The following is a 144,179-nucleotide window of genomic DNA, read 5'->3' on the forward strand; positions in this document are numbered from 1 at the left end:
AGGGTAATGCTGGCTTCATAAAAAGAGTGTGGAAGTTGTCCTTCTGCTTCAATTTTTGGAACAGCTTCAGGAGAATTGGGGTTATTTCTTCTTTGAAAGTTTGGTAGAATTCCCCAGGGAATCTGTCAGGTCCTGGGCTCTTGTTTTTTGGGAGGTTTTTGATCACTGCTTCAATCTTGTTACTAGATATCGGTCTATTCAGGTTGTCAATTTCTTCCTGGTTCAATTTTGGCAGTTTGTAGTTTTCCAGGAATGCATCTATTTCATCTAGGTTGCTTAGCTTTTTGGCATATAACTGTTGGTAATAATTTCTGATGATTGTTTCTATTTCCTTGGTGTTAGTTGTGATCTCTCCCTTTTCATTCATAATTTTATTAATTTGGGCTTTCTCTCTTTTCTTTTGGATTAGTGTGGCCAATGGTTTATCAATCTTATTGATTCTTTCAAAAAACCAGCTTCTAGTTTCATTGATACGTTCTACTGTATCTCTCGTTTCTACCTCATTGATCTCTGCTCTAATCTTGATTATTTCCTTTCTTGCATGTGGAGTTGGTTTGATTTGTTGTTGATTCTCCAGTTCTTTAAGGTGTAGAGACAGCTGGTGTATTCTGGATTTTTCAATGTTTTTGAGGGAGGCTTGGATGGCTATGTATTTCCCCCTTAGAACCGCCTTTGCTGTATCCCATAGGTTTTGGACTGAAGTGTCTTCATTCTCATTGGTTTCCATGAATTGTTTAAGTTCATCTTTGATCTCCTGGTTGATCCAAGCATTCTTAAGCAAGGTGGTCTTTAGCTTCCAGGTGTTTGAGTTCCTTCTGAACGTTTCCTTGTGATTGAGTTCCAGTTTCAAAGCATTGTGGTCTGAGAATATGCAGGGAATAATGTCAGTCTTTTGGTATTGGTTGAGTCCTGCTTTGTGACCCAGTATGTGGTCTATTCTGGAGAAGGTTCCATGTGCACTTGAGAAGCATGAGTATTCTGTTGTTTTAGGGTGGAATGTTCTGTATATGTCTATGAGGTCCATCTGGTCCAATGTTTCATTCAATGCTCTTATTTCTTTATTAATTTTCTGCTTCGATGATCTGTCTATTTCTGAGAGAGGCATATTAAGATCTCCTACTATTATTGTATTCATATCAATATGACTCTTTATGTTGATTGATAGTTTTCTTATGTAATTGGGTGCTCCCATATTGGGGGCATAGATATTCAAAATTGTTAGATCATCTTGGCGGATAGTCCCTTTAAGAATTATGTAGTGTCCTTCTGTATCTCTGACTACAGTCTTTAATTTAAAATCTAATTTATCTGATATGAGAATCGCAACACCGGCCTTCTTTTGGGGCCCATTGTCATGAAAGATGCTTTTCCATCCCTTCACTTTCAGTCTGGGTGTATCCTTAGGTTCAAAATGGGTCTCTTGTAGACAACATATGGATGGGCCCTGTCGTTTTATCCAATCTGCAACCCTGTGTCGTTTTATGGGCGCATTTAGGCCATTCACATTGAGAGTGATTATTGAGAGATAGGTTTTTATTGACATTGTGTTGCCTTTGAAGTCTTTCTGTCTGTAGATTGTTTCTATATTTCTGTTCAATGATATTCTTGGGATTTTTTCTCTTTTATAGGACCCCCCTTAATATTTCCTGCAGAGTCGGCTTGGTGGTTGCATAGTCTTTTAAACCTTGCCGGTCTTGGAAACTCTTTATCTCTCCATCCATTTTAAATGTCAGTCTTGCTGGATAGAGTATTCTTGGTTGCATGTTCTTCTCATTTAGTACTCTGAATATATTTTGCCAGCCCTTCCTGGCTTGCCAGGTCTCTGTGGAAAGGTCTGACGTTATTCTAATGGGCTTTCCTCTGTAAGTAAGGAACTTCTTTGTCCTAGCTGCTTTTAAGAGGGTCTGTCGTGAAACATAATTCCTCATTTTAACTATAAGGTGTCATGAGGACTTTCAAGAATCTAAAATCTTGGGAGGAAATCTCTCTGCCTCTAGTACATGAACCTTGCTTCCATTCGTGAGATTGGGAAAATTTTCAGACAACTTCTTCCACTATATCTTCTAGACGTCTTTCTTTTTCTTCCCCTTCAGGGATTCCAATAATTCTGACATTGGAACGTTTCATGGCATCGTTTATTTCCCTGATTCTGTTTTCGTGCTTCTGAGCTGTTTGTTCCACGCTTCCTCCTGACCCTTTCTCTCTATCTGTTTGTCCTCCAGATCACTAATTCTATCTTCTGTCTCAGTTACCCTAGCTTTTAGAGAATTTAGATTAGATTGGAACTCATTGAGACCATTTTGAACATCATCCCTGGTGGCTTTCAGTTCTGCCCTAATCAATTCTGTTTGGTCATCCATGGCTTTCTCCAACCTAGCTCTTGCCTGGATAATTGTTAGTCTGAATTCCTTTTCTGACATATTGTCTATGTCTATAGCCATTAGCTCTGTTGCAGAAGGTCCATCCTCTGTATTTTTCTGCTGTTGGGTATTACTCCTCCTAGTCATTTTGGAAAGAGATGACTGAACAGATGCAGCTGGACTTATTGATTGTGGTGCAGTCAATGTGCACCCTGGAATGCTTCTGTGCAATCAGGATTCCCCACCCAAATGAGAGAAAAAAGAAAAGAAAAAGAAATAGAGAAGAAGAAAGAAAAAAAAAGGGAAGAGAAAAAAGAAAAAAAAAGAGAGAGAGAGAGAGAGATAGGAAAAAAAGGGAAGATAAAATAGAAGGCTCAGCCCAAATGGGCCACAAGGTAAGATTTATGAAGTATACAAACAAAAACAGACAAACAAAAAGACTGATAAAAGTATATGACAAGAGAAAAAAATGTATATATAAGCAAAAAAAAGAGAAGAACCTCATCAGAAAGAACCCCAAGTATAAGATTTATATATTATCAGGACAAACACAAATTCACAGAAACACTGACAGAAGGAAAAATTGGGCGAGTGGTTATAAATTCTCAGTGTGGGTGAGGAAGGTTATTTTGATTCTTCCTGAAGGTATCTTGATGTTTTTGTTAAGGGACTCAACTTTCCTAAGTTACAGGGGGATTAGAAACTGGTTTGCCTATAGGGGTAGCATTGATTGGGGAAAGGGGATTACCTTAAAGTTTAACTCTATATGTATAGTAGAAAATAAAACTTAAAAAGAATAAACTAGACTAAACTAAGTTAAAATTAAAAAAGAATTAAAAAAATAGAAAAGCAAAAGAAAAACATGGGTGTATGTATCAAAAAGTTCAGGTTAGAAGGTTATTAAAGAATTTGATGTACTGGACATCTCAGTGTGGTGGTAAATAGGTTAAAAAATTATCTGTATGTATAAAAAAAAAGAACCAGAATATTGGTAAAGAGTTAAAAATCAAAGTTCTTTTATGAAGTAGTGGTGGTTGTTCTCTTGTAGTCTCTTTTTTTTTTTTTCTTCCTTCCTGGTTGGTTTTCTGGGGGAGGGGCCTGCCACGTGGGTTTTCAGACAATGATGTTCCCTGAGTTAGGTCCTTCCTCTCCCCTCAAGGGGGTGGGCTCTGAGGAAACTGTTTTTTTCAGGCTTTTGTTCTCTGGGGGTTTTTATGTTCTTTCATCTGCTTTCTCTCGCCTTGACAGCTTTTGGTGGTTTTTGGATTTTTAGAGGAGAACAAACTGCACCCCGACCTCCCTCTCAGAGAATGTTCTGCAGAGCTGCTGGCAGAATCGATTCTGAGTCACTGTCCCTGGGGATGCAGGAGCTCCTCCTTGTACCCAATAGCAGGGCAGCGGCGGCTGTCTAGGCAGCTCCAGACCACCAGAGAGGTTCCGAACAGAGATCGCACACTGAGATATTCCCGCTGTCCCGGGCTGGGAATGTCTGGTTTTTCTGGATGCCAGAGCTCCAGGCTAGCACCTATGAGCACCTCTCCCAAGGGAGGGTGTGGGACGCGCACATTTCAGGATTGCAGTCTGGCCAGGCTCCCAGCCCCTCACGGGAGCCAGACCCCACTCATTCTCGGGCACGTTGGCGGGTCAGGTGCACTGGCGGCTCAGGGACAGAGACCTGATTTCTCCGCCACACTCCCTCTGGCTCAGCGCCAGGGGAGGCTGTCCTGGGTCGGAGGACTTAGGTCCCTGCCCCTAACCGCCCTGATTCCCACTATTTCCCTCCCCCGTGATCCTTTTCTCTTTGTTTTTTGAGTGCTTTCAACCAGACTCCAAGTTAATGCTGGTCCCCAGACGCAGGGCACTCTCGTATTGGGGTATTACTTTCCAATCGGTCACCTCTGGAGGCTCCCTTCCCCTTTTGTTTATCTTCTGATATCAGTCCGATGCTCCCAGTCTGCTTTACCTGCCACTGGCGTCTTCTGCTCCTGTAGAGATCCAGACGTGTATAATTCTGATCTCAGGCTGATTTCATGGGTGGTCGGAGTTCTTTGGTAGGCAATCAGCTCACTTTAGGGTACAGGTTGAAACAGTGCCTCCTCCTACTTCCCCGCCATCTTGACTCCTCCCAGTATAGACATTTTAACAATGTTTATTCTTCCAATCCAAGAGCATGGAATGGTCTTCCATCTTTTTGTGTCTTCTTCAATTTCTTTCATGAGTGTTCTGTAGTTCCTCGAGTACAGGTCCTTTACCTCTTTGGTTAGGTTTATTCCCAGGTATCTTATCGTTCTTGGTACTATAGTAAATGGAATCGATTCTCTAATTTCCCTTTCTGTATTTTCATTGTTAGTGTATAAGAACACCACTGATTTCTGTACATTGACTCTGTATCCTGCCACGTTACTGAATTGTTGTATGAGTTCTAGTAGTTTGGGGGTGGTGTCTTTGGGGTTTTCCATATAAAGAATCATGTCATCTGCGAAGAGAGAGTTTGACTTCTTCCTTGCCAATTTGGATACCTTTTATTTCTCTTTGTTGTCTGATTGCCGTTGCTAAGACTTCTAATACTATGTTGAACAAGAGTGGTGAGAGGCCCACAGAGTTTTTAAGAAGATTGTACTAATAAATTCACCATCAACTTGGGCTAAAAAGAAGAGAGACTATTTATTTATTTATTTATTTATTTATTTATTTATTTATTTTATTATTTGACAGAGAGAGATCACAAGTAGGCAGAGAGGCAGGCAGAGAGAAAGGGAAGCAGGCTCCCTGCTCAGCAGAGAGCCCAATGTGGGACTCGATCCCAGGACCCTGAGATCATGATCTGAGCCGAAGGCAGCGGCTTAACCCACTGAGCCACCCAGGAGAAAGACTATTTAATGTAAAGAGTCCTCTAGGTCCACAACTTTCCACAAACAACCTGAGAAAGTTTTCTAGATGCAAATATGGATCATTTCTTATATAGGGAAGGTGATTCAGAGGGCAGAAACAAGATTTACGAGGGTAGAGCCAAGAGTTACAAGTCATTTCTGGGGAGCAGAACTAGGTTCTAATTAAGGAATTAGTAGTGTGTGCCTATATGGCTTTCAAAGATGCTATGACATACACATTCTCTTCCTTTATAAATTGGAGTATCTATTATGGTTATTCTATATGTGCCCTACTATTGCCTACAGGTACAAGAGGGACAGATAACTTGTCTTTTTAGTACTTAGGTCATTAGATCGAGAACTATACATGAGAAATTATATCCAGGAGCCTCATCTGCCCCTGGACCTGATTTAGGTAATGATAGCTGGATATCTAGTGATGTCCAGGCATTATTAACAAAGTGCCAGATGTAAGTGAATCTGAATCTTCCAGACTTGCCTATATCCCAGGCAAGAACCACTAAATAACCTCAGTCAACACTACAAGGAATAGAAGAATCACCCACCTGAACCTTGCATGAGCTCCTAACCCACAAAATTATGTTATAATAAATTGTTTTAAGCCAATAAATTCTGGGGTAATTTGTTACACAGCAGTGGAAAGCCAGAACACAAGGATTATGTGTATGCCACATATCATAAGGCTTTTTTTAATCTCATCTTGTAATTTACCTGTTTCCTATCTATATATCTTGTCAGAATATAATTTCTTCAAAAGGAGAAATATTGCCATAATCATGGTTGTACCCTTCACAGCACATAACACAGTCCCCAATCTACTTTAGCTACCCAACACAGCAAAACTAGGACCAAATCCAGGTGGGTTACTGTTTTTTATTTTTTCCATAACTCCTTTTAGTTCCTTCTCCAATTCTAAACATTGTGTTAATGACTGGGCATATAAAGGTGCAAGACTGAACCTTTGTCACAATCTGTAGGAAAAAGAGAGAGGAAGAGAGAAGAAAGGGGAAATTAAAGGACATTGCTTGTTGTGGAGCACCTAACCCAGTTAGGAGAAGTTAGGAAAGTTTTCCAAGAAAAAACAGCATAATCTGAGCCTTAAATAATGATAGGTGATTTAAAGGGTAAAGGGTAGAGATGGACATTTTGTAAAGAGAGAAGAGTATATACAATGAGAAAGGTGCATGAGAGAATAATTTATTCTGGAAACAGCAAGTAGAAAGTGATGACTGACTGGAGTATGTGGCAGTTATGGAAAATTGGCAGGAGAAGTGCTAGAAAAGTCAGCAGGACTTTATAATCCGTACTAGGATTTTAAATCAAAGGTAATGGGAATCTGTTCCACGATCTGAGCAATAGATGAAAAAAAAAAAAACCCATATGTTTGGGAAAAGTTTGCCCCAGTAGCAGTAGCAGAAGCCATGAGAGCAATGCAGGCAGGACCTGATGTGGGTGAGAACTCAGGTAGTGCCAGCAGGGATGGAGAGGATAGGGCAGATTCATGAGGCATTTATAAAGCAGAGTCAGCAGGACTTGGTGTGGCAGTAACAAGAAGAAACCAGAAAAAATACAGGTTATATATTTGGTAAAAGAGAGGGTAGGAGATATGGGAGGCTGGAGGTAAGAAAAAGTCAGAGTTGAGGTATATGTTGGGGAGGAAGCATATGCTTAGAGCTGGAAACTGAAAGGAAATTCTAAGTTCAGCTCAAATATGTTGCATCCCAGTTCCATGTGCAGCATCATCTGGAGATACACAGCAGGCTGCTCCAGTTCACAAGAGGCCATGGGGCTAGAAACTCAGATTCAGGGGTAGAGAGAAGTGGGGACCACTCAGTGAGGAGGTTATTGTTTGTTTTGTACTTATTTTTCTAAGTGGTATAACCACTTTACAGAGCAAATTGTTGAAATGTTTGAGAGGGGATGGAACAGACAAACTACAGACACATGACTAAAAGCACAGGAGGCAATACAGAACTCAGACCTCTGAAATTTAGGGCAATAGCTGTTATTAACAGCTGTATATATTAAGGCTCCTTCATCCATACCTGGGAAATATGAGGCTGAAAAATAACAGAAAGAAGTTTCTTTAGAAATTAACTTTCCCTTATCTAGAGCAGTGAAATCACCATGAGTTTTCTATTTTTCACTGGGGTCTCTAACTTTTACAAAATAAAAAAAACATGAACTTTAACAGAATAGGTTCTACAACAAGACTGCTCAGAGTCAACTCCTGAATCCACCCTTTATTAGCAACTCGAACTTGAGAAACTTTCCTATTTTCTATATATTTCATGGTTTGTGAAATAAATAATGTTTTCAGCTCAAAAGATTGTTGGAGGATTAAATGAGATAATGCATGAAAATCACTTACAATGCATGATTCAGAGTAAATATTCCATAACTCTAACTGATTATTAGTATTAATAATTGTTATTTTCCACTGGGCCCTCCAGAAGCTTCCTTGGTGGTTTGCCTATGAACAGGGAAGGGCAGAAGCCATTGAGCACATAACAGAAGTCAGAATGCCTTCTGCCATGACAGGGGTTCCCAGCTGGTTTTGCCTATTACACTAATTCTAGGTGCCTTCTCTATTCTACTGATCTAACTCCCGGCTATCAAAGGAATAGGAGAATGAAAATAATAATTTTTTACTTAAGGGGTCAGAGAGAGACAGAGGAAGAGGGAGAGAGAAAATCCTTAGTATGCTCCATGTACAGCACAGAGCCCCATGCAGGGCCCAATCTCACAACCTTGAGATCATGACCTGAGCTGAAAACAGGAGTCAGACACTTAATTCAGAGCCACCCAGGTTCCTCCAAAATGATAATTTCTCCAGGAAATAAGGGAGTCTTTACTTTGTGTTATTACACCCAGAGTAAATAATTTTAGGAGAATTTCAATCAATCTAAGAAATATTATTTTACTTTATCCTTATAATAAACTTGTCAGAGCAACACACTACCCCATTTTACTAATGAGGTTCTGAAGTCCTGGTGGGTGTGGTAAGGATCTCATTTTTACTCACCTTCCACGGCTACTCCTATGAGTAGTCAAGTTCCCAAGCAGAGAGAGTATCTTCATGGTACATGAAAATAACCATGAGATCACTCAGAGAAATTGTTTTTGGTAACTCAGAGGAATCATTCCTCAACGATGTCAAGGGTATACCCCTAAGGCGTTCCTGAGGGCTGCTTTGGGATCAGAAAGAGAAGGAAGAAAAGGTGGAAGGAAACTACTGTTTCCTCTTCCCCCTCCCTGTCTTTCTTCTCATTCTCTCGACCTTTAAGAGCCATTCAATGCCCAGTCCTGCTCCTAAGATGATGACTGCATGGACCCAGGAAAAATTATTTCTCCAGTGGAGATATCAGTGAGGTCCAACTTCCAATGAATCCTCCTAACAAGACACTCCTTGACACAGGACACTTTAATGAGACTTTCCAGATCTGTGTGCTCACATTAGGGCAGAGGGAGAGAGAAAGAATGATGAGATGCCCCTGTCACAGGAACAGGGAGAAATAATGCACATGGTCAGAGGGCAGATGGCTCAACAAGAATATAAACCTCTCATTATAAATCAACTGCTTCTTGGCAATGAGCAGGTGATTGGCAGAGGCTGAAGGTAGAGAGAAAAGGAGAAGGAGGGAGGCGTTGTGTAGAGCTGCAGAGGGAAAACCCACATATAGCTGTGTTCCTATAACAGGTATGTATTTGCTTGCTACGGACTTGACCTCCACTGCTTCCAACACCTTATCTGTCCTAGTAAGAGTTAGGTTAGATGATGTATTCTTCATTTCAACAATAACTCTCCAGGAAATAAATTCATCTGCCTCTCTGGAGAATGTATTTGAATGGTTTAAATAGCAGAAATCCCCATGAAGTAAATAGATGCATAAATACAGATTGTACTCAGAATAGATGAAATTTTACCTTGGCTCTTGGTGTTATGCAGATCTGGATTTGTTACTTGCAGTTCATCTGCAAGATAAGGAGTATAGTGAAACAATTTGCTTTTTGTTTCTGTACATGTGTCAGTCTGGTTTTCTTTCTGTATAAAGAAAATATGACAGGTATGCACAACAGAGCATGTAAGAAATAACTTAGAGGTGGGGAAGTAGCCTGGTGGAATACAATGAACACTGGGCTAGAGTCCAATTGAACATTCTATGCTGGGAGCCATTATCACTGTGCAACTTTAGACAGCTATGCAACCTGCTGGAGTCCAGTTTCAATAAAGGTAAAATGATGAGATTACCCATCAGTAGTAGACTAGAAATATACAGTATTTTCACCAAAAGGCCACTAAACTGCAATGAGCAGCAACAATCCATAGCAATCCACCACCATATAAATGGATTTCATAAGCATAATGTTGGAGGAAAAAAAGCCAGACATAAACAAGTACATACTGTATCACTCAATTTCTATAAAGTACTAAATGGACTAAATCAATATATGTTAGATAGATTAGTCACCTCTAAGAAGGGCGTGACTACAAAAGAGCTCAAGCAGGGCTACTAGGGTGGTGGCCATTTTGGTTTCTTGATCTGAATGCTGATTATGTGGATGTATTCAGCTTATGAAAACTGGCCAGGCTGTACTTTTGATATATGTACTTTTCTGTACCTAAAGTATATTTCAGTAAACAGAAAACAGGAGTGAGGACAAGAATAAATTGAATAATTTATTCTTCAATAAGTTTCATCCACCTCTAACAGACCATCTTTCTAGCTTGTTAATCATTACAGCTTTTAGTTTCTCTTCTTTTTATTGTTTCTTTCCTTTCTCTAATGCTTTTTTCATCAGTATATAGAGATTCAAGGGTGGATTGCACAGAATAGAATGGGGGAGTTAGTGCTTTTACCTGGCTTCCAATAAGCAGGTCTAACCTCAGGCTCAGTGGAAAAGGGGATTGGGCCCATGGCTTTCCATCAAGCTTGGTTTTATCAGTAAATGTAGATGATTGTCATTTCTGTATCCCTCATAGGCAGTTCTCAATCTAATCCTTATCTCTGAGCAGAAAAATTGAAACTGTTCTAGGACTTGGTAGTTTGTTAAAGTCATTATAAGTGAAAAAGCGATTTTTTATTTTCTGTGAACAGATATGATGAACTATATTTTTTCATTACCTTCTTTAGTTTGATGCCCAACATTCATGGTGAGCACAGGACGTTTTGCCCTTGATTAAGATGTGCTATTTTAAGATGTTTGCTGCATTGGATATGGATTTATGCAGCTTTTGACACCTTCTCCCCTAGCTCTCTTTGTGAAATAGTGAGGCAGCTGTCTGAGTGAAACTCTAAGGTCTGGAACTAATGAATAGTGGTGTGTTTTTTTTAAGACAACAGTGTTGATTCCTCTTCACCCTCCATCTAAATCCTGTAGCATTTGCTTTATATCTGATGGAGAATAAAAGACAACTCTGCTTCTGATTGGAATAAACCTCAGAGTTAGAGGTTTTAAGCTAGGTGGGGGTTAGCCAATAGGCTATAAATTAGTTGTGCACATGACTTTAAGGTCAAGATGAAATTTCCAGTCCAAAATCAGGCAAAAGTCAGGAGTAAACACCTTTCTGGCAGATAGCCTAAAAACTCAAAATTTAGGCTAAGTAGATGGCTCAAAGTTTGGAATGGCATTTGGTAAGCAGAAGGGCAAGGTTGCTGCAGGGAAAGTAGGGCAGGCTAGAACACTGGAGAAAAGGCAGAGCAAAAAGTAGCAACTTCCAGGGTGCCTGGGTGGCTCAGTGGGTTAAAGCCTCTGCCTTCAGCTCAGGTTATGGTCTCAGGGTCCTGGGATCGAGCCCTGCATTGGGCTTTCTGCTCAGCAGGGACCCTGCTTCCCTTCCTCTCTCTCTGGCTGCCTCTCTGCCTACCTGTGATCTCTGTTTGTCAAATAAATAAATAAAATTTAGAAAAAAAACTTTAAAAAGTAGCAACTTCCACCTTGATCAAAAATAGGAATTTACCTTAGACAGGAGAACCCCCTGGTTGAATCGAGGTACTAGAAGACAGGGGGGAGGGAGGAGTGCAGAGAGCAGAAAGCCTACCACCCAGGAAAATTGTCAATATAATTTTTTCAAAAAGAGCAACTGTCACTAGCTGCCTATTGGTTCATAACTAAGTTATTCAAAACTTACTTATCTAACGTCTACTCAATATCTGGCACAATTTTGAGGCATTTGTATTTTGAGAATACAAATGTAAAACTTTCATAGGCTCTGCTGACAGGGCAGCATAAAGATGGCATGGGCATATAAGGATAGAAGCACAACAGTGCATGGGAATCCAGGAGTGTCCACAGTTTAGCACTGCTGTGAGATAGAGGAGGAAGGACATTGCAGTGCCATGCCACGTTTAGGCAACTTTGATGATGTAATGCATTCACTAGACAAATAGTTATTGAACACTGTGTTCTTTATATGGCATATGACACAGGACAGATGTGATCCTTACCACTAGAGAATACATTCTGGATAGGAAACAGCTGTGCATGCGCAGAGAATATTTCAGGAGAACCCTAAGAGAAAAGCCATACATCGTAGGCAATGACCAGACCATGGTGATAGTGGTGATCTATGGCATAGGAAGGAGTTTGGAATTTATCCTAAAAACACCAGGAATTCATTGAAGTAGAACAATAGCACAGGTAAGAAATTATGTTTCTGAATGAAAAGAAAGTGAAGGACTCTAGAGATATTTGTTTATTTTCACATGCACCATATCCAGTGACTTCCATCCTCTCTCTCCATTAGGTATGGCTTCATCACATGCAAACTGGAACAAGAGAGTGGGGATACTGAGGCTATCCTCCTGTCTCACCCAATGCTCCACCACCCTCACTGTATATGAATGGAAGGAGGTGAACTAGTTCCTATGAGGCTCAGTCATGGTCTTCCACCTCTTTAGGAACATCTGATCTTACCTAAGGAGCTACTTGCAGGCAGCTTGAGAACTAAAGAATAGCCTTTTAGTCCAGCCTGGCAAGACTTCCTCAGCCCCTGTCACCAAATAAGAGAGACAGTGGTCTTATTTCCTCACATAATGTGCTTAAGGTTTTCCAACCATTATCAGAAGGAAATTAAAGCAGTGAATATCAGTTTGAGGTTGAGGCAGTGAGACGTATGCACTAGGACATTTCTTAATGGGATGTATGAATCGGGACATTTACCACCACTGAAAAAACTACAAAATCTCAACACATTAACACAAAAATGTATATTTTTCACTCATACAAATTGTGATGTGTCTTGAGAAGCTCTCTTCTCCAGGGAAGCTCTGTTCTTCTCCATGACATTATTCAGTCATCCAGGCTGTTTTGACTTATGGTCAATTCTTCTCAAAATGTGGTCTCCTTAGCCACAAAAAGGTGGGGGCAGGGAAGGGAGGGAGTAATGAATGGAGCTGGTACACCATGTTTTGACTGCCTTAGGCTCAATTGAGACTTATAGCCAGAACCCATTGGCCAAAGTGAGTCACATGCTCCAATCCAACTGTTAGGTAGACTAGAAAAATTAGAAGAAAAGAGGATATTCCATTAACTTAAATCTCTGACAAATTCTAGTGCTGAAAAGTAGACAGAGCAAAGAACTGTCTGCCTGACTGCCCAGGGCCTTCTGAGACACTACTGTAAACAGTTCATCACTTCCTGACATGTCAATCCTGTTCTGGACTTTGGGATCACAATTTTTCCCATCAGAGGACTTAAGAAGGATTCAGGTCACAGGCTACAACTGTGTATAAGTTAGTTCTTGATTTTTGTTTAGAACATGCTTGACTGAAAAATAAATATTAGCTAATTGAGTAAATTAATATTATTGCTGATTTGGCTTTTTCCTTGTTACCTTACCTCACCTTGTCCCTGCTTACCTGATTGCCTATCTTGGTCCCAGGATCCTAGATCTTCTTAACTTCTTTGCAGTTATTCATATCCCTTTGTAATAAAACCAAGCATCTTTGACTATGTTTTCACCTTCCAGCTGATTTCTTTATTACAAACCCCATGCAAATGGAGTGAATTTCTGTGGCCTCTAATCCTTGCACTTTCCCAACAGAAGGACTATTAATCTGATGGGACATAATCAAGACCATTGACCAGATGGTCATTAATAATGTGTGGGAATTGGTGTGCATAAGAAGGAGTATCTATTATCTATCTATCTATGTATATCTATCATCTATCTATCATCCATCCATCATCTATCTATCATCTACCTATCTTCTATCATCTATATCATCTATCTATCTATCATCTATTTATCCCTATATCCTCTCCTTCTTCTCTCTCCTCTAGATAAATTCAATTTCTTCTTTTCTAGTCTTACCTATAATTATATATTCAGGCATCATCTCAGGTGCTGGGCTCACAGTGGAGAAATAAAACAGACATGGAAGTGCTTTTATAGGGACTTGAGTCTAATGAAGGAAGTGGACACAACCAACTCAATTTTTAAAACTGGTTACATATCATGAGAATTCTTCCAAAGGAAACAAATAGCAGTGATCAGAAAAATAATTTAAGTAGAGAAGACAAAACCTCTTTTCTAGGAAAATATCTTTAAGCTTATTTCTGAAGGATGGCTGGTGAGAAGTTAGGAAGGAATGGAGGCAAGAGTTTCCAAGCATAAGGAAGAACATTACCTAAACCTCTGGGGCAGGAACCAAGAGAAAGAAAGTCAGCAAGTTGAATCTATAAGTTTAGGTTATATGGTGACAATTATTATTTTTAATAATAATTATAATAACAATTTAATAACAATTATAGAGCTCTAATTTTATCCACATGCCTGGTACAATTATTTATAAAATAGTTTTCTGGTCCTTTTGCCTAGTGTTGAAATATGTGCTGCTTCCAAGGGGAAGGTGTAAATGGTGAAGGTCAACTGTTGGGGATGCACACCTTCATAAATCCCTCTATTTTCTCCTTGATTCTCATCATATGCCACTCCTGTTGACTCCAGCTCTGGAGACTCTCCAGGGTTGTCGGGCTGACTGGCATCTCTATCTGGAAAATATGTGTGTTGTAAGGTGTCCAAAAATGATGACAGGGTTAGGGGTAGAGATAGAGAATGTGAGGAGGTATGGCATTTTTCATAAATGGAAAGGAAACCAGATATCAGTGGATGACAGCAAGAAGATAGGAATATCCACATGGCCAGTAGGGAGAGCCTCAGAGGCTCATCAGTGTGTGTGTGTGTCTGTGTGTCTGTGTGTCTGTTGTGTGGTGCAATAATGTCACTGAAGGCCAACACACCTTATCCCACTGTTCACCAGACTCTACCTTTCCTACACAGCCTTAACTATGCTTTGTATTTATTGCACTTAATATACAAGTTTCATAACTTCAGGAAACATTCTCAATTAGTAAAATGTAAATTTATTCAGCTTGTTGTCTCATTTTACAAATATAATTTTCTCATTGATGTTTAATTGCCTCAAAACTCTTGAAAGGTTAAAAGGGAACTATCTCTTGAACATTAGTTTTTAAATTATGTCTCACCAATTACTTTGCTGAACTGATTGAATTTTATGACTTTTTTATTGATTGCTTGAAAGCAAATTTCCAATTATCAAAGAATCAGATATTCTCCATTCAAAATTCCCTGGAGAGTAGCAGGAAGCAGTTTTAATATTTTCAAGATCCTGGGTCCTTTGTGACCAAAAGGTAACATGAGCCCCAATATGGCATCAACTAAAGCAAGGATTTTCTTAAGTGGAAGATTTTGAGAAATCCAGAATCTAATTCTCAAGGTCACTGTGGCAATTGTTTCATTTGGAGAACATCTCATTTGCTTGCATTTTGGACACCAGAGTACTGAATGTAGTCTATTACATTTATACTGGAAATAGAAAAACACTTAGTCAGACATCCCTGCCCAGAACCTGCCTTTCACAAAAAGCACGGGCTGTCAGAAGCAGAAATTAGTGTTTATCCTTCTTATATCAAGTGTCTATGACATAGGAATAATAATATTTATAATTTATTGAGTATTTAATGTGCAGGCACTGTGTAATTACTTTACATATGTATCTGTATATCAACCTATGATTATATTCACATGTATATTTAATATATATTCATAGATAGATGATAAGTAGTAAGATAGACAGATAGATGATAGATAGATGACAGATAGATAGATAGATAGATAGATGATAGATCTCCAATTTTAAATCCTCTCGTGAACTCCTCATTTTAGAGATTAGGAAATTGAAGCAACAAAAATGAGTAATTGGTTCTGAAGAATCAAACTAATATGGAGTCACCTATGTCAAAGATAAATGAAAAAGATCAATGCAGGTGTGTACAGGAAACTTAACCTAACCTTACAGAAATCAGCAGAGGATGCTAATCAAACCCATATGCCATCTGTTCGTGTCTTCTCTGGACTTCCTTTTTCCCTGACTCAGCTATGCTGATCCAAATAAGAAAGAAAACTACCAAGCAATCAATTAGTTGAGAAAGGCAATAATTTCTGCATTTACTACATTAAAAACTCTTTAGTCTGTAAGAAACTCAGAACTCTTTGCCCCTGTATCCCTGAGCTTCCCAACAGCAGGGTCAAAAGTCTTATAATACTTTCATTTTTCTGCTTCATTTTATCAATATGCAGAGTTTGGTTTTGACATTTTTTAGTGTCAGAAGTGGCATCCAAAGCAATGTCCATGGTGACTTTCCTCTAGATACCAAACATGGGTCTTATACCCACCAAGATCTTTAGGTTCTCCATCTACACAGAGTACTGGGAGTCACCAGAGATAAGCCCTCTCAGATTCCAGTCTCCACTTCCTTGCTCTGATAGCCCTCCTAATTTTCTTGCAAGTTTGTTCATGCCTGGTGCATTATACTGTCATGAGTTCCAGCAAACCTAAGAAGGCTGCAGTTCCCTCTAGAACTCTCTTTCATATCTCTTTTTGTCTAGGTGACATGATCTGATAAAACCAGTTTGGAAAACAACGGCCATTTGGGAGATATTTTGATCTTGTAAGTTTGTTTTTCTACATAGTAAATTAGTTACTATTTTGATTTTTTTTTCTTTTTTTAATTCTTATTTATTCTTTTTTTAATTTTAGTTAACATACAGTTTAATATTTTTCTGGAGTAGAATTCAGTGACTGGCTTAAAAATAAACACGCACTATAATAATCAAGTTTACTTTAAAAAAAAAAAACAAAAATCTAACCTAAATGATTTTTAAGTTCATGTGATTTAGGATAACTTTGGTAAACAAAAACTAGTTTAAGTTTATTGGTTTAACTAAAACAGGCTAGTCTTTAGAGTTATCAGCATTAAACATCACGCTTTTACTCTACCTAGGGTTGCAGTTAAGTAAACTCACATATTCTCTGCTACAAAATTTGACAGCAAGAAAACCAACTACAAATGATGGTTAGCTGTTTAAGATCTCATGAGTACTCTCATGAATTAATGATATTTTGGTCTATTAGTACACATGGTTTGTACCACATAGAAAAATTTACTATGCAGAAGAATATACTTCTAGTTATTGCAAAATGTATTTATAAATTTGCCAGTCTACAGACTGTTATTGTTACAGACAACCCCAAATCACTTACTTTTTAGTTTTCTCTAGGACTTAAAGACTCTAAGATTTAAGAATTCTAATAGACATTTATAATTAAAACTACTTAGAAACAATAAGTGCAAAGAGAAACAACTATGTATAAGAGGTAGGCAAGAAAGGTAAAATGGTTGCTCCAGAATGACGTTTCATTCATATATATATATATATATATATATATATATATGTATATATATATATATATATATGGCAAAATCTGAATATATATATATATATATAGTGTGTATATATATATATGGCAAAATCTGAATATTTACAGAAAGGTTATGGAATGTTTGTGGAAAAGAGATCATGGGAAAGGAATTTTATGGGTGGTCAAATTGGCTAATATTGGAATTGATATATTTAAGTTTTTTAAAATTGAGCTTCAATATCAAAGATACATGGTACAAAATTGGAATTTGGTTTTTGTTGGGTACGTTATCAAAGGAAGGAGACTGAGACAAAGTGAAAGTTATGCAAAGCCTTATTCTATGCCAAGCATTAGAAGTTAGACTGACCGGCCAGGGGAACGAGGCTGAGACAAAGTGAAAGTTATGTAAAGCTTTATTCTATGCCAAGCATTAGAAGTCAGGCTGACCGGCCAGGGCTGCCTCCAAACAGAGTGACCCCCCCTTGGTCTTACAGGCTAGTTTTTATAGGGCACAACCACAGACATCTGCATATGTGGCTTTGGCTGATTGGATGTCTCCTACCTGTGTGTTTTAGTAACGGTTACCTGGAACCAATACTAGTAAGTGCTGAGGCATTTATTAAACAAGGAAATGGCCTTGTTTTAGGTATGTGTTTTAGCAACGGTTACCTGGAACCGGTATCAGTAACTGCTGAGGCATTTATTAAACAACAAAATGGCTACTTAGGCAACATGGAGTCACTATGGCTAAGTAGGCCCAGGCAGGCCCTAGGGGTTTAACAGGTTTTAAATGGAATCAGCCCCAACAGTTTTCCCTATGATAAAGGGACTAAGTTTTCTTGGACTGGGTTGCTTTCGGGTTACTTTTGGTAATAGATTATGAAAGTTCTTTTACCTTTTAATCTGCCTAAACAGCAAAGATTTTATGTTTTATGAAAATAATTGACTGTGTTTCACATTGACTATATCAGGTCCTTGATTACTTAAGAACACACAGTTTCTCAATATTAAGAGAGCTAAATTTTGTTCACAACTCTATAAGCTTCGTATTTTGCTTAACATCTTCTATGGTCACTTTGGTTAAAAAATGTTTAAATGTTATTTCATAATGATTTGTGCCTTTATCTAGTCAAATATTCAAACTTTCTGACATCTTGAAGAGTTTTTAAAATCAAATCCTAAAATGAAGTCCTTTTTATCTCAAAGTAACTTTGAGATTTCCCAGAAGACTCCTGGAAAATCTCAAAAGACTTATCTCTCACCTGGTAAAATGTAAAACTCTCAGGTTTATTTGATATGTTAAATTATGTGTGAAGCATAATCCAATAAAAAGTAATATTTAACCTTCTTAGCTTACATTTATATGGATGCATGTTATTAATGTAAGTGTTCTGGAAATTGTGTGGATTTTCTAGATATGATATATCCTCATATAACATTATCAGCTGTAATTCCAATATTATTGAAATGTGTGTCACAGAAATAACTAATTTTCCTGAACAATTCCCTTACAATGAACTAGCATCAGATCCCCAACAAATGGGCATTTTAAAGTCTTTCGTCATTGACAGACCGTTATTTGGCTCTGATAATTTTGCAAAGTGAGATTCATGAAAGGGACCCTGCCAAGTACTCGTGACTAATGACAATCTACCAAATTACATGGTGACAAAGTTAGGCTGCATATTTTATAACTGAAGTGTGCTCCACCTGATAGCTGGTCCTGTGCAAAGGCTGGAGACCTCAAAATCAAATTGACAAGGAGGAGATGTAGCTGACATTGACAGACTACTTACTCCCTAAGATATTGGGTCAAGAACTTTTCTTTCCATCCCTCCTGCCCTCTCTAAACATCTTTGTCTGAATAGTTATACCACAAAGATTTTTATAGTTCTTTTGTCCACCTTTGCCTTGCCGGGAAAGATAACGCCATTGTTCACATAACTAAGATTATTGCCATGGGGTGTGATCCAATCTCCAAGTGACTATTGGATTTGCCATGATACTGATGAAGTTCTGACCATCACAAACTTCCCCCGATTTTCAATGCCTCAGTTTCCCTGGCATGACCTTGTCCCTCACTCTCTCATGTCAGACTCCCTAACACTGGGGGTTCATTACCTTATAAACAGTCCCAATCTTTGAACCTCACATCCAAGCTTATACAAAGAAAGAGACACAAAGCAAGAGTAACCAGCGTGCGGGGGGTGGGGAACAAAACACAAAAACATTTGCAGTCTACACACCCTTAAAATATACTGGCCTGCATGGCTGTCATCTTTCCAGTCCTAAACCAGACTCAAGAAGGAATTATTAGGAAGCTTTCATGATTCAAAATTCACTTCCTTTGGTAAGTCACTGCTCTCCTGGGTAGGAATAAATGCAAAAGAGGTTATGATTAGAAACCTCTCCTTAACCTTTGGAGAAATTGCAGTCTACTACTAAAGCAATAGTGCCCCTAGGATTTTACCTTAAACTCTCACCAAAGTTGTTCTTGATCATTGAAGAGCCTTAGGTTATCTTTTAGCTGAACAAGGAGTTATCTGTGCCATAGTCAATTCCACTTGCTGCATTTGGATTGACATTTTGTGGATGCTGGAACTCGGATACAAAAAATCTGAGAACAAACACATTGGTTATAAGTCTAATCTGACTCATTGTGGAATTATCATTTATTCAGCTAGTTATCAGTGCACTGGGCTCATGGTTCAGATCTGTACTACAATTTAACTTTTCTATCCTATTTGTCATTGTATTTTGTATTGTGTTTTTTAAATTATTCAGGTGTTTTCTATTCAGCCTTTGTGAAAACAACAAACCACCCCAAGGATACAAATGTAATGACCTGAATGGACACCTGCACCTCAATATTCATAGCAGCAATGTCCTCAATAGCCAAACTGCAGAAAGAACAGAGATGTCCATTGATAGATGAATGGGTGAAGAAGATATGGTGTATATATACAATGGAATATTACTCAACTATCAGAAATGATGAATACCTACTATTTATATTGACATGGATGGAACTGGAGGGTATTAAGCTGAGTGAAATAACTTGGTCCAAGAAAGACAATTATATGGTTTCACTCCTATGTGGCACATAAGAAACAGCACAGGGGATCATAGCAGAAGGCAGGGAAAACTGAATGGGAAGTCATCAGAGAGGGAGAAAAACCATGAGGGATGCTTAACTGTAGGAAACAAACTGAGGGGGTGCCTGGGTGGCTCATTTGGTTAAGCGTCTGCATTCAGCTCAGGTCATGATCCCAGGGTGCTGGGATTTAGCCCTTCGTTGGGCTCCTTCCTCAGTGGGGAGCCTGCTTCTCCCTCTCCCTCTGCCTGCTGCTCCACCTGGTTCTGCACTGTGTCTCTTCCCCCACCCCTCTGTTAAATAAATAAATAAATAAATAAATAAAATCTTAAAAAAAAAGAAGGGGGGCAAACAGGGTTGCTGGAAGGGAGGTGGGTGAGGGAGGAGGTAGTTGAGAGATAGGCATTAAGGAGGGCATGTGATATGGTGAGTACTGAGTGTTATACACAACTGATGAGTTATTGAACTGTATTTGAAACTAATGATGCACTATATTTGGACTAGTTGAATTTAAATTAAAAAAACCCGATAGACTGGTATTTGTCCAATGTTTCCAAATGATATCTAACACCTATTTCCTTTGCAAAGCCTCCCTGCCTTTACTCTCTACTTTGACCCAAGCTAAAGAATTGCTCAAATGTGGCCTTTTGGTTGGTACTAATCCTGAAAGCTTCTCTCACCCTGCAGAGAAGTGTCCAACTGTGGAATGGGGAAGAAAAATAAACAAAATGAGTAATCATTCAAAACGCAAGGTCCAGGGATGCCTGGGTGGCTCAGTGGGTTAAAGTCTCTGCCTTCTGCTCAGGTCATGATCTTGGGGTCCTGGGATCAAGCCCTGCATCAGAAGGGAACCTTCTTCCCCCATCCCTCTCTCTCTGCCTGCCTCTCTGCCTACTTTGATCTCTATCAAGTAAATAAATAAAATCTTAAAAAAAAAAAAGGCAAGGTCCAGAAAAAACAGCTAACAATATATTGGGTGATGAGCACCCCATAATGGGTACTTGATCAAAAGGGGGGAATATAAAACTGAACTTAAATGGAGTCACCTATATCAGGGACAAAATGGAAACAGTCAGCACAGATGCATAAAATAAACTTAACCTAACCTTACAGGAATTTACCACAACAATTTACCTCTGTATTCAACAGAGGATGTCAGCCAACACCCCAAAACCAGGTCTGTTCATGCCTATTCTGGACTTCCTTATTCCCCTGACTCAGCTAACTTGATCCAAATAAGAAAGAAGACCACCAGGCAACTAATCAGCTGAAAAATCCAAATAACTTCCACATTTATCCCATTAAAAATCTCCTAGTCTCGCCTGGTTCGCCTCCCCTTCCAATTTTTTTTTTATAAACATATAATGTATTTTTATCCATAAGAGACTATGGACTCTGAAAAACAACCTGAGGGTTTTAAAGGGTCTGGGGTGGGAGGTTGGGGGAACAGGTGGTGGGTAATAGGGAGGGCACGTTTTGCATGGAGCACTGGGTGTTGTGCAAAAATAATGAATACTGTTATGCTGAAAAAATAAATAAATTAAGACAGCATGGTACTGGCACAAAAACAGACACATAGATCAGTGGAAGAGAATAGAGAGCCCAGAAATCGACCCTCAACTCTATGGTCAACTAATCTTCGACAAAGCAGGAAAGAATGTCCAATGGAAAAAAGACAGCCTCTTCAATAAATGGTGCTGGGAAAATTGGACAGCCACATGCAGAAAAATGAAATTGGACCACTTCCTTACACCACACACGAAAATAGACTCCAAATGGATGAAGGATCTCAATGTGAGAAAGGAATCCATCAAAATCCTTGAGGAGAATGCAGGCAGCAACCTCTTTGACCTCAGCCGCAACAACAAATTCCTAGGAACAACGGCAAAGGCAAGGGAAGCAAGGGCAAAAATGAACTATTGGGATTTCATCAAGATCAAAAGCTTTTGCACAGCAAAGGAAACAGTTAACAAAACCAAAAGACAACTGACAGAATGGGAGAAGATATTTGCAAACGACATATCAGATAAAGGGCTAGTATCCAAAATCTATAAGGAACTTAGCAAACTCAACCCCCAAAGAACAAACAATCCAATCAAGAAATGGGCAGAGGACATGAACAGACATTTCTGCAAAGAAGACATCCAGATGGCCAACAGACACATGAAAAAGTGCTCCACGTCACTCGGCATCAGGGAAATACAAATCAAAACCACAATGAGATATCACCTCACACCAGTCAGAATGGCTAAAATTAACAAGTCAGGAAATGACAGATGCTGGCGAGGATGTGGAGAAAGGGGAACCCTCCTCCACTGTTGGTGGGAATGCAAGCTGGTGCAACCACTCTGGAAAACAGCATGGAGGTTCCTCAAAATGTTGAAAATAGAACTATCCTATGACCCAGCAATTGCACTACTGGGTATTTACCCTAAAGATACAAACATAGTGACCCGAAGAGGCATGTGTACCCGAATGTTTATAGCAGCAATGTCTACAATAGCCAAACTATGGAAAGAACCTAGATGTCCATCAACAGATGAATGGATAAAGAAGAAGTGGTATATATACACAATGGAATACTATGCAGCCATCAAAAGAAATGAAATCTTGCCATTTGCGACGACGTGGATGGAACTAGAGCGTATCATGCTTAGTGAAATAAGTCAATCGGAGAAAGACAACTATCATATGATCTCCCTGATATGAGGACATGGAGAAGCAACATGGGGGGTTAGTGGGATAGGAGAAGAATAAATGAAACAAGGTGGGATTGGGAGAGAGACAAACCATAAATGACTCTTAATCTCACAAAACAAACTGGGGGTTGCTGGGGGGAGGTGGGGTTGGGAGAGGGGGAGGGGGTTATGGACATTGGGGAGGGTATATGCTATCGTGAGTGCTGTGAAGTGTGTAAACCTGGCGATTCACAGACCTGTACCCCTGGGGATAAAAATACATTATATGTTTATAAAAAAAAAATTGGAAAGGGAGGCAAACCATAAGAGACTATGGACTCTGAAAAACAACCTGAGGGTTTTGAAGGGTCAGGGGTGGGAGGTTGGGGGAACAGGTGGTGGGTAATAAGGAGGGCACGTTTTGCATGGAGCACTGGGTGTTGTGCAAAAACAATGAATACTGTTACGCGAAAAAATAAATAAATTTAAAAAAGAAAAAAAACAAAACAAAAAAAACAAAAACAAACAAACAAAAACAAAACAACAACAAAAAAAATCTCCTAGTCTGTGAACAACTTGGAATTCCCATTGTTCCAATAGGTTGAGTTCCCTGGTTTGCAGTTCAAAAGCCTTCCAATAAATTCATCTTTCTGCCTTGTTTTATATTAGGCATGCAAAGTCTATTTTTTGACAGTTTAAAGCACACAGCTAATAAAAGGAGGCAGACTCTAAATTGAATCATGGCAAGTTGCTAAAATTGAAGCAACTTAGGTTTGAACTTAGGTCCTCTGGTTCCAAACACAATATTGAAATTCTAAACTGATTGTACAAGGGAAATTTTGAGATTCAAGTGTATGGGGACCCCACCACAGATGTTTCCTCAAGTGTCTTATGACAACTTCACATGGAGGGAGAAAGAAGCCTCCTCAGGCCTATGATCTGATTTCTGACTCTGAGGGAGGAACAGGGTCTCCTCTGTGTCCATGGTGATGAGCTCATGGTACAGCCACTTGACTTATTAAATCACCAACCTCTTTCCCCAACAGTCACCCTAGATGAATACAGTGATTGTACTTAGGTGGATCTCTGTAATAGTAGAATAGACTCTTGAGCCCAGGCTTGATAAATGCTCCTGCTCTGGCCCTTTCTGAGATAATAAATAAGGAATTCTGTCTGGCTGCAGCCCCATTCTGCACATCCAGATCTGCACTGCATGAGGGCTCCGTCTCTCCTTGAACCTGGAAGTTAATGAATCCCCTGAGGAAATGGGCACTTCCTTGTGGTATAACTGAGGGAGTTTCTCCTTAAGCCTGGTGGACCTCAGAAAATACAGGAGTCCATCTACGGCCATACCACCCTGAATGCGCCCGATCTCGTCTGATCTCGGAAGCTAAGCAGGGTCGGGCCTGGTTAGTACTTGGATGGGAGAATATACAGGAGGAGAATATACCTCATTGGGACTGGGTCTTTCAGAGTCTCTAGCAAGTTCTCACTTATATCTTTCTTCTTGCTATTATCCCTGCTGTATCCTTGTCTGTAAAACTCTCATACTCCCCACATAATGTGCATAACCTCTCTGTTATCTCTGAGACTTCAAGTCTTAATCAACAGTTATACATGTCCAAGAAGCTGTGGATGTTGCATGTGTATCTCCTGCCCTGTTCTGCTTGTCTGAACACTTGCCTTCTTCTTGCACTCCCACCTCTTTCTCATCATGGGAGGAAATTGCTCAGATCTGTTATTACACTCTTCCCATGTTTGTCTCTTTCCTTTCCTGCTACCCAATGGTTCTAGACTGTTCCTGCTGCAATCACAGCTTTTCTCCAACTCTGCCACCCTTAATGCCCATATTTCTCCAGTGCCCAAACAACATCACTTTACTGAGGAGTGGAGGCTGCATGGACACAGACTGTATCCAGAAGAGGGTGAAATACAAGCATTGAGCTTAGTCATTAAATCCAGTCAAACTTCTGAATCAAATCCTCATCTCCTGCAGAAAAGCAACAGTCTCTATTTGTTGTTCCCTCTAATCTGCTAAGCATTGTTGTAAAAACAATCTTTGTAAGCTATTAGTGCACATCCCTACACAAAAAAGCTCTAACAACAATAAATAAGAAAGCACTGGGGTATTTGTTATGCTTGCCTTTTTTATTATCTAATTTAAAGCTCACATAATTTGGTGAAGTAGGTGCTATTCTTGCCTCTCCATTTAGAGTTGAGGAAAATGGAGAATCAGATTGGTTAAATAACTTTCACAGTGCCACAAACTTGAAAAGTGGTAGATGTGGTTGGTGAATCCAGGCACTCTGAGCCTTCCCCTTTGACCACAACTATATATGACACTCAAGTCTGGGTTTGTATGCACTGGCGTCAAAGGGAACACATGGTCAGATCATAGGGCCTTGTGGGTTCATGTCCAGGCTTTGGATGCTATCTAAGTGCAATAAAATGCACTGGGTCTTAGATGCAAACAATGAATCATGGAATGCTACATCAAACACTAGTGACACTAGTGATGTACTGTATGGAGGCTAACATAACATAATAAAAATAATAATAAAATAAAACAGAATTTCCTCCTGAGAAATTTTCTCAAGGAAAAAAATGCATTGAAAGGTGTAAGGCAGGGTGGGACATAATCTGATGTATATTTTTAAAGGTTCACTGTAGTCACCTTATAGGGAATGGTTTGTAAGGCAGCAAAAGTAGGATCAGGGATATTAGTGATCAACATATGAAGAAATATAAGAGAAAGATAACTGCTCTTATTACATTGATGGTATCCCTGGGATAACCCCACTTCATCATACTATATTATCATTTTTATGTGTTGCTGGAACATATTGACTATATTTTTTATTTGCTTATTTGTTTATTTACAGCATAACAGTGTTCATTGTTTTGGCATCACACCCAGTGCTCCATGCAGTACATGCCCTCCCTATTACCCACCACCTGGTTCCTCAAACTCCCACCCCCCGACCCCTTCAAAACCCTCTGGTTATTTTCCAGAGTCCATAGACTCTCATGGTTCATCTCCCCTTCCAGTTTCCCTCAACTCCCTCTCCTCTCCATCTCCCCATGTCCTCCATGTTATTTGTTATGCTCCACAAATAAGTGAGACCATATGATACTTGACTCTCTCTGCTTGACTTATTTCGCTCAGCATCATCTCTTCCAGTCCCATCCATGTTGCTACAAAAGTTGGGTATTCATCCTTTCTGATGGAGGCATAATACTCCATTGTGTATATGGACCACATCTTCCTTATCCATTCATCCGTTGAAGGGCATCTTGGTTCTTTCCACAGTTTGGTGACCGTAGCCATTGCTGCAATAAACATTGGGGTACAGATGGCCCTTCTTTTCACTACATCTGTATCTTTGGGGTAAATACCCAGCAGTGCAATTGCAGGGTCATAGGGAAGCTCTATTCTTAATGTCTTCAGGAATCTCCACACTGTTCTCCAAAGTGGCTGCACTAACTTCCATTCCCACCAAAAGTGTAAGAGGGTTCCCCTTTCTCCACATCCTCTCCAACACACGTTGTTTCCTGTCTTGCTAATTTTGGCCATTCTAACTGGTGTCAGGTGATATCAAAATGTTGTTTTAATTTGAATCTCCCTGATGGCTAGTGATGATGAACATTTTTTCATGTGTCTGATAGCCATTTGTATGTCTTCGTTGGAGAAGTGTCTGTTCATATCTTCTGCCCATTTTTTGATATGATTATCTGTTTTGTGTGTGTTGAGTTTGAGAAGTTCTTTATAGATCCTGGATATCAACCTTTTGTCTGTACTGTCATTTTCAAATATCTTCTCCCATTCCGTGGGTTGCCTTTTTGTTTTGTTGACTGTTTCCTTTGCTGTGCAGAAGCTTTTGATCTTGATGAAGTCCCAAAAGTTCATTTTTGCTTTTGTTTCATTGGCCTTTGGAGACATATCTTGAAAGAAGTTGCTGTGGCTGATATTGAAGAGGTTACTGCCTATGTTCTCCTCTAGGATTCTGATGGATTCCTGTCTCACATTGAGGTCTTTTATCCATTTCGAGTTTATCTTTGTGTACGGTGTAAGAGAATGGTCGAGTTTCATTCTTCTACATATCGCTGTCCAGTTTTCCCAGCACCATTTATTGAAGAGACTGTCTTTTTTCCATTGAATATTTTTTCCTGTTTTCTCGAAGATCATTTGACCATAGAGTTGAGGGTCCATATCTGGGCTCTCCACTCTGTTCCACTGGTCTATGTGTCTGTTTTTATGCCAGTACCATGCTGTCTCGGTGATCACAGCTTTGTAGTAAAGCTTGAAATCGGGTAACATGATGCCACCAGTTTTGTTTTTGTTTTTCAACATTTCCTTAGCAAATCAGGGTCTCTTCTGATTCCATAAAAATTTCAGGATTATTGCTCCAGCTCTTTGAAAGATACCGGTGGAATTTTGATCAGAATGGCATTAAAAGTATAGATTGCTCTAGGCAGTATAGACATTTTAACAATGTTTATTCTTCCAATCCAAGAGCATGGAACGGTCTTCCATCTTTTTGTGTCTTCTTCAATTTCTTTCATGAGTGTTCTGTAGTTCCTTGAGTACAGGTCCTTTACCTCTTTGGTTAGGTTTATTCCCAGGTATCTCAGGGTTCTTGGTGCTATAGTAAATGGAATCGATTCTCTAATTTCACTTTCTGTATTTTCATTGTTCGTGTATAAGAAAGCCACTGATTTCTGTACATTGACTTTGTATCCTGCCATGTTACTGAATTCTAGTAGTTTAGGGGTGGAGTCTTTGGGGTTTTCCATATAAAGAATCATGTCATCTGGGAAGAGAGAGAGTTTGACTTCTTCCTTGCCAATTTGGATACCTTTTATTTCCTTTGTTGTCTGATTGCCATTGCTAGGACTTCTAATACTATGTTGAACAAGAGTGGTGAGAGTGGGCATCCTTGTCATGATCCTGATCTCAACGGGAAGGCTGCAAGCTTTTTCCCATTGAGGATGATATTTCCTGTGGTTCTTTCATAGATAAATTTTATGAAGTTCAGGAATGTTCCCTCCATCCCTATACTTTGAAGCGTTTTCATCAGGAACAGATGGTGGACTTTGTCAAATGCTTTTTCTGCATCAATTGAGAGGACCATGTGGTTCTTCTCTCTTCTCTTATTGATTTGTTCTATCACATTGATTGATTAGCGAAAGTTGAACCAACCTTGCAACCCAGGGATGAATCCCACCTGGTCATGGTGGATAATCTTTTTAATGTGCTGCTGGATCCTGTTTGCTAGGATCTTGTTGAGAATCTTTGCATCCATATTCATCAGTGATATTGGTCTGAAATTCTCCTTTTTGGTAGGGTCTTTGCCTGGTTTGGGGATCAGGGTAATGCTGGCTTCATAAAAAGAGTCTGGAAGTTTTCCTTCTGCTTCAATTTTTTGGAACAGCTTCAGGATAATTGGGGTTATTTCTTTTTTTTTTAAGTGTTTTTTTTTCCCATTTTATTTATTTTTTCAGCATAACAGTATTCATTCTTTTTGCACAACACCCAGTACTCCATGCAAAACGTGCCCTCCCCATTACCCACCACCTGTTCCCCCAACCTCCCACCCCTGACCCTTCAAAACCCTCAGGTTGCCCCAACCTCCCACCCCTGACCCTTCAAAACCCTCAGGTTGTTTTTCAGAGTCCATAGTCTCTTATGGTTCGCCTCCCCTCCCCAATGTCCATAGCCCGCTCCCCCTCTCACAATCCCACCCCCCCCCCCAGCAATCCCCAGTTTGTTTTGTGAGATTAAGAGTCATTTATGGTTTGTCTCCCTCCCAATCCCATCTTGTTTCATTTATTCTTCTCCTATCCCCCTACCCCCCCATGTTGCTTCTCCATGTCCTCATATCAGGGAGATCATATGATAGTTGTCTTTCTCCGATTGACTTATTTCACTAAGCATGATACATTCTAGTTCCATCCACGTCGTCGCAAATGGCAAGATTTCATTTCTTTTGATGGCTGCATAGTATTCCATTGTGTATATATACCACTTCTTCTTTATCCATTCATCTGTTGATGGACATCTAGGTTCTTTCCATAGTTTGGCTATTGTAGACATTGCTGCTATAAACATTCGGGTACACATGCCTCTTCGGGTCACTATGTTTGTATCTTTAGGGTAAATACCCAGTAGTGCAATTGCTGGGTCATAGGGTAGTTCTATTTTCAACATTTTGAGGAACCTCCATGCTGTTTTCCAGAGTGGTTGCACCAGCTTGCATTCCCACCAACAGTGGAGGAGGGTTCCCCTTTCTCCACATCCTTGCCAGCATCTGTCATTTCCTGACTTGTTAATTTTAGCCATTCTGACTGGTGTGAGGTGATATCTCATTGTGGTTTTGATTTGTATTTCCCTGATGCCGAGTGACGTGGAGCACTTTTTCATGTGTCTGTTGGCCATCTGGATGTCTTCTTTGCAGAAATGTCTGTTCATGTCCTCTGCCCATTTCTTGATTGGATTGTTTGTTCTTTGGGGGTTGAGTTTGCTAAGTTCCTTATAGATTTTGGATACTAGCCCTTTATCTGATATGTCGTTTGCAAATATCTTCTCCCATTCTGTCAGTTGTCTTTTGGTTTTGTTAACTGTTTCCTTTGCTGTGCAAAAGCTTTTGATCTTGATGAAATCCCAATAGTTCATTTTTGCCCTTGCTTCCCTTGCCTTTGCCGTTGTTCCTAGGAAGATGTTGCTACGGCTGAGGTCGAAGAGGTTGCTGCCTGCATTCTTCTCAAGGATTTTGATGGATTCCTTTCTCACATTGAGGTCCTTCATCCATTTGGAGTCTATTTTCGTGTGTGGTGTAAGGAAGTGGTCCAATTGCATTTTTCTGCATGTGGCTGTCCAATTTTCCAAGCACCATTTATTGAAGAGGCTGTCTTTCTTCCATTGGACATTCTTTCCTGCTTTGTCAAAGATTAGTTGACCATAGAGTTGAGGGTCGATTTCTGGGCTCTCTATTCTGTTCCACTGATCTATGTGTCTGTTTTTGTGCCAGTACCATGCTGTCTTGATGATGACAGCTTTGTAATAGAGCTTGAAGTCCGGAATTGTGATGCCACCAACTTTGGCTTTGTTCTTCAATATTCCTTTGGCTATTCGAGGTCTTTTCTGGTTCCATATAAATTTTAGGATTATTTGTTCCATTTCTTTGAAAAAAATGGATGGTATTTTGATAGGGATTGCATTAAATGTGTAGATTGCTTTAGGTAGCATAGACATTTTCACAATATTTATTTTTCCAAACCAGGAGCATGGAACATTTTCCCATTTTTTTGTGTCTTCCTCAATTTCTTTCATGAGTACTTTATAATTTTCTGTGTATAGATTCTTAGTCTCTTTGGTTAGGTTTATTCCTAGGTATCTTATAGTTTTGGGTACAATTGTAAATGGGATTGACTCCTTAATTTCTCTTTCTTCAGTCTTCTTGTTGGTGTACAGAAATGCAACTGATTTCTGTGCATTGATTTTATATCCTGACACTTTACTGAATTCCTGTACAAATTCTAGCAGTTTTGGAGTGGAGTCTTTTGGGTTTTCCACATATAGTATCATATCATCTGCGAAGAGTGATAGTTTGACTTCTTCTTTACCAATTTGGATGCCTTTAATTTCTTTTTGTTGTCTGATTGCTGAGGCTAGGACTTCTAGTACTATGTTAAATAGCAGTGGTGTTAATGGACCTCCCTGCCGTGTTCCTGACCTTAACGGAAAAGCTTTCAGTTTTTTTCCATTGAGAATGAGATTTGCGGTGGGTTTTTCATAGATGGCTTTGATAATATTGAGGTATGTGCCCTCTATCCCCACACTTTGAAGAGTTTTGATCAGGAAGGGATGCTGTACTTTGTCAAATGCTTTTTCAGCATCTATTGAGAGTATCATATGGTTCTTGTTCTTTCTTTTATTAATGTGTTCTATCACATTGATTGATTTGCGGATGTTGAACCAACCCTGCAGTCCTGGAATAAATCCCACTTGATCGTGGTGAATAATCCTTTTAATGTACTGTTGAATCCTATTGGCTAGTATTTTGGCGAGAATTTTTGCGTCTGTGTTCATCAAGGATATTGGTCTGTAGTTCTCTTTTTTGGTGGGATCCTTGTCTGGTTTTGGGATCAAGGTGATGCTGGCCTCATAAAATGAGTTTGGAAGTTTTCCTTCCATTTCTATTTTTTGGAACAGTTTCAGGAGAATAGGAATGAGTTCTTCTTTAAATGTTTGGTAGAATTCCCCTGGGAAGCCGTCTGGCCCTGGGCTTTTGTTTGTTTGGAGATTTTTGATGACTGTTTCAATCTCCTTACTGGTTATGGGCCTGTTCAGGTTTTCTATTTCTTCCTGGTTCAGTTGTGGTAGTTTATATGTCTCTAGGAATGCATCCATTTCTTCCAGATTGTCCAATTTGTTGGCGTAGAGTTGCTCATAGTATGTTCTTATAATTGTCTGTATTTCTTTGGTGTTAGTTGTGATCTCTCCTCTTTCATTCATGATTTTATTGATTTGGGTCCTTTCTCTTTTCTTTTTGATGAGTCTGGCCAGGGGTTTATCAATCTTATTGATTCGTTCAAAGAACCAGCTCCTAGTTTCATTGATTTTTTCTATTGTTTTTTTTTTTTTGTTTTTATTTCATTGATTTCTGCTCTGATCTTTATGATTTCTCTTCTCCTGCTGGGTTTAGGGTTTCTTTCTTGTTCTTTCTCCAGCTCCTTTACGTGTAGGGTTAGGTTGTGTACTTGAGACCTTTCTTGTTTCTTGAGAAAGGCTTGTACCGCTATATATTTTCCTCTCAGGACTGCCTTTGCTGTGTCCCACAGATTTTGAACTGTTGTGTTTTCATTATCATTTGTTTCCATGAATTTTTTCAATTCTTCTTTAATTTCCTGGTTAACCCATTCATTCTTTAGAAGGATGCTGTTTAGGGGCGCCTGGGTGGCTCAGTGGATTAAGCCGCTGCCTTCGGCTCAGGTCATGATCTCAGGGTCCTGGGATCGAGCCCCGCGTCAGGCTCTCTGCTCTGCAGGGAGCCTGCTTCCTCCTCTCTCTCTGCCTGCCTCTCTGCCTACTTGTGATCTCTCTCTCTGTCAAATAAATAAATGAAATCTTAAAAAAAAAATTTAAAAAAATTAGAAGGATGCTGTTTCGTCTCCATGTATTTGGGTTCTTTCCAGCTTTCTTCTTGTGATTGAGTTCTAGCTTCAGAGCATTGTGGTCTGAAAATATGCAGGGAATAATCCTAATCTTTTGATACTGGTTGAGATCTGATTTGTGACCCAGTATGTGATCTATTCTGGAGACGGTTCCATGTGCACTAGAGAAGAATGTGTATTCTGTTGCTTTGGGATGAAATGTTCTGAATATATCTGTGATGTCCATCTGGTCCAGTGTGTCATTTAAGGCCTTTATTTCCTTGTTGATCTTTTGCTTGGATGATCTGTCCATTTCACTGAGGGGAGTGTTCAAGTCCCCTACTATTATTGTATTATTATTGATGTGTTTCTTTAATTTTGTTATTAATTGGTTTATATAGTTGGCTGCTCCCACGTTAGGGGCATAGATATTTAAAATTGTTAGATCTTCTTGTTGGACAGACCCTTTGAGTAGGATATAGTGTCCTTCCTCATCTCTTATTATAGTCTTTGGCTTAAAATCGAATTGATCTGATATAAGGATTGCCACCCCAGCTTTCTTCTGATGCCCATTAGCGTGGTAAATTGTTTTCCACCCCCTCACTTTAAATCTGGAGGTGTCTTCGCGTCTAAAATGAGTTCTTGTAGGCAACATACTGATGGGTTTTGTTTTTTTATCCATTCTGATACTTTGTGTCTTTTGATTGGGGCATTTAGCCCATTAACACTCAGGGTAACTATTGAGAGATAGGAATTTAGTGCCATTATTAGCCTGTAAGGTGACTGTTACTGTATATTGTCTCTGTACCTTTCTGATCTACTACTTTTAGGCTCTCTCTTTGCTTAGAGGACCCCTTTCAATATTTCCTGGAGAGCTGGTTTGGTGTTTGCAAATTCTTTCAGTTTTTGTTTGTCCTGGAAGCTTTTGATCTCTCCTTCTATTTTCAATGATAGCCTAGCTGGATAGAGTATTCTTGGCTGCATGTTTTTCTCGTTTAGTGCTCTGAATATATCATGCCAGCTCTTTCTGGCCTGCCAGGTCTCTGTGGATAAGTCTGCCACCAATCTAATATTTTTACCATTGTATGTTACAGACTTCTTTTCTCGGGCTGCTTTCAGGATTTTCTCTTTGTCACTAAGACTTGTAAATTTTACTATTAGGTGACGGGGTGTGGACCTATTCTTGTTGACTTTGAGGGGGGTTCTCTGCATCTCCTGGATTTTAATGCTTGTTCCCTTTGCCATATTAGGGAAATTCTCTCCAATGATTCTCTCCAATAGACCTTCTGCTCCCTTCTTTGTTTCTTCTTCTTCTGGAATCCCAATTATTCTAATGTTGTTTCGTCTTATGCTGTCACTTATCTCTCGAATTCTCCCCTCATGGTCCAGTAGCTGTTTGTCCCTCTTTTGCTCGGCTTCCTTATTCTCTGTCATTTGGTCTTCTATATCACTAATTCTTTCTTCTGCCTCATTGATCCTAGCAGTGAGAGCCTCCATTTTTGATTGCACCTCATTAATAGCTTTTTTGATTTCAACTTGGTTAGATTTTAGTTCTATAATTTCTCCAGAAAGGGCTTTAATATCTCCAGAGAGGGTTTCTCTAATATCTTCCATGCCTTTTTCGAGCCCGGCTAGAATGTTCAGAATCGTCATTCTGAACTCTTGATCTGACATATTACCCATGTCTGTGTTGATTAGGTCCCTAGCCTTCGGTATTGTCTCTTGTTCTTTTGTTTGTGGTGATTTTTTCCGCCTTGTCATTTTGTCCAGATAAGAGGATATGAAGGAGCAAATAAGCTACTAAAAGGGTGGCAAAGACCCCGGAAAAATGCGCTGTAACCAAATCAGAAGAGACCCCAAATTGTGGGGGGGAGAAAGGGGATAAAAACAGGTTCTTTCAGAAAGTGGTTGATTTTCTGTTTCTAGAGTTGCTGTTCTTCTTCTCTTCACTCTCCCATTGGATTTGTAGGTGTTTGCAATGTTTAGATAAGCTATCGAGCTGATCTCCTGCTACCTGATGTAGTCTCAGGCTGCTACTTCTCCGCCATCTTGACTCCTCTCCCCGGGGTTATTTCTTCTTTGAAAGTTTGGTAGAATTTCCCAGGGAATCCGTCAGGTCCTGGGCTCTTGTTTTTTGGGAGGTTTTTGATCACTGCTTCAATCTCATTCCTAGATATCGGTCTATTCAGGTTGTCAGTTTCTTCCTGGTTCAATTTTGGGAGTTTGTAGTTTTCCAGGAATGCATCCATTTCATCTAGGTTGCTTAGCTTATTGGCATATAACTGTTGGTAATAATTTCTGATGATTGTTTCTATGTCCTTGGTGTTAGTTGTGATCTCTCCCTTTTCATTCATAATTTTATTAATTTGGGCTTTCTCTCTTTTCTTTTGGATTAGTGTGGCCAATGGTTTATCAATCTTATTGATTCTTTCAAAAAACCAGCTTCTAGTTTCATTGATACGTTCTACTGTATCTCTTGTTTCTACCTCATTGATCTCTGCTCTAATCTTGATTATTTCCCTTCTTGCATGTGGAGTTGGTTTGATTTGTTGTTGATTCTCCAGTTTTTTAGGGTGTAGAGACAGCTGGTGTATTCTGGATTTTTCAATGTTTTTGAGGGAGGCTTGGATGGCTATGTATTTCCCCCTTAGAACCGCCTTTGCAGTATCCCATAGGTTTTGGACGGAAGTGTCTTCATTCTCATTGGTTTCCATGAATTGTTTAAGTTCATCTTTGATCTCCTGGTTGATCCAAGCATTCTTAAGCAAGGTGGCCTTTAGCTTCCAGGTGTTTGAGTTCCTTCTGAACTTTTCCTTGTGATTGAGTTCCAGTTACAAAGCACTGTGATCGGAGAATATGCAGGGAATAATGTCAGTCTTTTGTTATCAGTTGAGTCCTGCTTTGTGACCCAGTATGTGGTCTATTCTGGAGAAGGTTCCATGTGCACTTGAGAAGAATGAGTATTCTGTTGTTTTAGGGTGGAATGTTCTGTATATGTCTATGAAGTCCATCTGGTCCAATGTTTCATTCAATGCTCTTATTTCTTTATTAATTTTCTGCTTCGATGATCTGTCAGTTTCTGAGAGAGGCGTATTAAGATCTCCTACTATTATTGTATTCATATCAATATGACTCTTTATCTTGATTAATAGTTTTCTTATGTAATTGGGTGCTCCCATATTGGGGGCATAGATATTCAAAATTGTTAGATCATCTTGGCGGATAGTCCCTTTAAGAATTATGTAGTGTCCTTCTGTATCTCTGACTACAGTCTTTAGTTTAAAATCTAATTTATCTGATATGAGAATTGCAACACCGGCCTTCTTTTGAGGCCCATTGGCATGAAAGATGCTTCTCCGTCCCTTCACTTTCAGTCTGGGTGTATCCTTAGGTTCAAAATGGGTCTCTTGTAGACAACATATGGATGGGCCCTGTCGTTTTATCCAATCTGCAACCCTGTGTCGTTTTATGGGCACATTTTGGCCATTCACATTGAGAGTGATTATTGAGAGATAGGTTTTTATTGACATTGTGTTGCCTTTGAAGTCTTTCTGTCTGTAGATTGTTTCTATATTTCTGTTCAATGATATTCTTAGGATTTTTTCTCTTTTATAGGACCCCCCTTAATATTTCCTGCAGAGTCGGCTTGGTGGTTGCATAGTCTTTTAAGCCTTGCCGGTCTTGGAAACTCTTTATCTCTCCATCCATTTTAAATGTCAGTCTTGCTGGATAGAGTATTCTTGGTTGCATGTTCTTCTCATTTAGTACTCTGAATATATTTTGCCAGCCCTTCCTGGCTTGCCAGGTCTCTGTGGAAAGGTCTGACGTTATTCTAATGGGCTTTCCTCTGTAAGTAAGGAGCTTCTTTGTCCTAGCTGCTTTTAAGAGGGTCTGTCGTGAAACATAATTCCTCATTTTAACTATAAGGTGTCATGAGGACTTTCAAGAATCTAAAATCTTGGGAGGAAATCTCTCTGCCTCTAGTACATGAACCTTGCTTCCATTCGTGAGATTGGGAAAATTTTCATAGACAACTTCTTCCACTATATCTTCTGGACTTCTTTCTTTTTCCTCCCCTTCAGGGATTCCAATAATTCTGATGTTGTAACGTTTCATGGCATCATTTATTTCCCTGATTCTGTTTTCGTGGCTTCTGAGCTGTTTGTTCCAGGCTTCCTCCTGACCCTTTCTCTCTATCTGTTTGTCCTCCAGATCACTAATTCTATCTTCTGTCTCAGTTACCCTAGCTTTTAGAGAATTTAGATTAGATTGGAACTCATTGAGACCATTTTGAACATCATCCCTGGTGGCTTTCAGTTCTGCCCTAATCAATTCTGTTTGGTCATCCATGGCTTTCTCCAACCTAGCTATTGCCTAGATAATTGTTAGTCTGAATTCCTTTTCTGACATATTGTCTATGTCGATAGCCATTAGGTCTGTTGCAGAAGGCCCATCCTCTCTATATTTCTTCTGTTGGGTATTCCTTCTCCTAGTCATTTTGGAAAGAGATGACTGAACAGATGTACCTGGACTTATCGATTGTGGTGCAGTCAATGTGCACCCTGGAATGCTTCTGTGCAATCAGGATTCCCCACCCAAATGAGAGAAAAAAAGAAAAGAAAAAGAAATAGAGAAGAAGAAAGAAAAAAAAGGGGAAAGAGAAAGGGGAAAAAAAGAGAGAGAGAGAGAGATAGGAAAAAAAGGGAAGGTAAAAGAGAAGGCTCAGACGCGCTCCAACATGGCGGCGCCGTGGGGCCGGGGCGTAGCTTCCTGACAGGGCGGTGCGGACGGACCCGGCCGTGCTGGCCGGGTCGGCGGGCCCGAAGCCTTTCTCGCTCGCTCGCTTGCTCCTGCCGCCCGCCGGTGGGGCTGCCAGCCCCCGCCGGTCTGGGGCCATGCAGGAGAGCCAGACCAAGAGCATGTTCGTGTCCCGGGCCCTGGAGAAGATCCTAGCCGACAAGGAGGTGAAGCAGCCCCAGCACTCCCAGCTGTGCAGGGCCTGCCAGGCGGCGCTCGATGAAATTAAAGCAGAAATAGAAAAGCAGAGGCTTGGCGCTGCCGCACCACCAAAGGCGAACTTCATTGAAGCTGACAAGTATTTCCTTCCGTTTGAGCTGGCTTGCCAGTCCAAGTCCTCATGGGTGGTCAGCATGTCCCTCGACTGCTGGCAGAAACTCATCGCCTATGGGCACATCATGGGCAACGCCCCTGACAGTGGAGCCCCTGGGAAGCGGCTCATCGACAGGATCGTTGAAACCATTTGCAACTGTTTTCAGGGCCCTCAGACCGATGAAGGAGTTCAGTTACAAATAATTAAGGCTCTTCTGACAGCGGTGACATCCCCACACATTGAAATTCATGAGGGCACTATCCTGCAGACAGTCAGGACATGTTACAATATCTATTTGGCCAGCAAAAATCTCATCAATCAAACCACTGCCAAGGCTACCCTCACTCAGATGCTGAGCATCATTTTCCCGCGCATGGAAAACCAAGTGTTACAGGAGGCCAGAGAATTGGAAAGACCAATCCCATCAAAACCCCAGTCCCCTGTGATCCAAGCTGCAACAGTGTCCCCAAAGTTCAGTCATCTGAAGCAGAGCCAGGCACAGGGCAAACCAACGACTCCTGAAAAGACAGATTTAACCAACAGCGAGCATGCCAGCAGTGGTTCTGGAAAAGCGAGCTCAGAAAATGGAGATGCACCCAGAGAAAGAGGCGCATCACTATCAGAGAGCGTGCAAGAGTGGGTGAGGCAGAGGGAAGGGGAGAAAGAATCCCAAGCAGAATCCGCGCTGAGTACGGAACTCTACCAGGCTTGACCCCAGGACCCCGAGATCACGACCTCAGCCAGAATCAAGAGGCGAACTCTCAACTGACCGCGCCACCCAGGCGCCCTACATTTTCCTATTTAATTTGCTGAGAACCCTCCCCACGGCCTTCCTGGGATCATTTGCCTCCCAGTGAAATTTGCATAGATGCAGACAGTTCACAACAGACTTAACATCTCTTTCCCTTTACTGGTTTTTATCCTAAGTTGATAAATAAATAGTCAGTCCGTCAGTCTTATCAGCCTGTCCAATGACATGGACTAAGTTGCTTTGTGTAAACTTACAAAATAGATTTTTGAGCCTGAAAAAAAAAAAAAAAAAAAAAGAGAGAAGGCTCAGCCCAAATGGGCCACAAGGTAAGATTTATGAAGTATACAAACAAAAACAGACAAACAAAAAGACTGATAAAAGTATATGACAAGAGAAAAAAAATATATATATATAAGCAAAAAAAAAGGGAAGAACCTCATCAGAAAGAACCCCAAGTATAAGATTTATATATTATCAGGACAAACACAAATTCACAGAAACACTGACAGAAGGAAAAATTGGGAGAGTGGTTGTAAATTCTCAGTGGGGGTGAGGAAGCTTATTTTGATTCTTCCTGAAGGTATCTTGATGTTTTTGTTAAGGGACTCAACTTTCCTAAGTTACAGGGGGATTAGAAACTGGTTTGCCTATAGGGGTAGCATTGATTGGGGAAAGGGGATTACCTTGAAGTTTAACTCTATATGTATAGTACAAAATAAAACTTAAAAAGAATAAACTAGACTAAACTAAGTTAAAATTTAAAAAGAATTAAAAAAATAGAAAAGCAAAAGAAAAACATGGGTGTATGTATCAAAAAGTTCAGGTTAGAAGGTTATTAAAGAATTTGATGTACTGGACATCTCAGTGTGGTGGTAAATAGGTTAAAAAATTATCTGTATGTATAAAAAAATAGAACCAGAATATTGGTAAAGAGTTAAAAATCAAAGTTGTATTTATGAAGTAGTGGTGGTTGTTCTCTTGTAGTCTCTTTTTTTTTTTTCTTCCTTCCTGGTTGGTTTTCTGGGGGAGGGGCCTGCCACGTGGGTTTTCAGACAATGATGTTCCCTGGGTTAGTCCTCCCCCTCCCCTCAAGGGGGTGAGCTCTGAGGAAACTGTTTTTGTTTTGTTTTTTTTTTTTTTTGTTCTCTGGGGGTTTTTATGTTCTTTCATCTGCTTTCTCTCGCCTTGACAGCTTTTGATGGTTTTTGGAGGTTTAGAGGAGAGCAAACTGCACCCCGAGTTTCCTCTCAGAGAGAAGCCTCAGAATGTTTTGCAAAAGCTGCTGGCAGAGTTGGTTCTGAGTCACTGTCCCTGGGGATGCAGGAGCTCCTCCTTGTACCCAAAACCAGGGCAGCGGTGGCTGTCTAGGCAGCTCCAGACCACCAGAGAGGTTCCGAGCAGAGATCGCACACTGAGATTTTCCCGCTGTCCCGGGCTGGGAATGTCTGGTTTTTCCAGATGCCAGAGCTCCAGGCTAGCACCTTGAGCACGTATCCCAAGGGAGGGTGTGGGACACGTGCGTTTCAGGATTGCAGTCTGGCCAGGCTCCCAGCCCCTCACGGGAGCCAGACCCCACTCGTTCTCGGGCATGCTGGTGTTCAGGTGCACTGGCGGCTCAGGTACGGAGACCTAATTTCTCCGCCGCACTCTCTCTGGCTCAGCGCCAGAGGCTGTCCTGGGGCCGGGGACTTAGGTCCCTGACCCTAACCGCCCAGGTTCCCACTATTACCCCCCCCCCCCCGCGATCCTTTGCTCTTTGTTTTTTGAGTGCTTTCAACCAGAATCCAAGTTAATGCTGGTCCCCAGAAGCAGAGCACTCTTGTGTTGGGGTATTACTTTCCAATTGGTCACCTCTGGTGGCTCCCTCCCCCTTTTGTTTATCTTCTGATATCAGTTCGAAGCTCCCAGTCTGCTTTACCTGCCACTGGCGTCTTCTGCTCCTGTAGAGATCCAGACGTGTATAATTCTGATCTCAGGCTGATTTCATGGGTGGTCAGAGTTCTTTGGTAGGCAATCAGCTCACTTTAGGGTACAGGTTAAAATGGTGCCTCCTCCTACTTCCCCGCCATCTTGACTCCCCCATATTGACTATTTTTTGAGGATTTTTCTTCTGTGTTCAAGAAGGATGTTTGTATTTGTCTTCTCATTAAACATTTTTCAATTTTTGGTTTAGAGTTATGCTGTTTTCATAAAATGACTTAGAAGACATTCTCTCTTCTGGTTTTTGGACAGAGTTTGTATTATACTGGCATTATTTCTTTCTTAAATTTTTGGTTGAGTTTACCAATAAAATCATCTTAGCCTGAAATTTAGATTATGAGAAGACATTTTATTAAAATTTTAATTTCTTTACCAGATAGAGCATTTTGCTTTTTCCTTCTTAAACCATTTTTGAAAATGTGTGTTTTTTCCAATTAATTTGTTCTTCTAATGTAAGTTAACAAAGTTATTGTAAAAACATTTTTATATTCCTTATTATCATTTTATATCTGTAAGATCATGTAGTGATATCCCCACTTTAATGCTGAGAATCTGTATTCTCCTTTTTTTCTCAATCATTCTTTTTTTACTTTTAAACATTTTATTTATTTATTTGACAGACAGATCATAAGTAGGCAGAGAGGCAGGCAGAGAGAGGAAGGGAAGCAGGCTCCCTGCTGAACAGAGAGCCCCATGCTAACCCTAACCCTAACCTGAGCCCAAGGCAGAGGCTTTAACCCACTGAGCCACTCAGGCATCCCTTCTTCAATCATTCTAATGGAAACTTTTTCAAATGTATTATTCTTTCCAAAGAATTAACTTTTTTAATGAGATGAAATTCATGTAACATCAATTAACCATTTTAAAGTATAGAGTTCAGTGGCATTTAGTGCATTCAGTGTTGTACAACCACACCTCTTTCTGATTTCAAAACTTTGAAAATCCCAGAACATCCATATCCGCTGAGTAATCACAACTCATTCTTTCCACCCTCCCCCCAGTCCCCAAGCAATCACTAATCTACTTTCTATCACTAGGGCTTTCCTATTCTGGATATTTCATATAAAAGAGGTCATACAGGGGTGCCTGCCTAGCTCAGTTGGTGGAACATGTGATTCTTATATCTCCAGGTTGTGAGTTCAACACCATATTGGGTGTAGAGATTACATAAAAATAAAATCTTAAAAAACAAAACAAAACAAAACAAAAGAGTCACATGGTATATGATGTTTATGTCTGGCTTTTTTAACTTAGTATTTTGTTTCAAAGTTTGTATTACTCTTCCCAGGCTGTCATAACAAAATACCCCACACTGGTAGCTTAAACAACAGAAATTTATTTTCTCACAGTTCTGGAAGCCAGAAATCCAAGATCACAGTACTAATATGGTTGATTCTAGTGATGATTCTCTTCTGGGATTGCAGGCAGACAACTTTCTCACTGTATCTTCACAAAACATTTCTTCATTGTGTTCTCAGAGAAAGAGAGCTCTCTGGTGCCTCTCCACATAAAGGACTCTGAGAGCTCTCTCAGAGTTCAGATGAGCTCTCTGGTGCCTCTCCACATAAAGACACTAACCCTATCAGGCAAGGCCCCACCCATCATAAAGTTAAATTACTTTAATTACTTCCTTAACAGCTCCTTCTCCATATACGGGCTTACTGAGGGTTCAGACTTCAACACTGAGTTTTGGGAGGTCACGAACATGTAGTCTCTAATAAGATCCATCCTATCATAGTATTATTAGTGTCTCATTCTCGTGAATTTGATGTTAAATCTCTGAGTCCATGGCCAAATCTAAGGTTATAAAGATTTACGCCCATGTCTTCTTCTACTAGTTTGAGTTTGAGTTCTTACATATTTGTCTTTGATCCATTTCAAATTAGTTTTTATATATGGAGTGAGGTAGAAGTCCACTTTCCTGCTTTCATGTTCAGTTGTCCAGTTTTCCCAGCACCATTTCTTGAAGATACTATTCCTCATTCAATGGTCTTGCACCTTTGTCAAAAATCAGTTAGCCACAGATGTTCAGTTTTCTGGACTCACAGTTAAATTCACTGGTATCTATTTTTTTTTTAATTTTTCTTTATTTTTAAAATTTCTTTTCAGTGTTCCAGAATTCATTGTTTATGCACCACACCCAGTGCTGCATGCAATACATGCCCTCCATAATACCCACCACCAGGCTTGCCCAACCCACCCACCCCTTACCCCTCCAAAACCCTCAGATTCTTTTTCAGAGTCCACAGTCTCTCATGGTTCATCTCCCCCTCCAATTTCCCTCCACTCCCTTCTCCTCTGCACCTCCCCATGTCCTCTGTGTTATTTCTTATGCTAAACAAATAAACAAAACCATATGATAATTGACTCTCTCTGCTTGACTTAATTTCACTCAGCACAATCTCTTCCAGTCCTATCCATGTTGATACAAAAGTTGGGTATTCATCCTTTCTGATGGAGGCATAATACTCCATAGTATATACAGACCATATCTTCCTTATGCATTCATCCATTGAAGAGCATCTTGGTCCTTTCCACAGTTTGATGACTATGGCCAATGTTGCTATGAACATTGTCCCTTCTTTTTGCTACATCTGTATCTTTGGGATAAATACCCAGTAGTGCAATTGCAGGGTCATAGGGAAGCTCTATTTTTAATTTCTTGAGGAATCTCCACACTGTTTTCCAAAGTGGCTGGGCCAACTTGCATTCCCACCAACAGTGTAAGAGGGTTCCCCTTTCTCCACATCCTCTCCAGCACACATTGTTTACTCTGTTGTAAATTTTGGCCATTCTAACTGGTGTAAGGTGGTATCTCAATGTGGTTTTGATTTGAATTCTCCCTGATGGCTAGTGATGATGAACATTTTTTCATGTGTCTGTTAGCCATTTGTATGTCTTCATTGGAGAAGTGTCTGTTCATGTCTTCTGCCCATTTTTTGACATGATTATCTATTTTGTGTGTGTTGAGTTTGAGGAGTTCTTTATAGATCCTAGATATCAGCCCTTTGTCTGTATTGTCATTTGTGAATATTTTCTCCCATTCTGTGGATTGCCTCTTTGTTTTGTTGACTGTTTCCTTTGCTGTGCAGAAGTTTTTGTCTTGATGATTTCCCAAAAATTCATTTTCACTTTTGTTTCCTTTGCCTTTGGAGACTTATCTTGAAAGAATTTGTTGTGGCCAATGTCAAAGAGGTTACTGCCTATCTTCTCCTCTAGGATTCTGATGGATTCCTGCCTCACATTGCAGTCTTTTATCCATTTCGAGCTTATCTTTGTGTATGGTGTAAGAGAATGGTCGAGTTTCATTCTTCTACATATCGCTGTCCAGTTTTCCCAGCACCATTTATTGAAGAGACTGTCTTTTTTCAACTGTATATTTTTTCCTGCTTTGTCGAAGATTATTTGACCATAGAGTTGAGGGTCCATATCTTGGCTCTCTACTCTGTTCCACTGGTCTATGTGTCTGTTTTTATGCCAGTACCACGCTGTCTCGGTGATCACAGCTTTGTAGTAAAGCTTGAAATCAGGTAACGTGATGACGCCAGTTTTGTTTTTGTTTTTCAACATTTCCTTAGCAATTCGGGGTCTCTTCTGATTCCATACAAATTTTAGGATTATTTGCTCCAGCTCTTTGAAAAATATCGGTGGAATTTTGATCGGAATGGCATTAAAAGTATAGATTGCTCTAGGCAGTATAGACATTTTAACAATGATTATCTGATCCAAGAGCATGGAATGGTCTTCCATCTTTTTGTGTCTTCTTCAATTTCTTTCCTCTTGTTCTGTAGTTCCTCGAGTACAGATTCTTGACCACTTTGGTTAGGTTTATTCCCAGGTATCTTATGGTTCTTGGTGCCATAATAAATGGAATTGATTCTCTAATTTCCCTTTCTGTATTTTCATTGTTAGTGTATAAGAAAGCCACTGATTTTTGTACATTGACTTTGTATCCTGCCACGTTGCTGAATTGCTGTATGAGTTCTAGTAGTTTGGGGGTGGAGTCTTTTGGGTTTCCCATATAAAGAATCATGTCATCTGCGAAGAGAGAGAGTTTGACTTCTTCTTTGCCAATTTGGATACATTTTATTTCTCTTTGTTGTCTGATTGCTGTTGCTAGGGCTTCTAATACTATGTTAACAAGAGTGGTGAGAGTGGGCATCCTTGTCATGTTCCTGATCTCAACAGGAAGGCTCTGAGCTTTTTCCCATTGAGGATGATATTTGCTGTGGGTCTTTCATAGATAGATTTTATGAAGTTCAGGAATGTTCCCTCCATCCCTATACTTTGAAGCGTTTTCATCAGGAACGGATGCTGGATTTTGTCAAATGTTTTTTCTGCATCAATTGAGAGGACCATGTGGCTCTTCTCTCTTCTCTTATTGATTTGTTCTATCACATTGATTGATTTGCGAATGTTGAACCAACCTTGCAACCCAGGGATGAATCCCACCTGGTCATGGTGGATAATCTTTTTAATGTGCTGCTGGATCCTGTTTGCTAGGATCTTGTTGAGAATCTTTGCATCCATATTCATCAGTGATATTGGTCTGAAATTCTCCTTTTTGGTAGGGTCTTTGCCTGGTTTGGGGATCAGGGTAATGCTGGCTTCATAAAAAGAGTCTGGAAGTTTTCCTTCTGCTTCAATTTTTTGAAACAGCTTCAGGAGAATAGGTGTTATTTTTTCTTTGAAAGTTTGGTAGAATTCCCCAGGGAATCTGTCAGGTCCTGGGCTCTTGTTTTTTGGGAGGTTATTGATCACTGCTTCAATCTCATTACTAGATATCGGTCTATTCAGGTTGTCAATTTCTTCCAATTTTGTTGTTCAATTTTGGGAGCTTATTGTTTTCTAGGAATGCATCCATTTCATCTAGGTTGCTTAACTTATTGGCATATAACTGTTGATAATAACTTCTGATGATTGTTTCTACTAAAATCATAGATTTTCTATATAGGTCTAGAAAATCCCACAAATTTTGATATACTATATTTTAAAAATATTATTTTGTTCAGAATACTTTCTAAGTTCCTTTGTAATTATGATTAATTATTTGATCAATGGTTTATATCAATGTGGACTATAAAATTTTCACATATTTTTATATTCTGGATATTTTATTGTTATTGATACCTAATTAATTTCAATTACAGTAAAAATATATTCTATAATATTTTAATTTTTTTCAAGTTTATTTATACTTATTTTGCATTCTGACATTGGGTAACATACATGATATCCTGTTGTGTCCTCTAAAGTAATTTTTTTCCTCAGTTGTGTATTGTGTCCTATAAATATTAATTATGTCAAGCTGGTTAATAAATTGTTATTTATTTTTGTCTGATTGTTTCATCCGTTATTGAGGGGATTATTAAAATATCTAGCTATGGTTTTGAATTTTTCTAATTCTCTTTTAATATCTGTCAGTTTTCTCTTCATTTACTTTGAAATTATGGAGAAATGCCCTGGGCAAAAAAGGAGATGATTCTGTATTTAAAGAATGACTCTTCTAGCGTGCAGGAGGCTGTCTGCCCCAGAAGTTGTCCAAAAGGACTTGTAACTACACTTGAATAGTCTTGAATCAAAATACCAAGACCTTTCATATTCTTATTTTACAATGGGCTTTTTTGGTTTTTTGTTTGTTTGTTTTTAGGCAAGAAAATGTGGTTGTGTCCATAGAGTGAAGTTTCTTCTTATAGTAGTGCATGTGGTGAAAACATCTGTGTACTGCCTATCACACATCCAGTCATAGTCAGGGTTTTGGAGGTTGTGGGAGGTCACTGCATTAACCTAATTTTCATTTGAGAGTTTAAGGAATGAAGAGGATGTTGCTCCTTGTGCCCTATTATAAAGCATTCTGGCCTCTGTCCTGGATTTCCTGGATGCCAGTGGGATTCTGCTATATCCTCTTGGGCTCAATTCTCTCACTGGGGACAAGGGAGAACCCAGGGCTTTCTTATGTTAATTATATCCCCAGTCTTCAGAATAAAGAAGATAGGAAAATAAGAAAGGAGAGATGGGTTGAGGAATGGTTAAAAAAAGGGGGGGTTGGGGGAGAAGGGCAGTAAAATTCACCATGATACCTGGAAAAATCTGTTCCCATTCATCCTAATCCCCACAGTCTCAACAATGGCTGTTCCTAAAAGTACTTCTGAATCGCCAACCTAGATGGAATCCCCATTCAGTACATTTCCTCAGATTAACCTTCTTCAATCTTTTCAGATGAACTCCTTCCCATAGCCTATCATCAAAACCTCAATACTTTCCTGTGCGCACACACACACACACACACACACACACACACACACACACACACAATGAAAGGAGAAAAGAGAAGAAAAAGAAAAGACAAAAAGGTGAAGAAGGAAGAAAAGAAGGGGGAAAAAGTGAAAATAGGGAAACATGAAGTCTTATACCAAAGAGAATATTACTTCTGGCAAATGCTCTTATATGCCTGCTGGCTTCTGCCCCTTTCCGTGTGTGTGCATGTGTGTATGTGGGTGTGCGTGCAACATCCTTGCTGTATCTGCTTTCATCTATTGTTTACTGCAAACTTTTTATAATCTGTCACTGTACCTTTCCCATATGTCTATTGCAACAGAGTGGGTATATACTAATTGGTAATAATTATAACAATAGCAATAATAGTGATTGATGTTGCTGACTTCTCCAGATTCCTGTGATCCAACAACAGCATCTGCTATTTCTGCAGAGAACACAGGTGGAAAACTGTGAGGGGGGAAAATATATTTTCAAACCCACTTACCAGGCTTCCATTTATGACTTTCCATAATAAGACACACACATAAATTGCTTAACAGTTATGAAAGAACACAGGTTAATGAGGAAGCTTATTTATATATTTTTGTCATGTCCAGTAAAAAATCAGTTTTGTTTCTAATAAGAGATACATAATTTCTAGACAAATAACTAAGGGTATCTTTGCATTGACTTACTATTTTATCTTTTATCAAAGTTCTTCAAAGACTAAGTACATTAATGCTTACAACTGTTATCCCAAACTTATTTTCTGTAGGAATCTTACTATTACTTTGATAATTTAGCATTACTTTGTCCTGATGTATCCTTTAATCACTGTGATTACTTAAGTCATTTAAAAGATCTGGCAAAACAAATTACTAATCTGAAATTGCAGCCTTTTATTTCTAGGAAACTTTGGGATTTATAAAACTGTATTTGCTCTCAGGGAGGGTATTCTTCCTGGCTAGGTGTAGAATATCACTGGGAGGGTGGGGCATTTTTCTTTCCACATTCTTCCTCTCTGAAAATCCTAACAGCTTGTGCTTTTTTTCCTATTTGACACCTCATCCTCTAGTCACTCCAGCTGGGGAGGCAGCCCCCACCCCCATGCATTCAGTTCTTGACTTAAAGGTCCCCTCTGAGTTCCTAAAGGGGAGGAGAGGCTTCTCTTCAGTGTTCTGCTGCTGACACTGGACAGGGCATAGCGGAAGAGGTCCAATGTACCAAATATACTTTTGATCTAAAAAATTCATACCAGAACTTGTTCTTTGTTTGCCTTTTCATTCATTTGGTCATATAATCATGCTCTGCTTGCTCGATGCAGTGCTGCTCCATGGGGAGAGAGTAAGTCACCCCCTCTCTGTATTTTCCTACTTGCCTCTACTTGGAGTTGGGTAAGAAGTTTGAACCAAGATGTGCTGTGCAGATTTTCCTTATCTCTTACGTACTACTGGTTGGAGGGGTAAAAGCCCTAGATTTAAACGAGACAGAGGGGTTAAATTCTAAGCCCCACTTAGGCCTTGATCCTAAAATGCACGTCCGACCATATGATCTCTCTGTTTTTTTTTAAAGATTTTATTTATTTATTTATTTATTTATTTGAGAGAGAGAGAGAGAGCATGATGGGGGGAGGGTCAGAGGGAGAAGCAGACTCCCTGCAAAGCAGGGAGCCCGATGCAGGACTCGATCCCAGGATTCCTGGATCATGACCTGAGCCAAAGGCAGTCGCTTAATGAACTGAGCCACCCAGGCGCCCCTAACCATATGATCTTTACCAAGTTCTGCATTAAGTGTTAGTTGGCCACTGCAGTCCTTAATAGTGTTACTTAACTATAAATAGTTAAGTGGCAGTAAATTTACTACACCTAGAGTGCCTGGGTAGTTCAGTCCATTAAGTTCCTGACTCTTGCTTTTGGCTCAGATAATGATCTCAGTGTCCTGAGATCCAGCCTATATTGTCTCTGTACTCAGCAGGGAGTCTGCTTGAAGATTCTGTTCCTCTGCCCCTCCCCAACATACACACACACATACACACACACACACACACACACACACACACACACACACACGCTCTGTCTCTCTCACTCAAATAAATTAAGTTAAAAAAAAAATAGTGCTACTTTGAGCTTACAGATGATTTGCCAGACAGGTTCTATGTATTTCTGAGTGTTATAATACAACCCACAGTACAACAAAGAAGATCATACCTACACTATAATAACTAACATATAATACCTACTAGGAGTTGCTAGGTAAAACACAAGATTCCCTGTTAAATTTGAATTTCAGATAAACATTTTTTAGCATAATTTCATCTCAAATATTTCATGGGATATATATGTACTAAAAAAGCATTTATTGGTGATCTAAAATTCAAGTTTAGCTGAAAATCTTTTTGTTTACTTATTTATTTGTTTCGTTTTGCAAAACTTGCCACAGTAAATGACTGAGTTTATTGAGCATAGACTCCAGTGCAAAATTGCTTGTATTTCGAATCCCTACTGCGATTTACCAGACCTTGGTAAATGATCTTGGTAAGTGATTTTGGATGATTTTATTTTAACAAATTCTTCCTCAGTCTCCACAACAGAAAAAGAAACATGATAGTAACTCATATGTTTAGTGTGAGGATTATATGAATCAACATACATGAAGTGCTCAGAACAGTGCCTGGCATATGGTAAGTACCACACAAGCACTAACTGATCCTTAACCTGTGTTCAGTTGAAATTCCCCAAGGGAATTTCTCTTTTCAGAAGTTCTTTGGTACGCAGAGTTTTCCCACTTGCCACATAGTGTGACTGATCTTTTTCTATACAAAAGAAAAAAAATTGTTTTTAAGTTCAGTGTATATGAATTTAGGTTATGTGTGTACATGCATGAATATGTATGTATGTATCCATCCCTCTTCTCTCCTTCTTTGTTTGTCACTCACTCCCTTGCTTGTCTCACTCAGTGTCTTTCCTTAGCAGACAAGAGTGGCACTAACCAAGAAGACAAAATTTACCCTGTGTTAATGAGGCCTGGGATGAGATTAGGAAGTCCTTTGCAGACAGCAGCAGATACCAAGACCAGAGGATGGATTTTACCAAAGCTGCCTAGAATGGAAACAGATACTGATGACCAATAAGCCCCAAGACGGGTAAGGAAGAACAACAAGTCTCTGGGGAGCAGTGGAGTAGGGTAAATTTAAGGTTCTTTGCCCAAGGGTTTGGATTCAGAAACAAAAGAATCAAAAATTACAACCAGAAATAGTCAAGCAGGGTTGGTAACTTTGAACTTGAACTGGCCCATGCTCTCCTGGACTGACTACTTAGAGCCAGGATGATGGGCAGCCAACTCAGGCCAGAGTCTGGTTGTGTTGAACAAAGTTTTTTCTAAGCCATCATTCAAGCTCTGATTAAAGTTTTGACCCAGGTGTTCCAGCAGGCAGGGCACAAGCAGCCTCCTCTAGGTGAAGTTACCCAAATGTTTATGAATCCACCTCCTACATGATCACCCTGCCTTCATTTCTCCATCTCCTTTACTAGGAACTCAAGAATATAATTGTTGAAGTTCTTGTGAAATACAGATCTGCATCTAACCATGACCCTAACATCTCCAGAAATCTCATCACAGTGCCCAAAACCCCCAGAGACCATGAGATCTCACAACGACTTGGAAAAGAACGAGCCTCTAAAACTAACTTTGCCTTTATTCCTCATGCCCATTCCTTCTCCTGTCTCCATCCATTCTCATGTTCCCTCTCACATCAGGCATGAGACCAGCCAAAGCTCTTCTCCTGGAGCAGAGGGGACAGCTGCAATGCCCAGAAAGTAGTGAAGCCCATGACCCCTTCTCAGCATCCATCTCTCTGCCCCAGGTGTCCAACATCATTCCTCAACTTCCCTATGCCTGGGGAGTCACTTTTCTGACACTGACAAAGAGGGAGATGCAGGTTTAGGGTATGCATAGTGTCGCACAGAGAAAAGCACTCACCATCAAAAGCACCTTTCACACACTCTCAGAGGTTGACTTTATCCTCTAACCTCGCTCTGTCAGTTCTGAAGGCAGGGCTGTGCCTTCCTGTGCTTGATATGACAAGTATTATTTTAGAACCATTCAGTATTTTATATTAGAATTTAATAATATGAGTATTGTTTAGAGGCTGAAAAATGAGATACCAAAAGAAATGTATCATCCAAGGACCAGTGCATTTGGGTCTTTACCAACAAAAAGAAACAGAGATCAAGGGCAATTACCTATGTAATTAGTGCTTAAAACTCTCTTCGTCTCGATTTATCTGGATATGTTGGGTCAATTACCTGGTTAATTACCTATATTATTCATTTATTGTATCAGTAAAGAGCCCATGGACTTTGGCAACTATTTTTCAAATTGGTTTAGCAAATATTATCCTTATTGTATCATTGTACTAATTAGTATACATTCTATTAATATATTATAATCATTGCATATTATCATTATTATAATTTCATCAGCATCATAATTATTGCTGTTATTGTTATTCATTAGTTTCATCTGAAAAATTTGAAAGAATAAAAAGAAACAAGAGCTTGAAAATGATTTCACTTGAAGCTATTAAAAGAATAAGAGGGTATTGAAAGGTTTTTTTCCTAAATTCTGGCAATCTTGGAAATTATCACAAGCATTTCTTGTACTATTCTTTAGGTGATTAAGAAAAAACACATATTTAAAAATTAGTTTATTTGCACAAAGAGCAGCTTTGGGCAAATTAAAAATTCTGGTAAATTGAAGGAAACTCCCTTAGAATGGGATGTCTTGGCTAGAGGAAGAATCTGAGTTTCTTGACTGTGTCAGCCAGGCTCCTTGCCCCGATTTATGATTCATGAACATCTTCCTCAGAAGAGATCCTTTGCATGATTGTTGGAAGACTTGCTTCTCTTCACTAAGTAAATATTACTCTTAGGATCACGTAATGAAGAATTTGTGTGAATGAATGATAGCATTTTTAGTTCAATTGTCCATTTATGCTGATTTATCCTGGCATGTGTCACATCAACCACCTCTTAAGTGTTAGCACCAGGATTAAAATCAAGCATCTCTCCCACCCTGCTGTCTTCCCTCTCCACATGTGATCCTGACCCAGGACCAGTGTCCCACAGCATCCTTTGTCTGGCTTATGCAGGCCTTTCTCCCCACTGTGGGGTCCACCAGGGCTCTAGAGGAATCTCTTGAGACAGTAGAAGCCTGAGTCAGATTTTTCCTACTGTAATGCTTTCATACTCTTTCATTACTGTATTCAAATTATTTTGTAGTTCTCTAGACTCTTGGGAACTTCTCCTCATAAACTATTTAATAAAGTTTGTCTGTATCACCTAAATTGTCTTCTTTAATCATTTATACCTCTACACAACAAGTACTTCTTTGAAGGGTGATTCGAACAGCTTGTCTTCATTTCTACCTAACCCTTTCACTGTACAGACTCACTTCACATATGTTTGGGGAGCAGCTCTTCCAGAATCGTAGTGGGCTTCTCTTTCTGAGAAAGGCTACTAGGTTAGTTAGAACCTTAAACCCTTTCCAAAGAGCCTGAGCCCTTTGGAAGCCTAGACTTTCCTTCTCCACTCAAGGTTGTCTTCCCTATCCATCAAGAGTCACAACTGGTCAAGAGATTACCAAGCTGGTCCCCTGTGATCCTGCCTACAACATGTAATGCCACACCTTCCTCCTGATTATGATCAGGACCCATTCCCTCTGCCAGTATAGTGACTCCTTTATTGCCTGCAGGTCCCTGGACAAGAGGAATCCAACATGCCCAGGAAGCAGCTATAGTTCATAATTCAATGGGAGCCTTGCTGTGTTTCTGGAGAAAACATTCCCTCATTAGAAACCATGATCTCCATACCTACAGCGCCCAGTGGGAAAGAGAAGAACAAAATCCTCCACTGGGTCATTGTAAATTAGTGTACTTATTCTTTTTACCTTTTTCCTTTTTACTTATCATTCTTTTTTTTTTTTACCTATTGTTCCTATAGCTATGTTTTTTTGTTTGTTTTTTTGGTTTTTTTGGTGTTTTTTTTTTTTTTCCCCTCTTGGGAACATAGTGCCAAATAAAGGTCTTTGATTCAATGCATATGATCCACCCTGGAGGATAGTATCATAAAGTATTGGTTCTAAGTTGGCACTTTGGATATGCCTTTGGAAGGCTGTTTCAGCAGTCTCACCGGGCAGTAGTTTCTGAGTGGTGTGATGTGTGATACAATAAGCCCTGTGCTTTAAAGTAGGCCACCTAACCTGACATAATATTATGTAAGACCTCATGCCTCTGGATCACACACATCATGGGTCCTCAGACAGTGATGCTAGACTGCTGGCAGGAAATGTGATCACATACTTGGAATATTGTCTGTTCTTGTGAGAACAAAGTACCTTACTTCAGAATGAGAAGGGGATACAAGTTTGTGGTATCAGGTAACAACTGCTTAATATAAGTCTCCTTGGACTCAGGGATAACTTAGCAAGGTCTCCAAGTCCTTCCCTCCTTAACTGTCACCCCAGATCCCCCATGTGCTAAGTTGATAAGTGGCCCTTATAGCATACTATCATAAACTTAGAAAAACAATTTTCTTTTTGGGGGCATCCTTGAGGACCCATTAGGATTCAAATTCGATCAACTGGGTAAGGACTCATAAGAAATGTAGTTCTACCCTACTTAGTATTTCTTTCTACAGTTCTGCTACTGTTTTATTTCTACAATTCTGCTACTTTTCAAGCTATTTAACCACCACCAACATTTGTGTCTTCTCCTCTGGGATAAGTATTAATAAACTTTGAACTCATGGTTGATGTTATTAGTGTAGTCACCTGGGAAATTCCCAGGAGGGGGATTGTGGAAAGGATTTATGGGATGGACATTGGAAATATGCATGCAAGGTGAAAGGGATCTCATCTGGTCAATTTGCCACTATGTGGTTGTTGATTTTCTCAAGGAATGTTGTCACATTGTGGGTACATCATTGGTCTTTGTTACAGGCTATTAGGACATTCAACAGTGACAACAACTAGGCAGTTTATGGTGGAAGTCCATGGCTGTTGGATCCTTGCATAGCCTCCATCTCTGTTGCTGTGGCCCTTTTGTTGATGTGACCATTGCCATTGGGTGGCTGATGACAGAGGCTGGTGACATCTTTTGGCTCAGTTACTTTTCTAATTGCTGGTTTGTTGACTCTTCCATGACAGCTGCTCTCTCGTGGGTCTTGATATACATAATGGGAAAATCTTCACACTTCTTGTATACTCCAGTATGTGCATTCTTATATCTCTATTACCTCTATCTCAGACATTCTTATCCCTTATCTTCCAATATTTTTCTTTCTACATCCCAGATCAACAGGATAGGTCCTTTGCCATTGCTTCCAAGTATGTATGTATGATGGATGATGTATAATTTTATATAGGTTACAATTTTTCAATTTTTCAAATTCAAAATTTTTAGGCAATTTTTCAGGCAAAAAAAAAACAAAAAACTTTCTATACAAAGTGAATCACTATGACTGACACCCAAAGGTCTTTTTATTACAAAGCTTCCCCTTGTCATTATTTTCAAAGGCCACCCTTAAGTAAAGCTATCATGCAGCTGCCATTTATTTTTGGCTTATACTCAAACCAAACCAATCTGTTTGTGAACCAAAAATGTAGACTTTTCCCTCTTTCTTCACCTCTTCAAACAATAAAAGTAGAAGAATGAACTGAGGGAAAGGCACTGACACAAAAAAATTGGCTTCCATGAAGATTTGGAATATCTGTTAATACTGCTTGCTTATATCCTATGGTTCTGTTCCTGTTTAATTCTGGGATGTTCTACTTCTACCTTACAATGGATTGGTGCTGGGCCTGTTCAGTCTTAGCATAGTAGATTTGATGGTACTGAACTCATATTGACTGTTTTGGATGCATAATCCACCCAGGTGCCCCTCTGATCTTTTTTATTAGAAATAGAATACACCTTAAACAAATACAAATACACCTAAAAACAAAAAGCCATTTGCCAAATCAATGATGGCATTCCACATACCTGAAGCTCCATAATATGTTCTAGCAAATGTTGCATATCTGACCTAGGGGCTTCAAATTAGAAAATTACTCAGTTGAATTTGTGATAATTTGTAAATTATCCTTCTGGATTCATCCTGTTTCTAGTAGGTATCAGAGTATTATATGGAAGTATTATAAAGCCCATCACCCTTCGTTCTTCAGATAATTAAGAATGACACTAATCTCTCCAGTCCCCACACCAGGATGTGTCATTGTGTTTTTTTGTTCATTCCTTTGTTTTGTTTTGTTTTGCTTAGTTTTTAATCTATCTTCCCAAAGAGAGGAGTTTCAAAGGTTTCCACTTGGCTCATCCAGATAATGGCTTTTGCTATGTACAAAATAATATTCCAATGTGGAGATTACACCAACGCCAAGAATATCCACACCACTTATACATTTGGGGATTAGAGAAATAATCATCACAAGGGTTTGTAGAGTCAGTAGACTCATTCTAAAACAGATCTTGACTAGGACTTTATTATTATGTGGACCCACACATATTTTGTTTCAAGTATCCCAGTATTGATGGCAATTAGATTCTGTGTCCAACAGTCCCAAAAATGCTTAGGTCCCTTTCCTCAGTGCACAGTTACATAAGAAATGGATAAATAACCATTTGAGGGAGGACTAGAGGAGTCAGGTTTTTGTTGTTGTTGTTGTTGTTGTTGTTGTTTAATGTACGGGTCCTTCCTTTTGGGAAATAGGCCACCCTTCAGTTAGTAGGATCAGGTCTGAAAACTGATTAGGTCAGGAAATTGCACAAAGGATCACAATATTTTATTGGAGCAGATGTCCTCAGTCTCCTAATCATTCACCCTGTCTCAATCTGTTAGTATGAGCTGAGTATTATCCTTGGCAGCTGCCTACTTATTTGACCTCTAGAGATGCCAGGCTCTATTAATCATTTCTTCAACTCTTTATCATTCATGTCCCCTTGGATATCATTCTCACTTTGCCAATCATTATAATAATTGCAATGTCCCGGCTTCTGCCCACCTGGCCCCTATTATTTTTAGGGTCATGTCATTCCAATTTTATTATAGAATCACCTTTTTGCAAAGGAGAACTACCACTGAAATTTCAATGATACAAATATTCCTATCAGCAGTGTACCTTGATAATGGTAAGTTCCTATGACTCACCTTCTTTCTCATGCGAAGTAATCTCCAATGGCTCTTCCAGCCATACATTATACATCTACTCCATCATTTCCATTTTCCTAAGCCTTTTGATCCTTTCCCCCACTGTCTTCTATGGAAATTATGGTTATCAGTTTTCCATGCTTCTATGTGCCAGCCTTGTAGAAAGTTCATACTAACTTCCGGGATCTTTGCTAGGATGTCAAATCCCAAGTCAATATACTCTCTCTATCAAATTAAATGTTCCAGCCCCCAGGACTAAACACTCTTGGAACTCAGTCCCAGTGTGTATCTGGCACATAATGTCTAGGATTGGGGGAGTCCCTTTCCTCTCTTTTCCGACTGAGCATCTCCTTAGCTTGGTTATGCTGTGAGTAATTATGAGGAAGGTGACACATGACTTCTGCACCCAAATTCAGTACAGGACAGTACTAGCTCTGAAATGGAAGGAGTGGTTATATGTATTGGCACAAATAGTTTAGACAAACTAGCCAAAATCTTGCCTAGATTAGTCAAAACTTTTGGGTCATATGTCCATATATCCCTAACTCAGGCATTAAGAGTTCATGTTTTCCAAGTCAGAACACTGGACTCACCATAACAGACTTCCCTTGGTTGGCTATTGAGTCATATTTGAAATTTTCCCACTTTATTAAGTTCTGGGTATGATCCTTGGCAGGAACCACTTTCAAGTGTTTATTTTTCTGTGTGCTGTAGCATGCTTTTTGGCAACATGAACTCCACCTTTTCTCCAAAGAAGTCATTAGTCCCATTTTCTAGGAAGTTCAACCATTCCCAGGATAGACTAAATGTACCACACTTTTCTATTTCTAATGCCATAGACTCCAGAGATAAAGGACTTGAGAGATGTTTTTCAAAGGGCCATCAAGGACTTTGTGAGGAATGAAGAGAGAATTTTCGGTGATAGAGTAAAAGAGTTTGAGGATACAGAAAGGAAAGATAACAAAAGGGGATATGCCAACTACAAGTCCCTCCCCCGGGGGGGGGAAAATATATGGCCTGGGAAGCAAAGCCAGCCTACAGGCAAGGTGGTACGGGTAGTAAAGGGCATGGACTAAGTTGGAACTTGGGCATGGCTAGAGAAGAGAAGGAACTTTGGAGGGCCTGGAGAATAGTGTCTTAAAAGAGAGAGAAACTTTGTCATCAGCACCCCCAAGGTGATGTCAGCCTGTACTCTGATTCAGGTGAATCAGAACACAAGCAACCCATGAACACTTATTAGAGATTGAGGCTGAGCACATCTTCTGCGTTTGTGCAGGACTAAACCAAGAGGGGGAACTCCTGTGGACACCAGCGTTGCCTGTGGACACACCACTGCACTTTAGAACAAGGTTTCTTCAAAATGGCATAAAATAAGCTTAACTATATATTAATCATAGACACAATTGAAAGCCACCAAATCTTAAGCAAAAACTAGCAAATAATATATTTTGAAATTATAGAAAATTTAAATTTACATTAAGCCGCTGCCTTTGGCTCAGGTCATGATCTCAGGGTCCTGGGATCGAGCTCCTCGTCGGGCTCTCTGCTCCGCAGGGAGCCTGCTTCCTCCTCTCTCTCTGCCTGCCTCTCTGCCTACTTGTGATCTCTCTCTCTGTCAAATAAATAAATAAAATCTTTAAAAAAAATAAAAATAAAAATAATTTTATTTAAATTATGGAAGTTTATATTTTTAAATGTCCATTAGAACGGCATTTAGAATCATTAAAATCATAGAAGAAAATTAATAAAATGTGTATAAAACCTGTGCACTAAACACTATATGACACTGCTGAGAAATGAAAGAAAACAAAGTTGAGTTACATAGTCCAATTACTATGAACTTGCCAATCAAGTTCTAGTAATGAGTGTGATTTTTACATTTAAAAAGTTTGATACTATAAACTTATTTTGTAAAGCACTAGGGTTCCAGAACATGGTTTGAAATCCCCAGCCTAGGGGCACCAGGGTGGCTCATTCAATTAAGCATCTGCCTTGGGCTGAGGTCATGATCCCAGGGTCCTAGGATAGAGGCCCTTGTCTGGCTCCCTGCTCATTAGGGAGTCTACTCTTCCTTCTCCCTCTGCCCCTCTCCCTCCACTTGTGCTCTGTCTCTCACTTTTTCTCTCTCAAATAAATAAAATCTTAAAAATAAAAATAAAATAAAATAATCCCCAGCATATTTAATTCAGCTTTTGGGTCCTCCTCCAGCCCATCTTATTAATTGTTATTCTTCACTAGAATATCCAGATTGCATTTCCAATTCTTCTAAAATTGCCTTACTACAAGCTACTTAATGGGATACAATATATGAAACTCATTTATTATTGAATAATAAGTGTGTCTAGAAGTTTCTTTTGCTGCACAATCCCAAGTGTTTTATTATTACATTTTACAAAATTGGGAAGGAAAAATGAATGTTGGCAACTCTCAAGAAAAATATATCTACAGCTTGTTTATTTAAGTTGATATGGGGATTTTAGCTCTTACAATAGGTTGAAATTTTTAATGTCAATATTACCTCCAAAAGAGGATCTGAGAAGTTTGATTCCAGAGTCAGAAAGTTTCTTAGGACAGACAGTGGGTAAGAGATTCTTAGCTTTAACTGAGGAAAAGGAATTCTTTGGAAAAAGGAAAAAGGGCAGCGATTCTTGACTTTTCCTTGCTCAGAACAACTTGGCCTAAGGACATTAGAATATGTGGATGGCAGGAAAAGGTTGCCAAGGTAATCCTAATATAACTGCCTCTACCCTAGTACCACTGTCCTTCACACCTCTTGGGACATCAGTCCTGCCTAGCTTCCAGCCTCTGTATCTCTCCCTCCTCCTCAGGGATGAGAGACTCTATTCAACAAGGTCAGCTATGGAGGGAGAGTCTCCCTGTGCAGATGTTGGACTGCATAGGCCTCTTCTCCTCTTCTGTGATTCATTTCACCTGAGGATTTCTCAATAATTGTTGCTCCTGGCCCTATTCTGGTTTGGGGGAATGTTGTACTCCATTTAATGGTCTTAATCTAGTTTAGACCATTGGGATCTGGCTGGAATATTTAAATAATACCTTACTATCAGCCCAAAGAAAACAAAAGGACAAAACACTGTGAGTAATGACAACCAGGTCACTGGAATTATAAGACACAGTTGTTTTTCTTTCCTGTGGGGTCCTTCCAGATCTGTCTCCTTCCATAGCTCCCAGGCCATTTCCCATACAATGGAAAACTTTTACTACTCAGAGTGTCCCAAAGCAAGCCAAGGCTCTTCAAGGAGCAAGGTCAAGAGAAACACAGCCTTGCTTACCTGATGGAGGAAATGTGTAGAGCCCTAGGGGCTACTGCTGATTGTCTGACTTACCAGCAGGGACCACTGCTGAACTCAACATAGGGAAAGGCAAATGCTCAAACAATGATAAATGAATCTAATCTTGAAGAATACTGGAGGGAAAAATCCGAACAAAGTCATATTTAATTCCAAGCCCCTGCTCCCATAAACAGCAATCCCAGTAAAACTTCTCCCTTGCTCTCCTCCCAAGCAGTACTCTGCCCCATTCTCAACTGTCTGCATCCCTTTGCAGGCCTGGTGGTTCATCTACTTGCATACATTCAGTTCATGCATACCTCCTTTAAAAGAGAAGGTAAAATAAAACAAAAAAGAGGACTTTGATGAAAAAAATAATTAAAACCATGCCTTTAGGATAAACTTCATTTTAATTAATAGATTTTATTTTTAGAGTGGTTTTAAGTTTACAGAAAATTGAGCAAAGTATACAGAGAGATTCTGTATTCCCTCTCCTTCCCTATCACAATTTTCTGTATTATTAACACCTTGCGTTAGGGTGGTACATATGTTACAATTGATGAATAATTATGGATATATAATTATTAACTAATGTCCATAGTTTACAGTAGGGTGCACTGTTTGCATTGCACATTCTATGGTTTGACAACTGTGTAATATAATCTATCCACTAATTATAGTTTCAGACAAAATAGTTTCACTGTTCTAAAATTCCCCTGTAATAAATACACTTCTTCTGTCCCCCAGATCACTGGAGTCACTGATCTAAATAAAACCTGTCTCCAGAGTTAGAATTTCTCCAGAATGTCATTTGGTTGGAATTATATCGTAAGTAGCCTTTCCAGGTTACTTTCTTTCACTTAGAATTATGCATTTAGTGTTCTTCCTTGTCCTTCGTAATAAAACTTATTATTATTGCTGATTAATACTCCATTATATGAATTACAACTGTGTATTTACCATTCATCTATTAAGGGACATTCTGAATGCTTCCAATTTTGGCAATTATATATAAACCTGTTATAAATATTAACGTGCAGGGGTTTTTTATGGACATAAGTTTTCAACTCATTTGGGACAATAGCTGGGTACAATATTGCTGTATTGTATGGTAAAACTATACTTAGCATAGTACCAAAACTGCCAGCTCTTTCCAAGTGACTGCCGTTTTGTTTTCCCACCAGCGATGAATAGCAGCAGTTCCTGCCGCTGCGCATCCTCACTAGCGTTGGGTGTTGTCGCATTTTTTTTTTTATTTAAACATTCTAAAAGGTTTGTAGTGCTATCTTAATGTTGTTTTAATTTGTAATTCCCTAATGACAAATGATATTGAACATCTTGTTATATGCCTGTTTGCCACCTGTATATCTTCTATGGTGAGATATTCAATTTTTCCCATTTTTAATTCAGTTTTCATGTTAAGTTTGCAAAGTTCTTTACATTTTTTGAATATACTTATTTTACCAGATATGTACTTTCCAAAGATTTTTTTCACAATCTGTTGCTTATCTATTCATTTTCTTAACAGCTATTCCTTATGTTCCACAAGTAAGTGAAACCATATGATAGTTGACTTTCTCTGCTTGACTTATTTCACTTAGCATTAATCCATTTTTAGTTAAATTTTGTGTATGGTGTGAGATAGTAGTCTAGTTTCATTCTTGTGCATGTGATGGACCACTTATCCCAACATCATTTCTCCATTCTATGTTCTTGGCTTTTTTGTTTTAAATTAATTGTATATGTGTGGGTGGATTTCTGGGCTCTCAATTCTGTTCCATTGACCCATATGTCTGTTTTTTTGTCAGTACCATACTGTTTTGATTACTATAGCTTTATAGTATAACTTACAGTCAATCGTGCTTGATGGGATAAATCCACTTGATCATGGTGTATGACCTTTTAAATTATTATTGAATTTGGTTTGTTAATATTTTCTTAAGGATATTGCATCTTTTTTCATCAAGGATATTGACTTGTAATTTTCTTTTTATGTGATGGCCTTGTCTAGTTTTTTTATCAAGGTAATGTTGGCCTCATAAAATGTGTTTGAAAGCATTCCTTCCTCCTCAATTTTTTTGAAAAAGTTTAGAAGTATATATATTAAATCTTTCTTTGAATGTTTGGAAGAATTCACCATGAAGCCATCTGGTCCTGGACTATTGCATGTTGGGAGATTTTTTTGTTACTAATTCAATTCCCTTGCTAGTAACTATTCAGGCTTTCTATTTCTTCTGAATTCAGTCTGTGAGGATTGTATGTTTCTTGGAATTTACCCATCTCTTCTACATTGTTGATTTTTTCAGCACATAACTGTTCATAGTAGTCTTTTATGATCACTTGTGTTTCTGTAATGTCAATGATAACTTCTGTTCTTTCATTCTGATTTTATTTACTTGAAGTTTCTCCTTTTTTCTTCATGAGTCTGGTTAAATGCTTGTCAATTTTATTTTTTCAAAGAAACTGCTCTTAGGTTTATTGATTTTTTTCAGTGTCTTTTTAGTCTCAATTTCATTTATTTCCACTCTGATCTTTCTTATTTTCTTCTTACTACTAACTCACACTTTGCTATTCTTTTTCCAATTCCTTTATGTGTAATGTTAAAATGTTTATTAGAGATTTTTCTTGTTTTTTGATGCAGGCCTGTATTTATATTAACTTCCTTCTTAGAACAACTTTTGCTGCATTCCATGGATTTCTGTGTTGTATTTCTGTTTTCATTTGTCTGTAGGTATTTTTTTTTTAATTTCTCCTTCAATTTCTTTGAGGACCTGTTGGTTGATGAGCAGCATGTTTCTTCTCCATGTTTTTGTGGGTTTTTATTTCCAGTTTCATATTGTAACTGATTTCTAGTTTCATACCATTGTAATCTGAGAAAACGTTTGATGTGATTTCAATCTTCTTGAATTTATTAAGACTTATTTGTGACTCAACATGTGACCTATCCTAGAGAATGTCCCATGTGAATTTGAGAAGAATGTGTGTTCTGCTGCTTTTGGGTGGAATGTTTGGTATTTATTTAGTAAGTCCAACTGATCTAATGTCTTTTGAGACTAATATTTTCTTATTGATTTTCTGTCTGGATGATTTGTCTATCTATTGCTATAAGTGGGGACTTTAAAGTCCCCTGCTAGTATTGTATTGTTTTGAACTTATCCCTTTTGGTCTGTTAATATTTGCTTTATGTGTTCTGGTGCTCTTATGTTTGTATGAATTGTGTCTTCTTGCTTGATTGACCCTTTTATCATTATGTAGTATCCTTCTTTGTCTTTCATTATAGTCTTTATTTTAGAGTTTAGAGTTTATTTTGACTAACATGAGAATAGTTATACCAGCTTTCATTTCATTCAAGTTCTCTTCTTTCTGGGGAGCTGGGTGTGGAAAGAGTCAAAAGGAAAGGAAGAATCCCAAGGGGGCCCATGTGGGGCTCAATTTCATGACCTTGAGATCACGACCTGAGCCAAAATCAACAGTCAGAAACTTAACCAACAAAGCCACCCAGTTGCCCCTGTCCTTTCCTCTGAAGTTAATCTCTTATAGGCAGCATAAAGATGGGTCTTATTTTCTAAATCCATTCAGCCACTCCATGACCTTTGGTTAATTTACTCCATTTAATTTAAAGTAATTATTGGTGGGTCTGTAGTTATTAATATTTTGTTAATTATTTTCTATTTTTGAAGTCCCTCTCTATTTCTCTCTTCTTCTCTTTCTCTCTTCCCTTATGGTTTGATTGCTTTCTTCAGCGTTACATTTAGATTCTTTTCTCATTTTGTTTTATGTATTTTCTATGTTTTTTTCATGATTATCATAAGGTTCACGTATAACATCATGTATATAAATATGGTGATATATATTTATGTAAATATAAAATATAAATATAATACAGTCCCTTTTAAATTGATAGTAACTTAAATTTTAACACTTCATCAAGAAGATCTAAAAATTATGATATATGCTTCCAACATGAGGAGACCTAAGTCTACAAAACAATAACAAACATAAAGGAATTAGTTGATAATAATAAAATAATAAGAGGTGACTTTAATACATTTTAAAACTATATTTTTAACCCCCACCACATTTTATATTTTTGATGACACATTTTTACATCTATTTATCTTATGCATTACTTAACTAATTATTGTAATTTTAGTGCTTTTGACTTTTGATTTTCATACTTGTTTTAAGTGATTAATCCACTACCTTTACTATATGTTTACTATTTCCAGTGAGATTACTTTTGTATATTTTCTTATTATTACTTAGTATTTTTCCACTTAGAGAGATCCCTTTAACATTTCTAGTAAGTCTGGTGATGGACTCCTTTGGTTTTTATCTATCTGGAAAAATTTTGCTCTCTTCTTCCATTATGAATAAAACTTTGATGAGTAAAGAATTCTTGGAAGTTTTTCAATACTTTGAATATACCATGCCACTTTCCTGGCCTGTAAAATTTCTGCTGAAAAATCTATTGATTTTTATGGGGTTTCCCTTATACATAAAAAGTTGTTTTATTTTTTCCAACTACTTTTAGGATTCTCTATTATCCTTAACTTTTACTATCTTATTTTTACTTTTTAAAAGATTTTATTTATTTATTTATTTGACAGAGAGAGAGAGAGAATGAGAGAGGGAATACAAGCAAGGGTAGTGGGAGAGGGAGAAGCAGGCGGCCCTCTGAGCAGGAACCCAATGCAGGGCTTGATCCCTGGAGCCTGGGATCATGACCTGAGCCAAAGGTAGATGCTTAATAACTGAGCCACCCAGGCACCCCAACTTTTACTATTTTAATTATAATGTGTCTTGGTGTGGTTCTCTTTGGTTCATCTTATTCAGAGCTGACTGTGATTTCTGGACCTGGATGTCTATATCCTTCCCCAGATTAAGGAAGTTTTCAACCATTATTTATTTGGATACTTTTCTGTTTTTTGTTTTTTGTGTATTGTGGGTTTTTTTTTTTTTCTCTCTCTCTCTTCTCTTTCTGGGACCCTTATAATGTAAACATTATTATGTTTGATGTTGTCCCAGAGGTCCCTTAAGATATCTTCACTTTTTTCCTCCAAGTTATTATTTAAATTCCAGTTAGTTAACATTCAGTGTAATATTAGTTTCAGAAGTGGAATTTAGTGATTCATCACTTACATGCACCCAATACTTGTCACAACAAATGTCCTTCATGAAATAAGTCAGTCAAAGAAAGACAAATATTGAGGAGTCAAGATGGCGGAGAAGTAGCAGCCTGAGACTACATCAGATAGCAGGAGATCAGCTCGATAGCTTATCTAAACATTGCAAACACCTACAAATCCAATGGGAGAGCGAAGAGAAGAAGAACAGCAACTCTAGAAACAGAAAATCAACCACTTTCTGAAAGGTAGGACTAGTGGAGAAGTGAATCTAAAACGACGGGAAGATAGACCGCGGGGGGAGGGGCCAGCTCCCGGCAAGCGGCGGAGCAACGGAGCACAAAATCAGGACTTTTAAAAGTCTGTTCCACTGAGGGACATTGCTCCAGAGGCTAAACCAGGGTGAAGCCCACGCGGGGTCAGCGTGGCCCAAGCCCCGCAGGGTCACAGAAGGATCGGGGGTGTCAGAGTGTCGGAGAGCTTGCAGGTATTAGAACGGAGAAGACGGATGCAGAGACAGAGCCAAGGACTGAACTCTCAGCTTGGGGTTACCTTGAACTGGTCGCGGGCTGGGTGAGCTCAGAGCGCGGCTAAGGCTGGGGATACGGGAGTGATTGGGTGCTGTCCTCTGGGGGCGCACTGAGGAGTGGGGCCCCAGGCTCTCGGCTCCTCCGGGCTGGAGACTGGGAGGCCGCCATTTTCATTCCCGTCCTCCGGAACTCTACAGAAAGCGTTCAAGGAACAGAAGCTCCCAAAAGCGAACCTGAGCCGATTACTTAGTCTGGCTGCCGGTAAGGGCGGTGCAATCCCACCTCGGGCAAAGACACTTGAGAGTCACTACACCAGGCCCCTCCCCCAGAGGATCAACAAAATATCCAGCCAGGACAAAGTTCATCTATCAAGGAGAAAGAAGGTTCAATTCCTAAGACAGCAGAGCAATTCCAGAGGAGGAGAAAGCAAAGCACGGAACTCATAGCTTTCTCCCCATGATTCTTTAGTCTTGCAGCTACTTCAATTTTTTTTTTCTTTTTTCAATTTTTTTTCTTTTTTCTTTTTTCTTCTTCTACTAAATTTTTTAAAACTTTTACCCTTTTCTTTTTTAACGTTTTTTGACAAGTTCATCTAAATATATATTTTTTTTCTTTCTTTTTTATATTTTTTTATTTGTTTTATTTTTTAAATTTTTTCTTTTTTTCCTTTTTTTTTCTTTTTTTTTTCAGAACCTGTTTTTATCCCCTTTCTCCCCGCCGACAATTAGGGGTCTCTTCTGATTTGGTTACAGCGCATTTTTCTGGGGTCTTTGCCACCCTTTTAGTAGTTTATTTGCTCCTTCATATCCTCTTATCTGGACAAAATGACAAGGCAGAAAAAATCACCACAAACAAAAGAACAAGAGCCAGTACCGAAGGCTAGGGACCTAATCAACACAGACATTGGTAATATGTCAGATCAAGAGTTCAGAATGACGATTCTGAACATCCTAGCCGGGCTCGAAAAAGGCATGGAAGATATTAGAGAAACCCTCTCTGGAGATATTAAAGCCCTTTCTGGAGAAATTAAAGAACTAAAATCTAACCAAGTTGAAATCAAAAAAGCTATTAATGAGTTGCAATCAAAAATGGAGGCTCTCACTGCTAGGATCAATGAGGCAGAAGAAAGAATTAGTGATATAGAAGACCAAATGACAGAGAAAAAGGAAGTCGAGCAAAAGAGGGACAAACAGCTACTGGACCATGAGGGGAGAATTCGAGAGATAAGTGACACCATAAGACAAAACAACATTAGAATAATTGGGATTCCAGAAGAAGAAGAAACAGAGAGGGGAGCAGAAGGTCTATTGTGGAGAATCATTGGAGAGAATTTCCCTAATATGGCAAAGGGAACAAGCATCAAAATCCAGGAGATGCAGAGCACCCCCCTCAAAGTCAACAAGAATAGGTCCACACCCTGTCACCTAATAGTAAAATTTACAAGTCTTAGTGACAACGAGAAAATCCTGAAAGCAGCCCGAGAAAAGAAGTCTGTAACATAAAATGGTAAAAATATTAGATTGGCGGCAGACTTATCCACAGAGACCTGGCAGGCCAGGAAGAGCTGGCATGATATATTCAGAGCACTAAACGAGAAAAACATGCAGCCAAGAATACTCTATCCAGCTAGGCTATCATTGAAAATAGAAGGAGAGATCAAAAGCTTCCAGGACAAACAAAAACTGAAAGAATTTGCAAACACCAAACCAGCTCTACAGGAAATATTGAAAGGGGTCCTCTAAGCAAAGAAAGAGCCTAAAAGAAGAGATCAGAAAGGTACAGTATAATGGCACTAAATTCATATCTCACAATAGTTACCCTGAATGTTAATGGGCTAAATGCCCCAATCAAAAGACACAAAGTATCAGAATGGATAAAAAAACAAAACCCATCAGTATGTTGCCTACAAGAAACTCATTTTAGACGCGAGGACACCTCCAGATTTAAAGTGAGGGGGTGGAAAACAATTTACCATGCTAATGGGCATCAGAAGAAAGCTGGGGTGGCAATCCTTATATCAGATCAATTCGATTTTAAGCCAAAGACTATAATAAGAGATGAGGAAGGACACTATATCCTACTCAAAGGGTCTGTCCAACAAGAAGATCTAACAATTTTAAATATCTATGCCCCTAACGTGGGAGCAGCCAACTATATCAACCAATTAATAACAAAATCAAAGAAACACATCAATAATGATACAATAATAGTAGGGGACTTTAACACTCCCCTCACTGAAATGGACAGATCATCCAAGCCAAAGATCAACAAGGAAATAAAGGCCTTAAATGACACACTGGACCAGATGGACATCACAGATATATTCAGAACATTTCATCCCAAAGCAACAGAATACACTTTCTTCTCTAGTGCACATGGAACCTTCTCCAGAATAGATCACATCCTGGGTCACAAATCAGGTCTCAACCGGTATCAAAAGATTAGGATCAAAAAAAAAAATAAAAAAAAAAAAAAAAAAAAAAAAAAAAGATTAGGATCATTCCCTGCATATTTTCAGACCACAATGCTCTGAAGCTAGAACTCAATCACAAGAGGAAAGCTGGAAAGAACCCAAATACATGGAGACTAAACAGCATCCTTCTAAAGAATGAATGGGTCAACCAGGAAATTAAAGAAGAATTGAAAAAATTCATGGAAACAAATGATAATGAAAACACAACAGTTCAAAATCTGTGGGACACAGCAAAGGCAGTCCTGAGAGGAAAATATATAGTGGTACAAGCCTTTCTCAAGAAACAAGAAAGGTCTCAAGTACACAACCTAACACTACACGTAAAGGAGCTGGAGAAAGAACAAGAAAGAAACCCTAAACCCAGCAGGAGAAGAGAAATCATAAAGATCAGAGCAGAAATCAATGAAATAGAAACCAAAAAAACAAAAGGACAAATCAACGAAACTAGGAGCTGGTTCTTTTAAAGAATCAATAAGATTGATAAACCCCTGGCCAGACTCATCAAAAAGAAAAGAGAAAGGACCCAAATCAATAAAATCATGAATGAAAGAGGAGAGATCACAACTAACACCAAAGAAATACAGACAATTATAAGAACATACTATGAGCAACTCTACGCCAACAAATTGGACAATCTGGAAGAAATGGATGCATTCCTAGAGACATATAAACTACCACAACTGAACCAGAAAGAAATAGAAAACCTGAACAGGCCCATAACCAGTAAGGAGATTGAAACAGTCATCAAAAATCTCCAAACAAACAAAAGCCCAGGGCCATACAGCTTCCCAGGGGAATTCTATCAAACATTTAAAGAAGAACTCATTCTTATTCTCCTGAAACTGTTCCAAAAAATAGAAATGGAAGGAAAACTTCCAAACTCATTCTATGAGGCCAGCATCACCTTGATCCCAAAACCAGACAAGGATCCCACCAAAAAAGAGAACTACAGACCAATATCCTTGATGAACACAGATGGAAAAATTCTCGCCAAAATACTAGCCAATAGGATTCAACAGTACATTTAAAGGATTATTCACCACGATCAAGTGGGATTTATTCCAGGGCTGCAGGGTTGGTTCAACATCCGCAAATCAGTCAATGTGATAGAACACATTAATAAAAGAAAGAACAAGAACCATATGATACTCTCAATAGATGCTGAAAAAGCATTTGACAAAGTACAGCATCCCTTCCTGATCAAAACTCTTCAAAGTGTAGGGATAGAGGGCACATACCTCAATATTATCAAAGCCATCTATGAAAAACCCACCGCAAATATCATTCTCAATGGAGAAAAACTGAAAGCTTTTCCGTTAAGGTCAGGAACACGGCAGGGATGTCCATTATCAGCACTGCTATTCAACATAGTACTAGAAGTCCTAGCCTCAGCAATCAGACAACAAAAAGAAATTAAACGCATCCAAATTGGTAAAGAAGAAGTCAAACTATCACTCTTCACAGATGATATGATACTATATGTGGAAAACCCAAAAGACTCCACTCCAAAACTGCTAGAACTTGTACAGGAATTCAGTAAAGTGTCAGGATATAAAATCAATGCACAGAAATCAGTTGCATTTCTGTACACCAACAACAAGACTGAAGAAAGAGAAATTAAGGCGTCAATCCCATTTACAATTGCACCCAAAACTATAAGATACCTAGGAATAAACCTAACCAAAGAGACTAAGAATCTATACACAGAAAATTATAAAGTACTCATGAAAGAAATTGAGGAAGACACAAAAAAATGGGAAAATGTTCCATGCTCCTGGTTTGGAAAAATAAATATTGTGAAAATGTCTATGCTACCTAAAGCAATCTACACATTTAATGCAATTCCTATCAAAATACCATCCATTTTTTTCAAAGCAATGGAACAAATAATCCTAAAATTTATATGGAACCAGAAAAGACCTCGAATAGCCAAAGGAATATTGAAAAAGAAAGCCAAAGTTGGTAGCATCACAATTCCGGACTTCAAGCTCTATTACAAAGCTGTCATCATCAAGACAGCATGGTACTGGCACAAAAACAGACACATAGATCAGCAGAACAGAATAGAGAGCCCAGAAATCGACCCTCAACTCTATGGTCAACTTATCTTCGACAAAGCAGGAAAGAATGTCCAATGGAAAAAAGACAGCCTCTTCAATAAATGGTGCTGGGAAAATTGGACAGCCACATGCAGAAAAATGAAATTGGACCACTTCCTTACACCACACACAAAAATAGACTCCAAATGGATGAAGGACCTCAATGTGAGAAAGGAATCCATCAAAATCCTTGAGGAGAATGCAGGCAGCAACCTCTTCGACCTCAGCCGTAGCAACATCTTCCTAGGAACAACAGCAAAGGCAAGGGAAGCAAGGGAAAAAATGAACTATTGGGATTTCATCAAGATCAAAAGCTTTTGCACAGCAAAGGAAACAGTTAACAAAACCAAAAGACAACTGACAGAATGGGAGAAGATATTTGCAAACGACATATCAGATAAAGGGCTAGTATCCAAAATCTATAAGGAACTTAGCAAACTCAACCCCCAAAGAACAAACAATCCAATCAAGAAATGGGCAGAGGACATGAACAGACATTTCTGCAAAGAAGACATCCAGATGGCCAACAGACACATGAAAAAGTGCTCCACGTCACTCGGCATCAGGGAAATACAAATCAAAACCACAATGAGATATCACCTCACACCAGCCAGAATGGCTAAAATTAACAAGTCAGGAAATGACAGATGCTGGCGAGGATGTGGAGAAAGGGGAACCCTCCTCCACTGTTGGTGGGAATGCAAGCTGGTGCAACCACTCTGGAAAACAGCATGGAGGTTCCTCAAAATGTTGAAAATAGAACTACCCTATGACCCAGCAATTGCAATACTGGGTATTTACCCTAAAGATACAAACATAGTGATCCGAAGGGGCACGTGTACCCGAATGTTTATAGCAGCAATGTCTACAATAGCCAAACTATGGAAAGAACCTAGATGTCCATCAACAGATGAATGGATCAAGAAGATGTGGTATATATACACAATGGAATACTATGCAGCCATCAAAAGAAATGAAATCATGCCATTTGCAACGACATGGATGGAACTAGAGCGTATCATGCTTAGTGAAATAAGTCAATCGGAGAAAGACAACTATCATATGATCTCCCTGATATGAGGACATGGAGAAGCAACATGGGAGGGTAGGGGGATAGGAGAAGAATAAATGAAACAAGATGGGATTGGGAGGGAGACAAACCATAAATGACTCTTAATCTCACAAAACAAACTGGGGGTTGCTGGGGGGAGGTGGGATTGGGAGGGGGGAGGGGGCTATGGACATTGGGGAGTGTAAGTGCTATCATGAGTGCTGTGAAGTGTGTAAACCTGGCGATTCACAGACCTGTACCCCTGGGGATAAAAATACATTATATGTTTATTAAAAAAAAAATTGGAAGGGGAGGCAAACCATAAGAGACTATGGACTCTGAAAAACAACCTGAGGGTTTTGAAGGGTCAGGGGTGGGAAGTTGGGGGAACAGGTGGTGGGTAATGGGGAGGGCACGTTTTGCATGGAGCACTGGGTGTTGTGCAAAAAGAATGAATACTGTTATGCTGAAAAAATAAATAAAATGGAAAAAAAAATTAAAAAAAAAGAAAGACAAATATTTTATGATTTCATTCATGTGTGGAATTTAAGAAATAAAACAGATGAACCTATAGAGGAAAAGAGGTAAACCAGGAAACAGACTGATTTTCTTTTTTAATGTTATGTTAGTCTCTATACAGTACTTCATAAATTTTTGATGTAGTGTTCCATGATTCATGTGTATAACACCCAGTTCTCATTGCAATATGTGCCTTCCTTGATAACCATCACCAGGTCAACCCATCCCCCAATGCCCCCCTCCCCTCTGAAATCCTCAGTCTGTTTCCCAGAGTCTATAGTCTCTCATGGTTTGTTTCCCTCTCTGATCCCCCCCTTCAGTTCCCCACTCCCCTAATGTCCACCATGCTTTTACTTATGTTCCACATATGAGTGAACCATATGATAATTGTCTTTCTCTGCTTCACTTATTTCACCTGACATAATCACTTCCAGTTCCATCCATGTCAATGTAAATTGTAGGTATTCATCCTTTCTGATGGTTGAGTAATATTCCACTGTATATATGAACCGCATCTTCTTTATCCATTCATCTGTTGAAAGGCATCTCAGCTTCTTTCATGCTTTGGTGATCGTGGCCATCACTGCTATGAACATTGGGGCCCATGTTCCCCTTATTTTCATTACATCTGTATCTGTACATACCCAGTAGTGTGATTGCAGGGTCATAGGGTAACTCTATTTTTAATTTTTTGAGGAACCTCCACACTGTTTTCCAAAGTGGCTGTACCAGCTTGCATTCCCAACAATAGTGAAAGAGGGTTCCACTTTCTCCATGTCCTCCCCAACATTTGTTGTTTTTTGTCTTGTTAATTTTGACCAATCTGAGTGGTTTAAGGTGGTTTCTCAATGTGATTTTGATTTGAATTTCCCTGATGGTTAATGATGTTGAACATTTTTTCATGTGTCTGTTAGCCATTTGTATGTCTTCTTTAGAGAAGTGTCTGTTCATGTCTTCTGCCCATTTTTTGATGTGATTATTTGTTTTTTGGGAGTTGAGTTTGTAAGTTCTTTATAGATATTGGATACCAGCCCTTTTTCTGTACTGTCTTTTGCAAATATATTCTTCCATTCCATGGGTTGCCTCTTAGTTTTGTTAACTATTTCCTTTGTTGTGCAGAAGTTTTGTTTGTTTGTTTGTTTTAATCTTAAAATACCTAGGAATAAACCTAAGCAAAGAAAAAGGATCTGTACTGTAGAAACTACAGAACACTTCTGAAAGAAATTGAAGAAGACACAAAAAAGATGAAAAAACATTCCATGCTCATGGATTGAAAGAATAAATATTGTTAAAATGTCTATGCTGTCTTGAGCAATCTATACATTCAATGCTATTCCTATCAAAATACTATTGAGTGAGCCTGGTGTTGGGTATATGGAGGGCCTGTATTGCATGGAGCACTGGGTGTGGTGCATAAACAATGAATTCTGGAACACTGAAAATAAATTTAAAAAATAAATAAAAATTTGAAAAATACCACTGTCATTTTTCAAAGAACAGGAACGAACAATCCTAAAATTTGTATGTAACGAAAGAGAACCCTAATCACCACGAAAATGTTGAAGAAAAAAAAAACAAAGCTGGGGGCATTATGTTGCCTGATTTAATGCTATATTACAGAGCTATGATCACCAAGACATCATGGTATTAGCACAAAAAAGACACATAGGTCAATGGAACAGAATAGACAGGCCAGAAATAGGCTGAGGGTCAACTCTATGGTCAACTAATCTTTGACAAATCAGGAAAAAATATTCAATGGAAAAAAAACAGTCTCTTCAATAAATGGTGCTGGGAAAATTGGATAGCTATAGAATGAAACTGGACCATTTTCTTACACCATACACAAAGATATACTCTAAATGGTTGAAAGACCTCAGTGTGAGATAGGAGTCTATCAAAATCCTTGAGGAGAACATAGGCAATAACCTCTTTGACATTGGCCACAGCAACTTCTTTCAGGACACATCTCCAAAGGCAAGGGAAACAAAAGCAAAAATGAACTTTTGGGGCTTCATTAAGATAAAAATCTTCTTTTTTTTATTTGATTAATCTCTCTCTCTCTCTCTCTCATTCTGATGAGTCTGGCTAGAGGTTTATCATTCTTGTTGATATTTTCAGAGAATTAGCTCCTGGTTTCTTTGATCTGTTTTATTAATTTTTTTAGTTTTATATCATTTATTTCTCCTCTAATTTTCATTATTTCTTTCTTTCTTCTGTTTTCTGAGTTCTGTTTGTTGATATTATTCTAGCTCTTTTAGATGTAAGGTTAGATTTTTATTTAAGATTTTTCTTGCTTTTTGAGGTAGTCCTGTGTTGTTATAAACTACCGTCTTAGAATGGCTTTTGCTGCATCCCAAAGATTTTGGACCATTGTTTTCATTTTCATTTCTATCTATCTATATATCTATCATCTATCATCTCTCTATCTGTATCATCTACATCCATCTATAGAGAGGGGCATGAACATGGGAAGTGGCAGAGCAAGAGGCAGAAAGACTCTGCAGACCAACTACCTGCTGAATGCACAGCCTGACACAGGGCTCGATCCCAGGACCCTGAGATCATAACTTAAGCCAAAATCAACAGTCAGCCACTTAGCAGACTGAGTCACCTAGGCACCCCCTGTCTCCATATATATATATATATATATATTTTATTTATGGTTGATTTCTTGGATGAAAGAAATCAATTCATTGCTTAGTTGCATGTTATTTAATCTCCCTGTATCTGTGGTCTTTCCAGATATTTCTAGTGTTTGACTTCTAGTTTCATAGTGTTATACTCAGAAAAAGTGCAGTCTTTTTGAATTGGTTGAGGCTGTTTCAAAACCCAATATGAGATCTGTTCTGGAGACTGTCCCATGTGTGCTTGAAAAGAATGTATATTCTTTTTTATTCTGTTTTAGGAAGGAATTTTCTGAATACATCTATTAAATACTTCTGGTACAATGTGTCATTAAAAGTCACTGTTTCCTTTATTTTCTGTTTGGATAAGCTGTCCATTGATGTAAGTGGAGTTTTAAAGTCCCCAGCAATCATTGCATTACTACCAGTTAAGTTCTTTATGCTTGTTACTAACTGTTTTATGCATTTGGATGCTCCCATGTTGCATGTGTAAATATTTACAATTGTTGTATATTCTTGTTGGATTGTTTTTATTACATAGTGCCCTTCTTTTTTTCTGTCTATAATCTTTGTTTTGAAGTCTACTTTCTTGATATAGTAGTGCTATGTCTTCTTTCTTTTTACATCCATTTGCATGATAAGTGTTTCTCCAGCCGCTCATTTTCTCTTGTTTTTTAAAAAAGATTTATTTTATTTTATTTATTTGAGAGAGAGAGAGCGCATGAGAGGGGAGACGTCAGAAGGAGAAGCAGACTCCCCAATGAGCAAGGAGCCCAATGCGGGACTTGATCCTGGAAGTCCAGGATCAAGACCCCAGCCAAAGACAGTTGCCTAATCAACTGAGTCATCCAGGCACCCCCATCCCCTTACTTTCAATCTGTCTGTGTCTTTAGTTATGGAATGAGTCTCCCATGGCCAGCATATAGAGGGGTCTTGTTTTTTTTTATCCATTCTATGACCCAATATCTTTTGATTAGAGTGCTTAATAATAAATTACATTTAAACTCATTTTTGTTAAGGATTATTTATTGCCATTGCCATTTTGTTACTTGTTTGTGGTTGTTTAGTGGTTTGTTTGTTTGCTTGTTTCTGATCCTTTTTTTCTCCAGCTCTCTTTCTTGGGTCTCTGGCTTTCTCTATGTACTTGGGTTCCTTTCTCTTAACTCTTTGCATATCTATTCATAGTTTTTGATTTGTGGTTACTATTAGTTTTTATATAAATTTTTCTGCAGATATAGAAATCTATATTAAGGTGATGGTCATTTAAGTTTGAATCCATTCTTTACTCCTCTTCCTATGCAAGTTTTAAGTATATGGTGTCATACTTTACATCCTTTTATTTTGTGTATCCTTGACCGATTTTTACAGATGTTCTTATTTTTATTGCTTTTGTGTTTTCTACTTTTCCTACTCTCAGTTATGGTCTTTCCTTTCACCCAAGGAGTCCCCTGTAACATTTCTTGTAAGGTTGATTTAGTGGTCATGAACTCCTTTAGTTTTCATTTACCCAAGATATTCTTTATCTCTTATTCTCAATGAGCTTTGCTGGATATTCTGGGTTGTAGATTTTTCCTATCTTTGAATATATCATGCCACTCTCTTCTGGATTAAAGTTTCTTTTGAAAAATTTGCTGATAGCCTTGTGAGGTTTCCCTTAGATTAACTGTCTTCTTTTCTCTTGCTGCTTTTAAAATTCTTTCTTTGTCTCTCCTTTTTGCCTGTGGCCCTCTTTTGACTGATGTTTTTAGGAGAATTTCTGTGCTTTCTGGATCTAGATATATGTTTTCTTCCCCAGATTAGGGAATTTTCCAGCTATTATTTCTTCAAATAAATATTCTGCACCATTTTCTCTCTCTTCTTTGGGATCTCTATAATGATAATGTGATTATGCTTTATGGAATCACTGAGTTCCCTAAGTCTGTTCTCACTTTGTACAGTTTTTTCTCTCCTCTGTTCAACTTGATTACATTTCATTATTCTGTCTTCCAGGTCATTAATTCATTCCTCCATTTCCACTAGAAATTTATTCCATGTAGAGTGTTTTTACATGTTCTGAGATAAGTAAATAACTCTCCCTCCCATATGGCCCTAGTGTTTTTTTCAAATTACCACGTCTACTCAGTGTCTCTGCAGGCTGTCATGCTGTCTAAGAGCAGTGACTCAACTTTTTATTCCCATTCAGGCTCTCTTAGAACTGACCCCACTGATATTTTAATTGTAGACTTTAAGTCCATCTGGCTGAAAGAACTCATGAAATTCTGCCCGTATTTATTCTTTTTTTTTTCCCCCTTTTATTAATTTTTTCAGCGTAACAGTATTCATTCTTTTTGCACAACACCCAGTGCTCCATGCAAAACGTGCCCTCCCCATCACCCACCACCTGTTCCCCCAACCTCCCACCCCTGACGCTTCAAAACCCTCAGGTTGTTTTTCAGAGTCCATAGTCTCTTATGGTTCGCCTCCCCTCCCCAACGTCCATAGCCCGCTCCCCCTCTCCCAATCCCACCTCCCCCCAGCAACACCCAGTTTGTTTTGTGAGATTAAGAGTCATTTATGGTTTGTCTCCCTCCCAATCCCATCTTGTTTCATTTATTCTTCTCCTATCCCCCTCCCCCCCATGTTGCTTCTCCATGTCCTCATATCAGGGAGATCATATGATAGTTGTCTTTCTCCGATTGACTTATTTCACTAAGCATGATACGCTCTAGTTCCATCCACGTCGTCGCAAATGGCAAGATTTCATTTCTTTTGATGGCTGCATAGTATTCCATTGTGTATATATACCACATCTTCTTGATCCATTCATCTGTTGATGGACATCTAGGTTCTTTCCATAGTCTGGCTATTGTAGACATTGCTGCTATAAACATTCGGGTACACGTGCCCCTTCGGATCACTATGTTTGTATCTTTAGGGTAAATACCCAGTAGTGCAATTGCTGGGTCATAGGGTAGTTCTATTTTCAACATTTTGAGGAACCTCCATGCTGTTTTCCAGAGTGGTTGCACCAGCTTGCATTCCCACCAACAGTGGAGGAGGGTTCCCCTTTCTCCACATCCTCTCCAGCATCTGTCATTTCCTGACTTGTTAATTTTAGCCATTCTGACTGGTGTGAGGTGATATCTCATTGTGGTTTTGATTTGTATTTCCCTGATGCCGAGTGACGTGGAGCACTTTTTCATGTGTCTGTTGGCCATCTGGATGTCTTCTTTGCAGAAATGTCTGTTCATGTCCTCTGCCCATTTCTTGATTGGATTGTTTGTTCTTTGGATGTTGAGTTTGCTAAGTTCCTTATAGATTTTGGATACTAGCCCTTTATCTGATATGTCGTTTGCAAATATCTTCTCCCATTCTGTCAGCTGTCTTTTGGTTTTGTTAACTGTTTCCTTTGCTGTGCAAAAGCTTTTGATCTTGATGAAATCCCAATAGTTCATTTTTGCCCTTGCTTCCCTTGCCTTTGCCGTTGTTCCTAGGAAGATGTTGCTGCGGCTGAGGTCGAAGAGGTTGCTGCCTGCGTTCTCCTCAAGGATTTTGATGGATTTCTTTCTCACATTGAGGTCCTTCATCCATTTGGAGTCTATTTTCGTGTGTGGTGTAAGGAAGTGGTCCAATTTCATTTTTCTGCATGTGGCTGTCCAATTTTCCCAGCACCATTTATTGAAGAGGCTGTCTTTTTTCCATTGGACATTCTTTCCTGCTTTGTCGAAGATTAGTTGACCATAGAGTTGAGGGTCGATTTCTGGGCTCTCTATTCTGTTCCACTGGTCTATGTGTCTGTTTTTGTGCCAGTACCATGCTGTCTTGATGATGACAGCTTTGTAATAGAGCTTGAAGTCCGGAATTGTGATGCCACCAACTTTGGCTTTGTTCTTCAATATTTCTTTGGCTATTCGAGGTCTTTTCTGGTTCCATATAAATTTGAGGATTATTTGTTCCATTTCTTTGAAAAAAATGGATGGTATTTTGATAGGGATTGCATTAAATGTGTAGATTGCTTTAGGTAGCATAGACATTTTCACAATATTTATTCTTCCAATCCAGGAGCATGGAACATTTTTCCATTTCTTTGTGTCTTCCTCAATTTCTTTCATGAGTACTTTATAATTTTCTGTGTATAGATTCTTAGTCTCTTTGGTTAGGTTTATTCCTAGGTATCTTATAGTTTTGGGTACAATTGTGAATGGGATTGACTCCTTAATTTCTCTTTCTTCAGTCTTGTTGTTGGTGTACAGAAATGCAACTGATTTCTGTGCATTGATTTTATATCCTGACACTTTACTGAATTCCTGTACAAGTTCTAGCAGTTTTGGAGTGGAGTCTTTTGGGTTTTCCACATATAGTATCATATCATCTGCGAAGAGTGATAGTTTGACTTCTTCTTTACCAATTTGGATGCCTTTAATTTCTTTTTGTTGTCTGATTGCTGAGGCTGGGACTTCTAATACTATGTTGAATAGCAGTGGTGATAATGGACATCCCTGCCGTGTTCCTGACCTTAATGGAAAAGCTTTCAGTTTTTCTCCATTGAGAATGATATTTGCAGTGGGTTTTTCATAGATGGCTTTGATAATATTGAGGTATGTGCCCTCTATCCCTACACTTTGAAGAGTTTTGATCAGGAAGGGATGCTGTACTTTGTCAAATGCTTTTTCAGCATCTATTGAGAGTATCATATGGTTCTTGTTCTTTCTTTTATTAATGTGTTCTATCACACTGATTGATTTGCGGATGTTGAACCAACCCTGCAGCCCTGGAATAAATCCCACTTGATCGTGGTGAATAATCCTTTTAATGTACTGTTGAATCCTATTGGCTAGTATTTTGGCGAGAAAGAACCCAAATACATGGAGACTAAACAGCATCCTTCTAAAGAATGAATGGGTCAACCAGGAAATTAAAGAAGAATTGAAAAAATTCATGGAAACAAATGATAATGAAAACACAACAGTTCAAAATCTGTGGGACACAGCAAAGGCAGTCCTGAGAGGAAAATATATAGCGGTACAAGCCTTTCTCAAGAAACAAGAAAGGTCTCAAGTACACAACCTAACCCTATGCGTAAAGGAGCTGGAGAAAGAACAAGAAAGAAACCCTAAACCCAGCAGGAGAAGAGAAATCATAAAGATCAGAGCAGAAATCAATGAAATAGAAACCAAAAAAACAATAGAAAAAATCAATGAAACTAGGAGCTGGTTCTTTGAAAGAATCAATAGGATTGATAAACCCCTGGCCAGACTCATCAAAAAGAAAAGAGAAAGGACCCAAATCAATAAAATCATGAATGAAAGAGGAGAGATCACAACTAACACCAAAGAAATACAGACAATTATAAGAACATACTATGAGCAACTCTACGCCAACAAATTGGCCAATCTGGAAGAAATGGATGCATTCCTAGAGACATATAAACTACCACAACTGAACCAGGAAGAAATAGAAAACCTGAACAGGCCCATAACCAGTAAGGAGATTGAAACAGTCATCAAAAACCTCCAAACAAACAAAAGCCCAGGGCCAGACGGCTTCCCAGGGGAATTCTACCAAACATTTAAAGAAGAACTCATTCCTATTCTCCTGAAACTGTTCCAAAAAATAGAAATGGAAGGAAAACTTCCAAACTCATTCTATGAGGCCAGCATCACCTTGATCCCAAAACCAGACAAGGATCCCACCAAAAAAGAGAACTACAGACCAATATCCTTGATGAACACAGACGCAAAAATTCCTGCCCGTATTTATTCTAAAGCCAAATGTTATAGAAATTATTCTTCCTAACACAGGTTCCCTAGTGTGATAGCCTGTCCTCCTTCTCTGCGGCCACCACTTCCTCCCAACTGTGGATGGCTCATGAGTCCATTTAACTCCCCACTGCTTCTCTACCTTTCCTGTACTCTTTGATATGGCCTTTTCTCTACTTTTAGTTGATGAGTCTATTCTCCCAGTCCTCAGGTCATATTCTGAGTTATTTATGCTGATGTGAGGGTTAACTACTTGTATTCATGATATGAGGTGAGCTGGGGTGCTCTTATTCTTCCCAGTCTGCTCTATTTAGCTTCATATTTTAACTTTCCTACATTCCCTCATACTTCCTACTGTATCCATTTTATATGTTCCATTACACTTCAGAAATAGGTAGTGTCTTTTGCAGTTGTTTTATTCTTCTCCTCTAACTGTTGGTGGTCCCCTAAGAGGCTAGATTGAGGATACTGGGATATTGTGGAGTATTTTTGGATTCTGGAGAAAAACCCTTCCTGTGTATCTCCTTGCAGTGTGGTACACCTTCTAGATGAAAACAGGCACCCACTTGTTACTCCCCACCTCCCACAAGCACTACACCAACAGACACTAGATGCAGGAGATGTGCAGACAATCAGTGTAAAAGCAGAAAACATGCCTGGAAGAAGCCCTGCACCTCTTTAGCTGCCAATTCATGAAGCCCCCAGGGGTATGAGCTAGGACCTCCAATTCCCTCCTGCTCTATCTCCTTCATGTTCTCTTCATAACTATCAACTCTTAAACTTCAAAGCTGTCTCTTATCTTCATTCCAAGAATCTTTCCTTTTTATTCCAAGAATATTTCTACAATTGAATGAAATACTAAAATCCTAGCTCATATAAACAATAGAAAGACCAAATCATTTGTTTTCCTTAAAATTTTAAGAAAAAAAACATTAAAAGTTGCACTTTGCTACCCTAGCAAAGTCACTCATCAGGTTATCTTCCAGCTGAACTTCTCTAATTCTATCTGTTCTAGTATCTACTCTGAAAAACACAAGCTCGAATAGCACAGGATGTTTCTTTCATAAGAACTGCCAACTTGAAACAATGATATATAACTACTGTATTTTATGAGGAAGACTAATATATATTTTAGCAAGGAAGAATGAATTTACCTATCTCTCCTTCCCATGAGATGTCTAGATATTGAACTGTGTACATACACACACACATCAAAAAGGTTGTTTCTTATTAACTAATGCTTTGTTTCCAAGCCCCAATTAAGATAACTTTGGACACTATGGAGATTTTTTTTTAATTTATCCATTGGAAGCTTAAAGAATAGAATTTAAGGCTGAATGTCTACTTTTTCATAAAACTCGGATCTTGCTATTAGAGAGATTCTGATTCTCACTGGTTGTTACCTGGACTTATTATCAGTCTAACATTGTTAAAGGATCAGAGAATTAATAGGTGAGAGTTGGTAAACTAATAGATCTCTACATTGGCTGTGTTTCAGATGTATCTAGGGAGATTTGCAAAATACTGCTGCTTGTATCCTACTTCCTGAGGGTAAAGCTAATTGATCTGAGGTATGATATGGTTATTAGGATTTTTTAGAACTTAATAGGTAATTTTAATATAGAACCAAACTTCAGTGACATGGATCTATAGCAGAGTTCTCAGTTGTTGTTCTCAGACCAGCAGCATTAAGCACCACCTAGAAACTTGTTATAAATATAGATTCTTGAGGCTTTCAGATCTATGAATCAGAATTCCAAGGGTGAGGCTTAGCAACTTGTGTTTTAGCAAGCCCTCCAGGTAATTCTCTTATACACTAAAGTTTGAAAATCCATGATCTAAACCTTGATCCAACCATTTAATGGGCATCAAAGTCATCTAAGAGGCTTTGTAAGTATATATAAGCTCAGACCTAGGCTCACCACATTCATTTGCTGGTAGTGTGGCCAGGGCACTTTCATGTTTTGCAAATACTATGGTGATTCTGATGCAAATTCCTGGTTAAGTGACATGTATTGAAACAAACTCTCTATTTTAGTGAGGAAGAAACTGAGAAGCAAAATTATATGCCTGAGGTTGTAAAGAGTCCTTCTCATCATGTGAAAGAGACAAAAATCTTTCAGTTTTACTATATTGTATCATTTCTTAAATGTGTGTATCTTTGAGCTTGAAGGAAGAAACCACAAGAGTATGAGCAATTACAGAATGAAGTGGAGAAACAGGTCAGCCTCAGCCTTAGGATTTGATCAGTTATGTCCAGTGAACAAATGAGGGACTGAGTACCACAGGTTTTGCCTATTGCATTGAACTAAACTGATAAATTCTTTGTATTACAAATATTTTTACTGATTCTGTGGCAATATAATGGGCAGGAGCTTGTAAATCAAGAATCTCCATATAGACAGTGTTCATTCAAACTGGTTATTCCAATAATAAACCAACAAAATCACATCTAAAAATCTCATTATAAAGAATTTCACCTAACAAAGTTTCCATGTAGATTATTATTTTAGGGCAAATATTTCCTTTTTCTTTTGTGACATAGGAGAGTTCATGAGGCCTGATGTAGTGGGTTGGGTGGAGAGCCATGAAGGGGCAGAGACTGAGGGTTCCCAGGAAAGAAATGAGATTCAAGCTACAGGGTACTAATGAGTAGATTACTGGGGGGTGAAACTCTAGAAGATATAAGAGAGGCATGGAACCTGCCTGCTTATAGGAATATTTTGGACAGATCAGATAAGAGAAACAGGGGGTTTGTTCTTGCTCAGTGACACCATGTGGAGAAACCAAACAGTGGGAATAAAGTTCTGTGAATGTAGTTACCTCCATATAAATGCTGTCTTAACTGTATCCACAAATAATATTTTTGTTTTCTGTTACTGATAATTAGAAGCAATGATCTAGTGGCCTTTTCATTACTTAAATACACACTTATTCAATAAGCAATTTTCAAATAATAAATACAGACTTTTTTGAGTTATTATATTATATGATCTAAAATACTTATAAATAGCAATTCTTGGTGCACCTGAATGGCTCAGTGGATTGAACCTCTGCCTTTGGCTCAGGTCATGATCTTAGGGTCCTGGGATCATGCCCTGCATTGGACTCTCTGTTCAGCAGGGAACCCACTTCTCCCCTTTCCCTGCCTGCTGCTCTGCCTACTTGTGATCTCCCTGTCAAATGAATAAAAATAAAATCTTTTTTTAAAATAGCAATTCTTCATTTTTCCCTCCTCCCAGCCTCTGGAGACCACCATTCCACTCTGCTTCTTTGCTTTCGACTATGTTAGATTCCTCACATAAGTGCAATCATTCAGTATTTCTCCTTCTATGTCTGGCTTATTTCACTTAATATAATTACGTCAAGTTTCATCCTTGTTACAGATGGCAGGATTATTTGGGGGGGTGGGGTGGGGAGGATGAATAATATCCCATTGTATGTATATACCACATTTTCTGTATCCATTTATCTGTCCATGGACATTAGATTGTTTCCATTTCTTAGCTATTGTGAATTACACTGCAATAAGCATGGGAGTAAAATTATCAATTTTTGATTCCAATTTCAATTCCCTTGGATAAATATCTGGAAGTGAGATTGCAGTATAAGGTACTTTTATTTTTAGCTTTTTGAAGAAGTTCCATATGATTTTCCATAGGGGATGAATCATTTTACACCCTCATCAACAGCATATAAGCATTCCAATTTTTTGTGTGTTCTGTTTTAGTTTTTAGATAATAGCTATCCTAACAAGTGAGATGATATCTCATTGTGGTTTGGATTTGAATTCCCCTTGGAATTCTCCTTATGGCTCAAACTCACTACACTGAGATTAAGACCTGAGCTCAGATTATAAATCAAAAGCTCAACTGACTGAGATACCCAGTAATTGCATTCCCCTAATCATTAGTAATGTTGAGCAACCTTTCATAAACCAAACAAGTGCTATGCTTATCTTTTTAATGTTTATGTTTGTTTGTTTGTTTGCAGTTGAATGGGAGTTTTTAGAAACTTTGGATATTAACTTCTTATCAGAAGAGACACCGAAGATGTTAACCATAATATAAGAAATATATATTATTTTTACTAAATATATCTTCTTATTAAAAATATTTAAAACTGAATAAACAAATAACAATTGGGAAAATATTACATAGGTAGATAGATATAGATACTGATATAGATATGTAGATATACAATAGGGAGAGTCATTATTTGTATACAATTCAACAATTAATACATTGAAAAATTAAATGAACTTCTCAAACTCAACACACACAAAACAGATAATCATATCAAAAAATGGGCAGAAGATATGAACAGACACTTCTCCAATGAAGACATACAAATGGCTATCAGACACATGAAAAAATGTTCATCATCACTAGCCATCAGGGAGATTCAAATTAAAACCACATTGAGATACCACCTTACACCAGTTAGAATGGCCAAAATTAGCAAGACAGGAAACAACGTGTGTTGGAGAGGATGTGGAGAATGGGGAACCCTCTTACTTGCATTCCCACTGTTGGTGGGAATGCAAGTTGGTGCAGCCACTTTGGAGAACAGTGTGGAGATTCCTGAAGAAATTAAGAATAGAGCTTCCCTATGACCCTGCAATTGCAGTGCTGGGTATTTACCCCAAAGATACAGATGTAGTGAAAAGAAGGGCCATCTGTACCCCAATGTTTATTGCAGCAATGACCACGGTCACCAAACTGTGGAAAGATCCAAGATGCCCTTCAACAGATGAATGGATAAGGAAGATGTGGTCCATATACACTATGGAGTATTATGCCTCCATCAGAAAGGATGAATACCCAACTTTTGTAGCAACATGGATGGGACTGGAGGAGATTATGCTGAGTGAAATAAGTCAAGCAGAGAGAGTCAAGTATCATATGGTTTCACTTATTTGTGGAGCATAACAAATAACATGGAGAACATGGGGAGATGGAGAGGAGAAGGGAGTTGAGGGAAATTGGAAGGGGAGGTGAACCATGAGAGACTATAGACTCTGAAAAACAACCTGAGGGTTTTTGAAGGGGCGGGGGTGGAAGGTAGAGGGAGCCAGGTGGAGTGTATTAAGGAAGGCACGTATTGCATGGAGCACTGGGTGTGGTGCAAAAACAATGAATAATGTTATGCTGAAAAGAAATTTTTTAAAAAATCAAAAAAAAAAAAGAAAGAAAATGATGTATGGTGAAGGGTATTAAGGAGGGCACTTGTGACAAGCACTGGGTGTTATATGTAAGTGATGAATCACTAAATTTTACACCTAAAACCAGTATTACCCTATTTGTTAGCTAACAAGAATTCAAATAAAGACTTGAAATTAAAAAAAAAACTAAAAACAAAAAAAGAAAGAAAAATTAAATGAACAACAACAGAAAAACAAGTGAAAATGGGCACAAAATTCATACAGTCTCTTCACAAAAGAAGACATGTGAATACTAATAAGCATGTGAGATCAAGTTCAACATTATTATTTAACAGGGTAATGCAAATTAAAGCCACAAAGAGATACCATTTCCAACCCACTAAAATCACTAAAATAAATTTTGAAAGTTCTGACAATATCATATCTTGTCAAAGATGTGAAATTACTAGAACTTTCACACAGAGCTGAGGGAATTAAAATGAAATATTTACTTGGGTAAAGTTTTTGACAGATTTTTTTTAAATAAAGTGCACATGTGGCCAATTTTGCTCTTAGCTGTTTAAAAGATGTGTTTATGAATGGATTGTGCAAGGATACTTATATCAACTTTATTCATAATAGCTGAAAACTGAAAACAACCCAAATATTCATCAACTGAAGATTGAATAACCAAACCTTGAAACAATCATATAATGGAATACTACTTAGTAGTAGTAGTAGTAATAGTAGTAGTAGCAGTAGTAGCAGTAGTAGTAGTAGTAAAACAACTAATGATAGTTGGAATAACATGACTGAAACTCAGAAACATTTCAGAGTGAAATAAGCCAGACACAAAACAGCACATGCTGTGTGATTTCAGTTATTTGAAATTGAAGAACAAACAAATGTCACCTATGGTGATGAAACTCAGAGTATAGATTTATTATAGGGATGGGACGAGTTATAAAAAAAGAGCACAAACAAACTTTGTGGGTGATAGAAATATTCTGTATCATGTTTTGCAGTAGTTTTATGAATATATATAATCAGAAAAATTGATCTAAAGAATTAGGATAAATTAATGACCTTAATAAATAGTATGGTGTTAAATAAAAGATATTATCTAGTGTTTACGTTTTGGTTTTTTTCTAACCAGGGTGAAATGGCAACCTGAATAATTACTAGTGGAACAGGTATAGTGTTTCACTTTATGGTACTGGCTGAGATATTGTTTGCTGGCAGGTAATCAACATGATCTAACTCACTCTCTCAGGCTCTTCAGACACAATCAGCTATCATCTCACAAAATAATGAATCTGCCATACTGGAGAATCCCAGAAGGTCTCTGTACAATCAACCTCTTGAATTTTATTTTTAACCTTACCCTTTCTTAACCTTGAAGTATTTCAAATTCTAACAGCTTTCCTCATTAGCCTCCACCACAAAGCTGTAGCATGAAATAAAATTGTAAGTACCATCACCAGCTCTATAATACAGTCAAAGATAAAAAGTTAAATAGTGAAAGCACAAGAGAGAGCAGGAGGATTGAGAAGATTCAACAGGAGAGGAGATAAAGGAAGTGAACAAGTAGGATAAAGGAGGAGGGAGAAATGGTAGAGAAAAACAGAAAGAAAAGTTATGTACTTCTGCTAAAAAAAAAAAAAAGAAAAGAAAGAAAAAGAAAGTATCAGACCATGGTGAAAATTTGTATTTTCAAACTAGTTTTCTACCAGTCAGTGCCATGAATTAGGTAAGAAAAGATATATCAGTATGCCCAATATAAGCATGTTGGATAGCTCCCCTACTCTACAAACACCAGACCCTTGTTTTATAATAAAGCAACTCCTCTCAGGATTAGCATATTTTAAACAAAATTTGAGCTACACATTCTGTGTATATTTAATGATCCTAGAATTTGTAATATAATTTTTCCTCATGAAAACTCTGTTATAGCATCAGGGACCATCTGTTTCATGCTACCTCCTTAGAACTTAATTTCTTATTTAGATATATTTATTAAGAATGGAGAAGCTCTCCCTTTTATGCCCATTTTAGTTTTCAAATGATTTGTGAAATATGTTTCATAGAGGACTAATTTATCCAAACATTTTTTGTTACTGACATTCTTCAAAACACTTAATGATACAATATAATCTTAAAAAAAAAAAAAGTAATAACCCATGAAGCTCCCTTTGTCATATTTCTAAGTACCTGGGAAAATGAAACATGATTGATGGACACTGCCTGTACCTGGGTGACCCTATAATGTCTCCCTTTATATTCCAGACCCTACCCACAATAATAGCACTCTAGAAGACCCTGGGAAAACTGGTCTTAGGTAGGAAATAGCTCTTCTTGCCTTTATACAGTTTTTCAGAGATTCAGGCCCCATCAAGCACAGTTCTTAAGAGTCTCGGAAGAGAAAACAGACATGCTATGGAAGGAATTTGGGGGAAAATTGAGATAGTTCATATTCCAGGGAACGTAACCTTCTCAGTTCCCAACTACGATTTCAAGATTCCAGTGAGGAATAAGTGGTTTAAAGCAAATGGTTTATATCCTCAAGGAATGCTTTTTCTCATAGCCAACAGCATAGATATGATCTGGGGTATACAAAGTGCATAGATAATGAATACAAAAAGCTATAATTGCAGATTTAGCCTCTTTCCTTAATTTCTTGCTGAAAGGAAATAACTAAGAGGAGATAAGTAGCCTCAGGACTTTCATGTAGCTCCCTTAAAAAAATTATTATATCCAGAGTACTCAATTCCTCATATTTATCCTCTGCCCATTTCTTCTGAAATACTGAGGTCCTCATCAGGATATTCCTTCCTAGTGGGTATACAATACAAGCTGATTCTGTTCCTAAAGGGAAGAACTACTGGGAGGAAGGTCTTTGGGAAAACAGTCCTTAGAAGCTCATTTGCAATGTTTGGGATTAGTTCTTAGGGTGGCTAAGAAGACCTAAGAGAGAAAGAAAAATTGGTCAATATCAACATCATGTTGACAGTAACCAAAATAGTGCCATCTTTTCAAAGGAACTGAATGATTCTCTGGGTATAATGCCATGAATCACAGAGTTTCTCAGTTTCACAAATGTCACTTTGTCACTAAGAATGAGCATCATTCTGGGCACAATAAAATTGGAAAGGAAATCAAAGGAACATGACCAGAGAAGCTTCTTTTTGCCCTTCCCTCAGCACCCTCACCCTTCCCAGCTGGCCCCTATGATTTGGGAAGCTCACAATCCCAGAAGTACTCTAACCACTTCCACCATTTGTTATGGTTCATCTCTTTTCAAAAAATGACCTTTAACCAAAGAATCTTGCCTGGGACTTCTGGATTCAGATATTTATCACCAAAAATCAGGGCAATTAATAATGCCTTCAGAAGAAACATTGGCATTCTCATAAACTCATTCCCCAATTCAGCCTGCCTTTCCCAGAAAGGAGCAGAGGATCACTTAGTGTCAGTCATGTGGTTTATTATGTCAGTTTGAAGCTGAATTTGATCTGCTAGTAAAAGACAGATAAGGAGCAAGGAAGGGAGTATCAAACTAATTACTACCTTAAGAATTATGGCTGGGAGATTAGGAAGAATCACAGAACAGAAATGTAGAGGTTATAAATGGGTTTGGAAACTTTCTATGACTATAATGTATGAAATATAGGCTGCTAAAAAATGATGTTCATGAAAAATAGCTTTAAAATAGTTGAAGGGGCGCCTGGGTGGCTCAGTGGGTTAAGCCGCTGCCTTCGGCTCAGGTCATGATCTCAGGGTCCTGGGATCGAGTCCCGCTTCGGGCTCTCTGCTCAGCGGGGAGCCTGCTTCCCTCTCTCTCTCTCTGCCTGCCTCTCTATCTACTTGTGATCTCTCTCTGTCAAATAAATAAATAAAATCTTTAAAGAAAAAAAAAAAAAAATAGTTGAATATCCCTACTTGAATTATTGTAATAATTTGAGGATAGGAGAAATTTTGCTACATAAACAGTTTTTATTCTAAGGTGATTTCTCATTCTGTCCACTTTATAGTGGCTATTATGAGGCTCAAATGAGATAATGTGTGTTTTGAAAGTAATTTTAAGCTATAAAACATTTACAAATATTGGTAATTGTTCTTTTTAAAATTTTATATAATGTTATGTTAGTCACCATTCAGTCCATCATTAGTTGGTAATGGTTCTTTTTGACATTATTAGTATTAATCCAGTCAAAAACTCATATGGAACCTCCCAAATTATTTTCAAGTACATCACAAAACTATGTGGGATAGAAGATGTTGGGCTTAATTGTTTCAATTTTACTCCAAGGCATAGAGGAAAAATGTTTGGAAATTTATGACAAAATTGGGACTAGTAACCAGGTCAACTGTCTCCTGAGATAGTATAGTTTTATACCACATTATTCCTATGCAGAGAAATTAGATCAGAATACTATAACAGCTTAGCAAATAGGCACAGTTTTATTCAAGGAATCTGACCCTACAGAACAAAAGATAGGCCTGTAGAAAACAGGCTAGCCATCTCACCTTAAGAAGGGTTGTGGAAAAAAGAATATGACATTCATGGGAGGTACAGGTCCACCACTATGGCACACATTATATTTTGGCTAACCCAAAAGATATCACTAGCACAATTTTCTCTTATTATTCCACTGTACAGGCTATAAAATTCAACATTGACTTATCCACCAAGATGACCATTAACTGCAGCTATGTGATACAGTCTATATCAATAAAATATGTTAGTTTAGGAGCTCCTGGTATTTCTCTTTTCTAACAAAATAAATAGTTAACATTGATACTATCATTCCCTCTCTTTCCTATCTTGATTCCAGACATAATATCTGAAAATACAGTTGCCAAACTAAGATTCTGAAGCCTCAAATATGAAGAAAAATCTAATAGAACAACAAGAAAATACATAATCTTTATACAGATACATAATCTTTACTTTAACCTATAGTCTTCTGTTTAGGATAGAAGTAAACAGATTTTACTAAATCAGTTGAACTTTTGTCCCTCTTATCATCTGGGTCTAATCTTAATACTATCTAAGTGCTTGACTATTGGCAAAATCTTCTTATCCCAGATTTTTTATATTTGGGGAAAAATTAAACCTCATTTGTTTTAAATCACTTTGGAAAAGTGGATTTTGTTTGGATTTATACATGTGAATGTACTCTTGTAACTTATTAATTTGTAATTGTGTGATTATAATTTTCTTTTCTCCAAATGTACTTATCTATGAATGGGAGATTATTTAATCCAGAAAACTCCAGGTACTCTGAGAGATGGTTAATAAAATATGAGACATACAGAGAGAGCCCACACTTTGATTAAGGGTCTGACCTAATCTGAAAAATCATCATCTCAGCAAAAATCATGCTTATATGTTTGATACTTATGGTAATAAATTCCTAACAAAATAAATTCCTAACAATATAAATTCCTTTGTCTTTTTTTCGAGAATGACTTCTCTAGTCCAGGTCCAGTGATTACTTGTCAACCTACAATACAGAGATTTAAAATGATGTTGATGAATTTGCCTCTTTCCAGTGTTATTTATTTTTATTATTTATAAGTTCCCAAATGTCCCTGGATTTTTGCCACAAGGAAAACCAAATGTGAAGTTAAGAGCAAGATTCATTGGCTCAGATTTCTCCAAGCAACACACATAAAGAACTTGATTATCAGTGTTAGCTAGACAGCCATTTTCAGCACTGGGCAGCAACTACCAGGCATAACTGTCTAGGGTCACTGTCTAAGGAGAGACTTGTTAAGTTGTAGAGAAGAAAAGTTCTCACTTCAGTAGAAGGGAGATGGGCAAAATAAACCTGGTTGGAGAAAAAGAAGAATCCAATTAAAACTAGGAATTCCGTATTGGCAATTTTAATCATTTCCTTTTTCCCCCCTTTAATATCTGAAAAGAGTTTTTCCCAACAAATTACAAATCCGTTGTTTTCAGACTATCACCACATTATAAGAGCCATTTTCTCCCTTCTCTTAATGTCTGATTGTCTCCTCATGTCTCACACCAAGTTTCCCATAGTTTGTACAGATTTTATCCTCTATTTTTCCTCCAATTTCTTTTCTGATTTAGCTATTCCTCCCTTCTTCTCCCTCATTGTAGTTTATTCCTCATCTCTGGCAGGAAATCTTAACAAACTAGAGAAGAGTTCTCACTCACCTAAAGAAAAATGACCCAGCAAGAATAGGTAGGATGCTATATCTGGTCATTGTCTCTGGGGCTCTCTGCTAGCTGTTGACTAAACTCTAGTGTTGAAATTGTTTTTGCACTGTTCTTCTTTCACTAAGTGTGTTTAATCTGCTGTAGAATTGTTTTCATGGTTGTGGTCAATGTTATTGTAACTGTTTAACAAGGAGCATTTCTTTGTTTTACAAAGAGCCTTGACAGTCTCTATGCAAATTAGTGCCTTGTATAATGCTATTAAGCATGCTTTCTGGAAGAGAGACAACTGGAATCATAGATAAACCTGTACACCGAGTCTAGGGGATAAGGAAACTAGGGTAAGGAAGGAGAGATTCTATCTGTGATGCATGGAACAGACATTGCCTAAAGATACATAATCTTTACTTTAACCTATAGTCTTCTGTTTAGGATAGAAGTAAACAGATTTTACTAAATCAGTTGAACTTTTGTCCCTCTTATCATCTGGGTCTAATTGTCAAACTCCACCTGAATTAGAAGAAGATGAATTTAGATTAGCCTAAGGAGGACTTTACTTCTTTTTAATTTAAAATTTAATTTAAATTAAATTAATTAAATTAAAACTTAATTTAAATTAAAATTTAATTTAATTTAAATTACCCAAATTTAATTAATTTGGGTAAGTAATAACAACCATGTTTCTTTTTTTAATTATTATTTATTTTTTAATTTCTTTTCAGTGTTCCAAAATTCATTGTTTATGCACCACACCCAGTGCTCCATGCAATATATGCCCTCCATAATACCCACCACCAGGCTCACCCAACCCCCCACCCCCCACCCTTCCAAAACCCTTAGTTTATTTCTCAGAGTCCACAACCATGTTTCAACAACAACCACCATGTTTCAGTTAGAAAACATAGAATACCTTAGGGTAGGTCACAAAACGTATTTAGCTTGTGATATTGTGAGGAAGAGGGGTAAGGAAACACATTGTTGAGCAATGGTGTTAAACACTATTTTATTACTCTTAATCCTGGTAACAATTCTGTGATGTTAGATGTCACATGTTGGGATCCTTTAAAGCAAACTCTGAGATGGAGTTCAGAAGCTAAAATAGGGCTTGAGAAGTATCTGTGGGACAAGATCTGTAAGAAGAAAGGAAAGAAAGAACATGCCTTTATACTCCCATAGCCATCAGTCATCATATGTGAGCCAATGAGACAGGAAGTGACCTAAGAAAAACCATCTCTTTGCAGCTGACAAGAGGCCTGCAAGGACTGATAGCAACAGGCTGTTGCCAAAGCTAGTACCAATACTTGGGGCAGTAATTCTTCACTGAAGGGGGATCTGCATGGTGTATCATAGAGACAAATAAAAAAATTAATAGGAGTTAAATGATTAAGGTTACATAATAATTTTTATTATTTATATATTATATATTTATTATAATAATTATAAGCATTGTATATTCTAATAATATATAATACTAATAATAATTGTTGTTATTATCTATATTCTATTCCAAGATTTTTTCTAAGCACTTCACATGTGTCCTTGTTTAAGTATCACAACAATTCTGTGGGATAACTATTATTCTAGACCCCATTTTAACAGATTAGAAACCTAAGATATAGTAAATTACATGCCCATGGTAGCACTCAGGTAGGTCTAGGGTTCAATCCCATCAAGTATGACTCCAGAGACCATGCTATTAATCATTACACCATACTAAGGCTGTCTGATTTTGAACTCAAAACTTTCTGATAATGAATTCCTTTTATTCCCTTTATGATAAGCTGGAGTGACTTGAGAAGGTTCAAGTACTTAAACGTTTTTCTCAAAGCTGAACCTCAAGCAAAACGCTCCCGAAGCCACATATTCCTGGCTTCACTACTCAGGATCCTGAAAAACAATCCGAGTGTTATAAATCAGAGGTTCCCAATTTTCCTGAGCTCTGAACCAATCCAAGCAGGTTTCCAGCCTCCCCAGGAAGGCATGAGGAAGAAGCATGTCTGGAGTATTTATTTATACACCCCTACTTGCCTCCCCTAAAAGGCACAGCAATGAGGAATTTTCCAGACTTTTTTTTACCCTAATGTTGGTCATGCTGTGTGGAATCTGGAACTTTATTAACACAATACCTGCCTCTAAGGTTCACTTGTTTCTTTGAATAGGGTTTTATCACCAGCTAGTCAGTATTCCAGTGGTCTCTTCCCTCTTCTGTGGCAAATTCTACATTTTTTTTGGTCTTTCAGACCTTTTATATGGATCTTTTATATAAGCTTCCCTCCCTCCCCACTTCTCCTACATGAACCAGTCTTTTGCACCAGAGATTACAGTACCTATGTTCTCTATGCCCTGCTGAAAGCCCTTGCTCTCACCATTCAATATTCCTGTCTTTTGAGGAACATTAGGGCATGTACATGTACCCTGGGTGGGGGTGACAAACAATGAATTCTGGAACACTGAAAAGAAATCTAAAAAATAAATAAAAATTTTTAAAAAGAAGTGCTTTAATCAATTTCTAAAAGCTACATGTTTTTTCCTTCTTTGTTTCACTCAACCAATATATATTAAGCATCTGAGATGTGATCTGATCAATCCTTGGGCTCCAGAAGCTCATAAAGTACAGGAGAAGACAGATACACAAACAGATAATCACAAATGAAATGTTTTATAGACCAGAGTTGAGATATAGATAAGTCCACATAGTGAAGATCAGGCACACCCTGGGTAAATACGCCCATCCTTCAATGTACAAGGACGTGAGTTGATTCTTGGGAAAATTAGTACTTGATCCACGTACAAAGTCCTTGATCTTTGTCAATAGAGAAACTCAAACAAATCCAGACACAAGCAAGGGTCTGGGGATTCTGTGACATAAGCCAGGTTAGAGCTAGAATGCCCCATAGGTGAGGATGGAGCTTGACCAGATTTAGGAACAAGGCCTGAGGGTTGAAGAGAAGTGATGGTTTCCAGTGGAGGATTTAATTTAGTCACTTGTCATGACCCAGATACACTTACAGGGTTTATGCACTGCCAGAAAAATGACTGTGGGTGAACTGGAAGAGCTGCCCCAACCAAACTCTGAAATTTCAGTCCACAAAAATCCCTACCCTATGTATGCAAAATTTTAAATAAATAAATAAAGGGCAAGACCAATCTCCCATGAAGAACTCCTCAAGAAGAATATATCTCCCTACTCCTTAAATGGGAGGTTTATATAACATTATTATATGGATATACTTTCATTAGTTGTAAGAAATGTACCATTGTAACGTAAGATGTCAATAAAAGGGGAAAGAAAGTGTGTGGTGTATAGAAAGTCTCTGTAATATCTTTGCAACATTTATGTGAATCAAAAGTTATTCAAAAACTAAACATTTCTTTAGAAAATAGAAAAAATATGGAATTAGCCCTACAAATACTATTTGTCAATAAAAACGATCAAAGTACCAACACATCCACAACATGGTTTAACCTCAAAAATATTACGCTAAGTGAAAGAAGAAGGTATAAAAGCCACATTTTAATGCTCTATATTTATATTAAATATCTGGGTAAGACAAATTGTCAGAGGCAAAAGTTAGATTAATGATTAATCTTATCTGGATCAAAAGAAATAAATCTTCCAAGGCAAGTACCCAGTGTGTGCAATATTCCCCGTCAAAACAGAACCCAGAGAAGGGCATGGAGCACTGGGTGTGGTGCAAAAACAATGAACACTGTTATGCTGAAAATAAACAAATAAAAAATAAATAAATAACACACACACACACACAAAAAAAAAAAACAGAACCCAGAGAAGGACAGGGAGGGGCTACCAATCTTCTTACGACTGAGATTTTCACTCTGTCTGGAAGACCAGGAGCCCAACTACAAAAATCACCGGCATCTCACTTCCCCAATATTTCCATTGGCTTTCCAACAGCCCAAAGACTGGAGGCTTTGAAGGGGCCTTTCAGCCTCAGGTGGGCCAGCCAGCTCTGCAGACAGATGCAGCCTTGGTGCTCCTCCTATCTTCTCCTCTCAATTCTGCCACCAGTACCTCCCATGCTGAGCAAGGTATTGATCAGCTTCTCTCCAAACAACCAGAGGCCTTTGGGAGGTGATGATGATGCATGATAAATGCAGACCAAGAAAATCACAGAAGAGCAAGCAGGGATGGTAATGAAAAGAGAAATTGGTTATTGACTTTGCATTTTCTTTCATTTAGTCATTTAGATAACACAGACTCCAGTGGGAGTCAGAAACCCTGGCTTCTAGTCACTGAGTAACCTTCTCCCCCTCCTGGGATACCAGTCTGCACATGAGAAGGTTGCATGGCACGTAGTGGAGACATCAGGGTCTCAGCTCTGCTACCAACTAGAATTTGGGAATGGACAAATCATTCTCTCTGAGTTCCCGTTTCCCCCTCTGTAAAGAGGGAGTAACATTACTTACCTTGATTTATGGGGTAATTGTGAGGATTAAAGATGGTCTCAAAGGCCTAGGATGAAGAGATGGTGTCAAAGGCCTGACAAGGCTCAATTCACAGCAGCTGCACACACAGAGGAAGCATCTCCAGCCCTGCCACTCCCAGGCAACATTTGATGATTCCAGTGATACACTGGGAAAAACAGACATGGAATGCCACACCTGTGACTGCTGCAGAGACTAGGGGACAGGATTAAGTGAGAACCACTCTACTCAGGACTCAGATGATAAAATCAATAGCAACAATTAATACTGCTAGTGATAGTACCATGTGCCAGATCCTGCACAGGATTCTTGGGATCTATTAACTCACCTCACTATCACAATACACTTCTGCATTGGTATCTTATTTGCTTATAACCTTGAAACAGACAGTAAGATGGAGTTTATGGTGCAAGACATTTGTTAGGGATCAGCACCTGTGAAAGTAGAAGAATAGGACTGGGAAGAGGAAGAAATCTGGCTGCAGTGCAGCCCCAACAAAGCCCTACAAACCTGACAAGGAGGCCAGGGGTGAGCATTGCCCACACTGGCTTCATATCCTGCATTCTTTAGGCTTTCCATGGAAATCCCATGCAGCAAGTCCGACCCTGCAATGGGAATATGGGCAGCACAGCACATATGATAATGGAAATACAGAACAACTCACTGAAGAGCACAGGTATACGCTCTGCTTGGAACCACTAAACTACCTTGCTTTTTGACAACTGACATTCACACTGTACTTTGTAGAGTACTGCCACCTCTATATGTCCCTTGACGCACTCCACAACATATTGGGACTGTGGACTCTACATTTCAAATGAGAAAGTTGAGGATCAGAGAGTACATTTTCTTGGCCAGTCACACAGAAAGCAACAGAGCCAGGATTTTAACCCAGTCCTCTCTCTGTACCTGACTCCAAAGTCAGGCTCTCTCCTCTGAGCCACACTGACTTTCTTAGGTTACTCTGAGGTACCAGTGCTCAGCACCAGGCTGCAGTCTCTGTTTTATCTGATGGCATGTCAGACATAAAGACTCCCTCCTCACACAGAGGTGAGTGTGGATATCAGTTCCAAATGTGTCTGGGATGAGGGAGGACATCTCACCCCCAAGAAGGCACACTGCTTGGAGGAAGGTCCTCCATAAATGGGGAGGAGGGAACAGGAGATTGATAGCCTGACCTTGGCAGATGGCCTTGTGCCTATCCCTACAAAACACCATTTACAGACCCAGACATTTCTCAGCTCAAGCAGAGACACTCACAGAACAATGCAAATAAGGCAGCAACATCACTGACATGGAAAGAATAGCAATGTTATCTTAATGGCTTTGAAATAAAGTACAGTCACTAGAGGGAATCTACTCAGAAATCATGTTCATGGACTTTTCAGGTAAGACTCACCTTCCTGTCCTTCACCCTGGGGGACCTTCTCCCTAAAGGATGAGAATGCAGAGGTCTTTCTTTTTTTTTTTTTTTAAGATTTTATTTATTTATTTGACAGCCAGAGATCACAAGTAGGCAGAGAGGCAGGCAGAGAGAGAGAGGAGGAAGCAGGCTCCTGCCGAGCAGAGAGCCCGATGCGGGGCTTGATCCCAGGATCCTGGGATCATGACCTGAGCCGAAGGCAGAGGCTTTAACCCACTGAGCCACACAGGCGCCCCGCAGAGGTCTTTCTTAATGCCCCTCTCAGGGTTACCCAGGGCACAAGCCTCTGTCCCATGGACCACTGCTCACTGCTCCTGGAATTTTGGGGTCCTCCCTGATTCATTTCTAACCACTCAGCACACTGCCAGCTGTGCTGAAAGTTTTACTTCCCAAACACAGCATTGATTTTAATGAGCTTTCAACTTCTGTACCTGTCTTGGTATGTATTACCAAAGAAAAGGTACACATGGCAAAAAGTATACAGAAAGATGCTTATTATCATTTGCCATTAAAGAATTGCAAATTAAGCAATAGTGTGATAGCACTACGAACTAATATAATAGCTTTAAAAATCTTAATACCAACTGCCAGTAAGACCTGTTCTCAGCCCAGTGACCCAAGTCAATATGTCCTCCTCCATGTGCTGTCCTGGCCTCCTCCCTCACTCACAGTCTAAAATTATACCTTTGTCCTACAGTTCATGAGAGTTTACTATCCTTCTCTTCTTGACCTGTGGTTCTCCTGAGCCCAGAAGCTGGTTTGAGTCTACCCTGTGTCCCTCGACCCTCCCACAGACCCTGTGACAAAACTTGCTACAGAACCTCCCACACACCCTCCCACACATTCTCCCACTGACCCCTACACCCTCCCACAGACCCTCATACATACCCTTCCATACTTTTGCCACAGACCTTCCCCCACACCCTTCCACACATCCTCCCACTGACCCTCCCAAACACCCTCACAGACCCTCCATAAATCCTCCTAGATCTAGACCTAGATCTAGACCTCACTAGACCCTCCCATAGACTCTAATATGCACCTTCACACAGACCCCCACACACACACTTACAGACCCTGCCACAGATCCTCACAAACCCTCACAAAACATTTGTTGAATGACATTGACCTGAACTAGTCACCTGTCTCTCCTTACTTCTAAGCCCTACCATTTCTGCTCTGACCTTCGATATGGTCCATATACACGAGGGAGTATTATGCCTCCATCAGAAAGGATGAATACCCAACTTTTGTAGCAACATGGATGGGACTGGACGAGATTATGCTGAGTGAAATAAGTCAAGCAGAGAGAGTCAAGTATCATATGGTCTCACTTATTTGTGGAGCATAACAAATAACATGGAGAGGAGAAGGAGATGGAGAGGAGAAGGGAGTTGAGGGAAATTGGAAGGGGAGATGAGCCATGAGAGACTATGGACTCTGAAAAACAACCTGAGGGTTTTGAAGGGGTGGGGGTGGGAGGTTGGGGGAATGAGGTGGTGGGTAATAGGGAGGGCACGTATTGCATGAAGCACTGGGTGTGGTGCAAAAACAATGAATACTGTTATGCTGAAAAGAAATAAAAAAATAAAATAAATAAATAAATAAATAAATAACCCCCCCCAAATGACATACAGGACCCATGTGCAGGACAGAGGGTGAGGCCAATATTTGATGACAGCAAAGATACTGCCATACCCAAACTCACTAGTGCATAGAGGAGAGTTTAATATCTGAGTGCCCGGCCTGCTCCTCCTGTCCCTCTCCTGCAACACACACACACACACACACACACACACACACACACACACACACAAACACACACAGACACTCACATGCATGCACATATACACACGATTACACATGCACACATACACATGTATGCATTCATACATAAAAACCCACACAATCTTGCATATACATGTGCTCACACACTCCTTTTTTGTTAATTTATTTAAATTCAATTAGTTAACATACAGTGTATCTTTAGTTTCTGAGGTAGAATTCCGTGATTCATCAGTTGAGTATAACACCTAGTGCTCAGTACATCATGTACCCTCCTTAATGCTGATCACCCAGCAACATTTAGTAACCCTCAGTTTCTTTCCTATTGTTAAGAGTCTCTTATGGTTCCCCCCACCTCATTTCTTCTTATTTTATTTTTCCCCTATGATCATCTCTTTTGTTTCTTAAATTCCACATATGAGTAAAACCATATAATTGTCTTTCTCTGATTGACTCTTATTCTATCTTATTCTTGGTCATCTTTCAGATGAATTACGAACATTTCAACTTTTTGCAATGCCAGGAATTGTCATCTCTAAATCTCCTCCATTTTTTGACAAATAAAATTACATGTATTTAAAGTGTACAACATGATGATTTGACATACATACACATGTGAAATGAATACCTCAATCAAGTAAACTAACACATCCAGCACCTTACATAGCTAGTTCTTTGTTTTTCTGATGAAAACACTCAAATTTACTCACGTAGCCAATTTCAAGTATGCAATTTATTATTATTAACTGTAGTCATCATGCTGATGTTACTTCCTCAGAACTTAAGCAGCTTGTAACTGCAAGCTTGTATCTTCTGACCTAATCTCCCAAGTTATCCCATCCCCCAGCTCCTGGCACCCTATTGCTATAAAATCAGTTTTTCTTTTTTGTTCAGATTCCACATATCTGTGATGCCATATAGTGTTTGTCTTTCTTCCTTCACCTTATATCACTTAACATAATGTCTTCTACTTTCATCCATGTTGTCAAAATGGCAGGATGAATGTTCTCTTTTATTTTAATTTTTTATATATTTTACATTTCTACTGTTGAAGTATAGTTGGCATGCAATCTTTTATATATAATGTGTGTGTGTGCTTAAAGATTTTATTTATTTTACAGAGAGAGAGCACAAGCAGAGGGAGTGGCAGAGGCAGAGGGAAAAACAGTCTTCCTGCTAAGCTGAGATCCTGACATGGGACTTGATCCCAGGACCTTGGGATCAAGACTCGAGCTGAAGGCAAAAGCTTAACCAACTGAGTCACCCAGGTGCCCTGGCATACAGTGTTATATTGGCTTCAACTGTACAACATACTGATCTGACAATTCTATGCATTAGTTAATTCTTGCCAGGATATGTGTAGTCACCATTTGTCATCATACAATGTTATGAAAATATTATTGACTATATTCCCTGTGCTGTACTTTTTATCTCTGTCACTTACTTATTTTACAACTGGAAATTTATACCTCTTAATTTTCTTTACCAACTTTACCCATTCCCCCACCCCTCTAACAACCACCAGCTTGTTCTTTGCATTTGCGAATTTGTCTCTGATTTCGTTTGTCCATTTGTTTTGTTTTGTTTTGTTTTTAGATTTTACATGTAAGTGAAATCATACGGTATTTACCTTTCTGCCTGACTATTTAAATTGGCATAATAGCCTTTGGACCCATCCATGTTGTCCTTTAAATTCTGTTCAATTCCGGAGGACTTTCCCCGGGTTAAAACTCTCAAAGACAGAGACAGCTGGCCTAGTAGTTAACATGAAGAGAAAACATCAGTGCCTCCTCAAAAGTAAGCTTGGTTACTTTCTGTCTATCCAGTCCCCACAGCGTTCAAGCTTTTCCCATAAGATAGGGAAGATCAAAGAGAGAAAATGGCTATCAGATACATGAAAAAATGTTCATCATCACTAGCCATCAGGGAGATTCAAATTAAAACAACATTGAGATACCACCTGACACCAGTTAGAATGGCCAAAATTAGCAAGACAGGAAACAACGTGTGTTGGAGAGGATGTGGAGAAAGGGGAACCCTCTTACACTGTTGGTGGGAATGCAAGTTAGTGCAGCCAACTTTGGAGAACAGTGTGGAGATTCCTGAAGAAATTAAGAATAGAGCTTCCCTATGACCCTGCAATTGCACTGCTGGGTATTTACCCCAAAGATACAGATGTAGTGAAAAGAAGGGCCATCTGTACCCCAATGTTTATTGCAGCAATGGCTACGGTCACCAAACTGTGGAAAGAACCAAGATGCCCTTCAACGGATGAATGGATAAGGAAGATGTGGTCCATATACACGATGGAGTATTATGCCTCCATCAGAAAGGATGAATACCCAACTTTTGTAGCAACATGGACGGGACTGGAAGAGATTATGCGGAGCGAAATAAGTCAAGCAGAGAGAGTCAAGTATCATATGGTCTCACTTATTTGTGGAGCATAACAAATAACATGGAGGACATGGGGAGATGGAGAGGAGAGGGAGTTGAGGGAAACTGGAAGGGGAGATGAACCATGAGAGACTATGGACTCTGAAAAACAACCAGAGGGTTTTGAAGGGGCGGGGGGGGTGGGAGTTTGAGGAATCAGGTGGTGGGTAATAGGGAGGGCACGTACTGCATGGAGCACTGGGTGTGATGCCAAAACAATGAACAGTTATGCTGTAAATAAACAAATAAAAAATAAATAAATAAAATTTAAAAAAAAAAGAAATATGGGGTCCCTCCTCCCTCTTCAGACAGGAAGCCAGGGCCTGAGCCCTCTGTTCCTGTCTCAGAGTGCCCCAAGCTACCCCCTGCTTCTGCATCATCCCTGCCTCCAGCATAGAGTGCAGATACCATTGCAGTCTGCGGCCCCAACAGAAAGTCCAGAGATCTTTTAGGTTTGAGATGGCGGTTCTAGGAGGACAGTTGCCATTGATATGATTCAGGGGAGAGGGACAAAAGGTAAGAGGAGAGCGTGTATGACTACCCAAAAGTGGGGTATAGTTTCTAAGCTCTTTTCACTGTTCTCCCTGCCTCCCCTGGAGTTGGGGATGTTCCCTGCCTCTCCTCTATGAAGCAAATGAATGTGTCCTGGAAGGCCCAGAAAAGTAACCTAGATTAATGGTAAATCCCTGCCACCTACGCTCCATGGTCTGTTTCTGCATCTGTGAAATGTGGGCTGGAGGGTGCAGAATTAGAGTCCTTTAGTGCTGATATGTGCATGGCCAGTCCTTGGTCTAAGAAGTTACCTCAGCTGGTTGGGGTTTAAGAAGAAAACACATAAGGAAAATGGCTCCAATGCAAAGTCCAGTAGAAAGGGCACCTGTGAGGCTGATGAATAGGCTACGGTGGCCTAGAAAGAGACAACCAATAGCAGCCTCTGCATCCAGACAGCACCCCTGAGCAATCATAAATAACTTCAGGAGCCCTGACCTCTGTCATATGACCTTAATGTCCTGTCCCAGTCCCTGCCTTGGTCTCATCATCTTACAGATGATCAGTTGACCAGGGTGATCCCAAGTCCCTTCTGTTCCACAATCATATGATGTTGATGACATAGACTCCCAACTGCCACTGTCACAACCACTGGCCAATGCATTGGAAGCTCCACCTCTGCCATCTGCCTTCCTTCAAGACCTTCTCCTGAACCTTCCTCCCGGAAAACCCCACCAGTCCACTCCTCCTTGAAGTGCTTGCCTGCTCTGTGGGCACTTTACTTTTCAGGGTCTGCAGGTCTCACCAAGCCTCTGTTCTGAGCTGCTTTGCTTTGAGATCTTAACATGTCAGGCATGTCTGCAGCAGGAAAGAAGCTGCCTTGTCTTCTAGGTGCCCAGCATAGTGTATAAGATATAATTAGGAAGGGGGACCTGGATGGCTCAGCCGTTAAACATCTGCCTTTGGCTCAGGTCATGATCCCAGGGTCCTGGGATGGAGCCCCGTATTGGGCTCCCTGCTCAGTGGGAAGCCTGCTTCTCCCTTTCTCACTTCCCCTGCTTGTGCTCCCTCTTTCGCTGTGTTTCTCTCTGTCAAATAAATAAAATCTTAAAAAAAAAAGATATAATCAGGAAGCTATGAGAAGTTTATATAAATCACAAATATTTTTTGTATTTGACAAAGAAAATCCTAGCATAGTACTAGACCATTTTAGTTATCTGATGCTCAAATTATGATTTTTGTCTGATAAAACTGTCAGAGTGGGTTAGAGTGAGTCAGGGGGATTACAATAAATACCAGGGATCCAAACAAAAAGATGTCACTGGCTCCTGCCTCCTATTTTCTTCTCAAAATATAGTTTCAACCTAATTTCTAACAGAACCATATACCATGTATCAAGAGCCTGGAAAAAAATACAAAAGCATGGGCAACTGGGTGGCTTAGTGGGTTAAGCCTCTGCCTTTGGCTCAGGTCATGATCCCAGGGTCCTGGGATCGAGTCCCATGTCGGGCTCTCTGCTCATCGGGGAGCCTGCTTCCCCCCCTCCCCTCTCTCTGCCTGCCTCTCTGCCTACTTGTGATCTCTCGCTGTCAAATAAATAAATAAAATCTTTTAAAAAAATACAAAAGCATTTCAGAAAGAAACCAGACTTCCTAAGCTTCTCCCTCCTGTCCTTACCCCCATTTTTGGAACAGATAGAGGGATTGGATGTTATCACTCCTCCAGCATCAGGGGTCATCATTCTTCCCCCTGTATATCATGGTCTACCAGACATACCTGATGAACTGAGAAAAAAAAATCATATTCACAGGACCATCCTAATGTTCCACAGATGGAAAGAAGAGCCCAGAGCCTCAGTCATGCATACAGAATAAGGAAGTTGTGGCAGTTTGAAGAGGTTGGACAGCCTTTCCCATACCTTCCTTAGATCTCCCTATTCAAAGCCACTCTCTATCTTCCTTGGACCTTTGATATGCCTATAGCAGTGGCTGGCATTAGGATAAGAGAACCTGAGGGTCAGAGAAGTGAGAGGGAAGGGGAGGAGTTAGGAGCAAGGAGAGGCTGACATTCAGAGAGGAAAGGGATGGTAGAGAGGCAAGTAGAGAAGCTGTCTGCCTGTGCATAGAGTCTTCTGAGTTCCCTACATAGGAACCAAGCAGAGACTGAATCTTTGTGGTACCAAAAGCAAAGTTCCAGGAACCCTTCTCTTTGAGACAGGCTTCTTCTGAAGGAGCTGCCAGATAAGGCATAAAACATGAGCTTATTTTTTATTCTTAAGAGACAGGGAGAGAAAGATGAAAAAACAAACATAAAAATAGAGTCTGCAAATTCCTGACAGAGGAAGTGTAGCTCTGCTCTGAGTGCTGGACCCAGTACCTCCTTGGACAACTCTGAACATTGATGAATCTGCTGTGAATGTCAGAGTCTATGCCCTAGAATAACAGAGAACATAGGTAACAGAATCATTCATGGCCAGTGAGGATCTATTTAGAGACACTTGGGAGCCACCTGAGAGGCTCTGGCCACACAAGAAGTGATTGGAGATATGTTTCCAGTAACTGACTCCAAAGAAATAGAGATCCATGAAGGCACTACTGATAAGTGCACAAACTGGTACAGGCATGTAGTAAAACTAAGTAGTTGTATCATCTAAACAAGAACATATACAGGACTTCCATACAGATATACATGAGATTGGAGGAAATTTCTGAGACATGGGGATTATTTTCTTGTGATAATTTTCTCTTCCTCACTTCTCCTTTGCCAAGATATTATCTTGAGAGCATTTCCTCTCTTAGGTATATCAGCAACATATAGTCTCCAAAAACACGTAATAAAAGGTTTGTGGGAGCATTATCCATAACTCCCAAATGAAAACTTCTTCAATGCCATCAATAAAAATGAATACATAAAGTATAAAATAGTCACAGAAATGCAATTTGAGAATCAGCAAACTATGACAACATGCAAATTTGAAAAACCTCACAATGTTGAACAAAACAGGTCAGATTACAGAAAATACATACTGTGTGACTCATTTATAGTAAGTTCAAAAACGGGAAACACTGACCACTTCTTTTGCCATTTTATTTATTTTTTTCAGCGTAACAGTATTCATTGTTTTTGCACAACACCCAGTGCTCCACGCAAAACGTGCCCAACCTATTACCCACCACCTGTTCCCCCAACTTCCCACCCCTGACCCTTCAAAACCCTCAGGTTGTTTTTCAGAGTCCATAGTCTCTTATGGTTCGCCTCCCCTCCCCAATGTCCATAGCCCCCTCCCCCTCTCCCAATCCCACCTCCCCCCAACAACCCCCAGTTTGTTTTGTGAGATTAAGAGTCATTTTATGGTTTATCTCCCTCCGAATCCCATCTTGTTTCATTTATTCTTCTCCTATCCCCCTAAGCCCCCATGTTGCTTCTCCATGTCCTCATATCAGGGAGATCATATGATAGTTGTCTTTCTCCAATTGACTTATTTCACTAAGCATGATACGCTCTAGTTCCATCCACGTCGTTGCAAATGGCAAGATTTCATTTCCTTTGATGGCTGCATAGTATTCCATTGTGTATATATACCACTTCTTCTTTATCCATTCATCTGTTGATGAACATCTAGGTTCTTTCCATAGTTTGGCTATTGTAGACATTGCTGCTATAAACATTTGGGTACACGTGCCCCTTCGGATCACTATGTTTGTATCTTTAGGGTAAATACCCAGTAGTGCAATTGCTGGGTCATAGGGTAGTTCTATTTTCAACATTTTGAGGAACCTCCATGCTGTTTTCCAGAGTGGTTGCACCAGCTTGCATTCCCACCAACAGTGGAGGAGGGTTCCCCTTTCTCCGCATCCTCTCCAGCATCTGACATTTCCTGACTTGTTCATTTTAGCCATTCTGACTGGTGTGAGGTGATATCTCATTGTGGTTTTGATTTGTATTTCCCTGATGCCGAGTGACGTGGAGCACTTTTTCATGTGTCTGTTGGCCATCTGGATGTCTTCTTTGCAGAAATGTCTGTTCATGTCCTCTGCCCATTTCTTGATTGGACTGTTTGTTCTTTGGGTGTTGAGTTTGCTAAGTTCCTTATAGATTTTGGATACTAGCCTTTATCTGATATGTCATTTGCAAATATCTTCTCCCATTCTGTCAGTTGTCTTTGGTTTTGTTAACTGTTTCCTTTGCTGTGCAAAAGCTTTTGATCTTTATGAAATCCCAATAGTTCATTTTTGCCCTTGCTTCCCTTGCCTTTGCTGTTGTTCCTAGGAAGATGTTGCTACGGCTGAGGTCGAAGAGGTTGCTGCCTGCATTCTCCTCAAGGATTTTGATGGATTCCCTTCTCACATTGAGGTCCTTCATCCATTTGGAGTCTATTTTCGTGTGTGGTGTAAGGAAGTGGTCCAATTTCATTTTTCTGCATGTGGCTGTCCAATTTTCCCAGCACCATTTATTGAAGAGGCTGTCTTTTTTCCATTGGACATTCTTTCCTGCTTTGTCGAAGATTAGTTGACCACAGAGTTGAGGGTCGATTTCTGGGCTCTCTATACTGTTCCACTGATCTATGTGTCTGTTTTTGTGCCAGTACCATGTTGTCTTGATGATGACAGCTTTGTAATAGAGCTTGAAGTCTGGAATTGTGATGCCACCAACTTTGGCTTTCTTTTTCAATATTCCTTTGGCTATTCGAGGTCTTTTCTAGTTCCATATAAATTTTAGGATTATTTGTTCCATTTCTTTGAAAAAAATGGAGGGTATTTTGATAGGGATTGCTTTAAATTGTAGATTGCTTTAGGTAGCATGGACATTTTCACAATATTTATTCTTCCAATCCAGGAGCATGGAACATTTTTCCATTTCTTTGTGTCTTCCTCAATTTCTTTCATGAGTACTTTATAATTTTCTGTGTATAGATTCTTAGTCTCTTTGGTTAGGTTTATTCCTAGGTATCTTATAGTTTTGGGTACAATTGTAAATGGGATTGACTCCTTAATTTCTCTTTCTTCTGTCTTGTTGTTGGTGTACAGAAATGCAACTGATTTCTGTGCATTGATTTTATATCCTGACACTTTACTGAATTCCTGTACAAGTTCTAGCAGTTTTGGAGTGGAGTCTTTTGGGTTTTCCACATATAGTATCATATCATCTGCGAAGAGTGATAGTTTGACTTCTTCTTTACCAATTTGGATGCCTTTAATTTCTTTTTGTTGTCTGATTGCTGAGGCTAGGACTTCTAGTACTATGGTGAACAGCAGTGGTGATAATGGACACCCCTGCCGTGTTCCTGACCTTAACAGAAAAGCTTTCAGTTTTTCTCCATTGAGGATGATATTTGCGGTGGGTTTTTCATAGATGGCTTTGATAATATTGAGGTATGGGCCCTCTATCCCTACACTTTGAAGAGTTTTGATCAGGAAGGGATGCTGTACTTTGTCAAATGCTTTTTCAGCATCTATTGAGAGTATCATATGGTTCTTGTTCTTTCTTTTATTAATGTGTTGCATCACATTGATTGATTTGCGGAGGTTGAACCAACCCTGCAGCCCTGGAATAAATCCCACTTGATCGTGGTGAATAATCCTTTTAATGTACTGTTGAATCCTATTGGCTAGTATTTTGGCGAGAATTTTTGTGTCTGTGTTCATCAAGGATATTGGTCTGTAGTTCTCTTTTTTGGTGGGATCCTTGTCTGGTTTTGGGATCAAGGTGATGCTGGCCTCATAAAATGAGTTTGGAAGTTGTCCTTCCATTTCTATTTTTTGGAACAGTTTCAGGAGAATAGGAATGAGTTCTTCATTAAATGTTTGGTAGAATTTCCGTGGGAAACCGTCTGGCCCTGGGCTTTTGTTTGTTTGGAGATTTTTGATGACTGTTTCAATCTCCTTACTGGTTATGGGCCTGTTCAGGTTTTCTATTTCTTCCTGGTTCAGTTGTGGTAGTTTATATGTCTCTAGGAATGCATCCATTTCTTCCAGATTGTCAGATTTGTTGGCGTACAGTTGCTCATAGTATGTTCTTATAATTGTCTGTATTTCTTTGGTGTTAGTTGTGATCTCTCCTCTTTCATTCATGATTTTATTGATTTGGGTCCTTTCTCTTTTCTTTTTGATGAGTCTGGCCAGGGGTTTATCAATCTTATTGATTCTTTCAAAGAACCAGCTCCTAGTTTCATTGATATTTTCTATTTTTTTTTTTTTTTTGGTTTCTATTTCATTGATTTCTGCTCTGATCTTTATGATTTCTCTTCTCCTGCTGGGTTTAGGGTTTCTTTCTTGTTCTTTCTCCAGCTCCTTTACGCGTAGGGTTAGGTTGTGTACTTGAGACCTTTCTTGTTTCTTGAGAAAGGCTTGTACCGCTATATATTTTCCTCTCAGGACTGCCTTTGCTGTGTCCCACAGATTTTGAACTGTTGTGTTTTCATTATCATTTGTTTCCATGAATTTTTTCAATTCTTCTTTAATTTCCTGGTTGACCCATTCATTCTTTAGAAGGATGCTGTTTAGTCTCCATGTATTTGGGTTCTTTCCAGCTTTCCTCTTGTGATTGAGTTCTAGCTTCAGAGCATTGTGGTCTGAAAATATGCAGGGAATGATCCCAATCTTTTGGTACTGGTTGAGACCTGATTTGTGACCCAGGATGTGATCTATTCTGGAGAAGGTTCCATGTACACTAGAGAAGAATGTGTATTCTGTTGCTTTGGGATGAAATGTTCTGAATATATCGGTGATGTCCATCTGGTCCAGTGTGTCATTTAAGGCCTTTATTTCCTTGTTGATCTTTTGCTTGGATGATCTGTCCATTTCAGTGAGAGGAGTGTTAAAGTCCCCTACTATTATTGTATTATTATTGATGTGTTTCTTTGATTTTGTTATTAATTGGTTGATATAGTTGGCTGCTCCCACGTTAGGGGCATAGATATTTAAAATTGTTAGATCTTCTTGTTGGACAGACCCTTTGAGTAGGATATAGTGTCCTTCCTCATCTCTTATTATAGTCTTTGGCTTAAAATCGAATTGATCTGATATAAGGATTGCCACCCCAGCTTTCTTCTGATGCCCATTAGCATGGTAAATTGTTTTCCACCCCCTCACTTTAAATCTGGAGGTGTCTTCGTGTCTAAAATGAGTTTCTTGTAGGCAACATACTGATGGGTTTTGTTTCTTTATCCATTCTGATACCCTGTGTCTTTTGATTGGGGCATTTAGCCCATTAACATTCAGGGTAACTATTGAGAGATATGAATTTAGTGCCATTATTAGTCTGTAAGGTGACTATCACTGTGTATTGTCTCTGTACCTTTCTGATCTACTACTTTTAGGCTCTCTCTTTGCTTAGAGGACCCCTTTCAATATTTTCTGTAGAGCTGGTTTGGTGTTTGCAAATTCTTTCAGTTTTTGTTTGTCCTGGAAGCTTTTTATCTCTCCTTCTATTTTCAATGATAGCCTAGCTGGATAGAGTATTCTTGGCTGCAGGTTTTTCTCGTTGAGTGCTCTGAATATATCATGCCAGCTCTTCCTGGCCTGCCAGGTCTCTGTGGATAAGTCTGCTGCCAATCTAATATTTTTACCATTTTGTATGTTACAGACTTCTTTTCTCAGGCTGCTTTCAGGATTTTCTCTTTGTCACTAAGACTTGTAAATTTTACTATTAGGTGACGGGGTGTGGACCTATTCTTGTTGACTTTGAGGGGGGTGCTCTGCATCTCCTGGATTTTGATGCTTATTCCCTTTGCCATATTAGGGAAATTCTCTCCAATAATTCTCTCCAATAGACCTTCTGCTCCCCTCTCTGTTTCTTCTTCTTCTGGAATCCCAATTATTCTAATGTTGTTTCGTCTTATGGTGTCACTTATCTCTCGAATTCTCCCCTCATGGTCCAGTAGCTGTTTGTCCCTCTTTTGCTCGGCTTCTTTATTCTCTGTCATTTCGTCTTCTATATCACTAATTCTTTCTTCTGCCTCATTGATCCTAGCAGTGAGAGCCTCCATTTTTGATTGCAACTCATTAATAGCTTTTTTGATTTCAACTTGGTTAGATTTTAGTTCTTTATTTTCTCCAGAAAGGGCTTTAATATCTCCAGAGAGTGTTTCTCTAATATCTTCCATGCCTTTTTCGAGCCTGGCTAGAATGTTCAGAATCGTCATTCTGAACTCTTGATCTGACATATTACCAATATCTGTGTTCATTAGGTCCCCAGCCTTCAGTACTGTCTCTTGTTCTTTTGTTTGTGGTGATTTTTTCTGCCTTGTCATTTTGTCCAGATAAGAGGATATGAAGGAGCAAATAAAATACTAAAAGGGTGGCAAAGACCCCAGAAAAATGCTCTGTAACCAAATCAGAAGAGACCACAAATTGTGGGGTGGAGAAAGGGGATTAAAAAGAGGTTCAGAAAAAAAAGAAAAAAATTTAAAAAATAAAACAAATAAAGAAAAAATATAAAAAAGAAAGAAAAAATATATATATTTAGATAAACTAGTCAAAAAACGTTAAAAAAGAAAAGGGTAAAAGTTTTTAAAAATTTAGCAGAAGAAGAAAAAAGAAAAAAATTGAAAAAAGAAAAAAAAATTGAAGTAGCCGCAAGACTAAAGAATCATGGGGAGAAAGCCATGAGTTCCGTGCTTTGCTTTCTCCTCCTCTGGAATTGCGCTGCTGTCTTAGGAATTGAACCTACTTTCTTTGATAGATGAACTTCGTCCTGGCTGGATATTTTGTTGATCTTCTGGGGGAGGGGCCTGTTGTAGTGACTCTCAAGTGTCTTTGCCCGAGACGGGATTGCACCGCCCTTACCGGTGGCCGGACTAAGTAATCGGCTCGGGTTCACTTTTGGGAGCTTCTGTTCCCTGAACACTTTCCGTAGAGTTCCGGAGGACGGGAATAAAAATGGCAGCCTCCTAGTCTCCAGCCCGGAGGAGCTGAGAGCCTGGGGCCCCACTCCTCAGTGCGCTCCCAGAGGACAGCACCCAATCACTCCCGTATCCCCAGCCTCTAGCCGCGCTCCAAGCTCACCCAGTCCGCGACCAGTTCAAGGTAACCCCGAGCTGAGAGTTCAGTCCTCGGCTCTGTCTCTGCAGCTGGCTTCTCCGTTCTAATACCTGCGAGCTCTCCGACACTCGGACACCCCCGGTCCTTCTGTGACCCTGTGGGACCTGGGGCCACGCTGACCCCGCGTGGGCTTCACCCTGGTTTAGCCTCTGGAGCAATGTCCCTCAGTGGAACAGACTTTTAAAAGTCCTGATTTTGTGCTCCGTTCCTCCGCCGCTTGCCAGGAGCCAGCACCTCCCCCCGCGGTCTATCTTCCCATCGTTTTAGATTCACTTCTCCGCCAGTCCTACCTTTCAGAAAGTGGTTGATTTTCTGTTTCTAGAGTTGCTGTTCTTCTTCTCTTCGATCTCCCGTCGAATTTGTAGGTGTTTGCAATGTTTAGATAAGCTACCGAGCTGATCTCCTCCTACCTGATGTAGTCGCAGCCTGCTACTTCTCCGCCATCTTGACTCCTCCCCTGACCACTTCTTTTGGAAGACAAAGTATGGTTTATCCTTGTGTGCAGACTGTGATAATGAGCAAGAGAGGAACTTTTAAGTTCCCAGTCAGGTTTTATTTTCTTGAGCTGAGTACTGGTTACACAGATGTGTTCAAGGTTTCATGTATGTTTATCAAGGCAGGCAGGGCCAACCTCCCACACTCAGCCCCTAGACAGGGAGAGAAACTAAGGCACCAAGAGGTTAAACAATTTAATCAAGTTCACACAAGGCTCAGTGGCTGGGCTGGACTAAAGGACTGATCTACCAGCTCTTAGTTCAGTGCCATAAACTCTCCATCCTCACTCTTCTCAAGAAGTCTAGAGATTTGTTGTCCAGTATGCTAGCCACTAGCCACACGTTGCTATTTAAATTAGAATTGATTAAAATTAACTAAAATTTAAAATTCAATTTTTCAGTCACCTTAGCCACTTTTTTTTTGAATGATGACTTTTTTTTAATTTCTTAATATTTATAAACATATAATGTATTTTAGCCCCAGGGGTAAAGGTCTGTGAATCACCAGGTTCAAACACTTCACAGCACTCACCATAGCACATACCCCTCCCCCTCTCCCAACCCCACCTCCCCCCAGCAACCCCCAGTTTGTTTTGTGAGATTAAGAGTCATTTATGGTTTGTCTCCCTCCCAATCCCATCTTGTTTCATTTATTCTTCTCCTACCCCCCAAACCCCCCATGTTCCATCTCCATGTCATCATATCAGGGAGATCATATGATAGTTGTCTTTCTCCAATTCACTTATTTCACTAAGCATGATACCCTCTAGTTCCATCCACGTCATCGCAAATGGCAAGATTTCATTACTTTTGATGGCTGCATAGTATTCCATTGTGTATATATACAACACCTTTTTTATCCATTCATCTGTTGATGGACATCTAGGTTCTTTCCATAGTTTGGCTATTGTAGACATTGCTGCTATAAACATTCGGGTGCACGTGCCCCTTTGGATCACTACGTTTGTATCTTTAGGGTAAATACCCAGTAGTGCAATTGCTGGGTCATATTTTCAACATTTTGAGGAACCTCCATGCTGTTTTCCAGAGTGGTTGCACCAGCTTGCAGTCCCACCAACAGTGGAGGAGGGTTGCCAACTCTCCGCATCCCTGCCAGCATCTGTCATTTCCTGACTTGTTCATTTTAGCCATTCTGACTGGTGTGAGGTGATATCTCATTGTGGTTTTGCTTTGTATTTCCCTGATGCCGAGTGATGTGGAGCACTTTTTCATGTGTCTGTTGGCCATCTGGATGTCTTCTTTGCAGAAATGTCTGTTCATGTCCTCTGCCCATTTCTTGATTGGATTGTTTGTTCTTTGGGTGCTGAGTTTACTAAGTTCCTTATAGATTTTCGACACTAGCCCTTTATCTGATATGTCGTTTGCAAATATCTTCTCCCATTCTGTCAGTTGTCTTTTGGTTTTGTTAACTGTTTCCTTTGCTGTGCAAAAGCTTTTGATCTTGATGAAATTCCAATACTTCATTTTTGCCCTTGCTTCCCTTGCTGTTGATGATGTTCCTAGGAAGATGTTGCTGCGGCTGAGGTTGAAGAGGTTGCTGCCTGTGCTCTCCTCAAGGATTTGGATGGATTCCTTTCTCACATTGAGGTCCTTCATCCATTTTTAGTCTATTTTCGTGTGTGGTGTAAGGAAGTGGTCCAATTTCATTTTTCTGCATATGGCTGTCCAATTTTCCCAGCACCATTTATTGAAGAGGCTGTCTTTTTTCCATTGGACATTCTTTTCTGGTTTGTTGAAGATTTGTTGAGGTTCTATTTCTGGGCTCTCTATTCTGTTCCATTGATCTATGTGTCTCTGTTTGTACCAGTACCCCAGTACCATGCTGTCTTGATGATGACAGCTTTGTAAAAGAGCTTGAAATCCGGAATTGTGATGCCACCAACTTTGGCTTTATTTTTCAATATTCCTTTGGATATTTGAGGTCTTTTCTGGTTCCATATAAATTTGAGAATTATTTGTTCCATTTCTTTGATAAAAATGGATGGTATTTTGATAGGGATTGCATTAAATGTGTAGATTGCTTTAGGTAGCATAGACATTTTCACAGTATTTTTCTTCCAATCTGTGAGCATGTAACATTTTTCCATTTCTTTCTGTCTTCCTCAATTACTTTCATGAGTACTTTAGAGTTTTCTGAGTATAGATTCTTAGCCTCTTTGGTTAGGTTTATTCCTAGGTATCTTATAGTTTTGGGTACAATTGTAAATGGGATTGACTCCTTAATTTCTCTTTCTTCAGTCTTGTTGTTGGTGTACAGAAATGCAACTGATTTCTGTGCATTGATTTTATATCCTGACACTTTATTGAATTCCTGTACAAGTTCTAGCAGTTTTGGAGTGGAGTCTTTTGGGTTTTCCACATATAGTATTATATCATCTGCGAAGAGTGATAGTTTGACTTCTTCTTTACCAATATGGATGCCTTTAAATTCCTTTTGTTGTCTGATTGCTGAGGCTAGGACTTCTAGTGCTATGTTGAATAGCAGTGGTGATAATGGACATCCCTGCCGTGTTCCTGACCTTAATGGAAAAGCTTTCAGTTTTTCTCCATTGAGAATGATATTTGCGGTGGGTTTTTCATAGATGGCTTTGATAATATTAAGGTATGGGCCCTCTATCCCTACACTTTGAAGATTTTTTATCAGGAAGGGATGGTGTACTTTGTCAAATGCTTTTTCAGCATCTATTGAGAGTATCATATGGTTCTTGTTCTTTCTTTTATTAATGTGTTCTATCACATTGATTGATTTGCGGAGGTTGAACCAACTCTGCAGCCCTGGAATAAATCCTACTTGATTGTGGTGAATAATCCTTTTAATGTACTGTTGAATCCTATTGGCTAGTATTTTGGCGAGAATTTTTGCGTATGTGTTCATCAAGGATATTGGTCTGTATTTCTCTTTTTTGGTGGATCCTTGTCTGGTTTTGGGATCAAGGTGATGCTGGCCTCATAAAATGAGTTTGGAAGTTGTCCTTCCATTTCTATTTTTTGGAACAGTTTCAGGAGAATAGGAATGAGTTCTTCTTTAAATGTTTGGTAGAATTCCCCTGGGAAACCGTCTGGCCCTGGGCTTTTGTTTGTTTGGAGATTTTTGATGACTGTTTCAATCTCCTTACTGGTTATGGGCCTGTTCAGGTTTTCTATTTCTTCCTGGTTCAGTTGTGGTAGTTTATATGTCTCTCGGAATGTATCCATTTCTTCCAGATTGTCAAATTTGTTCGTGTAGAGTTGCTCATAGTATGTTCTTATAATTGTCTGTATTTCTTTGGTGTTAGTTGTGATCTCCCCTCTTTCATTCATGATTTTATTGATTTGGGTCCTTTCTCTTTTCTTTTTGATGAGTCTGGCCAGGGGTTTATCAATCTTATTGATTCTTTCAAAGAACCAGTTCCTCGTTTCATTGATTTTTTCTATTGGTTTTTTTTTTTGTTTGTTTGTTTGTTTCTCTTTCATTGATTTCTGCCCTGATATTTATGATTTCTCTACTCCTGCTGGGTTTAGGGTCTCTTTCTTGTTCTTTCTCCAGCTCCTTTACGTGTAGGGTTAGGTTGTGTACTTGAGACCTTTCTTGTTTATTGAGAAAGGCTTGTACTGCTATATAGTTGCCTCTCAGGATTGCCTTTGCTGTGTCCCACAGATTTTAAACCGTTGTATTTTCATCATCATTTGTTTCCATGAATTTTTTCAATTCTTCTTTAATTTCCTGGTTGACCCATTCATTCTTTAGAAGGATGCTGTTTAGTCTCCATGTATTTTGGTTCTTTCCAGCTTTCCTCTTGTGATTGAGTTCTAGCTTCAGAGCATTGTGGTCTGAAAATATGCAGGGAATGATCCCAATCTTTTGATACCGGTTGAGACCTGATTTGTGACCCAGGATGTGATCTATTCTGGAGAAGGTTCCATGTGCACTATAGAAGAAAGTGTATTCTGTTGCTTTGGGATGAAATGTTCCGAATATATCTGTGAGGTCCATCTGGTCCAGTGTGTCATTTAAGGCCTTGATTTCCTTGTTGATCTTTGGCTTGGATGATCTGTCCATTTCAGTGAGGGGAGTGTTAAAGTCCCCTACTATTATTGTATTATTGTTGATGTGTTTCTTTGATTTTGTTACTAATTGGTTGATATAGTTGGCTGCTCCCACGTTAGGGGCATAGATATTTAAAATTGTTAGATCTTCTTGTTGGACAGACCCTTTGAGTAGGATATAGTGTCCTTCCTCATCTCTTATTATAGTCTTTGGCTTAAAATCGAATTGATCTGATATAAGGATTGCCACCCCAGCTTTCTTCTGATGCCCATTAGCATGGTAAATTGTTTTCCACCCCCTCACTTTAAATCTGGAGGTGTCTTCGCGTCTAAAATGAGTTTCTTGTAGGCAACATATAGATGGGTTTTGTTTGTTTATCCATTTTGATACCCTGTGTCTTTTGATTGGGGCATTTAGCTCATTAACATTCAGGGTAACTATTGAGAGATATGAATTTAGTGACATTGTATTGCCTGTAAGGTGAATGTTACTGTATATTGTCTCTGTTCCTTTCTGATCTACTACTTTTAGGCTCTCTCTTTGCTTAGAGGACCCCTTTCAATATTTTCTGTAGAGCTGGTTTGGTGTTTGCAAATTCTTTCAGTTTTTGTTTGTCCTGGAAGCTTTTTATCTCTCCTTCTATTTTCAATGATAGCCTAGCTGGATAGAGTATTCTTGGCTGCATGTTTTTCTCGTTGAGTGCTCTGAATATATCATGCCAGCTCTTTCTGGCCTGCCAGGTCTCTGTGGATAAGTCTTCTGCCAATCTAATATTTTTACCATTGTATGTTACGGACTTCTTTTCCCGGGCTACTTTCAGGATTTTCTCTTTGTCACTAAGACTTGTAAATTTTACTATTAGGTGACGGGGTGTGGGCTTATTCTTGTTGATTTTGATGGGGGTTTTCTGAACCTCCTGTATTTTGATGCTTATTCCCTTTGCCATATTAGGGAAATTCTCTCCAATAATTCTCTCCAATAGACCTTCTGCTCCCCTCTCTGTTTCTTCTTCTTCTGGAATCCCAATTATTCTAATGTTGTTTCGTCTTATGGTGTCACCCATCTCTCGAATTCTCCCCTCGTGGTCCTGGAGCTGTTTGTCCCTCTTTTGCTCGGCTTCTTTATTCCCTGTCATTTCGTCTTCTATATCACTAATACTTTCTTCTGCCTCATTTATCCTAGCAGTGAGACCTCCATTTTTGATTGCACCTCATTAATACCTTTTTCAATTTCAACTTGTTTAGATTTTAGTTCTTTAATTTCTCCAGAAAGGGCTTTAATATCTCCAGAGAGGGTTTCTCTAATATCTTCCATGCCTTTTTCAAACCTGGCTAGAACCTTCAGAATCATCATTCTGAACTCTAGATCTGACATATTACCAATGTCTGTGTTGATTAGGTCCCTAGCCTTCAGTACTGTCTCTTGTTCTTTTGTTTGTGGTGATTTTTTCTGCCTTGTCATTTTGTCCAGATAAGAGGATATGAAGGATCAAATAAAATACTAAAAGGGTGGCAAAGACCCCAGAAAAATGCGCTGTAACCAAATGAGAAGAGACCCCAAATTGTGGGGGGAAGAAAGGGGATAAAAAGAGGTTCAGAAGAAAAAAAAAGAAAAAATTTTAAAAAGAAAACAAATAAAGAAAAAATATAAAAAAGTAAGAAAAAATACATATTTTAGATAAACTAGTCAAAAACGCTAAAAAAGAAAAGGGTAAAAGTTTTAAAAAATTTAGTAGAAGAAAAAAAAGAAAGAAAATATAATTGAAAAAAAAAATGAATTAACCGCAAGACTAAAGAATCATGGGGAGAAAGCCATGAGTTCCGTGCTTTGCTTTCTCCTCCTCTGGAATTCTGCTGCTGTCCTAGGTATTGAACCTGCTTTCCTTGATAGATGAACTTTGTCCTGGCTGGATTTTTTGTTGATCTTCTGGGGAAGGGGTCTGTTGTAGTGACTCTCAAGTGTCTTTGCCCGAGCCGGAATTGCAGCACCCTTACCAGCCCAGACTAAGTAATCCACTCGGGTTCGCTTTTGGGAACTTTTGTTCCGTGAACACTTTCCGTAGAGTTCCGGAGGATGGGAATGAAAATGGTGGCCTCCCAGTCTCCGGCCCAGAGGAGCCAAGAGCCTGGGGCCCCACTCCTCAGTGTGCCCCCAGAGAACAGCACCCAATCACTCCCATATCCCCAGCCTCCAGCTGCGCTCTGAGCTCACGGAGCCTGCCACCGGTTCAAGGTAACCCCGAGCTGAGAGTTCATTCCGCGGCTCTGTCTCTGTAGCTGGCTTCTCTGTTCTAATACCTGCGAGCTCTGTGACACTCCGACACCCCCGATCCTTCTGTGACCCTGAGGGACCTGGGGCCATGCTAACCCTGCATGGGCTTCACCCCGGTTTAGCCTCTGGAGTGATGTCCCTCAGTGGAACAGACTTTTAAATTTTTTTTTAATTTATTTGACAGACAGAGATCACAGGTAGACAGAGTGGCAGGCAGAGAGAGAGAGAGAGAGGAGGAAGCAGGCTCCCTGCCAAGCAGAGAGCCCGATGTGGGGCTCGATCCCAGGACCCTGGGATCATGACCTGAGCCGAAGGTAGAGGCTTAACCCACTGAGCCACCCACGCGCCCCGGAACAGACTTTTAAAAGTCCTGATTTTGTGCTCTGTTGCTCTGCCGCTTGCCGGGAGCTGGCCCCTCCCCTGCAGTCTATCTTCCCGTCATTTTGGATTCACTTCTCCACCAGTCCTACCTTTCAGAAAGTGGTTGATTTTCTGTTTCTAGAATTGCTGTTCTTCTCTTCGATCTCCCGTTGGATTTGTAGGTGTTTGGAATGTTTAGATAAGCTATCGAGCTGATCTCCTGCTTCGAGATGTAGTCTCAGCCTGCTACTTCTCTGCCATCTTGACTGCTCCTCCCCTCCTTAGCCACTTTTTGAGGGCTCAATACTCCTATGTGACTAGTAGCTATTATATTAGACATCACAGACTTAGAATATTTTGATCATCACAAGAAGTTCTGGTGGACAACACTACTCTGGAAAGACCAATGAGAAAATCAAGACCAACAGAATCTCTCAAGGCACTAAAACTTATCTGAAGCACCTTTCTGGCCACTTACCTGATGGTCTGGTGGAGGATAAAAGGGCCCAAATAGTGAATAAGATCCCAGGGCTTGTTCTTAGCAAGCAGGTGTAGCATGCCACTAGTGACTTAGTCCACCTTCCTCTGCCCCCTCCTTTCTCCTTAGGCTCAGGGCGCACCCTCACCCCAGATCACTCATTGTATTTCTGATCCAAGATTGCTTATGCTTCAGACTTTAACTTAGTGAAGCTTTCCATCTATTAAAGAAATTTCCAGTCAGAGAGCACTCTCCAGAACTTTTGAACCTACTCATCCTAATCTCAGACAGGCTGGAAGACACATCCCTTCCTTCCAATGGACTGAACCTCAGATATCTGGGATTTTGACAGTACTGGTTCACAGAAGGCCCAGGGCATAGAGAGGTCCCCCCGCACCACCCCATTCCTTGTCCCTTCACCATGCCACATAGTCCCTCCCATGGTATGCTAATGTCTCAGCCAGAGCATTCTCTAGGAAGATCTCTGAGTGACAGAGCTGTCAGGATTACACCTCTAGTAACCTCTCACTTCGTAAGGGTGATCTATTCAACTCTAAAGTTATAATAAACTTCTCTGAGCATGTTGCGCATATTTCACTCCCCATGTCAGCCAAGGAAGACCTGTGAACTCTCCCGAAGGAGTGGTTGGGGGAGAAACCTGAGGATCTCAAAGGGAAAAAAGGGGACAGGGGGCTCAAGCACTTCAAAGGTTAGGTGTTAAGGGGGGGGCAGACTCACTCCAGCATGCTGAGATAAACCCTGAATGATAAACATACTAATCTAGCTCAGAGAAGTCACCTTGTTGCCCATACGCCCAGGAAGGGCATGGTGTGGAAAGTTCCCCAAAGCTAAACATTCCCAAAACCTCTCTCTTGGGACAAGGCTCTCTAGCTTTGCTTTGTCAGCTGATTGCTTTTTTAGTCTTTATGAACCCATGTGGAACTAAACATTCTTAGGAAAATACCTACTTCTGGGATTGCAGAGCCTTTGGGTTTTTAGTCATCCCAACACTTGATCTCTATTTCCCACTGCCGAAAAAAGACCAAAACTAAAAGAACAGATGAAACAAGCTTTGAGGGCACAATTGGGAAGTACAAGCTTCTGTAACCTTTATTCCTTTTCACCCCAAGCTTACTCTCATCTGCAGCTCTATCTTGGGAGTCACATCAGTGCTGCTGAGCTGATGGTGTCTCCCAAACTCACCTGGAAGAGTGTTCACAGGTTGAATGCTTCACTTCTTAGATGTTCCCTAATTGCTCGTTTAGCCTTCATCAGAAGCCTGACTGAATATCAGTGAGCTTGAGCTTCTTTTTCACCTTTGCCTTTCCTTTCTCCTTGAACAAAGGGGAAAGTAAGTGGAGAACCCAGTAGATTTCTCAGTCCCTGCTCTACCCCTCCTTCAGCATCTGAGGTCATGCTTCCTGGACAACTGCCCCCTATGACTGAGCTGCTGAGTGGAAGGTGGGGAGGGCTGAGGTTGAGGGAGGATGATGAGTTGGGATCAGGGGTAGAGACCATGGTGGAGCCCAGTTATGCAAGGCAGGTAGATGGTTCTGTGGCTCAGCCAGGCCAGAGAGAGGACAGGTAGAGAGGTAGACAGGTAGAGAGGACCTGGGGATGATTTTCATTTGCAGAGACAAAAATCTTCAAAACTCTGGAATTCTAGGTGCAGAGATATTCTAAAGAACCCCTTCTTCCCTCCCAGTTAACGTCCGGATTGCCAATTTTGGGCTAAAAAAATCTTCCTTTATTTTCCTGTCTCCCTGTCATGTGGTCTTCCAATAGCAAGGGCCTCAGGGTAGAGATGAAGTTTTCTCATTTGAAAAATAGGAACACAGGAAATACCAAAGGCCCTGGAACAGAATCTAGCACCAGCCTTCTAGTCTCCTACCTACATCAATACTCTTCCCCTAGCCTTATCAACTCATCCTGTAATCTAACCTGAAATCTAGATATTAAAAAACCCATATTACATGGGACATGGAGCACCTCTCTAAACCCAATTCTGTCCTGTTCTACCATTGGTCAGTTGACTATGTTATCTCCTCCCCAGATCAGCATTACAGGTTGGGAGGCTGGGGGTCTGTGGAGGGGGATACCAGCATTATGGTTTGGTGGGGTACGGGCCAGAGTGGGGGATTGGGGACTAAAAGTGAACTTGGTCAATTGGTCTGCACCTTGGTGTGTATTCCCACAGGAATATGCTCCCATAGGCGATTCAAATGTCTAACTTCAATGGGTTATAAGCAAGTAAATGAGAGTCTGCACATCACCAAAAACTTGAAAGTGTTAGGGACTGATACTGCTGCTCTTGTTGTTATTCTTACATTTCTTGTCCTCTCTGTCCCAATATTCTCCCTGTCTTGCCCTGGACCCTGCACCTTGGGCTTGCCCAGTGGGAAGAAAAGGACAGGTCACCAAGTGTTCTGGTCACCCACTCAGCCTTGGGCCCAGAGGTGGCAAATCTGGACTTTCTGACCCACAGGGCTAACTGACCACCCTTTTCCATGCTGCCCAGGCCTTCTTCAGACCCAACAGTCAGTCTGTGTCTCCCCTAGGTTCCAGCTCCAAGCTGTTCAAGCTTGAGCTTGGGACAAGGCCTTGCTATACTCACAGAAGAAGTGACTTAGTTCATGTTAAGATAGCTAGAGGAAATATACAGTATGTGAATTCTTTTGCAAGCCAGGACTCAATTGGATCCTAGCCACCTATAAACATGGGAAACAAAAAACAACTCCAAGCCATCTTTGGAAACCCTCTCTATCAAACACAATAGAGTTTCCTTTTACCACTTTCAAGAGAAAAACCAAAAAACACACAAGGAAAAAAAAATCAATTCGATAGCCTACCTTAATGTAGTTCAAACAGCTTACTCTCTTTCCCTTCCTTCCTTCCTTCATGTTACATGAGGATAAGGGATCTGCAACATTTTTGTAGATTGATATTCTGGTTACTCTGGGTATTTGAAGAAATGGTGAGTATTATAATACTTATTTTATAGAAAAATAAGCTGAAGTCAGAAGAAGAGACAGACCTGAATTGGCAGGAACCCAGCAATAAGCATTTTATCATGCCATGTTTCTATGGGCTTCTTTACGGCTCATTCTCCTTGAAGCTACACCAACTGTCCACCAGATTCATTGGTGGGCAGGGGTGAGGAGTGAATGCCATCATCAAAGAGGTCAATGGAGCAAAAGGGTCTGCAGGTGTTATTCCTGCCCACCACCAGCCACTCCTCTGGGCCCTTCTGGCTGGGAATCCTTCCACTGTTTTCCTCCTGTCTGCGTCTGCTTCCCTTCCAGCTGCTACCACCTGCAGCTTCTGACCCTGCTCCACAGAGAAACAACCTCATTGTTCTTTTTCTACCTGTTTAAGAAGCAAGCACACCTTCCCTGGGGCTTTGTAATGTTTTGATTATTTCAATATTGATGAGAAGAAAAAGTATGCCAAGCCCTCCCCCCACAAAAAAAAAAAGCAGAGGATGATCAAAAAGCTACTCCTGGTGTTCTTGTCCTGTGCTTCCTATGCCACAGTAATTCACGATCACTCCCATGGAAAGCTGTCCAGACTCCACCCTATACTGATCCTTTCTTCCCATCGTCCATGTGGTCCCAGAGGACCAGACAAAGTGGAAAGCAGAAACACAGGTGGGAAAGTGAGTTCCCAGGCACGGACAGGGCCCCAGTGAGGTATGGGCATACCAGGGGACAGCCACACAATATCTGAGGAGATTCAGGTTATCCAGGTAGAGCTAGAATGGTTCTTGGGGACATTGATTTCAAGGAGGCAACTGAAGCATGTTGGAGAAAACAGAGTCTGAAGAATCCAGCCTGAGTGCTGTAGTCCATTTTCCTCACACCAGGCACCCCTGGCGACACTGAAAAACTATCACCAAAATCTCTGTGTCTGTTCAAAAGAGTCATGAGGCCTCCAGTTTGACAGCATCTAATTTTAACTCTTAGTCTTTCCATCAATTGAATATTTTTTAATCTGAAAACCTACTGAGGGCCCAGCACTTTGGAAGTTGTTAAACATAAGTAAAATAAAGAGAAAGTGGAAAAAGCATCAGCAGGCACCTAGGAGACCTGGATGTTAATTCCAAGACACTCATCAGCATTTACCACCTTCAGACATGTCCCCTTCTTTCTCTGGGTCCCATACCCTCACCTACAAAGCCAGAAGTGGCCACATTCTGTGAAGTCAGTTTTCAATGGTATTCCTTTACTCACAGAGCCTATAATCTGGCCATACCCTGAAGCTTAACAGTCAAGTGTTAAATGCTATTGTGGGATGACTTTCATTTCTAAAATCTGCAACTACTTTTAACGCCCAAATGTTGTTTTCTATTCCTGGATCATTGCCTTCAAAACACCAGTCCCAAGGGAGAGTTGGGAGAGGTTGCTCTGAGTCTTCCTCAGGTTTTCATGACCTTAGACTAAAATAACAGCCTGTAGGACCCATTGATGCCCTACAAAATGTATGCATGTCCACCTGTTATCATAGAATGAGCACCAAAAGCAAATAATCCCTACTGGCCCACTTCTCCTTCAGCATTTTGGAGATAAAGATACACCTGGACAAAATGGAAGATTGATGTTCTCCCCATAGCACCCAAAGCTAGCTGTGAGTACCTGTTGTTTGCCAAGTTCAAATGAGTTCCAGAAACACCAGCTAATGAGGTCCCCAAGCAACCTAGCCAGGCTCAGCCTGATCATCCCTTTCTGATTCACCACCTGCAGGTTGGTGGGTGTGAGAACATGAGGTTTTAGTCCTCCATCTCCAAGATGGGATGGGAAGAGGGTAGGTTTAGGCTCTTGTCTTCTCTAGAGATGCCCATCTGAGTGTGTCCAGGATGATCAGGGTCACTGGTCTGGTGACCACAGAAGGATTTGCCCTCAACACTTCCAATTCTCACAGGCCAGTCTCCAACTGAGGCAATTACCAAATACTGTGTCAAAACTCTCTGAGTCTCAAGAGCAGATGAGGATGTGACACAGTCATGATCATCATTGCTCCACCTCTGGCTGGGTGGGGATGGGAATAGAAATAGAACAGCAGGAAAAAACATTACAGCGTGGTGGTATTTAGGGTCCATCTGTCCTGAATTCAAAATTTCCCACAGTCACCTCTCAGCTGCCTAATCCAAGATAAGTTGCCCAAGGTCACTATATCTTGGATTCCTCCATTATAAAATGAAGTTAATGTCTCCTATTTAAAGAATCATTATGGTGCAAAATGAGGTAATATATGTAAAGCATTTCAGATAGTGTCTGTCACAAATTGGGTGCTCAAAAATGGTTGTTATGATTATTATCATCCTCTCAAGGAACATATAGGATGCTAATATGGGCATGGGGGACTCAGAAATGAAAACAAACGGAATGGGATATAGAAAAGTGGATGTGAAAGGCTGTCTAAATTGAGTTTGAGGAGATCCACAGAGATCCCTATTCTCAGGTTATAGGGAAAGGAATGCATTTCTAACCTGGGAGATTGAAGCCATCTCTCTGCCAGACTCCTGGGGTCACTCTCTAAGTAAGCAAATAGAAGCAGGCTTTGGAACTGGGAGGAATCTCTGGGATGCAAGGATTATTTTTCTGGCTATCATTATATTACATATGAATGAATAAGGAAGATATGGTCTGTATATATAATGGAATATAACACCTCCATCAGAAAGGATGAATACTCAACTTTTGTATCAACATGGATGAGACTGCAAGAGATTATGCTGAGTGAAATAAGTTAAGCAGAGAAAGTCAATTATCATATGGTTTCACTTACTTGTGGAGTATAAGAAATAACATGGAAGACATAAGGAGAAGGAAAGGAAAAGTGAATTGGGGAAAATTTGAGGGGGAGACAAACCATGAAAGACCATGGACTCTGAGAAACAAACTGAGGGTTTTAGAGGGGAGAGGGGTGGGGTGTTAGGTAAGCCCAGTGGTGGGTATTAAGGAGCACAGGTATTGCAAGGAGCACTGGGCATGGGGCATAAACAATGAATCTTGGAACACTGAAAAAGTAAAATTAAATTTAAAAAATATATCACAGGCTGGGAAGCAGTATTTGCTTTCTGGGGCACCTGGGTGCCTAAGTTGGTTAAGCATCTGCCTTCTGCTCAGGTCATGATCGCAGGATCCTGGGGTCAAGCCCCACATCAGGCTCCCTGCCCATCAGCAAGCCTGCTTCTCCCTCTCCCTCTGCCTGCTGCTCCCCCCTGCTTGCATTCTCTCTCTCTACCTCTCACTGTCAAATAAATTAATTAATCTTTAAAAACAAGACTGGGGGCATCACATTGCCTGAATTCAAGCTTTACTATAAAGCTTTGATCGCCAAGACAGCATGGCACTGGCACAAAAACAGACACATAGACCAGTGGAACAGAGTAGAGAGCCCAGATATGGACCCTCAACTCTATGGTCAAATAATATCTGACAAGGCAAGAAAAAATATACAGTGAATAAGACAGTCTCTTCCATAAATGGTGCTGGGAAAATTGGACAGTTATGTATAGAAGAATGAAACTAGACCATTCTCTCACACCATACACAAAGACAAAATCGAAATGGATAAAAGACCTCAACCTGAGGCAGGAATCTATCAAAATCATAGAGGATCACTATGTTTGTATCTTTAGGGTAAGTACCCAGTAGTGCAATTGCTGGGTCATAGGGTAGTTCTATTTTCAACACTTTGAGGAACCTCCATGCTGTTTTCCAGAGTGGTTGCACCAGCTTGCATTCCCACCAACAGTGGAGGAGGGTTCCCCTTTCTCCGCATCCTCTCCAGCATCTGTCATTTCCTGACTTGTTAATTTTAGCCATTCTGACTGGTGTGAGGTGAATGACTCTTAATCTCACAAAACAAACTGGGGGTTGCTGGGGGGAGGTGTGATTGGGAGAGGGGGAGGGGGCTATGGACATTGGGGAGGGTATGTGCTATCGTGAGTGCTGTGAAGTGTGTAAACCTGGCGATTCACAGACCTGTACCCCTGGGGATAAAAATACATTATATGTTTATTAAAAAAAAAAAATTTGGAAGGGGAGGCGAACCATAAGAGACTATGGACTCTGAAAAACAACCTGAGGGTTTTGAAGGGTCAGGGGTGGGAGGTTGGGGGAACAGGTGGTGGGTAATGGGGAGGGCACGTTTTGCATGGAGCACTGGGTGTTGTGCAAAAAGAATGAATACTGTTATGCTGAAAAAATAAATAAAATGGAATAAAAAAAAATCATAGAGGAGAACGTAGGCAGTAACCTCTTCGACATTGTCCACAGCAAATTCCTTCAAGACATGTCACCAAAGGCAAAGGAAACAAAAGTGAAAATGAACTTTTGGGACTTCATCGAGATCGAAAGCTTCTGCACAGCAAAAGAAACAGTCAGTCAACAAAGCAAAGAGGCAATCCATGGAATGGGAGAAGATATTTGCAAATGACACCACAGACAAAGAGCTGATATCCAAGATCTATAAAGAACTCCTCAAACTCAACACACACAAAACAGATAATCACGTCAAAAAATGGGCAGAGGACATGAACAGACACTTCTCCAAAGAAGACATATAAATGGCTAATAGATACATGAAAAAAATGTTCCTCATCATTAGCCATCAGGGAGATTCAAATCAAAACCACATTGAGGGGGCACCTGGGTGGCTCAGTGGGTTAAAGCCTCTGCCTTCGGCTCAGGTCATGATCCCAGGGTCCTGGGATGGAGCCCCACATCAGGCTTTCTGCTCAGCAGGAAGCCTGCTTCCTCCTCTCTCTCTGCCTGCCTCTCTGCCTACTTGTGATCTCTCTCTGTCAAATAAATAAATAAAATCTTAAAAAAAAAAAACACATTGAGATACCACCTTACACCAGTTAGAATGGCCAAAATTAATAAGACAGTAAACAACGTGTGTTGGAGAGGATGTGGAGAATGGGAACCTTCTCATACTGTTGGTGGGAATGCAAGTTGGTGCAGCCACTTTGGAAAACAGTGTGGAGATTCCTTATGAAATTTAAAATAGAGCTACCCTATGACCCTGCAATTGCATTACTGGGTTTTTATCCCAAAAATACAGATGTAGTGAAAAGAAGGGCCACTGTACCTCAATGTTCATAGCAGAAATGGCCACAGTCACCAAACTGTGGAAAGATCCAAGATGTCCTTCAACAGATGAATGGATAAAGAAGATATGGTTCATATATACAATGGAGCATTTTATGCCTCCATCAGAAAGGACGAATACCCAACTTTTGTAACAACATGGATGGGACTGGAAGAAATTATGCTGAGTGAAATAAGTCAAGCAGAGACAGTCAGCTATACATGGTTTCACTTATGGAGCATAAGGAATAACATGGAGGACATTGGGAGATGGAGAGGAGAAGTGAATTGGGGGAAATTTGAGGGGGAGACAAACCATGAAAGACTGTGGACTCTAAGAAACACACTGAGGTTTTTGGAGGGGAGAGGGTTGGGGGATTGGGTGGGCCTGGTAGTGGGTATTAAGGAGCACATATATTGCATGGAACACTGGGTATGGTGCATAAACAGTGAATCTTGAAACACTGAAAAAAATAATTTTTTTTAAAAAATAAAAATAAATAAAAAAGAATTTGCTTTCTTACAGTCCTAGAGGCTGGAAATCCAAAGTCAAGCTGTCAACAGGTTTGGTTTATTGTGAGGGTTTTCCTCCTGACTTGCAGATGGTGCCTTCTAGCTGTGTCCTCATATGGGAGAGAAAAAGAGAGAAAGAGTGTCTTCCTCTTTGTATAAGGACACAATCCTATCAGATTAGAGCTCATTGCATAAGACTTCACTTAACTTAATTCACTTCCTCATAGACCTATATCCAGATGGCCACATGGGGCTTAGGGATTCAACATATGAATTTGGGGGAACACAATTCAGTCCATCACCCTGGTCTTCTTAGGTCACGTGAAAGTGCAAAGAGCAGAACTCCTAGAGAGATTGGACTCCAGTGCTGTTACCTACTGCCTCTCTGATCTTGGGCAATGAACCAGACCTCACTTTTTTCCTTTAATATGGGTAGCACAGTTTTGGTGAAGGGTAGAGAAGGTGACTGGTTTGTGCTACCTACTGGATAGTAGGCAATCAACAATGGTTTTTTTGTCCCTTATTGTGGCCTCTCCCTGAGCTTCAGGGGGAGGAGCTGGAGGTAGAGGTGGTTATAATGATGGGAAGGTGACCTTTCTTCTGGGTTTTCTACAGTCCTAAAAGGGGTATTCCCTGTAAGAGTCACAGTGGAGAGGACAGCTTGCCACTGTCTTACACAGGGGCATTGACCCCAACAATATTGAACACAATTGGGGTTTGGCACTATGCAGCTACCATCCATGGTTTCTGGATAGTACAGATGTGGAGGCAACTCACTCACCCAACTATCAGCCTCTCTTTTCTTACTTTGATGCCCTCCTTCTTCAGCAGACTAATGTGCATTCCAGAGCCCAGGGGGTATCAAGTCACCCTCTTCCGGGCTCCCCAGCTCCTTTCCACCTGGCTAGCAGAGTAGACCCTTGTCAAGGGGCACATATTGCCACTCTTGGACTAGGGGAAAGGTAATCTTCTTCAAAATGATGGGAATATTGAAGCTGCCCAGACAGCCCCCACATGCAGGAAGCAGAACTGCCTTTGGCCTTGCCCCACTCAGCCCTGAGTAACATATACTGGCCTGTGATCCTCATTGTAGCCCAGACACCTGTGTCTTTTCCCATGGTCTTCTTAGAGATCTCTACTTTCCAGAAGCCTAGCCCTGGCCAAGCTGAACTAAGGCACTCCCCTCCTCACCTGAGGCAGAGGCCTCGCCCCTGCCCTTAATGGGCCTGCTCAGCAGGATGCTTCAAGGACTAGGGGGACCATCTCTCTGCTTCCAGTAAGCACCCTGCTACCTCTGCCACTGATACCCCTCCTCACTTACTGCAGCATTCTTTTCTCAACCCTTTGCAACCAGAGGACCAATCAGTCATAAAATAAGAAACAGAAGTCTTTCTTCCTTTCAACAACATCACTTTCTGGAGACTTGTGCACCTGGTTGAATGAGTCTATGACTCAAAGTTGAAACAAATCCCAGAAAAATCATAATCCAATAACTCAAATGTCAGCTCCTCCACTGAGCTTTCCCATGTCCTCACCAGCCTTAAATGGATCATTATGTAGCTTACCTATGTGAATAAAGGGCACACTCTGGGCTCTGCATTCACCTCAGTAGCTGCAGTCTGCAAGTATCCCTCAGGTCTTCCTGCATGTCATGCAAGTTGGGAGGGTAGGAGAAAACCCAAGAATGAGGTTCTGTGCTACAGCCTTTCTGCCCAATGTGGCCCCCTGGCTCTGAACACAGGGCGGGAGGGGTGAGTGAGTGAGAAAGCATTGGTGAAGGTGTGTGAGAAGTGTGTGAGTATGAGTGAATGAACAAATGAATGAATGTCTGTAAGGCTGTTAGTGAGATCATATGAGTGAATGAATGAATAAGTGAGCATGTGAGAGGTGTGTGTGTGTGTGTGTAAATGGGCAACAGCATGAGTGGAGTGTGTGTAGCATGAGATAAGAGTCTCCATCTCTCTCATTTACAGTCATAATTTGGCATCTGGAACATAGAAAGTGCTAATAAATGTGTTGAGTAACTAAATAAACCAATGAGTAGTGCAGTAGGTATTACCAGTATACCCATTTCTCAGATGAGCACACAGAGCCCAGAGATCTGGTAAGTGGCAGATCTGTCATTCAGACTAGGAATTCTGATTCCCAGTCCATGCTCTTGTGTCTCCATAATAAAAATGGTCATGTGTAGGAAGTACCAGACCCCATCTTTTCACTCCATGTGGCCTTCCAGCTTCTGTCCCACAATTTCAGAAGCTAGGCAGGTGCAGGGAGGGGAGGGGAGCACACGTATCAGGGAGGGAGACAAAGGGCTCCCAGGACTTCCCACACCATCACTTAGACTCCAGACTGGGCAAGGGGAAGGGTGAGGTGCTTGTCCTGGAGGGAGGCAGGCCATGGCCCATGAGCTGTCCCTGGTATGGGGGACATTTTTGTAAGAAGAATCAACAGTCTGGTTCCAGGGCCTGTCTGTAAGCAACCCATCCTCCCTGGACCTTAGTTTCCCAATCTCTGAGAGGAGGACTTGACCCCATTTCTCACTGCAAGCTGCTGACCTGTCCTTGCTCCCCACTGCCCTGGAGGGACAGCTAAAAGGCTGCTCCGGACTTGGACAAACCCCCTGGTCAGGACTCCCCTGTGCCTTCCTCCCTAGTGATGGAGCCTCTTCTGACCACCTACCTGGGTGGGGTCACAAGCCTGCAGAGGAAGAGAGATTGCTGCTTTTTTTCTCCTCAGTTGAAACTTGCTCTGGGATGTTTCATCAGGATTTCAGCTCCCAGACATCCTTTTTTTCTATAAAGGCCCTTGCTCTCCAGGATTCAGGGTTACCTCACCACTACATCTTCTCAAATATATTTCCCTGAGACAGCCTAGGGGTCCTCCCTGACCTGACCCCGAGAGGGTCACCACTGAGTATGTCTCAGTGCACACACAATGTGTGCACCTAGAGAGTGTAATCTCATGGTGCAGGGAACAGCGTCCTCTGGGGCTGGGCAACAGAAACCCACAAAGATCTACACTGTGACACTGGAGCTCAGAGATCCCCTCAAGGTCTGGGGTTGGAAAAGGGGCACCTGGGGCCGTGAATTCCCTCACAGGTGAGTAGGGAGCAAATTTTTGGATCTGGTCTCTAATGCTAGCTTTCAGGGTGTGAAAAACAGAGCATCAAGGTGTGAAGTGCACCCGTTCTACAATGAATATTAATAAAATGGAATAACATCTTCCCTAGATAAAACTTTTGAGAAAATGAGGTATCGTAAAATGAAAAGAAATGCAAAAATTCTACATTCAATAAGATAATTACTCATCTTATGAACTGTTAAAATCAGAATTTAGTTTTCTTATTAAAGAAAAGTGAAAAATTACATGCAGTCCCTCCTTAGAGTTAAAAGCCTCTATGAGCATATGTAGAACACATATTTGAATAAGTTGACACCCAGACAGTCCATAAACAATTTTTTCTGGTGTCCTGATAAGGCCTTTAACTATGGGTTTCCAACTTGCCAGAATTGATGTATCAGGCTGTTTTCTCGGCTTTTCCAATTAAGTGTTGCAGCACTCTCCACTTCATTTACATGAGCAAAGCTGGCTTTCTGCTCCATAAGTTTTTCAGCCAAAAATAAAACATTTGCCTCCTCCCATCCCCCAACTCCATTGTTTTAAAAGATTTAATTTATTTATTTGACAGATCGCAAGTAGGCAAAGAGGCAGGCAGAGAGAGAAGGGGAAGCAGGCTCCCTGCTGAGCAGAAAAGCAGATGATGCAGGGCTCAATCCCAGGACCCTGAGATCATGACCTGAGCCAAAGGCAGAGGCTTAACCCACTGAGCCACCCAGGCACCCCCAAACTCCATTTCATATCTGAGCCTTCTCAAAAGAGAGGTCACCCCCTTTCTATCAGTTTTAAAAATAACATGGTATCAGGTAAAATTTGCAAATTCAAGTTCAATTCAAACCTGCTTTGAAATGGTATATGCATTTTTCCCCCTAGATTTAAGCGAAATAAAGCAAAGAGACACAAAACAGTGCTAAAACCTACAGGTTTCCTGTCTGTTGTCCATCCTGCTATCCACCAGCAACTGTGTCTCTGGCACACACAGCTATCCATCCTTTGACTAAATCCCCTTTAGGTGCCAGGATGTCTACAGGTATTAGCTCCATAGCATTTGAGGTGAGCGGACAGTGGGGACAGAGACATATGACCATTTGCAGAGATACTGCGCCATGGCCGTGAAGGAGTCTCTGGTATGGCACTGCAGCAGGAGGGATTTAGAGGACACAAGTAGTTCAAGATCTTTAGGGAGAACCTAAAATTAGACCCTGAAGTTAGGGTCTTCTCTCAAGATTTATAAAATTAGATCCTTGTCTTCCACCTGAGAGATGCTGATTCAGTAGCTTTAGCCCTGAGAAACAAGTATTTGCATTTAACAAAATGATCATAAATTATTTTACTGAATAGCAGAGAATGAAAACCGCTGAATGAGATCATGGGGACAATTAATTGCCTCAAAGAATGTGAGCGAATGAGTTATACTTCTTCAAAGGGATGGACTGAGTGGCACAGGGCGTTTAAGAGTACAAATTTTTTTAAGAGTACATATTTTTCCTAGTTCATACTCCGCATTACTGGGAGTAGAGCTGAACTGAAGACACCCAAAGTGTGAATCCCTATTTGACCTTATGTCATTTCACATAAACAAAACACAGTCATAGAATCACAGGGTTTCAGATATCTTAGAGATAAATCTGGGTAACTTTTCTGCATTCAATTCGTGAATGTCATCTCTAATATCTCCTTCACTTCATCTTCCTCTCTTTACTGGAATCGCTCAAATGAAGTATTTGATCATCAGCAAATTGTGCCTCTCTGTGGAAAAAAAAATGTATATATATATATATATATTCCACAAAATCAATAGCCTTCTCCTCGCTATGTGAACCAGAATCTACCAGTCTGAGTACATTCTACAGCCTCTGTCCTCGACATCAGAGCTGGCTAGCTGGCTGTTGTTCATGCGAGCACCCTGCCTTCTGGAACAGACTTCATTTTGCCCCAGTTCCCCCTTCATCCTGTGAGGGGTGTGACTTGCAGCTCCCTGCCCCCCAACATAATGAGTGCAGGACCTGTCCCATTTCAATGAGAAAATCACCTCAGGAAGCCAGGTGTTGGGACCCATGTAGGTGCTGGGACAGGGTTCCAAAGTACAGAGATAAAACAATAATGAGGGGATTCCCTGATTTATAAACCCTTCACAATTCTGCCAGACAGCTCCAGTTACCATAAAACCACTTTGGAAAAGTCAACCATAAACCCCAACCTGAAAGTCACCTTCCAATGTTGGAATATTGGTATTAAAATACCAATTTTTAATATTGGTAAAGGGCTCACTACACCTGTTGTACTTGGACAGGCATGCCAGAATGAGCCCCATGGGATCAGACTGGCTTTTTCCAAACGAAAAAGAAGCATAGGTTAGAGATCTATTTGTGCAGAATCCAGTTTCAACTTACATTTTCTCACCCATATGAACCCAAATAATTTGTCTTTTGAGTAGGTAGTGTGCAGTCCTTCCTTAGCTAAGGTAAACTGAACTAAGTTTGTAGGCTGCTAAATTATTCTCCTTATCCTATTTCCTTGCTTCCATTGCTCCTGGAATCCATGGTCCAGATTTGTCCTTCTTTCTGTCTCTAGAAATATTACTTTTTATTTCATATGGATGTTTCCAGTGGAGGAAGCTTTACAAGCTACCTTGATAATCTCCCCCCAGGACCTTGGTCAGCCTTTCTTTAAGACGTATTTTTTTATTATCTACTTCAATAAATTTTGTTGAAATTAAAACTTGTTTTTCCCCCTTCAGTTCCAAACTCCACAGCATCTAAAAACAAGAGCTGATCATCTGCTTCTACACAGACCCCTGGCAACCATCTTTACCACACTTAACAGCATCATCATTCACCCTCTCTCCAAAGACCCACACAGGCTACTGTCAAAGAACAGGTTCTAATGCAATGTGCTGTCCTTGGAACCAGAAAGAGACATTAATGAAGTTATAACATTATGAAGTTCAAAAAAAATATAGACTGTAGCTCACAGTAGTGTACCAGAGGTAAACTATTTTGATAAATGTACTATAATTATGTAAAATATTAACATTAAGGGAAATTGGCTAAAGGCAATGTGAAAATTCTCTATATTATCCTTGCAACTTCTTGTAAATCTAAAATAATTCCAAGAAAAATATTTTAATCACAATAAGGGAATTTTTTTTTTCATTTGAAGTTTCCTAAGGAGAAAGTTTCCAGTTTTCTGAAGTCTGGAAGTTTGAGAGACTAAAATTAGAATGGGAATTTAGATTTACTTCTACATTTAGATTTGTGCTGCTCTTAAAATGTCTGAAGCACTTTGGCATTTTTCTCTTTTGTGCAAGGGGCACCTGGGTGGCTCAGTGGGTTAAAGCCTCTGCCTCCAGCTGAGGTCATGATCCCAGAGTCCTGGGATCCAGCCCCGCATCAGGCTCTCTGCTCAGCAGGGAGCCTGCTTCCTCTCTCTGCCTGCTTCTCTGCCTACTTGTGATCTCTGTCTGTCAAATAAATAAATAAAATCTTAAAAAAAAAAACAAAAAAACCTGTTGAATGAGACTGGTACTAGGATGCACATTTAACCATGAATGAGAAATCCAGGACTGAGCTGGGACATCAACCTAGGTGTTTTAGCTCTAAAGTCAGTGGTCTTCCTTCACCCTACTCAGGCCATCACAGGGCACAGACTTAAGACTCTGAGCTTGTCACCAACAAGCACAACTTGGGACTCCATGGTCCTTGGCTGTTTATCCACATTCCCTAGTCTCACCGCACGGGACACAGAGGGGATTCCAATTCTTCTCTCCAGGCCTGAAGCCCAGGACTGGGGGCATGAAGTATCTGGGAGAGAAAAAGTACATCATCTGTGTCCCTTCCCTTTAAAATGCTCCCACCAACCTCTACCAGTCTCTGCTTCAGTAGTCTCATTGCTGCACATAGTAGCCAGAGAACCTGTGAAAACACAAATCAGATCAAGTCACTGTCTTGCCCCGCACCTCCAGGGGCTCCTTGTCTCACTCAGGGTAATAGCCAGGATCTTCATATTGCGCCAAGGCCCTGCACCCTCTGGGCAGATTCCTCTATCCTCCCTTTCTTCTCACTCTCCCCTCCCCTCACCCAGCCTCAGCCACACTGCCTCAGGGCCTTTGCATTTGCTCTTACCTCAGCCTGGAAGGCTATCCATGGAGCTTGTTACCATACTCATTCCAATCTTACCTTACATGGTACCTTGGCAGTGAAGCCCAACCCAGTGACCCAGTGTAAATGTGCAGGCTTTGCCCACTACTGCCATCCCCAGTGCCTGTTCAAATTCCCTGCACAGTACACATCACGTGTTCATACACATTAGCATTTATTTCTGTATTTTGGCTCTTGTCTATCATTTCTCACTAGAATATAATTTCATTAAGGACATGGAGCTCACGGTTTTTTTCAGTGTCTTAATGCCAAGAGTAGTAGGCACTTGGTAGATATTTTCTAAATTTTGATTAAATAAATGAATGAAGAGTGTGTGGGTGGCTCAATCAGTTGAACATCTGCCTTTGGCTCAGGTCATGATCCCAAGGTCCTAGGATTGAGCCCCATGTCAGGCTCCCTTCTCCTTCTCCCTCTTTTTCTGACTCTCTCACTCATGCTTCTGCTCTCTCACTCACTCATGCTCGCTCTCTCTCAAATTAATAAATAAAATATTAAATAAATAAATAAATAAACAAACAAATAAAATGCATGCTTAGAGAGACCATTTTTCTGCCACCTGCCTGTCATACATAAATTAGATCTTCCCATGATTCTCTCACAGCACTTTCTGTTTCCTTTGAGGTGGGTGCTACAACTTGTAATTAATTATATGTTTGCTTTTACTTCTTCCTTGTCTTTCTCCCTGACTGGAATAAAAGCCCTTCAAGGGCAAATACTGAGTGTCTGTCAGATTTTTGCCCCAAACACCAAGCATAGGGTTGGTGAGATTAGGGTGCTCATTAATTACTATGTGGCAGACTAGACAAGTTTATCATGTTTTAGAGAGTTTAAAGAATTGTATTTTTTTCTGGAAAGTTGGACTTGGGTGTAATTGGTGCACATACACACACACGTGAACATACATGTACCAGCACTGACTGGGCACGCGCCTGAGGGTGTTCTGAGTTCACACAGTCAGGTTGTTAACTGTGAATTATTCACAGGAGAAAACACGTTACAGGTGTTGTGTGTGTGATTATTTCCCTCGATGATTTTAATGTGAGAATGTCATTGCTCTCAGTTCATCCACCCTCTCACCTGGATCCCAGAACCTCTCATGGTCCATTTATTCCCAGGAATCTTCAACTGACATATCCAGGAAAAAGAGGAATCTCTTATCTCCCTTTCTGAGTCTGACTTCTAATGATTGGATTTATTTCAAAGGCTTCCCTCAAACACCAGTTTTTAGACAAGAGAGTGGGTGTGACAGGTTTGGGGAGGGGAGAAGGGATCCTCTCACACTAACTTTCACAGGGCTGTCCTCCTGGGTGAACAGGCTACTGCCTGGGGATGTAATCATGTGATTATAGTCACACACGCATATGCACACACACATAGTACACATGCACACAGGCACTATGTAAGAAGAAAGGAATGTGACCAGAAGACAGTGACTGCACCTGTCAGATGCCATGGCCCAGCTCCTATGGCTATGCTCCTAGCTGGGCGCTGCCCTGAGGGAGCCTGCCACCTTGGGAAGCCTGACGCTTCACAATAATTCAGGATGCTGTTTGGGTTTCTGCTTGGAAGAGTCTTCTTCACCTGGTCTTAGGATTTTTGCTCTCAGAGACCAAGAGAGGAGTAGTTTAGCTGCCTCCTTTACTGGCCACTTGAGAACACTCAGGGCTTCCCTTAGCCCAGGTTAACTGAGACATGAAAAAGAATCCAAGAAAAGGGCAATGAAAATAAAAGCTAATGTCAGAATCAAGAGGAAATGTCATCACCACCATAAAAGTTGGGCTGCTCTTGGTTTCTTATTTCACACTCATGGCACAGTTGAGTGACTTTGATTTTAACTATTTCATTCATGACTTCTCTTTAATCATGACAACTTTCCTCATCCATGAGCAAGACTCTTCCATTAAAACTGGGCTTATTTCGACAAAGGATGCTAGGATGCTATAACATCACAAACAGAACCCCACCCCCTAAAATAATTCCTGCAACTTGCTACTGCTTTAGCATGCCTTCTACTCTCCCAAAAGGCCTCACCCAAACATTCCAGGGATCCTAAATGCCCCCACCCATCAACTCCTCAACTGTGTCACAAGTGTGGAGTACAAAACATTGAGTAGGTCCAGGTTAGAGCCTTCCACATAGTAGGAACTCAGTTAATGTGGACTGACCTTGATGCCAACTCTAGTAGGCTGAGGAACCATCTTTCCTCTACAGGACAGACATGATGGAGCAGCGGCACTTACCGCAGGTTGCTAGTACTTCCTGCTCAGCCACTGACTGATTCTCCCACCTTAGTATATAGGAGTTTGTCCCAGCAAATTCTTTTCTCCCTCAGACCTCTCCTGCAATGCTCAGCCTGCTTCACCTGAAGATAGAAAGTGCTTTGTGAAAAGGCTCAGCACTCAGCTGACTCAGCACTAAGTAATCTAGGCTACAACCTGAGCAGACATCATGTGCTTCCTCTCTTCCTTGCCAGAGGATTATCACCTGACAGAAATGTGCAAAAGAGGCTCCTAGGGCCCTGTTAATGAGATTCTTTTTTTTTTAATATTTTATTTATTTGACACAGAGAAATCACAACTAGACAGAGAGGCAGGCAGAGTGTGAGGAGGAAGCAGGCTCCATGCGGAGCAGAGAGCCCGATGCAGGGCTTGATCCCAGGACCCTGGGATCATGACCTGAGCCGAAGGCAGAGGCTTTAACCCACTGAGCCACCCAGGTGCCCCCCTGTAAATGAGATTCTTATAGAAGCTAGAGGTCACCTGTACACCACAGGCTCCTCTTCACTTCTCTTCTTCTTCCTTCCTCCCTCCCACTACTCTGCCCATTCTTTCCTTCCCTCTCTCTCCCTTCTTCTCTCCCTCCTTCTCTCCCTCTGTATCTCCTTCCCCCTCCCTCTCTCTTTCTTTCTTCTTCTACCTCTTCCTCCTTTTTTCCTCTTCCCCTTTTTTCTCCCCTTCCCCTTCCCTCGTTATCGCTCCTTCCTTTTCCCTCTCTTCCATCCCTCTCCTGTCCCCTTCTTTACCCTCTTCTTCTCTCTCCTTCTCTCCTTCCCTGCTTTTTCTCTCCCTTTCTCTTTCCTTCCTCCATCTTCTCTCCCCCTCCCTTCTTTCCCCTTCCTCTTCCTCTCTCTCCCTTCCTCTTCTCTTTCTCTCCCTCATTTCCCTCCACCACTCCCTCTCCTCTGCTCCTTCTCCTTCTCTTTCTCTCTCTTTCCCTCTTCCTCCCTCTCTGTCCTACACCTCTTTCTCAACCTACCTCTATATTTCTCAGAGGCAGTTCTCTGTGAAGCTTGAGCTGCATTATCTTCAGTGCTTTCTAGTTCTTGGACAACAAGACCCTGAGGTTACCACTTAGGGTTTGTTCAGAAACCATCTCTCAAACCAGGACATTTCTTTCACTCAGAGGAGATTGACCAGTTTCCTCCTCCTCAGCTGGGGATGGGCCACCTGCTCTAAGAACCACTTCGAAACCCTGCATGAGGGAGATCTCCTCAGCACCTGCCTGCTCCTCTGACTTCTAACCAGGGCAGAGTTACTGATTGAGAAACACAAAGTCAGACTCAAAAGGAAGGTCAGCAGCATCCAAAGTCATGACACTGTGTGAGAATATGTACTTAGGTTCTAAGGTCTGATGTATCACACCTTTGGGGGAGACAATAAAAGGGATGGGTCATGGATAGGTTAGAATCAAATGACCAAGGTATTTTAAAATTGCCAGGAGACTCAGCACATCTACAAAACTACAGTGCCACTGAACTTTTTTGAGAAACATTTACAACAGAGAAGTAGAGATCTCCTGGGCCAGGAGAAAGAAAGTGTTGGTGCCCACAAGTAGATCTGTGGAATCAAAGGGCCTAAGAATTCTGGGGGCAGCATAGGGGAGGAGCCATGCTTGGCTCTTGTCATCAGGGACAGGTGACCAGGCCGCCTAGGCGCTCCAGCCCTGACTAGAATTCTAACCATGGGTATTTCTTAGCATCCAAGGATAAATCACTTTGTTCAGCCAAATTGAAGTTTATTTGTTTTTCAACAAGTATGGTGAGGTTCCATAAAACATATAGTAATTTAGTTACTTTGAGCCGCAGACTGAATGAACCAAATTATCTCAAAGATCAGAGTGAGAAGTATGTTCTCCTTGTTAAATTCTGGAGTTTGCCAAGAGATATTTGATTTAAAATGAGAGAAAGGAGGAAGGAGAAGAGGCAAGAAAAAGGTGGGGGGAAGGCAGAAAGGAAGGAAAGGATGAAAGGAAGGAAAGAAGGGAAAGAAGGAAGAAAGAAAACCACGAAAGCAATATCTTCATTAGAACCTCTAAGACTCTGGTTTGTGCAGCACCAGTGAGTAAGCCCAGGGCCCCAGACCTGCAGTCTCATCTTGTAGGGGGAGCAAAGAAAGAGTACAGCCCATGTCCACCACCTGCAGGAATCTTTGTTTCACTGGTGGCATGTGGTTTGTGTAAACAGACCCCAAAGAGAGATCACATTGCAAAGGACTCCCCACCAATTCCCATGTCTGCCCATGCAGGAAGTCCCAGTCTGGCATCATCATCATATAAACCCAGCATTATCCTATGTCCCAGTCTACATATTTTGTCCCCAGATACATGATAGCTTGTTAGTCATTGCTGTGAATACTTATAAGTCAAAACATACTGATCAACATTTCACTTTTCTGCACATTATGGTAATTATATCCACCTTTCTTCTAATACTTAAGATCTGGCTTCTCTCATCCTATTCCAGAACTCCACAGTCCTTGTTGATGTTAGAGAACAGTTTTCTTGCATAGTCCTTCCCTGTAAATACTAGTCTTCAGAGTTCCTCTTTCACTCATCTTCTCCAATACTCTAATGCCCCTCTAACCACTGAATTCTTCTTGCTTTAGTAAGAATAATTTTCTCCTGTCCATTCCAGGGAACATGGTCAGAAGATGTATTCCCAAGATTTACATGGTAAATGTATTCTAGCTTCTTTAAATTCATGAGACTTCGGAGCCCTTCCTCAATGCTACAGCAAGGAAGCTCCAATACCTCTACCACATTCACTATTCACCTTTGTCATAGCTAAGCTTCAAAGATCTTCTAAAACACCCTCTCAGAATACTTTTACAATTATTCCAATTTCCATACTGGTGCACACTAGCCAGATCCTGCAACTTCTTTGGCAATTAAGTGATTGCCTCTCATGGAAAGAACAATACCTTTCATCCAGCCTAGGAGATAAATAAATGAGAAGAAATAGTTTCATCTGTATATATGCATTTAAATACCACATACCTATTACTTCCTTTTGCAAGATTTCAAATGCCACAATAAATGTCAGCCAATACCACATTTTTATACGTATACTGCGCACATATAAACCAAGCATTATCACTATTCATATCCCAGATTCTCAACTTCTAATTTCACTTTATCCCAATACAAAATCCTTAGAATTTTGAGACCAAAGAATAGCCAATATTATCACTCACTACCCCACTCATTAACAGCAGTGTGGTACCTAAAATCTCATTCTGAGGATTTGATTATAAGTGTCATTGTCAAATTTGGGCACTCAAGATTATGTGGCAACAGATTATGTGGTACTGAGGTGTACGGCTCTGGAAAAGTGAAGTAGAAGTTCTTTTCCCTATTATTCCTGTTAAGTGTGACTAAAAACACTGTACATTACATTTTTTAAAAAATATAAGAAAACACTAAAAGGTGGAAAGAAAAGGCAGACCAGTAAGAAATCTTGAGGAATAACACCATGTTCAATTCTCTGAATTTTCTATCTCATATTCCAGATTTGGAGACAAGGACAGCAACTCGGAAACAGCAATAAGAATAAACAACAACAACAAAAATGACCCCAACAAAAACCTACTCTCTCTAGTCAAATGATCAGGAAAAGGACAGCACAGAAGACAGAAAAAGTAGACAATAATTTCTTTCATCCAGGCAAACACCTCAGAAAATACCTGTGGTCTCAAGTTACCCAATGTCAGGAAAGGCAGAGTGTCTTGATTCCATTCTTACAATGCTATACTGAAGCATCTCACCATACCTACCTACCTCACCAGGACTGTGGCAGAGAAGACTGAGTAGGAAACAGATTTTATCTCTTTGGGGCATATGTCAGTGAAGACCATATAGGGAACATGGACTTTCACTTTTATGTGGCAGTAATGAAATGTTCCATTCCCCTCTCTGCTGAGAAGTATCAGGAGAGATCTCATGAAACCAAAACTTTCACTATTGCCTATGGTACAGAAGCATTTCTGCCTCTGGTGTCAGTGGAGGACAATTGAGGAGAAGCAACGGGGTGTTCCTATCTTCTCAACCAGGCTGCAGGCAGTGGAAAATCCTGGGAACCAGAATCCCAACTCCTACCCAGCAGTAACAAGCACATCTCCCTACCTAGTCAATCGAGATCAACTGGTAAGCTGAATATCTACCACCACATGGCAGTAGAAACAAAAGATTTAAATAAGATATGGAGTTACATTCTATAATATTCAAAATCTAAGTACAAATTAAAAGTCATCTGTCATGCCAAGAAACAAGAAAATGTCAACTTGAATGGAAAAATAGTTGACAGATACCAAAAAAAAAAAAAAAACCAGAAGTGTTAGAATTACCTGAAAAAGATTTTAAAGCAGTCAATGTTAAAATATTTCAATAAGCAATAATGCAAATGTTCCATAGAAACGGAATTTTTAAAATCTCAGCAAAGAAATAGAAAATAAGAAAAAAACAAATAGAAAGTTTAGAACTGAAAAACACAATAAAGGACATTTAAAAACTCAATGAATTTGAGAATGGAGGGGACAAAGAAAATAATCAATGAATTTGAAATTTAACAATAGAAATTACCCAATCTGAACAACAGGAAAAAATAGATTGAGGGGGAAAACTGAACAGAGATTCAGAAAACTGTGGTACTATACAAAATATCTAACACATGTGTCATCAGAGTCCTGGAAGAAGATAAGAAAACTGTTGGGACTGAAAAAATATTCAAAGAAATGATGACTGAAATTTTTTCAACTTTGTCAAAAAACATAAACCAACAGTTTTAAGAAGCCAAACTAATCCCAAAGACATCCAAGCACACCACAGTCAAATTCATGAAAACTAAAGACTTCTTACTTATATGGGAAAAACAATTTGAACCGAAATGTATTTCTCAACAGAAACCATGAAGGTAATAAAGTACTGACAATATTTTTCAAGTCCCAAAGAAAAGAACTATCAATCCAGAAGTATATATCGAGAAAAAATATCCTGCAGTAATGAAACAGATATCAAGACAATGTCAAAAGAGGAAAAGTCAAACAATTTATTGCCAGAGACATCCTTTAAAGCATAAACAAGAAAATTCTCTAAACAAAAATAAAATAATAAAAAAGGAGGTCTTGGAGCATATGACAAAAAGACATGGCAACAGCAGGAAGCCATGGCAAAAAGACTAGAAAAAGACATGGCAACAGCAGAAAAATGGGTAAATAACATAGCCTTTAGGATTCTTACTGAGTTTTTCAAATTCTGCTTGGAACTTTAAGCAAAATTTGTAACACAGTGTGATGTATTTCTAAATGTATATAGAAGAAATGCTTAAGACAATTACATTATAAATGGAGAGGGTAACGGGCTGTAAACTGTGGGAGGGGTTTTACACCTCACTCAAACTGCAGAAAAGGTTTTTTATACAAATTAACTTTGCATTCATTCAAATTTCATGGTTATGAGTTAAAATGTTAATTGTAATCTCCAGGGCAAACCACCACTAAGATATTAAATCAACAAGAGTGAAATTAATGACAAGGGAATCAAAATGTTACATTAGAAAGTATTTTTAAATGCAAAATAAAGTAACAGAGAAATAAAGGAGAAAATGACATAGGACATAAATAGCAAAATGCAAGAGTAAGACTTTCTTTTTTAAAATATTTTATTTATTTATTTAATACAGAGAGACACAGCGAGAGAAGGAACACAAGCAGTGGTAGTGGGAGAGGGAAAAGCAAACTCTGAACAGGGAGCCTAATGCTGGGCTTGATCTCAGGACCCTGGATCATGACCTGAGTGGAAGACAGATGCTTAATGACTGAGTCACTCAGGTGCCCCAGTAAGACTCAACTTGTTGTAATTATACTAAAAATGCATTTAAAACCCTAACTTAAAAATAGAGATTATCAGAATTTATTTTAAAAAAACAGGACCCAGCTGCATGCTACATCCAGGAGACACACTTAAGATTCAAACACAAAAATAAATTGAAAGTAAATAGATAGAAAGACATGCCACACAAACAGTAGTGAAAAATGAATTGGAACAGTTATGCTAATATCAGACAAATTACACTTTAACACAAAAGTTGTTATTACAAAAAAAAGTCATTTTATAATGATAAAAGTGCAAATTTATCAAAAAGATAAAACAATTATGAACACACATATACTGAAAAGAAAGCTCCAAAATATATGAAGCAAAAATGGACAGAATTGAAAAGAGAAAAAGATAATTCAACAATAATAGTTGGACATTTCAATATCCTACTTTCAATATGGGATTAAACAACAAGATAGAAGATCAACAAAAAGATATAACTATAAGTCAACTAGATCTGATATACATCTATAGAACACTCCATCCAACCATAGCAGAATACATATTCTTCTCACATACACAGGGAACATGTAGACCATTACGTTAGGTCATAAAACAAATGTCAATACATTTAAGAGGATTTAATTCATGCAAAGCACATTCTCTATCTATAAAAAGGATTACATTAGAAATTTTTTTTTAAAGCCAGGGAATTTAAGGAATTCAAAAATATGTAAAACAATAGCAAAACATTTCTAAACAGGCAATATGTCAAAGAATATATCCCATAAAAATTAGAAAATACTGTAAAATAGAAACAAAACCAAAACATACAAAACATATGAGACAAACATTGAAAACATCTATATTAAAAAAAATCTGAAATCAATAACGTAACTTTCCACTTTAAGAAACTACAAGAAGAGCAAACTGAACCCAGCAAATGGAAGGAAACAATCATCATTATGATGAGGAAAAAGGAATAAGGACTAAAAGTTAATAGAAAAAAAATCAACAAAACAGAAGTGGGGATTTTTTTACCAATAAAAGTGACAGATCTTTAGCTAGACTGACCAAGAAAAGAAAAGTCAAATTATTAAAAGTAGGAATGAAAGAGAAGCCACTACTACCAACTTTACAGAAATAAAAAAATTATGAGATTACAAATAATTTTATGTTAATAATTTAGATAACCTTAGAGAAGATAAACAAGTTCCTAGAAAGACATAAACTGTAAAATCTGACTCATGAAGAAAAAAAAATCTAAATAGATCTGTAATAAGTAGACAGATTGAGTTAGTAATTTTATTTTTTCCCCATTTTATTTATTTTTTCAGTGTAACAGTATTCATTGTTTTTGCACAACACCCAGTGCTCCATGCAAAACATGCCCTCCCCATTACCCACCACCTGTTCCCCCAACCTCCCACCCCTGACCCTTCAAAACCCTCAGGTTGTTTTCCAGAGTTCATAGTCTCTTATGGTTCGCCTCCCCTTCCAAATTTTTTTTTTTTAATAAACATATAATGTATTTTTATCCCCAGGGGTACAGGTCTGTGAATCGCCAGGTTTACACACTTCACAGCACTCACGATAGCACATACCCTCCCCAATGTCCATAGCCCCCTCCCCCTCTCCCAATCCCACCTCCCCCCAGCAACCCCCAGTTTGTTTTGTGAGATTAAGAGTCATTTATGGTTTGTCTCCCTCCCAATCTCATCTTGTTTCATTTATTCTTCTCCTATCCCCCTAACCCCCCATTTGCTTCTCCATGTCCTCATATCAGGGAGATCATGTGATAGTTGTCTTTCTCTGATTGACTTATTTCACTAAGCATGATACACTCTAGTTCCATCCACATCGTCGCAAATGGCAAGATTTCATTTCTTTTGATGGCTGCATAGTATTCCATTGTGTATATATACCACATCTTCTTGATCCATTCATCTGTTGATGGACATCTAGGTTCTATCCATAGTCTGGCTATTGTAGACATTGCTGCTATAAACATTCGGGTACACGTGCCCCTTCGGATCACTATGTTTGTATCTTTAGGGTAAATACCCAGTATTGCAATTGCTGGGTCATAGGGTAGTTCTATTTTCAACATTTTGAGGAACCTCCATGCTGTTTTCCAGAGTGGTTGCACCAGCTTGCATTCCCACCAACAGTGGAGGAGGGTTCCCCTTTCTCCACATCCTCGCCAGCATCTGTCATTTCCTGACTTGTTAATTTTAGCCATTCTGACTGGTGTGAGGTGATATCTCATTGTGGTTTTGATTTGTATTTCCCTGATGCTGAGTGACGTGGAGCACTTTTTCATGTGTCTGTTGGCCATCTGGATGTCTTCTTTGCAGAAATGTCTGTTCATGTCCTCTGCCCATTTCTTGATTGGATTATTTGTTCTTTGGGTGTTGAGTTTGCTAAGTTCCTTATAGATTTTGGATACTAGCCCTTTATCTGATATGTCGTTTGCAAATATCTTCGCCCATTCTGTCAGTTGTCTTTTGGTTTTGTTAACTGTTTCCTTTGCTGTGCAAAAGCTTTTGATCTTGATGAAATCCCAATAGTTCATTTTTGCCCTTGCTTCCCTTGCCTTTGCCGTTGTTCCTAGGAAGATATTGATACGGCTGAGGTCGAAGAGGTTGCTGCCTGCATTCTCCTCAAGGATTTGGATGGATTCCTTTCTCACATTAAGGTCCTTCATCCACTTGGAGTCTATTTTCGTGTGTGGTGTAAGGAAGTGGTCCAATTTCATTTTTCTGCATGTGGCTGTCCAATTTTCCCAGCACCATTTATTGAAGAGGCTGTCTTTTTTCCATTGGACATTCTTTCCTGCTTTGTCGAAGATTAGTTGACCATAGAGTTGAGGGTCTATTTCTGGGCTCTCTATTCTGTTCCACTGATCTATGTGTCTGTTTTTGTGCCAGTACCATGCTGTCTTGAT

This window comes from Meles meles, chromosome 8 (assembly GCF_922984935.1).
Source record: "Meles meles chromosome 8, mMelMel3.1 paternal haplotype, whole genome shotgun sequence".
NCBI lineage: Eukaryota > Metazoa > Chordata > Mammalia > Carnivora > Mustelidae > Meles > Meles meles.